Source organism: Liolophura sinensis, chromosome 1 (genome assembly GCF_032854445.1).
Source record: "Liolophura sinensis isolate JHLJ2023 chromosome 1, CUHK_Ljap_v2, whole genome shotgun sequence".
NCBI lineage: Eukaryota > Metazoa > Mollusca > Polyplacophora > Chitonida > Chitonidae > Liolophura > Liolophura sinensis.
In genome coordinates, this window is record NC_088295.1 from 10,333,084 (window position 1) to 10,477,262 (window position 144,179).

The 144,179-nt window shown below is 38.5% G+C and overlaps 7 protein-coding genes and 1 long non-coding RNA gene across 8 annotated transcripts; 5 read left to right on the top strand and 3 right to left on the bottom strand.

Annotated features, from left to right (window-relative positions):
* The first annotated feature begins 5,777 nt into the window (after positions 1–5,777).
* Positions 5,778–29,910, top strand: LOC135461429 (Ig-like and fibronectin type-III domain-containing protein 1). The gene is made up of 17 exons (XM_064738570.1): positions 5,778–5,844; positions 10,358–10,472; positions 14,475–14,575; positions 15,708–15,807; positions 16,418–16,552; positions 17,170–17,220; positions 19,581–19,706; positions 19,885–20,037; positions 20,717–20,871; positions 21,113–21,257; positions 22,936–22,968; positions 24,306–24,440; positions 25,223–25,375; positions 26,055–26,215; positions 29,007–29,139; positions 29,435–29,506; positions 29,891–29,910. The coding sequence occupies exons 2-17, from the start codon at positions 10,397–10,399 to the stop codon at positions 29,908–29,910; spliced, it is 1,749 nt and encodes a 582-aa protein (XP_064594640.1). The 5' UTR covers positions 5,778–5,844; positions 10,358–10,396.
* A 3,422-nt stretch (positions 29,911–33,332) lies between these two features.
* LOC135461514 (Ig-like and fibronectin type-III domain-containing protein 1) lies at positions 33,333–37,042 on the top strand. The gene is made up of 6 exons (XM_064738689.1): positions 33,333–33,387; positions 33,549–33,724; positions 34,063–34,198; positions 34,646–34,738; positions 35,774–35,887; positions 36,826–37,042. The coding sequence occupies exons 1-6, from the start codon at positions 33,333–33,335 to the stop codon at positions 36,987–36,989; spliced, it is 738 nt and encodes a 245-aa protein (XP_064594759.1). The 3' UTR covers positions 36,990–37,042.
* Positions 37,043–37,057: 15 nt separating this feature from the next.
* LOC135461600 (netrin receptor DCC-like) lies at positions 37,058–56,312 on the top strand. Its single transcript, XM_064738808.1, has 16 exons — positions 37,058–37,074; positions 37,116–37,344; positions 38,774–38,903; positions 40,399–40,650; positions 41,686–41,976; positions 43,129–43,191; positions 44,677–44,799; positions 46,446–46,595; positions 47,439–47,602; positions 48,342–48,465; positions 50,087–50,238; positions 50,685–50,817; positions 51,361–51,384; positions 53,182–53,278; positions 53,496–53,577; positions 54,021–56,312. The coding sequence occupies exons 1-16, from the start codon at positions 37,058–37,060 to the stop codon at positions 54,237–54,239; spliced, it is 2,250 nt and encodes a 749-aa protein (XP_064594878.1). The 3' UTR covers positions 54,240–56,312.
* A 3,206-nt stretch (positions 56,313–59,518) lies between these two features.
* Positions 59,519–65,443, bottom strand: LOC135461689 (trypsin-3-like; the record flags this gene model as incomplete). Its single annotated transcript, XM_064738920.1, has 5 exons — positions 59,519–59,680; positions 61,148–61,326; positions 61,609–61,758; positions 64,449–64,582; positions 65,217–65,443. Coding segments are annotated over 5 exons (852 nt in total), but the record flags the coding sequence as incomplete, so codon positions are not given.
* A 674-nt stretch (positions 65,444–66,117) lies between these two features.
* Positions 66,118–67,625, bottom strand: LOC135472589 (uncharacterized). Its single transcript, XR_010444539.1, has 3 exons — positions 67,473–67,625; positions 66,795–66,997; positions 66,118–66,251 (listed from the first exon to the last, which is right to left on the bottom strand). It is a non-coding gene; the product is annotated as an uncharacterized LOC135472589 (long non-coding RNA).
* A 13,269-nt stretch (positions 67,626–80,894) lies between these two features.
* Positions 80,895–84,234, top strand: LOC135461398 (small ribosomal subunit protein mS34-like). The gene is made up of 2 exons (XM_064738471.1): positions 80,895–81,076; positions 83,239–84,234. Exons 1-2 carry the CDS (start codon positions 80,897–80,899, stop codon positions 83,554–83,556), a joined length of 498 nt encoding a protein of 165 aa, XP_064594541.1. The 5' UTR covers positions 80,895–80,896; the 3' UTR covers positions 83,557–84,234.
* Positions 84,235–84,840: 606 nt separating this feature from the next.
* On the bottom strand, positions 84,841–110,668 carry LOC135470242 (tetraspanin-15-like). The gene is made up of 8 exons (XM_064749065.1): positions 110,516–110,668; positions 105,568–105,753; positions 104,461–104,535; positions 94,723–94,818; positions 93,433–93,549; positions 93,108–93,158; positions 91,610–91,726; positions 84,841–88,131 (listed from the first exon to the last, which is right to left on the bottom strand). The coding sequence occupies exons 1-8, from the start codon at positions 110,657–110,659 to the stop codon at positions 88,051–88,053; spliced, it is 867 nt and encodes a 288-aa protein (XP_064605135.1). The 5' UTR covers positions 110,660–110,668; the 3' UTR covers positions 84,841–88,050.
* Positions 110,669–111,186: 518 nt separating this feature from the next.
* On the top strand, positions 111,187–142,943 carry LOC135461774 (uncharacterized). Its single transcript, XM_064739040.1, has 37 exons — positions 111,187–111,259; positions 112,319–112,416; positions 112,717–112,845; positions 113,093–113,245; positions 114,581–114,721; positions 115,242–115,329; positions 115,630–115,736; positions 117,803–117,898; positions 118,342–118,479; positions 121,962–122,049; positions 122,416–122,474; positions 122,946–123,083; positions 123,722–123,809; positions 124,235–124,299; positions 124,521–124,658; positions 124,921–125,008; positions 125,189–125,247; positions 125,877–126,014; positions 126,547–126,634; positions 127,090–127,148; positions 129,075–129,218; positions 130,114–130,201; positions 130,940–131,001; positions 131,444–131,587; positions 132,293–132,380; positions 132,574–132,605; positions 135,525–135,668; positions 136,108–136,195; positions 136,513–136,559; positions 137,206–137,349; positions 137,790–137,877; positions 138,196–138,242; positions 138,887–139,027; positions 139,496–139,580; positions 139,909–140,024; positions 140,167–140,229; positions 142,043–142,943. The coding sequence occupies exons 1-37, from the start codon at positions 111,187–111,189 to the stop codon at positions 142,145–142,147; spliced, it is 3,657 nt and encodes a 1,218-aa protein (XP_064595110.1). The 3' UTR covers positions 142,148–142,943.
* The last annotated feature ends 1,236 nt before the right edge of the window (positions 142,944–144,179 follow it).

The window sequence follows — 144,179 nt, forward strand, 5'->3', positions numbered from 1 at the left end:
ACAGCAGCTAGTTCATCTTTATATGTCTTGTGGTAACCTCCCTATGGTGTTTCCTCAGCATTATACAGCAGCTAGTTCATCTTTATATGTCTTGTGGTAGCCTCCCTATGGTGTTTCTTCAGCATTGTACAGCAGTTAGTTCATCTTTATTTGTCTTGTGGTAGCCTCCCTATGCTGTTTCCTCAACAATATACAGCAGCTAGTTCATCTTTATTTGTCTTATGGTAGCCTCCCTATGCTGTTTCCTCAGCATTGTACAGCAATTCATCTTTATTTGTCTTGTGGTAGCCTTCCTATGGTGTTTCCTCAGCAGTATACAGCGGCTAGTTCATCTTTATTTGTCTTGTGGTAACCTCCCTATGGTGTTTCCTCAGCATTATACAGCAGCTAGTTCATCTTTATATGTCTTGTGGTACCCTCCCTATGGTGTTTCCTCAGCATTGTACAGCAGTTTATCTTTATTTGTCTTATGGTAGCCTCCCTAAGGTGTTTCCTCAACAATATACAGCGGCTAGTTTCTCTTTTTTTTCTTATTGTAGCCTCCCTATGGGGTTTCCTCAACATTGTACAGCAGTTCATCTTTATTTGTCTTATGGTAGCCTCCCTAAGGTGTTTCCTCAACAATATACAGCGGCTAGTTTCTCTTTTTTTTCTTATTGTAGCCTCCCTATGGTGTTTCCTCAACATTGTACAGCAGTTCATCTTTATTTGTCTTATGGTAGCCTCCCTAAGGTGTTTCCTCAACAATATACAGCGGCTAGTTTCTCTTTTTTTTTTTTCTTATTGTAGCCTCACTATGGTGTTTCCTCAGCATCTTATAGCAGTTAGTTCATCTTTATTTGTCTTGTGGTAGCCTCCCTATGGTGTTTCCTCAGCATTGTACAGCAATTCGTGTTTCCTCAACAATATACAGCGGCTAGTTCCTCTTTTTTTTTCTTATGGTAGCCTCCCTATGGTGTTTCCTCAGCATTGTACAGCAGCTAGTTCATCTTTATTTGTCTTGTGGTAGCCTCCCTATGGTGTTTCCTCAGCATTGTATAGCAGCTAGTTCATCTTTATTTGTCTTATGGCAGCCTCCCTATGGTGTTTCCTCAGCATTGTACAGCAATTCATCTTTATTTTTCTTATGGTAGCCTCCGTATGGTGTTTCCTCAGCATTGTACAGCGGCTAGTTCATCTTTATTTGTCTTATGGTAGCCTCCCTATGGTGTTTCTTCAGCATTGTACAGCAATTCATCTTTATTTGTCTTATGGTAGCCTCCCTATGGTGTTTCCTGAACAATATACAGCGGCTAGTTCCTCTTTATTTTTCTAATGGGAGCCTCCCTATGGTGTTTCCTCAGCATTGTACAGCGGCTATTTCATCTTTATTTGTCTTATGGTAGCCTCCCTATGGTGTTTCTTCAGCATTGTACAGCAATTCATCTTTATTTGTCTTGTGGTAGCCTCCCTATGGTGTTTCCTCAACAATATACAGCGGCTAGTTCCTCTTTATTTGTCTTGTGGTAGCCTCCCTGTGGTGTTTCCTCAGCATTGTACAGCGGCTATTTCATCTTTTTATGTCTTGTGGTAGCCTCCCTATGGTGTTTCCTCAGCATTGTACAGCGGCTATTTCATCTTTTTATGTCTTGTGGTAGCCTCCCTATGGTGTTTCCTCAGCATTGTATAGCAGCTAGTTCATCTTTATTTGTCTTGTGGTAGCCTCCCTATGGTGTTTCCTCAGCATTGTACAGCGGCTATTTCATCTTTTTATGTCTTGTGGTAGCCTCCCTATGGTGTTTCCTCAGCATTGTATAGCAGCTAGTTCATCTTTATTTGTCTTGTGGTAGCCTCCCTATGGTGTTTCCTCAGCATTGTACAGCGGCTATTTCATCTTTTTATGTCTTGTGGTAGGCTCCCTATGGTGTTTCCTCAGCATTGTATAGCAGCTAGTTCATCTTTATTTGTCTTGTGGTAGCCTCCCTATGGTGTTTCCTCAGCATTGTACAGCAATTTCTCTTTTTTTTCTTATGGTAGCCTCCCTATGGTGTTTCCTCAACATTGTACAGCGGCTAGTTCATCTTTATATGTCTTGTGGTAGCCTCCCTATGGTGTTTCCTCAGCATCTTATAGCAGCTAGTTCATCTTTATATGTCTTGTGGTAGCCCCCCTATGGTGTTTCCTCAGCATTGTACAGCGGCTATTTCATCTTTTCATGTCTTGTGGTAGCCTCCCTATGGTGTTTCCTCAGCATTGTATAGCAGCTAGTTCATCTTTATTTGTCTTGTGGTAGCCTCCCTATGGTGTTTCCTCAGCATTGTACAGCAGTTCATCTTTTTTTTTCTTATGGTAGCCTCCCTATGGTGTTTCCTCAACATTGTACAGTGGCTAGGTCATCTTTATATGTCTTGTGGTAGCCTCCCTATGGTGTTTCCTCAGCATCTTATAGCAGCTAGTTCATCTTTATTTGTCTTGTGGTAGCCTCCCTATGGTGTTTCCTCAGCATTGTACAGCAATTCATTTTTATTTGTCTTATGGTGGCCTCCCTATGGAGTTTCCTCAACAATATACAGCGGCTAGTTCCTCCTTATTCTTCTTGTGGTAGCCTGCCTATGATGTTTCCTCAGCATTGTACAGCAATTCATCTTTATTTGTCTTGTGGTAGCCTCCCTATGCTGTTTACTCAGCATTGTATAGCAGCTAGTTCACCTTTTTTTTTGTCTTATGGTAGCCTCCCTCTGGTGTTTTCTCAGCATTATACAGCGGCTAGTTTCTCTTTATTTTTCTTATGGTAGCCTCCCTATGGTGTTTCCTCAGTATTGTACAGCGGCTAGTTCATCTTTATATGTCTTATGGTAGCCTCCCTATGGTGTTTCCTCAGCATTGTACAGCGGCTATTTCATCTTTTTATGTCTTGTGGTAGCCTCCCTATGGTGTTTCCTCAGCATTGTACAGCGGCTATTTCATCTTTTTATGTCTTGTGGTAGCCTCCCTATGGTGTTTCCTCAGCATTGTATAGCAGCTAGTTCATCTTTATTTGTCTTGTGGTAGCCTCCCTATGGTGTTTCCTCAGCATTGTACAGCGGCTATTTCATCTTTTTATGTCTTGTGGTAGCCTCCCTATGGTGTTTCCTCAGCATTGTATAGCAGCTAGTTCATCTTTATTTGTCTTGTGGTAGCCTCCCTATGGTGTTTCCTCAGCATTGTACAGCGGCTATTTCATCTTTTTATGTCTTGTGGTAGGCTCCCTATGGTGTTTCCTCAGCATTGTATAGCAGCTAGTTCATCTTTATTTGTCTTGTGGTAGCCTCCCTATGGTGTTTCCTCAGCATTGTACAGCAATTTCTCTTTTTTTTCTTATGGTAGCCTCCCTATGGTGTTTCCTCAACATTGTACAGCGGCTAGTTCATCTTTATATGTCTTGTGGTAGCCTCCCTATGGTGTTTCCTCAGCATCTTATAGCAGCTAGTTCATCTTTATATGTCTTGTGGTAGCCCCCCTATGGTGTTTCCTCAGCATTGTACAGCGGCTATTTCATCTTTTCATGTCTTGTGGTAGCCTCCCTATGGTGTTTCCTCAGCATTGTATAGCAGCTAGTTCATCTTTATTTGTCTTGTGGTAGCCTCCCTATGGTGTTTCCTCAGCATTGTACAGCAGTTCATCTTTTTTTTTCTTATGGTAGCCTCCCTATGGTGTTTCCTCAACATTGTACAGTGGCTAGGTCATCTTTATATGTCTTGTGGTAGCCTCCCTATGGTGTTTCCTCAGCATCTTATAGCAGCTAGTTCATCTTTATTTGTCTTGTGGTAGCCTCCCTATGGTGTTTCCTCAGCATTGTACAGCAATTCATTTTTATTTGTCTTATGGTGGCCTCCCTATGGAGTTTCCTCAACAATATACAGCGGCTAGTTCCTCCTTATTCTTCTTGTGGTAGCCTGCCTATGATGTTTCCTCAGCATTGTACAGCAATTCATCTTTATTTGTCTTGTGGTAGCCTCCCTATGCTGTTTACTCAGCATTGTATAGCAGCTAGTTCACCTTTTTTTTTGTCTTATGGTAGCCTCCCTCTGGTGTTTTCTCAGCATTATACAGCGGCTAGTTTCTCTTTATTTTTCTTATGGTAGCCTCCCTATGGTGTTTCCTCAGTATTGTACAGCGGCTAGTTCATCTTTATATGTCTTATGGTAGCCTCCCTATGTTGTTTCCTCAGCATCTTATAGCAGCTAGTTCATCTTTATTTGTCTTGTGGTAGCCTCCCTATGGTGTTTCCTCAGCATTGTACAGCAGTTAGTTCATCTTTATTTGTCTTATGGTAGCCTCCCTATGGTGTTTCCTCAACAATATACAGCGGCTAGTTCCTCTTTATTTTCTTATGGTAGCCTCCCTATGGTGTTTCCTCAGTATCTTATAGCAGCTAGTTCATCTTTATATGTCTTGTGGTAGCCTCCCTATGGCGTTTCCTCAGCATCTTATAGCAGCTAGTTCATCTTTATTTGTCTTGTGGTAGCCTCCCTATGGTGTTTCCTCAGCATTGTACAGCAATTCATCTTTATTTGTCTTATGGTGGCCTCCCTATGGTGTTTCCTCAACAATATACAGCGGCTAGTTCCTCCTTATTCTTCTTGTGGTAGCCTCCCTATGGTGTTTCCTCAGCATTGTACAGCAGTTAGTTCATCTTTATTTGTCTTGTGGTAGCCTCCTTATGGTGTTTCCTCAGCATTGTATAGAAGCTAGTTCATCTTGATTTGTCTTGTGGTAGCCTCCCTATGGTGTTTCCTCAGCATTGTATAGCAGTTAGTTCATCTTTATTTGTCTTGTGATAGCCTCCCTATGGTGTTTCCTCAGCATTGTAGAACAGTTAGTTCATTTTTATTTATCTTGTGGTAGCCTCCCTATGGCGTTTCCTCACATGACACCAAAGGCTCCAAAAACATGACGTCCTCCCCAGATAGAGCTGAGAACACACCAAAGGCTCTACTTCAATTATACCCTGGGAACAACACATTCCTCTCCTGTGAGAGCGATGCACAGTCAAGGCATTTCAATGTTAATTGAACAACTGATTTCACCTAAATGTCTGGCGTGTAAAAATGTGCTTTTACAAGCATGTAAATGGCTTAAAATGAACATTTTGATGCCAAGACTTAAGCTTTTTTTTAAATAGTAAATGAATCAAACTGCACAGTAAAGAACGTTTCAGTGGCTCTATATAGTGGATGAATAAAGTAAAATGTGGGTCTAGAAAAATGCTAAAACTCTATTGAAATTGCAGTAATTATACCAGATTTTCTGGGTTTAATCACCACCTGTGTGTTCCTGATTTCGTCAATTTCACTACATTTTTGTGATGGATACCATCTTGTTTTCTCCACCTGCTGCGAAGAGCAGTGCAACTATTTTACCTCGTCCATGTAAATGGACTCCTGTGATATTTAAAAATGCTCACCTTAATCATAATCACTGACTGTTGGAATTTGAAAATACGTAGTATCGGTGGCACACTAAATGAATAAAGTAAACCAAAAAAGAAAAGTTCACATAGAAGAGGCGTTATCATCTGCCTGTGCTCAGCACGTTATATGTACAATATATGTGTAGAGATTGAGTACATCTACATGACCGCTCCTTTGGCACCGACACTTCGAGGGATATATGGGTAAAGGGACTGAACTCTGTCAAGCATTTTAAAATCAATGCTGTAGTAGGGCGCTGAGCTGACCTTGACCGAGATGTGAATCACAGCAGACATCAAAGCGGATCTCACCTGCCGTACTCAGGTGTGTCGTCTCAACTGATCACAGGTAGGCTGAACATGCCGTCTATCGGGTTGAAGCTTTTTTCTTGATATCGCAAAAGTTAATTCAGGTAGGTATTTTGATTGCTTGGAATTTCCCTAACTTTGTGCCAATGAATGTGTTGTCGTTGATTTGTTTTTGACCAGCTGTAAAGTGTAGGCCTAAAGCTGATGAAGTGTGTAGTGTACACCGGTGTGGTGAGGCCACGGAATCGGTTCCCTGTCACGCCACTCTGATTTCTGTCGCTGTATAATATCCTGTCATTTATTCAACAGAAGTGTTCACCGTGTCTTGCTGTCAGTATTATTCATGGTATGTTGGCCCAGGTTTATAATTATATAAGCTTACACCGTGGAAGGCTTCAGTTGTGGCTATAGTAGTAAAACACCCCTGAGGGTGAGCTGTACACTGTATAAACTTGTAAGCAGGTGTCTTGATGATCTGATGTACTTCTGTCATAGACATATTGAAAATTAAGTTTTCTGTGGGCTGTGGTGGCGCCATCAATCGCCGTCCTCGATCAGCTTGTCTGATACAAAGGAGTGTATGGTAACACTTGATTCCTTGTTTCCCTTCAGACTGTTTTGGAAAAATGTTGCAGGCAGAAGAATAATTTTCATTTTACATTATCGTTATTTTATGATTTCACTTTATGTGAGAGTTTTTGACAAGATTGAATTGAAATAATGAATGATGACGTACAGGATTGATGTACAGACTGCCAGACGACGAGACACAAATGATGAATTATCATGTCTGATGTTAGAAACTGGATTTTGAGCATTCTGGTGTTGATATGCATCTTTTACAGCCGTGCGACAGTGTGGTGGAAAGATTTAAGAAGCAGCATTTAATTCATGGAAGAATTAAGCAGCATGGAAGCATTTAACATGCAGAGGTGAAGCATGTTTAGGTTTGAGGAGATAGGCATATCTGATATACTCCATGTGGTCATACATATGTACCTAATATATTGTAGGCCCATCCCAGCTGACAGTCGACTAAATATAATTACATACTAAATGCTTTAAAAAGAAATTAAATAAAATGATACCGTAACTCATGGGCACTTAAAAATCTGACTGTCATAATTTTACAAGTAAACTAACAGTACATTTTGAACCATCCTTAAATTTTTGTTTAGTTATTAAACTGATGGACCACACTTAGAGAGCAGTCTAAACTTTGCAGCATACCTCATCCTGTTAGGAAGTGAAGGGGATGTGTGTAGAATGTTTTTTCATTAACATTAAGAAAACACAGAAATTAACACTGAGAAAATTTTTTTGAAAAATGCTATGCAAGTCCCAATAAATAGAGGATAATGCACGCTGACAGTTGAATAACATAAGAACTAGTGTTGTTCAAGTTGGAGGTGTAAATGATAATGGTTTGTTACTTTGCTCTATGTGTACTCCATTAGTAATCCGCTTTCAACTGAACAGGTATATTAAGGAACATACCTGTAGCAGCACATCGGCACCAGAGATATATTAACATATATATTATAAGCAAAATAAGTGGTGTGTCAAAAAAATTAGATTTTTAAGGAAATCAACAAGTCCGTCTTTGATATTCATTAATATAGTTTTCATTTTAAAAAGTATTTTTTACCAGCCAAGCATATATTTGCAGGCTCTCAAGAAAGAGACCACAGAACAAGAAACTTGACATTTTCTGGATTTTTAAAGTTTGGTTTACATGGCCTTTGCTTGATTTTGACTGTTTGTACTGAGTACGTGTACATGCAGCTGTATATAGTGGTTTTGTCTGTGAAATATCCTGTTAACATATTAACCACATTTTCATTGCGGCCTAAAATTAGTAATCATTTCGCTAAAGCTACATGTATGTGAGCCAAATCATTTTCTACCATATTAGGTTTGAATCTCAATACACATGTATGTATATTTGTATATACTTCTTCCTTCCTCTCTACTACCAGTTTTGACTGATCCTTAATGCTATACTAGCTTACCCAGAGTCTACCCAGGTATCCCCAGGGGTGAGATATGACCTGAGGAATTTAGTGAATTGCCTGAAAAATGTTAACCCAGTGCAAGAGGTTTTCAGTCTAGACATGCTTGACTGACTTCAAATGGTGTCTGAAGTTCATGTCAAATAGTAGACACACTGTGAAGATCTAGCCCAGTGAGGTTTTATAATGACTGGCATTATGGCTTCACAGCAGTCTAGCATTTCATGTGCGGGTACATTAAAGCCAGGTTCAGAAATAGCTATATGTAGAAATGAGTATGAACCAGAGTTGGCTTGGATCACTATGATCCACAAGTCTACACTCACCTGTGGCACTAGGTAATGCTGCACCAGTATCAGCAGTTGTAGGTGATTACAGGTGAATCATTATTTCACCTGGGTGTGAAGGAATGGGGAGACTTTACACCTGAGTGAGATAATATCAAATGAATTACCCGGCTTACTGAATGATAAGGAAGTATATCCCACGGGCATTACATACTTATCTTTTTCTTCCAGGTTTTGTTCTATAGATGTTGTGGGATAATCTTAAAATAGGTGATGTGTACAAGTGTGTCTGTTTGCCCATTTTTTCCGTTCATTGATGTTTTGTAACATCTGTGTGTTCGTTCCTCCGACTATTCTGATCTGTAGGCTGTTATCAAATCAGCATAGTACATGTAGCTACTTGTAATAAACAGCTTACAAATAGTAATAGGTCATTGTAATAGTATACTGTATTTTTTCTCCTAATTCCCAAAATTTGTCTGTAGGTTTGTCTGCTATTCCATGTCCCTATGTTCTATTCCAAGCTATCATCAAATTAAAATGAAAAGTACACTACCATAGTTTTGAAACTGCTGCCTCTCAAATCATTCTGTGAAAAGGCTTGGGGCTCAGTTTTCTTTCTTTTATTGCATAATTACATGACTGCTTTTATAACAACTTGGTAAAAATAAGCGTTCCAAATTATTAATTTACAGAATTTCCCATTAGCAACATCATTCATTATTTTGGAGTACATCTACTTTGATATACATGTAATTTAGTCATTTAATTTAAAAATGTTTATTTATATTGTGACCTGATTAGTGATATGACATACAGGTACACTGCAAGTACCTATGTCTGGTACATGTACATGTAAATGTGTCCATAACCTTTCTCACCTGCACACTCACACCTGTGGTACGTTGCTTTATTCAGGATTTACTGATCCGCTATGTACATTGTGTGGCATACCTGTAGTACTGTATAGGTGTGTTGAGTCAACAGCATTTCACACCTGTACCCTAATGTTATGCACCCCACCTCTCCCCACCTACCTCTAGAGGCTCACGTGCATACATACCATAGCTCATTTCCTTTCTGTGTCACAAGCATAAACAGCACTCGGCTAAAGATGTTATACAAATATCCTGTATAATTGACAGAGTGTGGTCAAAGGTACATATGTATAGAATTCCACTTTGGACTGCTGCTAAATCCTGACACAATTACACATGCATGTTCACCGGAAACAGAAATGGATAACAAACTAATACTGAGTATAAGCTGACCATGTTCTGTCAATAGTGTTTACTCAGACACAATCTTACCACAGTGTATTTATGCCTGTTTTTCTGAAAGCTTGGTGTCAGTATTTTGGACTTTTCACTCAGCTCTTTTTAAAGCCATCCAGAAGGTTTCACTTGTTAGGCCATGTGTTCAAACCTAGCTTTTGCCACATCATTCAGATTTTAATTGGAGGGTGATCAGGTAATGGGCAATGTGCTATGTTCTCAAGGTTCTGTCTCGTTTTCTCCAACCTTAATTCTGTATGTATTTGTATTTTTGACATTACTTTGCGTAAGATGTTCAGCACCAGCAAGATTAAGCAAATATAGCCTAAATGGCCTCTAACTTTCACATATTTTCTGATTCTGCAAATTCAGCTGATTTTAGAAAGGTGCTTTGAAGTTTGCTTTGAACATGGGATGATATTCTACTGGAAAACTTTCAGCAATAGAAATAAGATTTGTGACATTTTTTTGCATTTTTGGAGGTGAAAGGTCATTTAGGGTATACCTTTTTGAGCTGCACAGGTGCCTATATGTGCAATCCCTGTATGTGTGAGCAATGAATATTTATGTTTTTGCCCCCCTTTCTGTTGTAAGATTTTATTTTTCAATTAGGCAATGAATTGGCACAATGAAATTTTAATATAAATGACAACATTATTTTTGTTTTTTATATTCATAATACGGAATACATGAAAAGTGAAAGAAGCACTCATTTAAATCATGGGATTCCTAATACATGTACCATCTGAGTGTGTCATACCAGTAGGATTTATATGTGAAACTGATTTGTGCAGTAACCTAATGATATCTACATAATGAAAGATTTACATGGGCACTTTCTGCCGCTGTAGGACTTACATCATGGGATATATTAGCATTCTACATGAGCTGTATATGTAGTGAAACTATTTGATGTCTCAAAATGTATGTTCATGTACTTCATGTTTTCTCTAATAATGTATATTTCTAAAACCAATACTTTGTCATAGTTAAATCACTTTCACTTTCAAGTTGGTGTTTACTCCCCAGGTGTGACCACATCAGTTGACTGTATTGAGACCAGGTGAGAGATATGACCGGCTCATGATGATGTCCCTGACTGCTATTTATACAAGCCTGCTCTGTTATCTCTTAGTCTTACCGTGGACTCAGTCTCAAGGTAACAACACTTCTCGTTTACTTTCGAATGATGTATTGTAATGAAAGGAATATTTGATTTCATTGACTGTATATTTCAGGGATGATTAAAGGTGGCGAAAACATAAAAATGACAAAAAGTTCAGATGATAGAATGCGAAAAGTATTCCTAAATGTGCTCTTCAATATTTTTTCCGATTTTTCCTTAAGGAAAGACGATTGAAAATAATTTTTTTATGGCGGGTATTTGGGGCCACCTTTTGGTATTTATAGTGTTTGTTTAATAATGTCATAAATGAGGATGTAACAGGTTTAATAAATATTTTTGCATTAGAATTTGTTCTTTTCAGCTAACAAATGTATTAAACCTCACATTGGATCATATTTATATTTTTAATATGTTCATAAATATTGTCATAGTTTAGTTTAAATACATATGTTTTGATATAAACAACAGCTTTAAATTCAAATAAACTTCTTTAGACAAGATTCACATCCTTATTCGGAACATTATTATGCAACAATGATAAATAACAAAAGTTGGTCCCAAATACTCACCATACAAAAATATTTTCAAATACCCTTTTCTCTTGAAAAAAAAAATTCCCAAAAAATGTTAATGGTCAAATTTGCATCATTTTTATGTTCTCTTCTCCTTTAATGCTTACTGACTTCTTCCCATGTGTACAGGAAGCTTAAGGAAGACTGTGCTTTACGTAAACTTTGGCCAGTAAAAATGCACTTTCAGAATGATGCAAAGGCCTTTAAATGATACTTTTGCTTGCAACTCTTGAGTTTTTCTGATAAGAAATTAATCAAACAATAATCAAAATGGATGAATCAGTCAGAATCAAGCCAATGTGTCACTTGCTAAAATGCTAAACTTGAGGTGAAATACAGTATGTGTACATGTTACTGTATGTGTACCTGTTACAGTGTGTGTACATGTTACAGTATGTGTACATGTTACAGGGTGTGTACATGTTACTGTATGTGTACATGTTACAGTATGTGTACCTGTTACTGTATGTGTACATGTTACAGTGTGTGTACATGTTACAGTATGTGTACATGTTACATTGTGTGTACATGTTACTGTATGTGTACATGTTACAGTGTGTGTACACATTACTGTATGGGCATGGAGCTGTACAATGTACGTGTACGTATGTGCGTCTCATGGAAGCCTGGGCTTTGTTCTTCAATGGTTATTATGGCTGTGGTATTTGTATAGGTCATCTCACATTCCACATTACACATTCCTGGTGTCATCTTAAGCGGCATTTTGCCCTGTTTGGAAAAGGTCATGATCAGATCCTGTCTTCAAATGTGTAGGCCTGCCCTGCTCAAGCCTGGAGTACCCGTATATGACTGGGCTAGTGTACATGTAGATATGTGTGTATTCCACTGTACATTCACCAGTATAGGTGGGCTTCTCACATACACTTATACCTGTGCATTCTGTATATTATGTTAGCTCCATACTGGTCTCCTAATCTCTTTAAGAGTTTCACATGCAAAATTTAAATAGATTTAAATAAATGAATCTGTTTCGAAATGTAAAGCATACTGTTTTTGAAATTAAACAGTTAATTTTTTAAGTGTACTGTGACAAAGTTCCTAACTAAATAAAATGTAGGGCGGTTCATGGGTGAAGAAACCTCAGGAGTGATTCATTGTTTTATTTCACCGAGTTAATATTTTGAACAAAATAAAATTTCACAAATATATAACTTTAGATGTATGGGTGTATTAAGTGGACTGAGCCTGTTGAAAACCTCCTTGAGCCTCTGGAAAATCTCCTGGGTACCTTTTGACCTGTCAAACCTGACATAATTACTGCAGGCAAGCCATTTGATTTCCCTGTATGGCTATCAACAGTTTGAACATATGTATACATATCATACCATTAAAATCCTCATATTTCAGTAGCTTTTATGGTGTCAGTTTTATAATTCTTCATGTAACTATAACCTGTTTTGACTCAATTAAGACAGCAATGAAGATGTGCTTTCACGGTGTTATACAGATGGTGTACGTCATCCTTGCTGGATGTTAATCTACCTGTACATGTAGTCTTGTATTAATAATATGTAATAGTATGCTACCATGGCTTTCACCTGTAGGCTATATATGCATACATGCCCTACCTGAAGTACGGCCTACCTGAGGGCATCACCTACATGGAGACATAAAGTGTCTGTATATATGCCGGCATTAATGCACATAATATTGTCACAGACATATATATACTTATGCACATATTAAGTGTTTCCTCTATGATAAGAAATGTCTTTTAAAGTCTTGCAATGGAAGACTCAATCTGAGTAAGACTAAACTGAATTATATAACGCATAAAATTATAAGCCCTTAAAGCTGAGCACAGGTATGTTAAAAAAGAAAATTAACTGGATGACCTGATTGGTTTATGAGCTCAGGTTATATATAATGTATATGTAAACATGTAGTTTGTGCCTGGGTGGGCTGTCATGTCTGGTGTATGGCCTACATTGTGTCTGTTGTTGGTGGCTGGGTGGGCTGTCATGTCTGGTATATGGCCTACCTTGTGTCTGTTGTTGGTCACTGGGTGGGCTGTCATGTTTGGTGTATGGTCTACCTTGTGTCTGTTGTTGGTGACTTGGTGGGCTGTCATGTCTGGTGTATGATCTGCCTTGTGTCTGTTGTTGGTGACTGGGTGGGCTGTCATGTCTGGTGTATGGTCTACCTTGTGTCTGTTGTTGGTGACTTGGTGGGCTGTCATGTCTGGTGTATGGTCTACCTTGTGTCTGTTGTTGGTGACTGGGTGGGCTGTCATGTCTGGTGTATGGTCTACCTTGTGTCTGTTGTTGGTGACTGGGTGGGCTGTCATGTCTGGTGTATGGTCTACCTTGTGTATGTTGTTGGTGACTGGGTGGGCTGTCATGTCTGGTGTGTGGCCTACCTTGTGTCTGTTGTTGGTAACTGGATGGGCTGTCATGTCTGGTGTATGGTTCACCTTGTGTCTGTAGTTTGTGGCTGGGTGGGCTGTCATTTCTGGTGTATGGCCTACCTTGTGTCTGTAGTTGATGACTGGGTGGGCTGTCATGTCTGGTGTATGGTCTACCTTGTGTATGTTGTTGGTGACTGGGTGGGCTGTCATGTCTGGTGTGTGGCCTATCTTGTGTCTGTTGTTGGTAACTGGATGGGCTGTCATGTCTGGTGTATGGTTCACCTTGTGTCTGTAGTTTGTGGCTGGGTGGGCTGTCATGTCTGGTGTATGGCCTACCTTGTGTCTGTAGTTGATGACTGGGTGGGCTGTCATGTCTGAATTATGGTCTACCTTGTGTCTATAGTTTGTGACTGGGTGGACTGTCATGTCTGGTGTCTGGTGTACATATTGTCAGTAATTTATGGTTTACCTTGTGACCATAAATTTATGGCTGGGTGGGCTGTCAGGTCTGGTGTATCGTCTACCTAGTGCCTGTAATTTATGACTAGGTGGGCTGTCATGTCTGGTGTGCCTGTTGTCTGTAGTTTGTGGCTGAGTGGGCTGTCATGTCTCATATACCTGGTGTTCGTAGTTTGTGGCTGAGTAGGCTGTCATGTCTGGTGTATGGCCTACCTAATGCGTGTAGTTGATGGCTAAGTAGAATGTCATGTGTGGTTTATGGTTGGGCTGTCCGTAGTCGGTGACTGAGTAGGCTGTCATGTCTGGTGTATGATCAACCGGCTGACTGTGTTACTTTGCTGTATCCATGTGTTGTCATGTCTTGTGTGGGGGCAGTCCAATGTCAGTATGTATTCTGCAGGGATGAAGAATGATTTTAATTTGTGCTACACTAATAGTTATGCATGTACCTATTTTGTTTAAAAGTGGCAGGTCTTTGCTGAGTAAAGAAAGGTGTATTTTCATTCAGTTCTATCACAGTCTATTTGTCATTCTTCCAATCCTAACCTGATCATTTTGGTTTCAGAAAATGGTTGACTATAGAAAGATTACATTACATGTGCGCACTTTTAAATGTTAAACCTGATAACCTTGTAGAAACTGGTCCATCCTTGAAGACAGGAAGTAAGACAGAAACGTCTACCCTTGGAGGGTCAGTGTTCTTAGAATGTCAGGTTCTCAACCCTGGCAATTATTCAGTGAGTAAAAGAGTTTGTTTTATTGCCGTGAAGGCTCGTCATCAGCCTGGATAGAAATTAATTAGTGTTCTAATTGTCCTTATTCAGCTCCATTAACATGTACATGTACCAGAAGAAGGAAACTTTTGAATTAAATTTAAAATTTTGTATGAACACTTCCATCAGAAAAATTATATGCTAATTAGCAGATATTGGATTTCAACATTTTTGTTATCAAATTTGTTTTGTGTGTTATATTCTTTTGGATCTTTAGTATTCGTTCAGCTCCTTCTAAAGTTAATTTTTATTTAACACTTTTAATATGTTCATGTGTAGAACCTGGGTTTTGTACAAACTGTTCAGAACTTTCTTATCGTATTGTCATAGTGGTCGACGTCCGTCCGTCCATGTGACTGTAACACTGAAGTTCCTAACACTTACACTACACTTTATACACTTTGTCATCAGGAAGAACTTCTTGACTTCTTTCTTCAAGGTCATTGGGGTCACTAAAAATTAATTTTATGAAAGGTTTGTAAACATGAATTTTCTTGAAATTTGCAACCAAATTGTACTAAACTCTGGTGACATATACATCTGGACATGTAGATAAACCACATTTAAGTTCAGTGTTCCACAACTGTTGGTCCACTTCTCCATCCATCTGTTTCATGAACAGTTCAACTCAAGTTCACCTGCCAACTTACACAGTGTTTTAAAGTAGAACCCCTGCTTTCATGTTCCCTGAATCAATTCTAATCATTTAAAACGTCAAAAACGGAAGAAAATGAGAGAATTTGGTGATCAAACTTCAGAAAATCTACTCCACTATGATTGAGCCACTGTTGACCTTGTGAGGTCACAACGGTACATTCCTTGCTGGCATCTGAGGCTTCTCTGTGTACAACACACACCACAGGAGACAATCGCTACACTTTAACAACTAATTCCGAGATTAGTACATGTCCAAGCATGGCTTTGCGACTGCAGCAACACAATTCAAGGGACTGTAAAGTTACATACATGGCCATAAAATGCCGCTGATTGAGAAAATATGGACCAGATCTCATTAAAAAACACTGTTTGATTACAGAGGACTTGATCGTAGTTTTATGAGACTTGCTAATTCAGCTGTTATGTTTTTTCACTTCAGGTTAGCTGGTATTTCTTGGAACACAATGTGAGAATTTCAGATAACCTAGATGTTTTGATAGCATCTAGACGCTTCAGTGTGGAGCAGCCACAATATGCAGGTTTGTATCAGGAATTGATGCTCTATTTGACATGTGGGGATTGAAACTCTTACAGTTAGACAAAGTATTGTGATGAGGGCGAAAAGGTTTGTCAGTATTTCACAGTTTTGTTTAGTTTAGCACAGGTTTTAGTTTAATGCTCCCACGCTTTGAGGGGTTAAAGTTTTCTGGGGCCAGAAGGCTATTCACCCACTAGCCCAAAATGTCAAACATAACTACATTTGCTACATGTACTCATATTTTCTGATTCTGAGAGTTGTATTCAGCATAAAAAGATGTTTTAAGATCTGTTGGGAAAGTATGATTATATGCCACTGTAAAAATGTGAACCTAGGGCCCAAAGGTAATATATTATACTGTAACATATATTTGTCTCTCTAGAAATGCAGTTTTTCACGCAAATGTTTAGGCCATCTACATGGACAATTGTGAAGTCCATAAATCAAATTTTATAGAAAAGTGATTGGTCAGCTTAAGGCTTTTGTTTATCTCACACAGGTGACTTTGGATAGTACAGCTGGGACTTCATCCACTGCCAGGATATCTTACCTGTGGATCATAAGTAGATTCTTAATTCTCCATTTTTCTGTTCTGTTTCTTTTTCTTTCAGGTGTTAGAAGTGATGGAAATCACACAGTTTATTTCTCACTCAACATTTTTCACTTGAAATCTTCTGATCAAGGAACCTATTACTGTAAGGTGGAAGGAATGGATGACAAGATGATTTACGATCTTGTCATCACAGGTGAGATTCTTTCATGGTGATGGTGATGACAATGATGACCAGATCTATGATCTTGTCATCACTGGTGAGAGGCTAACATGATGATGGTGATGACAATGATGCTGTCACCACAGATAATTTGCTATCATGGTGATGACAATGATGTCCATCATGACCAGATGATCTTGTCATCACAGTGAGAGGCTATCATGATGATGGTGATGACTAAGGTGATCTATGATGTTGTCACCACAGGCAAGAGGCTATCATGATGATGGTGATGATTTGTCATCTTGTCATCGTGTCTAAGAGGCTGTCAGGATGATGGTCATGACTTTCATGATCCATGATGTTGTCATCACAGGCAAGAGGCTATCAGGATGATGGTGATGACATTGCTGTAGGAACAGAATATTACTTTTAATTTCCATGAGACAGCACCTACCGTGGTATTGTATCGTATAGTTGAAAATATTGTTTCTGCTCAGACTTTATTGTTTGCAGTTGCAGTTATCACATATTTGGTGCAAATCAATTTAAAACTGAAAATTGTGTAGCGTTTTGTTCCAGAGTATGAGATTTACTGTTTACTTGCTGATTGTATGAATACTGATAAAATGTTCCTTTAAATTTGACAGATGCCAAACGCCCCACCCCTCCGGTCTCTGTTCCCATAGCTAATCATACAGGTGAGTAAGACATTTTAGCGTATATGTGTGTGCACCTGAACATGTGTATGTCTGTGTGATAGATTGGTAATCTTGATCTCTCAGTTCCACAAAATTCCGTGATTGGTTCATCCACTCAATTTGTGCCATGAACAAATGTTTCCATTTAAACTCATGATGTACATGTAGACAGCAGGATCAAAGTAATGAACAGCAGTACAGTACCCGCACACTAGATAATTTAAAGTGAAAGACAGCACCTGACTTATGTTTATGTCCATTGAAAGACTACCATGCAGAGTTACCAGAACCGACATTATATATTTTTTTTTCAAACCAGCAAAAAATTAGTAAATCTTTATCTTGACACACCTTTAGCACATCTCCATTATCGTGAGAAAGGTGACGTCACGTTTACTCTAGCTGTCTAATGTTGAAGGTATTTTCTGTATAATAGTCTGGGCAGTAGTATATAGCAGATAGAAGTTGTGGACTTCAGCATTTCAAATAGTGAGCTGAGCCCAGCCATTTGGATGCACATGTACTTGTAACCCCTTACATGGTCATACGGTGCTGTGACTAAGATATTACAAAACATTTAAAGGCCAAAACAGCACCTGGCTAAATCATATTTAAACCGAAATCAGGAAACTGAAGATTTCTAAAAAAAAGTATCATACTTTATTATTTTAAGGAGATTTCGCTGAATAACATGTAGAACCAAATGACAATTCTGCACAATGGCTGGTGTGAATCGAGGCAGCCATTTTCAGAATTTTATCCAATCAAACATATTGTTATCACATTGCGTGGCTTGAGCTGTGACGTTGCCTTTACCCATCACTCCATGAAGTGACATAACACTACTGCCGAAGACATCTTTTTGAGATCGTTTACAATGACTTAGGTATGTGTTTCACCAGTACCATTTCACACAGTGTTGTGGGACAGGTCTGTATCATTTACGAACCACCACAGATGTAAATTCAGTTGATTTACAAGCTGTGTATTATTCAGTATCAGAGTCATTGCAAATCCATTAGGTACGCTGAAGGTTTATGGAAATGAGAAGATGGCATTTCACTGGACAAGACTTAAAATTAACTAAATCTTATGATAAAATAAATTAAATCTGAAGACATAATTATTTTTCTGTGAATTTATTAGCACAGCTCAAGCCACGCCATGTGATAACAATATGTTTGATTGGATAAAATTCTGAATTCTGGCTGCCTCGATTCACACCAGCCATTGTGCAGAATTGTCATTTGGTTCTACATGTTATTCAGTGAAATCTCCTTAAAATAATAAAGTATGATACTTTTTTTTTAGAAATCTTCAGTTTCCTGATTTCGGTTTAAATATGATTTAGCCAGGTGCTGTTTTGGCCTGTAAATGTTTTGTAATATCTTAGTCACAGCACCGTATGACCAGGTAAGGGGTTACAAGTACATGTGCATCCAAATGGCTGGGCTCAGCACACTATTTGATAGATGCCATAAGCCAGCTGAATATGGTTCTCTCGCACTGGTTTTGAGCTACATGTATGGACAGTTTGCTGAGGGCTACCTGGCTCATCAACGGATTTAACAGATTTTCTGCCCAGATGTGTCAAGCACTGGTGCATTACATTTTCTGCGCTTATATTAAATTGAATACAATTATTAATATATCATCATTAATATTAGGACAAAACTGTAGTGTACCAGTTCTTATGGAGAGTGGAACTGTAAATAGCTGATTAAACATCAAATTCACCACCTGAAAACTCTGAACCTGAAGTCTGTTCAGAGCTGTCGGTGTCATTAATTACAACTTCAGACAATTACAACAGCAGTATATCTGCTTCTGCATAGCGACTAGTCCATCGCTGACTCTGAAAAAACATGGCGCCGATTTCAAACTCCCATCTCCTTCCCACTTACATCAATCTGACTCATTTCCTCTGTTTATTTATATGTAAGTTTATGGTGGAATCTCTAATACTGTCTTCTTATTTACTATACTCACCTATGAAACAAATAGGTGGCCACATCGACTGCTAGAACTACGGCGATATGAAGTGCCTCTCTCTTGACAGCCATTTTGAAGTGTCACGTAACCTACTTCTGGGTTTGAAATGCAACTAAGTTTTGGTATTGAAATCCTCAAGAAAACTATTATATTTTGATTACAAGTCCTGTATAAAGGACTTGTATTTTTAGTGCAGGTAATTTTGGGTGCCATAAGCGCGAATCTCATTGAGATCGGCTCCATCGAGTTGGAGTGCGCGGATGTGCGGCAATTTGTTTGAGAGTTGCCATTGGACTCATTGGACCCATGCTATTACAGTTGTGCGTGTACTTTTTTTTTTTTATTTTTATTTGTTTTTTCATTTCCAGACTGCTGTATTAAGGAGAAGGTATCAGCTGGATGTTTGCCAATTTGTGACCGCAGTAATATGGATCCAGGATTCAACCCTAGCTTGTGTTCTGGAGATGTTGTGAAGCTCATTAAATGTGGCACAGGTAAGTCTGTTGTTGTTTTGCAGCAGGAAACAAGGGTCAGTCCATCATCAAAGTTCTGTCTTTTTGTTTTACATTTTCATTCTGCATAATTATGTTTTCTGTCCGGAATTGTTTATCTGTCTGAATTTTTCCCAGATTGATACCCAGTCCTGTGATGATCATTTCTTTGTGTACACAGATGGCCGTAATCATGTGAGCTGTTGCCGCCGGCGACAAGTACCTGTCAACTGCCTGGAGTTGTGTTCTTCATCCAGCCCTACGATTGGTCCAGACCAGTTCATATGTGACCAATATGATGCTCAGATTAATGGATGTTTTAATGAGGGTCAGGGTAAGTCTGCAAACACGACTCAGCAATGACCAAATTCAATAACCAAAGTTGAATGTGGAATAAAATCAGATTTTGGTTTAAAGTGAAATTTGTATGAACTGATCCGACACACAGATCGGTGGCTGTTATCATGAAACTTTTGTTATAAGGTTGCAGTATTTTCAGGGCCTGAGTTACTATAAACACTTGACGGAAAAATGCAAATAACAGTTATGAAATGTTTCTTTTGGTGTTGAAACTTACATTTTTACTGTATTCTATTTTCCAAACAAACCTAAAAACACCTTTCTAAGATCATGCAAAATGAGTAACTCAATCATTGGCGAAGTTTCATGTCAAATTTCAGCTACGGGAGATTTCCAGAACAGTCAGGTGAACTCAAAAGAATTACTCTACAAAGAAACTTAAAACAAAATTGCAACTTCAGAAATGATAAATTTTAAAAATGGAGTGAAAGGCAATGAAATGTTCGGATTAAGATTTAGTGTACCTGGTATTCTTAATTTGCATATTTTGTGACGGCTTCACAAGACTTACAAACACAGGCATGTGCTTTCATTCCTATATTTTAATATCTGGTTTAAGGTTCAGCATTGTGTATCTATAATGGCCAGAGGAATCCATTTCTGTATGGTTTTTCCAGTTCTGCATTAATCGTGTCAATCTTGCTTGCCCTTAGTTACCTTACCATCGCCACCCCGTGAGGTGACTGCTGCCCCCACTACCAATGGTGTCATCGTAGACTGGTTATCCCCTGAAGAGAACAGCGACCTGGTCACAGGATACAGAGTGGCTTATAGATCCGTAAAGAGGACCTCTCTCACATTTCAGACAGTAAGTCTTCATCTTCTAGATCTGTCCAACTTTATAAAACACTGTCTCTACAGCTTTCCAATAATAAGGTTAAGAGTTCAAGTCCACCTTTGGATTTTTTTAATGTATGTTTGAATCTTGATAGTATTGATATTGTTTCAAATTGTCACCTACCAAAATGGTTTATAATTGCAAGATTTGCCAACATTGCTTTTCCAGTGCACTGGAGTTATATTTACTGAATTTTTACCTGTGTGATTAGACAGAGGTACTGACAGTGGACTCTCGCTCTAAGCTGGTGCGTGTACCTGTGGGAGGGCGTTACCAGGTGTATGTGACTGCAATCAGTCCCCACGGAGCCAGCCAGCCCTCACCTGTCATAGAAGTGTACGCCGGACCCGATCCAGGTGAGCAGGGATAATTAAAACATAAATACATGTAAAACTAGGGGAGTGAGATGTAGCTCAGTGAGCATAGTGAACAGTTCCCAACCATGAGGCACTCAAGGTGTGAGATCAGTCCCAGCCTTGCACACAGAATTTATTCACTGTTCATAGGGGGCTTGGTTGTGGTTGGTAGTGTTCACAAGGCCACAGGCATAGTCCTACATTTGTTGAAGGTCACTGGACCCGCGCGCATGGCATACAAGTCTGTACATCACGTGTGGCACGCATGACATACAAGTCTGTACATCACCTGTGGCACGCATTGCATGCAAGTCTGTACATCACCTGTGGCGCGCATGGCATACAAGTCTGTACATCACATGTGGCGTGCATGGCATACAAGTCTGTACATCACGCATGGCACATCACATGTGGCACACATGGCATACAAGTCTGTACATCACATGTGGCACACATGGCATGCAAGTCTGTACATCACGTGTGGCACGCATGATATACAAGTCTGTACATCACATGTGGCGCGCATGGCATACAAGTCTGTACATCACGCATGGCACATCACATGTGGCACACATGGCATACAAGTCTGTACATCACGTGTGCCACACATGGCATACAAGTCTGTACATCACGTGTGGCACGCATGATATACAAGTCTGTACATTACGTGTGGCACACATGGCATACAAGTCCGTACATCACATGTGGCGCGCATGGCATACAAGTCTGTACATCACGTGGTGCGCATGGCATACAAGTCTGTACATCACGTGTGGCACGCATGGCATACAAGTCTGTACATCACGTGTGCCACGCATGGCATACAAGTCTGTACATCACGTGTGACAAACATGGCATACAAGTCTGTACATCAAGTATGGCACGCATAACATACAAGTCTGTACATCACATGAGGCATGCATGGCATACAAGTCTGTACATCACATGTGGCACACATGACATATAACTCTGTACATCACGTGTGGCACGCATGACATACAAGCCTGTGCATCACATGTAACAGGCATGACATACAAGTCTGTACATCACATGTGGCACACATGACATACAAGTCTATGCATCAAGTTTGGCACGCATGGCATACAAGTCTGTACATCACATGTGGGAACCATTGTCAGTAACTTGCCAAAGGTGGCTGGTTTATCCCAGGCACTCGGGTTCCCTTAATTCATGAAATTGACCACCATCATACTTGCTGAGTGAACAATATCACTGCTGATTCTTCTCATAATTAACAACATCAGGGGTGAATAATACATGTATTGATCAACATTTATACAGGGACTCTACTCAGATGGTAAAAGCCCTGGCTCACTGTGCCTGTTGAGTCCTGAGCAGATGTGGTCACTTGCTCAGATCCAGCTCCTGCTGCTTGAGCTATGGTGCCATAAGTCCAGAGGTTTGCCAGATACCTTGTGTTGGGCAAGGACTGTGGTTATATAGATGAAATATTGTGGCATTCAGCATTAAACATCAATCAAGTAAATAACTCTGTAGCCATCTTCATAGCAGCAGGGAAGCCCAGCTGCCATAAAAGTTCTGTCTTTTAATGTTTTCGTGTCATATTTTCATTTCCTTAAAATTATATTTCCATAAAAGTATTTAGCGAGTACAGCCAATGTCATGTGTGAAAATATTACTTTCACATCTTTTGCAGATGTCAACTCCACACAAAATGTGAATATTAGAGGTAAGTGGTATGTTCATGGTTCACAAAGTTTACAGAAAAACTCTAAACTAAGGAGGGATGGATTTTTGCATGCAGTTTTTTTTTCTATTTAATCAGTCAAACTCACTAAAATGTCACAGGTTTATTTTGATACATCTGTTTTAAGGTTAAGATCTTGAGACATGGCCGCATACATCATTCTAATTTGAACAAGTGCATATATAGATTCTATCATAGGTAGTAGCATGTGTTATGTCTAAAAGAATTTTTAATAAAACTTTTAAGAGATTATTATAACAGTGCATGATCCATAATGATGTATCAGCTCATTTTGATATCAACCTACCTGAGACATTGGGAGCTGATACAACACCATGGATCACGCATTCTTATGATAATCTATTTATCATATGACTGTCTTAAATGATCAAAAACCACACACGGCTTCTGTTCTTATCAGTGGTCTGACTATTACAGACAAAATGTGGTTCATTTATAAATGAGTGCAATCTCATGATTGTGTTTTTTTCAAGTGCAAAATACTCAAATTAAACCAGTATTGTAAATACACATGAGCTTAATCTATTACAAGCTGGTTACTTCACGAGACACTGATATGAATTCCTACGTCACTGAAATCCTCTAATGTGACGACAGTGTGTGGGTGGTGTGAGCAAAGTTTCAGCAGGCAGTAGTTTAAAATAAGATCAGATAAGTCAAATTCTGATGTTAACTCAGTGGTTTCCCTGATAGAGGACGCTTTTAGTGTTATGTCTACCTCCTGGTTGGATGTAATTTCCCTTTAGTCTAGTGGTAGGAGTATGGACACCAAACCCAGAGATTGCTAATTCAAATCCCCAGCTGGTAAGCCTCATTTGTGTTTTCTGGGCCTGGTTGTTCAAAATTGGTTTAACACTTAATACCAGAGATAACTTTAAGCCAAGTCTTCAATTTTGTACTTAGCCTAAAAGAATTGTGTAACTTCATATTAAATATGAACTAAAACTGCTGCTGATATACTTTAGAGAGCTGCATATTGGCTGCTGAGGTTTTCCTAAAAATTTCAATATAAATTATGACTTAATACCAGTATTAGATTCGGAGCAATAGGGCCCATGGGATGCATATATGAACGAACCTAGACAGACACATATCATATGACTTGGTATCACAGGGGTAACGACAAGGGCTACATGTACATATATGATAAACGTGGATATATGTTTAACATAGATTTATGTTTATATCTAACTAACTCTTGTTAAACACATGTCTTTGTTGTCATTGAGATATAAATAATTATGGCAATTTGTTCAGCTTAGGAGTGCATTTAACATAGAGATGTGTTTATGTTTCAGAATGTTGTAAGAAACACCATGTCCTGTTTGAGTGTGAGGACAATTTCTGTAACACCCGGGGCTTCAGAGCTCTGGAGAACCTGAATATCCACTACTGCCAGACTGATCTACCCAATATATTCCACTGTATAGCAGGTTAGCAAATACAACAGAAAAACAGTTCTCTTCAGTAAACTATGGTCAAGATCTCAAAAATTTTGTCTGGATTTTCATCTGAAGATAACTTCTGGGAAACCTCAAGCACTTGAATAAATTTGTAAAACATTGTTAAGTTACAGTTAAGTTTTTTGTAGGGGGCCTCCATGGCTCAGTCGGTAAGCTCACCCAGAAACCTCTCACCAATGCAGTCGCCGTGAGTTCAACTCCAGCTCATGCTGGCTTCCTCTCCGACTGTAAGTGGGAAGGTCTGCCAGCAATCTGTGGATGGTTGTGGGTTTCCCCCGGGCTCTGCCCGGTTTCCTCCAATCATAATGCTGGCCGTCGTCGTATAAGTGAAATATTCTTGAATATGGCGTAAAACACCAATCAAATAAATAAATTTCTTTTTTGTAGAAGTGAAAAAAAACATTTCCCTGGAGACCCAAGTCTGCCTGGCTTTGGTAGTGTTCTCACATATTATTCCCATATGACACTGTTTGTTGTACAGCATGGGGATACGATTGAAACACCAAACAGTTTCATGAATTCATTGGTCTGTTAATATTCATGCACTGGATAGGCTCAAAAAGTTTGCACTTTTAAAGGAAATAAAATGTTACATTTGGTGCTGAGTTTTACATTTTTCCAGTAGAATATTAACCTCGTTTTCCAAACTTACCTCAAAGTACCTTTCTTAGATCAACACAACTTGAGCAACTTAGTCATAGAAGGAAATTTGAGGCCAGATACAAAAAGTTCTCCTATGTTGTGTTGTACAGGAGGCCAGGATCACGCAGGTTGCTGTAGAACACGAGGATTTCCCGAGCAGTGTATCCCTCTGTGCTCTGGTCAGATGATCAGTTTTAATGAAACACTCCTGGCCTGCTTAGTCCAGCTGCAAACTGTGGAGGAATGTCTACAGGAGGGTTTCAGTAAGTTTATCACTGAGCGGTAGTTGGTAGTTCATATGTACTCTCATGCTTGTCAAGATGCAGATGAAGGAATGTTCGGAGATCTTTTCCTTAATTTGAACTATCAGCATTACATTAGTGATGCTTTGTAACAGTTGGATAGAAATGGTGCCAATTTTGGCATGGCTGAAAGCCATTTTAAAAGGAATAAGAATGTTCATTAGTAAATGATAACGACACAGGACATTCTACGTGTACATGACTATGTTTTATTTGAAGTGCATCCTTTCACCAGCAAAGATTCTTTCAGCACCATTACATTAAATTTCATTATACTACATGTACTGTATTTCACATAAGGTTTGATTTGTATAAATACATTTTCAGAATCACATAAAAGCCTTAAAATGATAGTTTTTTATGCCAAGCCATAAGGATTTCTGATAAGAAATTAATTAATCTTTATCAAAAACTCTAACATGAAAGTGTGTAAGTCAGAATGAAGCATTATGTGTCACTCTTTAGGTGATATCATGTACATTTGTACTTTTGTTCAATGGATAGGTATATGCTGCAGATACATTTACATGTAGGCTACATTTGTGCGTGATGCTGTCTTTGTTGGTACATCTTCTGCACCTCTCAGAGCCTTTATATACATTCATCTTCACAATCTGTAACTGTTGTATGCGGTTTGCAGCTGTGTTACCTGCTGCCCCCCAGAACGTCCGTGTGGAGAGTATAGGCACAAACTCTGCTGTGCTGGAATGGGAGCAGGCGTATGCAGGCACATCTCCTGTTGACCGGTACATTGTTCAGTACAGGATTAGGACACCAACAGGACTGGTACCTTACCAAGAGGTTAGTGGATACAGTGATACTGTACGCCTGGCCTGCCTAAACATGTGTCTTGAGTGGGGTGTTAAACAGTGATCAAATGATTTATTTTGTTTGATTGGTGTTTTATGCTGTACTCAAGAATATTTCACTTATACGACCGTGGCCAGCATTGTGGTGGGAGGAAAGCGGGCAGAGCCCGGGGGAAACCCACGACCATCCGCAGGTTGTTGGCAGACCTTCGCACGTACAGCCGGAGAGAAACCGGCATGAGCTGGATTTGAACTGACCACAACCGCATTGGTGGGTGATCAAATGAAATATAACTTCTAAAGCAGCGATTTCAGGGTTCAAACCAGTATTGCCGGCCTATGTGGTGTCACTTCTGATTACCTTCATGGTTTCCATGTATAGTTACATAACCAACTAAATTAGAAAGCCTACATTCTTCGTAGTCATTAGTGCATTGTAAGTACACTGTATATCATGTATATTTAGATGTGCCAGACAGAGTAAATCGACCATTGGACAATATTTGAAGGTGTGCATGTCCCCTCTTTATAAACGCAGCTCAACGATTTTCAGCACACATTGAGTACATGTATGGCGCTTTGCACTCAGTGATTTTCAGCTTTACACCTGTAACAGTTTTCTCTCACGTGACCTCCAAACATGGTGGAGATTGCGGTTTTTCACAATTTGAAACTGGGGTTTGCGGCAAAACTATATGTTGCCTGAAAGAAATAAGTCCAGACTCATGATCAGGACGTCAAACTACATCGTGTAGCAGGCTTACAATATCCGTTCATTCATTCTAGACATACATGCATTTAAAATCTTCATATAACATGGGGACGTCAAAGTGCCAAATATAGCTAATCGGCCATTGGAAAATTTTTCAAAATTTTATGAAGACACTGGACTGATTTTTTGCACACATACAGTACACATATAGCCCTTTGCACTCAGCCATTTTCAGCTCTACAGCTGTAGCAGTTTTGTGTCACGTGACCTCCAGACATGGGGGAAAAATGCACTTTTCGGACTTTAATGGTTATTCACGACAAAACTGTGTGTCGGAGAAAAGAAGAATGACTGGATTCATGATGAGAACATCAAACTACGCCAGCAGCGTACTTAAAACGTGACAAATACGCTAAGCTGGGATCAAACTCTGACATGACTGACTGGCTTGAGCGATAAAAAAATGCCCGGCGCAATCTGCCTGATGTCTGTTTCACGATGTCAGTCAACTTTGCCACTCAACTGCCCAAGACACATCTACGTCACACAACACAGCCATGAGACAGTTAGCATTTAAATCCTTGTGTAATTAGGTCAAGTCGGAGAAAATTTTGCCAGCATCTCCCCACCATCCACACTATTATACATATCACTAAGTCCCCAAGGCAGTCGCAATTTTTACTTCAAATTTCCACAAGCCTTTTCTTTACGCCTTTATCTTTCATAGGAGAGCATAAATTATTGGTCGAAAATCATGAAAATCAAATTCAGCACCTGAAAACTCGACATCTGAAGTCTGGCCAGAGATGTCAATGTCATAAATAGGAACTTCAACGTCATCCACTGTTGGATATGGAAGTATATTTGCTTCTGTGTAGCTAGAATCCATCTCAAAAATGACATAACGTTGATATGAATTCCCAGGTTATTTAGGCCAGCTAGACATTGGTTGACCATCTATGACGTCTCCCACTGAGCCACACTAGATGGTCGGCTGGAGATCAGCTACATGTGCAGCTGTGAATCTGTTGTTTTTGGTGAATTTAAAGTCATTGTTATGTTTCTTAAAAGGCGTCCCGGTAGCATACTGTTTAAACAGGTTATAATCTTTATAATGGGGACGTGTATGGTTGTGGGTTTCCCCAGGGTTCTGCCCGGTTTCCTCCCACCATAATGCTGGCCGCTTTCGTATAAGTCAATATATATAAGTGAAATATTCTTGAGTATGGAGTAAAACACCAAAACTATAATTAGGGCCAGTAGCTAAATCTGGATGCTAATCCTTTAAGTTTGGCTCTCAGATTTATGAAGTGTATCCCATGATTCATTGTGTTGATTGTGGTTCTTACTGACTGGGTGCTGTGGGAGAGCATCAGAGATTATATGGACAGTTCAAGAGTGCAATAAACAAGCTCACGCTTCACTGAGCAGTCTGGCTCTGCTTCTTCCACGAACAGTTCATGTTTTCCTCAGTTTTAATCATAATGAATTTAACACATGCACTTTATAGCAGGTGTGTCTTGATTGTTTTATGATTGCCATTTTGTGATAAACAGAAATTTGGGAGAGATTTAGCATGACTACCCATTAGACATGTGGAGTGTCGTATCAAATATCTCTTAAACTGCAGATCTGCTCTTCATGTACAAAGCTGTGGGAGAATTTAGCACACCGCAAATTCATACTTGCAATCTAGGCCTGCCAGTAGATGAAGATGTCAACTGCGATGAAAGCAACACCTACAGACATGCGTTTGCCACTCTGCAGCTAAAAACTTCTGGGTCATTCTGGTGTAATTGGAAAGACTGTCAAGTCTGGCTCATATTTTGTAAACATGTATACTTAATTTACCATTGAGCGAGTTCCCTCAGATGAATTATAGTCACACAAATGAGTTTTATCTACATGTAGGTTCAAGCCTTTCACAATCACAGGGCTGGAAATTTCCACGTGTCTACCCATTGATCACATGACTTTCGCTGGTTACAACTCTATTATATTTCAACGTTCTGTTTTCTACATTTATTAATTGACACAATATTATCTCTCCTTACATTATACTATGCTGCAGATCATTACGCAGGGGACGTTTGCCATCCTCTCCCCTCTCCGCCCAGACACGGTTTATGATGCCACAATCACCAGCGAGCATGGCCGTATGTCGAGCCCCCCATCTCCAACCCTCATCTTCCAAACTTACCCAGGTAGGACAACTGAGCATTTCCAAATGTTTATGTGACGTGAACATTTGTCCTCTGATAGTCTTCTGTTACTAGGTGTAACCTAAACCTAAATGATTATGTATGAATGAATATGCACATGTATAGATGAATATTCATTAAGAGACACTCCAGATTTTCTATAACTGGCTTGCTTAAATTTGTTCTGTCAAAATTATTTGGCCATGCTGATCTGTTACCCACAGTCAGCACCTTTATAGAGAAGACATAATGCTTTCAGTCTCATATCACATATTTTGTTCTTTATTTATAATTACAGAAGAACTTTTCATCACCAGTTCTCCTGCAGACAATAGCTCTGATATAATACCTGCCCACCCGGACATGGAAGGTAACTACTTTTGTACCTTGTGTTGAGCACTATTGCGGATATGACAAATACTGTATTTTCCCTAAAACTTGGCCAGAGAAAGTGCATATTTTTGAGGCAAAAAAAGTTCTGAAAAGTTCTACTTTTGGTCAGAATCTTATATTCTCCCTTTAGGATTTTATCTTACCTTCCAAACACACCTTGCTAAGATCAGTACAACTCGCCAATTCAGGCAAAAACATTAACATGATGAGCAGTCCTGGATGAAATTTTAGATCAAATGCATTATGGCAAGATACCATTACTATTTAGAATTTCACATTTTTGCTGTACCACAGATTCTAATGGTAATGATAATGCTGTTGCATTATTGCCTTGTGTAGTAGCCTCTGTTACTGTTTACAGATATCCTGTTTACAACTTAATTTCTCAATTGCATAACTTAAGCAATGGCTGCTTAATTTACTGTATAAGAAATAAGTATCTTCTGGAAGAAGTTGTGTTTCTTTTTTTTTTTGACTAATGGAGGAAATATATGAATATAACATGAATTGCAGTCAAATTGAAGGTTTTAATGTGAAGATGTGCATGAGCCTTGTATTCATGTACATGTGGCTTGCAAACTGTCAATCTGTCAATTACTCAGTCAATTCACTTGTCTGTTTGGATCACACTAGACTCCTGGGTACCAGTATTTAGAGGATACATGAAAAGGAACTATAAAACAAAGATTATGTTTCTATGCCAAATGAAGAAAATTATGCCCTGGCATTTTTGTTAAAGAAATGTTCAGTTCGGAGGTATTTTTTATACCTGTTAATTACCCCTCTGTATTATGCATGTTTTCCGTCAACGGTCAGATTTTTTCAGAAATTACATCATCATTGATCTTGCTCAGAAGTGGCTGAACAGCCCTGAAGTGCCCCCAGCCCCGTGAACTGTGTTGCTGCAGTGTGGGCAAGGTGATGTACCCAGATACGGCATGGCTTCTTCGGGCCAGCCTTGCACTCCGTCCGCGCCCCTTCGCCCACCCCCAATTGGCCTGTTCCCCACACTCCCACCCCCATTTGGCCTGTTCCCCACACTCCCACCCCCATTTGGCCTGTTCCCCACACTCCCACCCCCATTCGGCCTGTTCCCTACACTCCCGCCCCTATTCGACCGGACCCGTTCGTTCTGTCCCTCACAGAGTTCTTTTTAAACAGGGATCATTGTTAACGTCTCCGCTCTAAGCTGCTTAAGTTCTGGACTGTTTCTAAAGGTGCAGGGATCCTAGCTTGTCTGCGAAACCACATGTGAAATGCTACGATGTATGACTTAGTGTTGTCTAATGGAGTAAAGCATAGAAATATTGTAGAGGGTTAACTCTCAAAGCAGAAGGATTTCCCTGCCTCACACTGTTTGTGGGGCCTTGATGACAATATATGATCAACAACACACAGTTTAAGTCAGTGAAGATAGCCATTAAGGTAGGGTAGGCATATCTACGCATGTAAGAATATCAGTAACTGGCCAAAGGTTGGTGGTTTACCCCCTTTTCCCCTACCATTAACCCTGACTGCCATGGTACTGTATATAAACTAAAAAAGTCTCAAAAATGGAATGAATTGAATAAATAAATAAATAAATCAAAGCAGAAATGTTGTGAGTAGACATAGATGTATAGATCTATATTAAATTGTCTGTTTATCAGGGTGCTGTCAGAGAAAGGCTGTCCCATCTCACTGCCTGTGGATCTGCTCCTATCAGCTTGACTTCCACCAGACACTGCAGAACAATCGGACAGAACTTGCTTTATGTGGCCAGTATATCAAAGAGATGCTCACCTGTGCTTCAGGTAACTAGTCCATATTGAATAAATTAATGAGTTGAATTACAGGTAACTTATCTGTATTGAATGAATTAAAAATTTTAATTTGTTCAAGTCTATATGAAATTACTGTAATAATTGAATTACGGATAACTAGTCTGTATTGAGAGACAGATGCTCACCTGTGCTTCAGGTAACTAGTCCATATTGAATAAATTAATGATTTCAATTACAGGTAACTAGTCTGTATTGAATGAATCAGTGATTTGAATTTGAGGTAACTGTATTGAATGAAATAATAACATGATTGTTGGCATTTGGCAAGAATCAAATAAATAAACTCCAGTCCAACTGGCTGCAGCGTTTGATCAGGAGGAAGCTAGGCAGGTCATCTTTGGCTCTGCCAAGTTTTCCCTTATCACACACATCGAAAACACTGCCTGTAACTGTTCATTATTGTGGCACTAATTTCTTTGTTTTTATATATAATTGTACATGATTTATATATAATTGTACATGATTATTCCATTTCTCTCCCCACAATGGGTGACGTCAATCCTAGCCTTAGACAGGGAAATTGTATTTTTTCATCTTATTTATCTTATTTTTCATGCAGCCATGGTAACAGTACATGGTTGATGGTGTTCATGAGGCTATATGTGCAGTCTTGTAGTCATGAAATGTCACTCATCTTCACTTATTTTAGTGTCAAGGATCACACTTTATAGGAAACATGATCTGTAAAGTGACAAAAGATCGTGGTTGGTTGTACACCAAGCCGTCGGTTTTACACCAAACTGTGGGGTTTTACACAAACCAGTAGTGTTTGACACCAAGTGGTAGTGTTGTACACCAAGCAGTGGGTTTTATACCAAGTGGTGGTGTTTTACACAAAACGGTAGTGTTTTACACCAGGCAGTAGTGTTTTACACCAGGCAGTAGTGTTGTACACCAAGCAGTGGGTTTTACACCAAGCGGTGGGGTTTTACACCCGGTGGTAAGGTTTTACACCAAGCGGTGGGGTTTTACACCAAGCAGTGGGGTTTTACACCCAGTGGTAGGCTTTTACGCAAAGCGGTAGGATTTTACACCAAGTCGTAGGGTTGTTCACCAATCAGGAGGGTTTTACACCAAGCAGTAGGGTTTTACACCAAGCAATAGTGTTTTACACCAAGGAGCAGTATTTTACACCAAGTGGTAGGGTTTAACGCCAAGCCGCAGGGTTTTAGGCCAAGCCGTAGGGCTTTACATCAAGCTGTAGGGTTTAACGCCAAGCCGCAGGGTTTTAGGCCAAGCCGTAGGGTTTTACATCAAGCTGTAGGGTTTTACACCAAACGGTAGTGTTTTACACCAAGCGGCGGGGTTTTACGACAAGCTGTAGGGTTTTACGCCAAGCGGTAGTGTTTTACACCCAGTGGTAGGATTTTACACTGAGATGTAGGATTTTACACCAAACGGTAGTGTTTTACACCAAGTTGCAGGGTTTTACGCCAAGCGGCAGAGTTTTACACCAAGCGGTAGTGTTTTACGCCCAGCGGTAGGGTTTTTACACGAAGCAGCAGGATTTTATGCCAAGCTGTAGGGTTTTACACCAAGCTGTAGGGTTTTACACCAAGCTGTAGGGTTTTACACCAAGTGGTAGGGTTTTCTTGAGTGTGTCATTAATCAGTAATCAAATAAATGAGTATTGTACAGTGTACATCTGTGAACTCACTGACGATGTTCCCTGTTTGTCCAGACCATAGGAACCACACGCCATGCTGTCAGGCCTCCCTCGTGCCCCAGGAATGTCTGTTCATGTGTGTGTTTCGAACGGAGACCACAGCTCAGAATATCTCACAGACCTGTGAAAGACACACTCCAAGCGTTCTGAATTGTTACAAGTCTGGAGTGGGTTAGTTTTAATGCATTAATGTTGAATAAGAAAAAGGCAAAAAGATTGTCTCAATGTTGCTTTTACACAATACATATATCGGTTAAAAATTGTTGTGCATAAACTTCTCAAAATCTTCAGGAAAAAATGTAAAAGGCATAGAAATGAAATTTCCATTTTATCTAACCATACATTCTTACTGTGCGGTGCTTCATAAAAGTAAATTCACAGTTTGAAAGAGGGCATAAAGGCTATTAAATTCAATGGACATAGAACTGTGATTAGGACAGAATGAAACAATGTGTAGCTGCAAGTTTGTATTAAAATCAACTGCCTGTTTTTAAAATTCCTCTGAGATTTTGGTAATTGTTGTGTTTTAGTGTTGCTGCCTCGCTCCCCTGTCAATGTGACAGTACTTAATGTCACGGCTCACACCATCACCCTCCAGTGGGAGCCTGACAACACAGGCCCCAGACCTACGGGCTATATACTAGAGTACACAACTCTGGACAACATACAAGAAGTCGGTGCAGTCCCTAGCAGCTACTGGCAGCAGGTAATGGCTCTCTGATGGTACAAAATGTCATGTGCCTTTGATTTTAAGGATGGTGCTGTATTTCCATTTACCTTTAATCCCCAACCTTTTCATATGTGAAAGAGCAACTTTAAGTGAAATGTATGCACATTTTCTACATTTTTTATTTGACCTTGGGGACAAAACTACATTGCTTGGATTGGCCATTTTCAGGGCTTCATAGAAAGGATAGTTTTAACATTCTGTACAGAGTAATGCCTTCAGAATTAGCTGAAATAACCACCTTGCAAACATGTGAAAAGGTTGAAGAATTACAGTACTTTGGTTTCTGACTATAACAAGTTATTTTCTATTGACAGGACAAAACAAACCGCACAGTTCATATTCTACAGAATTTGAAGTCTGGTTTTTATTACCTGATCAGTGTGGTGTCTGAGAATGACAATGGCTCCAGCGTTCCCAGGGAGTATCTGCCTGTTCTAACAAATGCAGATGGTAAGACTATTCATCCATTCATAAGTTATTCACTGTATCTTACCGTAATGACTGATTATTTTTTATCTGAAGGTAGGAATAAAGTTCAGGAGGATTGTTTCTGTCCCATAAAATTTTGGTATTATGGTAACTGAAAGTAACTTAGTGTGATCAAGTTTAGTTAAAATGTTACATGATACATGTATTACACAACTTTGACTGCATTGAGTCAAAGAAAAATCTGAAATTTGTAGTCCAGAGATCATGTGTTAATTTAATTGTGTAATGGAGCAGGGCAGTTGCCACTATAATGTAATTCCTTATTGTGTCTGCTCCCATTGCCCAGTCATCTTTCCCTGAATCTGCAGTGCACGTTGTTAGAAACAAATCTTGGTTATTATAGTTTGAGGTAGGCTTTACTAAGGCCATATCCTGCATAATACCAATCCTGTCATCTTTTCCATCTAGCGGACTCCGGTATAGGCTTCACCACCCCAGGGCCTGGTACAACACCCCACCCTGGGGGCGTCCAACCCACTGAACCCCCAGTCAACAGAACAGGTAAGGCATCTACTGTGAAACCTTGACATTGTTATCTGATCTGGAGAGGTTATCTCATAATTTCTGTGAAGTTCATACATATATGTGCCCTTAAATGATCAGTTCATTTTAATCAGCTGTGGTACTTTTACAAAATAATTAAAGACATTCAAATGAGAAAGAAATTAAGATATACTGTTTCAACTAGAAAAATGTAGGTGTTCGTGTATAAAGAGTTTCTGAGCTCATCACAATGAATGTGAAATAAAATACTACCTGGTAATGGATTTGACAAAAAAAGGTTTGTCATGATATGGCTACAAAACTGCTGAAGTGATCAGCAATCATCATTCATTCACATGGAAAGTTCTTTTGCGGGAATCATTCACTGTACACATTGTCTCTTACAAAACTTCTGTGTTCATCTTGTGAGCAGGAGATCCATGTTAATTTATTTCATTTGAGTCTGGCCTATTATTGAAGAATTACTTGTTCTTGTGACATGTGATTTGTCTTTATCTACTTCGTCTATTAGTTATTATTAATGTGAGGCATGCTTATGACTGATTGGCTGTCTTCATATCCCATTGCTTGGCACTGAACGCCCACATCAGGGACTAGTCATTGTACTCTGACTGGCCAAGTTGTTTTCAGCATTGTATTCCAGTGATATAGCACTATAATTATATCAGCAAAGAGTCTGACCTACAAAAAAGGACACCATTGTGATGAAGCTGAAATAATATGCAAAGTTACACAAAGTTAAAACTTATATTTGGTCTGTATAAATTAACATTGTAACAGCCATATAAATGTTGCTTTACAACAAATGTGTAAAAAATTTCATCTTCAATACCAGTTGGGTTTTAAAGTTTGAGGTGAAGTCAGAGATGGCTTTTTGGAAAAGGCTCCAGATCTGAACAAGGAACTAAAGTGTCATGTGTGAAGTATTTATATGCTTACTATTGTAAATGCACAATGTTTGAAACTTTTACCTTGTAAATACAAAGAGGAATACATTGAATAACATGCACTAAATTATCTGTGTTGTTTCAGATTGCTGTACTACTAAAGGTGTGAGAGAAGAGTGCCTGTCAGTGTGTGAACAAGGGGACATAACCAGTGCTTCATGCTCTAGCTTTGTGCTTTCCACCCTGGCCTGTTCAGCTGGTAAGATTGTACCCAGGCTTTCTCTTTAGATGTGTGAAGACACAGTTTTAACATAAAATGTTCTCTGGATTTAATGTCAGTAGAGGTAACATTTTCAGTTTCTTGTATCGGTATACATGAACTTCAGGTCAGGAGGTTTATAAGGCATTTGGCAGAGGACGATGGTTTCCTTCAATCACTCTAGTTTCCTCCGCCTAAAAACCTGACCACTGATAGTATAAGTGCATGAAAAAGCCTCAAGTTCCTCAACCTTTTTTGCATATAAAAATACAACTTTCCATGCAATTTATGCATCTTTTTCATTTGTTTTGGAGACAAAACTACTTTGATCGGGCTGGCCAACTTCAGGGCTTCACAAAAAGTGTAATTTTATCAGTCAGCACAAACTCAAGCCCTCAGAATATGGTTAAATAAACACTTCGCAAACATGCCAAAAGGTTGAAGAATTACAGTAAGTACATATAGAATGAATAAACAAATTATTACATACACAAGAAAAAAACTGTGTTAGTGAATTTTTTGGCTTGATGTCTGCAAAATACTGGGGTAATGACATGGCATATTAAGTACGAGTATTTATGACCAAATATTTATATATATATATATAAGTATCACATCACATGTTATAAGAGTGTTGCTGAGCCCTGAGGTGCTGGTAACCTGATCATTGACAGTTGTACAGTTCTAGTTCACAGACTCACACTGCCTGTTTTATTCAGGCTTACCACAGCCATGAAAAAAATATGAATAAATAGCATGAATGAATATCTCATACAGTCATGAAAAATTCATATATTTTCAGAATTCATGAAAAAGTCAGGATTATGTACATGTAGTGGAATGAATAAACTGAGCTACAGTAGATATCACGAAATAAAAAAGGTACAAGGTATAAATGTGTTTGATATGTTTGTACCGCACTGTGATCTACTTTTCAGATGGAGGGGATCATTCAGGCTGCTGTAGACGGCGTGACGTACCCCTGCATTGTTGGGGGTTGTGCAGTGGGCAGACTGACTACGACAACAACCCTGTGTCAGTGTTTTGTGCCAGCTATGCAGATGTCATTATGTTTTGTACTCAGAGGTCTGCAGGTCAGTAGCTATCCATATCGATGCATAAATTTTGATGTAAGAGGAACTAAACTTCAATTCTGAGACAACTCTTAACATGACACCCTTGTTTGGGTAATTTACTATTTACTTTGCAAATTTGCCACAATAAAAAGGTCTTATGTGGTGAATATTGTTATTTGGACCAAAACCAAAAATACACGGATTTCGTGTGTTACAGTTGACATTCCGTCTCAGCCTCGTAACTTCAGAATTGATCAGATCAATTCCCAATCGCTGAGGCTCTTGTGGGACCCCCCTCTGAGGAACGCTGAGAATTGCACTTACATTCTGAACTATGGTAGGTTCAAGGATGGCTTACGTCGCCGCAGGACCAATATACATGTAAGTGTGTAGTAAACATCAGGCAATATACAATGTACCTTAGTCCAGCAGGCAATATACAATGTACCTTAGTCCAACAGGCAATATACAATGTATGTTCATCCAGCAGGCAATATACAATGTACCTTTGTCCAGCAGGCAATATACTGTGTACCTTTGTCCAGCAGGCAATATACAGTGTACCTTAGTCCAACATGCAATATACATTGTACCTTCGTCCACCAGGCAATATACAATGTACCTTAGTCCAACATGCAATATACAATGTACCTTAGTCCAACATGCAATATACAATGTACCTTAGTCCAACAGGCAATATACAATGTATGTTCATCCAACTGGCAATATACAATGTACCTTAGTCCAACTGGCAATGTACATTGTACCTCTGTCCAACAGGCAATATACTTATTTATTTATTTATTTATTTATTTGATTGGTGTTTTACGCTATACTCAAGAATATTTCACTTATACAATGGCGGTCAGCAATATGGTGGGTGGAAACTGGGCAGAGCCCAGGGGGAAACCCACGACCATCCGCAGGTTGCTGACAGACCTTCTCACGTACGACCAGAGAGGAAGCCAGCATGAGCTGAACATGAACTCACAGCGACCGCATTGGTGAGAGACTCCTTGGTCATTACACTGCACTAGCGCGCTAGCCCACTGAGCCACGGAGGCCCCCCCAACAGGCAATATACAATGTACCTTAGCCCAACAGGCAATATACAATGTACCTTCATCCAACAGGCAATATACAATGTACGTTCATCTATCAGGCAATATACAGTGTATGTTCATCTATCTGGCAATGTACAATGTACCTTCGTCCAGCAGGCAATGTACATGTACATGTGTGTCGTGAATACAGCCAGGCAGGCAACGTACCCAAGTCCAAGGGGCAGTGTACATGTAATTTTGCCATGAACGTAGCCCAACAGACAATACACTTCAGTCCAAGAGGCAATGTACGTTAGTTCAACAGACAGTGTGTACCTTAGTCCAGTGGGCAATATACGCTAGCCCAACAGGCAATGTACCTTTAATAGTCCAACCAGCAATACACATGTAAGTGTGCCATAAACATAGCCCAGCAGACAATACACTTCAGTCCAACAGGCAGTGTACGTTAGTTCAACAGACAGTGTGTACCTTAGTCCAGTGGGCATTATACGCTAGCCCAACAGGCAATGTACCTTTAATAGTCCAACCGGCAATATACATGTAAGTGTGCCATAAACATAGCCCAGCAGACAATATACTTGTGGAGCCTTTATAGTAGTATCATAATAACTAAAGGTGTGCTAGTAAACATTCAGTGTCCCTTAACACATTACAAAATTTGACTGTCAGTTTGAGGTTTTATACCCAACAAGTCACTATCTGGTTGTAATTAAAATGCACTGTGTTTCTTTCTACTGGATCAGGATGTGACGAGTCCCTTCCTTTTAAGAGGTTTGGAGCCAGACACTTTGTATGAGGTTTATGTGCTTGCTCGCAGAAAGAATGGTTACAGTCAGCCATCCACAAAACGCCTGGTGACAACACAAGCCGAAGGTATGGAAAGGTGTCATTCAAAGGTCTACAATACACACACAGCATGCATAAATTTGTGGGAGCAGAGTATGCTCATTGGCTTAGATGGTCTTTTTGTAGGATAATATTTGTTAGTTCATGTTTCCAAAACAAGTAAAGCTGTCAATCCATCAGAGTTGCCAGGATCCACACTACTGGCCTTTTACCACTTCTGGTAACCTGATCTAAAAAGTTCATGATGATGGAAAAAAAGCTAAAACAGATACCCACAACCATCCGCAGGTTGCTGACAGACCTACCCACGTACAGCCGGACCAGTGAAAAGAAATAGAATTGCTGGGCTACATGTATAGCTGTTGAGGACAGCAATTCTGGAGATCTGTTCTGTACGCTCTGCATAAATTGTATTCTGTATTGTAGTACTAAGAATGAAAAAGAAGAAAAAACAATGAAAAATGGAAAAGAATGTATTGGACTTGAACCCTAGACTGCTAGGAATCATTTACAGTAGGCCTAGTACTGAAGACATTGTATAGAGATTAGGCAATATTGATCTTCTGCTGATAGAGAACAAAAGACAGAAACAATATATTGTTGCACATTAGTGCCCATTTCCATAGTAAAATACAGTGACAAATTCCATGCAATCTTACATAAAGCTTCCACGGTAAATGTAAGAGAAAAATTGAAGAATTTCTGGAAAGTTTTTTTGCAATTATGTGAAAACCACATCTCGAAGGGAAAAATTCTTTCAAGTGCGTAATCCTATGGTCAAGGTATTCTCAGAAATGTTTTTGTTTGATACAGTTAAGCAGTTTTTAGAGTTGACTTTTTGAGCTAATTTCATTGGTCAGTTACAGCCTGTTTTGCATACCAACCTCCATTTCTGTCATCTTTGTAGGGCCATCCACTTATAAACTGCTTATGAAAATTTCATGCTGATGGCTTCAACAATTCTGAAGAAGATTTTTTAAGCTTATCAATAAAATGCAAAATGGCTTCTAAATCATGTGACTGGCTAAACAGCATGGACCCTAATTATGTCTGAAAGTTTAAGGGTTGATTGCTGTGCAGTAAAAAAAAATCTTTGTCTTACCATTTCTTATGTCATATCTGAGGAAACAGGTTTTTTTTGCAATAATGGCTGAAAATAAGTTCCGATTTGGCACTGTATGGGATGAAAAAATGTATTTTCTCAGATAAAAAAAAACAAAGAAAGGGCTTTTGTCTGTCTTTTTTACAGAAACAGTGATGTCTTCATGCATGTTTGTGTTATTTTGCAAAACCGAACATCTTGAAGTGATACATATACATTTAGTGACCACATATCCTTGACTAAAGAGATCACGAGTTCAAATCCAGTGCCAGCTGAATCTGCTATGGTTTAATGTTAGGTAAACAGTTAATTAGTTTCTGAAAAATATTTTACTACCTGCATTTTCATTTATTTAGTCTTCTAGCATGACATTGAAGGCAATACCAGTATTTAATGTTATCCATCTTTTTCTCCCAACAGTACAATTACAGGCTCACATCTACCAGACACCTGTTGGTATAATAGATGAGGGAAAACCAGTGAAACTAACCTGTGGCTTTAGCGGATCTCCATCCCCATATAAATATAGGTGGCTACTCAATTCTAAATTTCTGACCACTGGATATTCCTACAACATTCTCAAAGCAACTCGCCAAAATGAAGGCTGGTACACCTGTGAAATTGAAAGCCGAATTGATAAGGATAAACACAGCAGATACTTGCCAATTAGATGTAAGTCACTCATTCCACACAATGCTTTTTGTTCCGTAAACAATGGCCATTGTATTATACACAAGTTTAACCTTTGTAACTATTCAGTGCAGAAAGTTTTTTGGTTTTAAAGTCACTAAAGGTGTTTTGAAAATTTGTGCTTGATTTTTCATCACATTAAAATTTTGTCATCATTTGCTGTGGCCTTAACATATATGATGTATATGTATAATGTATGAAGTGTCATTCTCACATACATGATGTGTGATTCTCAAATGTGTGAACTGTCATTCTTGCATATGTGTAGTGTGATTCTCAAATACATATACATGATGTGCGATTCTTTAATGTGTGGAGTGTGATTCTCATGTTGGTGAAGTGTGATTCTCACATACATGATGTGTGATTCTCAAATGTGTGAACTGTCATTCTTGCATATGTGTAGTGGGATTCTCAAATACATATACATGATGTGCGATTCTTTAATGTGTGGAGTGTGATTCTCATGTTGGTGAAGTGTGATTCTCACGTACATGATGTGCGATTCTTTAATGCGTGGAGTATGATTCTCATGTTGGTGAAGCGTGATTCTCACGTACATGATGTGCGATTCTCAAATGTTTAGAGTGTGATTCTGATCTTGGTGAAGTGTGATTCTCACATACATGATGTGCGATTTTTTAATGTGGGGAGTGTGATTCTCACGTACATGATGTGTGATTCTTTAATGTGTGGAGTGTGATTCTCATGTTGGTGAAGTGTGATTCTCACGTACATGATGTGCGATTCTTTAATGTGTGGAGTGTGATTCTCATGTTGGTGAAGTGTGACTCTCACGTACATGATGTGCGATTCTCAAATGTTTAGAGTGTGATTCTGATCTTGGTGAAGTGTGATTCTCACATACATGATGTGCGATTCTCAAATGTATGAAGTGTAATTCTAACATACACTGTATGTGAAATGTGCATGCAGCTCATGGTGTGACCTGGTGCTTTCATACTCTTGACATGCACTGATGTTCACTTTGACTGCTGTTGCTGTTCTTGTTTTAAGATAAGCCAGAGGTGATATACATCCAAGGTGATTTGGTCCCGCCTAGTCAACTTTACACCGCCCACTTGACCTGCATGTTCAAGGGGCATCCTACCCGAATACAGTGGAAGAAAGACAACCAGCCTGTCAACTCATCTCGTATTTTTAGTCAAAAAAGCCGAGAAGACATTACCAATGGCACAACAATTGCTGTGCTGGAGATCGGCCTGATTAAGGAAGAGGATTATGGGCACTACACATGTAATGGAAGTAACAGTTATGGGAGTGCTCTGGGTGTAGCTGAGATAACAAGTAAGCATAACTGTAGGTTATGGGAACTACATGTATAATTTGAGTAGCTGAGATAACAAGTAAGCACTACTGTAGATTATGGGAACTACCTGTCATTGGGAGTAACAGTTATGGGAGTGCTCTGGGTGTAGCGAAGATAACAAGTAAGCACAACTGTAGATTCTGGGAACTACTCGTGTAGTGGAAGTAACAGTTAAGGGAGTAACAGTTATGGGAGTGCTCTGGGTGTAACTGAGATAACAAGTAAGCACAACTGTAGATTCTGGGAACTACTCGTGTAGTGGAAGTAACAGTTATGAGAGTAACAGTTATGGAGTGCTCTGGGTGTAGCTGAGATAACAAGTAAGCACTACTGTAGATTATGGAAACTACATGTCAATGGGAGTAACAATTATGTTAGAACTCTGGGTGTAGCCCAAATAACAAGTATTATAAAGCATAACTGTAGATTATGAGCACTAGATAGTGTAATAGAAGTAACAGTTGTGGGAGAGCTCTGGGTGTAGCCGAGATAACAAGAAAGCACAACTGTAGATTATGGCAACTACATGTGTAATGGGAGTAACAGTTATGGGAGTGCTCTAAGTGTAGCCGAGGTAACAAGAAAGCACAACTGTAGATTATGGAAACTACACGTGTAATGGGAGTAACAGTTATGGGAGAGCTCTGGGTGTACCCGAGGTAACAAGTAAGCATAATTGTAATTATCCTTTATCACATATGTCTAATAAGATGAACCTGGTAATAAACATTTATGATGTGGTTTTAATGTCAGTGGGACAGACTTGGCAATATATACAATGATGAATGGCATCAGTTAACAGTTAACTGTCAATAAAGTGGATAATAAACATTGAAAAGTCCTGTGTGATGTTTTTGAGAAAAATTAAATTGTTTCTTAAGAATTAAAAACTAAAACAAATAGTTTTTGATAGGTTAATTTTTATTCCTAGACTGACATTTGGGCCATTTTAATTTACAGCAGCATCCATGCAGTGGAATGTTGTTGATGTAGAATGTATAGAATGTGGAGATATTAGAGATTTGCTGTTCACTTAAACCCTTTGTGCCTTATCTGTCAGTGGAAGAGTCCTCACACCTGATTCTACTTGTTGTATATACCTGTACATGAAGCCTGTCTACTTTCCCCAGACCCAGAAACCATTCCTGAGAGTACAACACCACCATCCTTACCCTGGGCTCCGAATATGACAGGTAAGTCAGCCTGTCAATGTCAGGATGTCTCTGTTTATCCACTTCTTATCTACCTGCTACTTTGCCAGATTTAGCTCCAATATTGTAACCAGAACTCCTGAAATTCAGAAATTAAGTAAACCTTCTTTTTCAGGCATGAGTTTGTTAATTGATTTGGACACACACTCTGAGCACTGGCAAACTATTTTGAACATTGTTTCCTTCAAAACACATCCAGCTCTTGAGCAAAGATTTTGCATATTTGCATCGATTATCCTGCCTGCTGACTTGGCTGCACTATGTGCAAAGGTTTACAGTCGCAAAGTATTATTATTGGTGAAAATTTTGGAAAGCTTTGTTCAGTGACTTTATTTACCTCCTTCAGACTACATTTACTTTTGCTTATAGATGAATAATCTGTTAGCTTTCTAGATATTAAACATTCAGTCTTATAAAATGTATCAGGACACTGTTGTATCATTTAATGGTTTTCAATGTTTTTAAATTGTGAATGGTTTTGATGAATGTTTCATTTGTTCGACAAATAGTAATTTTAATGACAATTTGTTAATTAACAGGGTTAGAGTTCAAGGTATGGTCAAACTACTTGCATGAAATTTAAAGCATGCACTGTTTATAGTTCTGAACATTTATGGATCAAGTTGCCGCAACATAGCCCAAATATTGCCAACATGGCAATTCATTTGTTATGCAAATTAACAATTTTGATTTCAAGTATGGAACACTTCTTACCTGTTCTTCACACAGTTTAAAAGAAAAACCATTTAATCTGATCACGCTAAGACTTTTACAATATTTTTAAGCTGCAATCAGATTAAATATTCATTCAGTATAATGGTAAAGTTAATTACATATACATGTAGCATGTCTAAAACGGGCAAATTCTCACTGTGATTGAAATATACATGTATATGTAATTTTCAGTATCTCATTGTTAAGTCCACAATATTTGACTTGACTTGTATAATTTATTGTCATGTGGTAGTTTGATTGCTAATCAATTTCAGTATGCCATTGATTTGTATGGCATGCCAGTTCACTATTGTTTACAGTTTTTAGTGTGCAATGTTATACTAATAACTTTTAATTTACAGCTTTAATTCTGCATGATATGGCATATTTTATGCTGTCTTAAGTCCTTTGCTAAACACATCCCACTTCTGTCATAAGTTTTCTGTGAGACATGGCACACTGATACTGTGTATCATGTCTTTATGGTGTCATCATTTCATTTCAGCATGCCACTGTTGTGAAGCAGAAATGGCATGCAACTGTAATGAGTTTTCATGCAGCATTTTAATATTGGACAGTTTTGAACATGCCTCTTCTATGTACATGTACATGAAGTACAGTCATTAGATCTAGCATACACTCCACCATAGCTGATATATGACTTACTTCTGCCATCAGTCCTTTGTTTCCTGCATGCCTTGATATAATATTGTTGTCAATTACCAGCATGACCTCTGTTCCGATTTATTTCAGCATGTTGCATGTCTAAAGGAGTCCGAGCAGACCGTCTTGACTTGTGCACCTCAAAATTCGCAAACTCTGCTGACATCAAAGACAATTTAGAAATCTTTCAATCTGCTCTGCAGTGTGCAGCTGGTAAGCTTTGTGTATGTACTGTAATGACCATGTCAGAAAACATTGGTCACATTTACACCTGGGCCAAAATTCGCCAAGTGGCATTGTCATACTTGTTTGTATTAGTCTGTCCAAGTGTCTATTTGTCTGTGTCATTGTAAGCACCAAACATATGCCACATGTAGACTTAAGCATTGTGCAAAACCCTTTCTGTTTTTGGTGACCTTGGCCATTCTTCTTTTATGTTGTAGTTGTCATTTGAATTATGTTTTGTAACAGGCTTTTAAACTTGATAATTCTTGATGTCCTTTAGCCACTTTCATTAAACTTGTATGATATATGCACCAATTCATGAACAAGATCGCTGATGGTTTTCATTGACCTTAACCTTGACATATTTCTTCAAAGTTTTAAAGCAGTTCCTCAACTACCATGTAGAAACATTATCTCTTATGACTGGTTCGATGCTTAGACAAGGGATTCTAGTATGTAGTGCACCGATCAGTATTTTTTATTATTGAGTCTTTGATTTGGCAAAGTTATAAATAAAATTAAAGCTGTTATCCCACAGTGTTGCCGGGTCCACGCAACTAGACTTTTACCATTTTTGGTATCCTGATGTCTATAAAGTTCATGATAGTGGTAAAAAACATGAAAAAAATGTAAAGGAATGTACGGGATATGAACCGTACACTCCCAAGCATCATTTACAATTGGCCAAGTGCTGAAGACTAGAATAGAGATTAGGCATTTTTGATCTTCTGCTGATACCAGGGGACAAAAGACAGAAAGACTACATTATTGTGAAGTTGGTGTCAGAGAGAAGTCGACAGAAAGAATGCATTGTCACAGAGCTGATGACCGTTCCCACAGTAAACTGCAGTCTATGGTTTCATGCAGTCTAGCACGAAGGTCCCGTGTTACAAAAATAATTCTTCCAGATTTGTAATTGTGGCATCACAAAGACGTCAAAAGTTGCTTCATATGTTCCTTATTGAGACATTAAACTTTTTCTGCCTTTTCCATTTTTGGAGATATTGCAATTTTACAAATTGACCAAGAATAATAATAATAATAATAATAATAATAATAATCCCCTAATTAAATATAAGCAGAATAAGGAACAGAAGAAACAATATTAACACATAGGTCACTCTTTGGTGTTAAGCCTTATAATCTGACTCCATTTCGAGTCAGTCTTCTCACCTGCTGCTGTACATTTGCTTACATTTACATCAGTTACTGTCAACGATAATCTGGTTACCAAAGCAGCATATTTTGTTCATGTACATTTTATTTGTTAACAAATTCAAAATACTATGTGCTTTCAACCCTTCGGTATTTGGTATAATACTGTTATGAAACTTTCAGCTATAAAAATGTGGTTGTACAGGCTGCATTAAGCCAGCTATCAAGGCATAACTTTATATGAGGGAACATGCATCCTTCTGTTCATCCGTCTGGTCCTTCTGTTCATTCTCCTTTATTCTAAAATAACAAACATACATGTATAGTGCTTTGTTTCCAAAGTCATAAAGTGATGTCCTTAAAATCAAGACAAGTGACTAGTCCTGTTTGGAGTTTACCTATAGCTGTTGCACCAAGATGATTGCAGATATGTTTCGAAGCAGTTTCTGTATGATGGTTGGAATATGTCCTACTTTCAGACGAACGTGACAGTACAAAATGTTGTCAGAAGTCTCGGGTATCGGACCTCTGTTGGCCTCTTTGTGCAGGGAATCTGATGGATGAAATTGACCTGCCTCTCTGTGCCCGCAGTGGACTGGGTATAATGGACTGCTTACAGGCTGGACAAAGTAAGTGATGTTACCAAAACTTCAGTTGCATCTGTGCAATTCTAGACATTTATTTCATGGTGTCTCTTACCTTAAATGTAACTGTTGTAAAGTTATTGTTTCAACTGCTGCAAAAGCTGGGAGGAGACCTTGATCGAATGGTAAGGTGCATACCAGTCAATCTCTAGGACACACAGATGTGGGTCCAGTCCTGCCCTAGGGCAGGGAATTTTCTAGGTTCGTATATTCTCATTGTTCTGTGATCCTTGATGACAAAAGGCAGTCAAAGGTTTTGTCTTATGTGTGGTCTTCCATGAAGATTGCTGAAAAATACTTGCCTTACACCAAGAAATGTGGCACGTAGGAGAGTTTGCCAGTAACTTACCAATGTTTGGTGGTTTACTCCGGGCACTTCAGTTTCCTCTACACCTAAAACTGATTGACATCATACAGAGGAAAATCTGTGAACGGCTTCAAAACAAGAATCAAATAAATATAAATGAAAGTCAAATAATTTTATTTGTTATATTTTGAGCATATTTGTTCGATAGTTTTCATATCAGTGGAGTAGAAATGTGTCACTGAGAGACAGAAATTAGTTCATAAACTTTCAAGAAATTCGGAAATGGAATTTACTTGCATTGTCATCCAATATATGGAGAGGAGATCCCTGTAAAGAGACATCGATTTTTGTAATTCTAGATTGCCTCGAAAAGCAACAAACATTTTTCATATTGATTTGGCAGAAAGTGTTTCGTGTCATTTGTCAATAATTGGCACTTGAACTTTCATGTGAGCAAGACATATAAACAGCATGTTCATATACAAAGTATTGAGGTGTTAAAACAATGGCCTTCATTGCAGAGTCACTACCCTCACCGCCTCTCAACCTGATTGCACATGCCCCACACCTGGGGGACTTGGCCCTCTCCTGGAAACCACCCATTAAAAATCCAGATAAGGTCTCCTTCTACCATGTTCTCTACCACCGCAAGGGTGATCCGCAAGGGGCAAAACAGATATCTGTGGTATGTTGATCCTGGGTCAGGTACAACTTTTCATATTCAGAAATAAATTATATTCCTATCTTGGGGGCCTCCATTGCCAAGGATTTAGCACGCCAGCATGGCACAATGACCCAGGTGCCTCTCACCAATGTGGTTGTCCAACTCATGCTGGCTTCCTCTTCAGCCGTAAGTGAGAATATCTGCCAGCAACCTTTGATGGTCGAATGTTTCCCTGGGCTGTGCCCGGTTTCCTCCCATCATAATGCTGGCCACCATCTTATAAGTGAAATACTCTTAAGTACAGCGTAAAGCACCAATCAAACAAATAAATAAATTTTCCAATCTTACTAACATGTGATCTAGTAGCCAGACCTCTTTATACTAACTTGTTGCAGGTGAAATCTAAAGTAACACCTGCCCGAACTAACTTGGTTAGAGAGGTCAGACTAGAGATGTTGGCACCCGTCATTCCTAAAAATTTACATGTGCAGGACAGGTGGATTTTGACTGGACATTTCTGATAACCTATCGTATAATTATGTTGAACCATATTGTTTTTTTTACACCAAAACATTCAAAATTGTGTATATGGACATGAACAACAACAACTGGGTTGTAGAACTGAGAGACACAATTGTGACTGCGCTCGTTTGAATCGCATGTTGTAATGCAGTATTATAATGAATGAGAGGTGTACGAGCCTTACAGGAAGAAAGTCTTGGTTTATAGCTCTCTACATATACGCATTCTGTCTTTCCAGGATAACACCTACAACTTGTACCACCTTAAAGTTACTGAGGAGGGTGTCTACACAGTGTGGATGGTGGCGGGAAACCCCAGCGGTCAAAGTGCCAACTCTTCACTTCAGATCGTCACTGTGACAGGTAAGCTCGCTCTTCTCTTGGTTTTCACAGCAATGGTAAAAGTGTGAATGTCAGTATTGTTATATTACATTAATACCAAAGCCCAACAAGGAAAGTGCTACGTGTTTGTTTATACGCAGTTTTTGGACTGCTCAAACAAAGCTCACCTTGACAGAACAGCTGTACCTGCATGATATGTGAGAGATATGTGGGGGAGTTTCGCGTGGGGGCACTCGCGCATATCCTGGAAGTTAGAGCTAGAACCCCTGGCGCTACATGGTCTTCGTGCATAAGCCTTTGGTGAATGGAGCATTTTCTAACCCTAACTTCCACTATATGTGCGAGTGCCCCCACGCGGGATTCCCGAGAACTCCTATCTCTCATAGGCCGTATATAAAAGAGGCAGACCGAATTGCTTACCAGTAAGCAATAAATAATTAGGCCACATATCAAGGAGGTAAAACTTTAAATGCCTGTCAACAACTCACAGACTTAGAGTAGAAGAAAAAATATCCCAAGTTGAGGCATGAATAGAAATGATCACCAAAGACTCATTATTAGGGTTGTATGGTTTTCTAATTTTAGTCAGGTGATGTACAGTGTATCGCACACATCAAATGTACATAGCTGAACATTATCTGGATGATTAAACCCATGTTTCAACAGTGTATTATAGACAAGCACAGCAATCATTTTGTCTTAATATTGTGGCCTAATATTGAATAAAGCTATTACACCTGTGACTACACATGATCCTTGTCCAGAAGTCATTTTGTTGTTTGGACACAAGCCTACCTAAACTAGCGTGATATTACTGGAGCAGTTTATGTACATTTAGAAATCTTCAGCAATATTTCTACAATAGGGATAGACACAGCCCAGCATTACCTGCAGATGTTCATTGTATGCCAGGACAGTTTAATACCATGGCCTTCTATTGATGTATTTTATTTGATTTGAGTTTTACGCCAAGAATATTTCACTTATACGACGGTGGCCAGCATTGTGGTGGGAGGAAACCTGGCACAGCCAGCGGGAGAAGAAGCCAGCATGAGCTGGACTTGAACTCACAGTGACCGCATTGGTGAGAGGCACCTCGGTCATTGTGCCATGCTAAACCCTCGGCTTTGGAGGCCAACAAGATAGGAATATAATTTATTTATGAATATTAAAAGTTGTACCTGACCCAGGATCAACATACCACAGATATCTGTTTGGCCCCTTGCGGATCGCCCTTGCGGTGGTAGAGGATATGGTAGAAGGAGATTTTATCTGGATTTTGAATGGGTGGTTCCCAGGAGAGCCACGGAAGCCCCTTCATGGCTTTCAGTGAATAAATAGATTTACGTACATACTAGAGAGCTTCTTGACAGTAATGAAGATACATAATCATACAGGTTTTTTTTTTTACCGAAGCAACAGAGAAATAAAATTTGTGAGAAGTGATATACTAAATGGCCATGCCATACCAAATCATGTGTTGTAATGAGATATAGGTGTAAAACTTTAAAGTTCAATCAAAGCACCTACATTGTAAGTGCAGTGGCAAATCAGGTGTTTGAGAGTGGTTCAACATTAAGCTTCAACTACATGTAGAATGGTGTAATAAATATTACAAGTTGAACATTACCTCTTATTTCAGATTTACTGCCCAGTGCTCCTCGGAATCTCCATGGTCAACTGCTCTCTGACAGAGTTATCTCTCTTACGTGGAAGAGTCCAGATGTCAGAACAGCGCCTATAGACAACTATACCGTATTTTATCGTCCAGAAAAAAATGTACTTTACAAAAATGTACGTCTCTCGAAGTGTCTACTTACCCATTTTGCTTAGTCTTCAAACTTCCACAATTTAATACTTTTTGAATAAAAAAAAAATAGTACTTTTGGAATACATAAAAAATAGTACTTTTTCAAGAAAAAAAATAGTACTTTTTCAAGAAAAAAAATAGTACTTTTTGAAGGTACTGTGGTGTTTACCTCCTTACCTTTAGTACAATCCTTGGTTTTACTTACGTGCCATAGGAAAATCATCTCAAACTACTTTCTTATTTTTCTTGAGAACGGATACTATGCCTTTATTTGATTTGTGTTATTTGTTACTAATTATTCTTTTACTTTCAAATTAGCTCAAGTTCAGATGTCTGAAAATGTTCCTGGGCTGGGGTGGTAATTTTGATATTGAAATTTTGTTTAAATTAAAAAGCATCTGATTGTAATGTGGTCATTATTTCATTCCAGATTAGTGTGCCAGCCGTTACCACTTCAGTCATTATTGAGAATCTAACCTTACAGTCTGAGTATGAGATATTTGTGATGGCTCAAAATAAATTTGGATTCGGTGGCAAATCTAATATTATCTACATTGATACAGGTGAGGTTTTTTTTGGGGATTTTTGAAAAAATATCCCTTAACATTGGTATTGAGATGCAAATACTCAACAGAAATATTCACATGTGGATTTTTACCTGAACAAGTGCTTATTATACTGATAAATTCAGAGGATTAAAAATAAGCATTGTGAATAGATTTGTAACATGCAAGATAGCAATATTGTCTGGTGAGACCTTGTCCACACAAGATCTGCAGGATAAGTGAGTTGATCTTTTTGGCCAAAATCCCTAATTTTGTATTATGCCTAATACTGAAGTGCCTTGGGTACAGGTGTGTTTCGGGTTTCTCTAAGATGGCCTCTTAAGAATTCCAGATTAAGATGTGATTTATAGAGTCACCAAGCATGTACATGTAGTAAAAAAATGGCTCTGTGTGTTTAGGTCTATATGGACCACTCTTCTGAAATAACTTGGGTTATATTTTTTTGTTGTCTTTCTTTTAATAACATGGGCTTGTTAAATTGATCCACGTCTTTTCAACAAAAATCAGCCTTCAAGTGTTTGGTGTGGTTTTTTTTTTCAGGTGAAATTGCCACCAAACCTTCAGGTAATGTTTTTTCCTGAGCACTAAGTGATTATTAGAGGAAGTATTTGGTTCAAAATAGCTTATTTTATGTACATTTATTTAACAAATTTTGCTGAATTATCTGAGCTGGATATGAACTCCACCCGTGTGCTGTTTTAGAGTTCAATGTGTCTAATACTACATCAGATTAAAGAGAAAGTAGAAAGCTTTTTATTAAAGTATTTAAATATGACATTGGAAATATAGGAACAAAGTCTTGGCCGTAATTCTCATTAGGATTGATTGGAATGTTTCATGCTACTGTGTGTTTTCTGATCAGCATTTGAATGTGTCAGGCTACTGTGTGTTTTCTGATCCCCATTTGAATGTGTCATGCTATTGTGTGTTTTCTTATCCTCATTTGAATGTGGCAGGCTACTCTGTGTTTTCTGATCAGCATTTGAATGTGTCAGGCTGCTCTGTGTTTTCTGATCCTCATTTGAATGTTTCATGCTACTGTGTGTTTTCTGATCAGCATTTGAATGTGTCAGGCTACTGTGTGTTTTCTGATCAGCATTTGAATGTGTCAGGCTACTGTGTGTTTTTTGATCAGCATTTGAATGTGTCAGGCTACTGTGTGTTTTCTGATCAGCATTTGAATGTGTCAGGCTACTGTGTGTTTTCTGATCCCCATTTGAATGTGTCATGCTATTGTGTGTTTTCTGATCCTCATTTAAATGTGGCAGGCTACTCTGTGTTTTCTGATCAGCATTTGAATGTGTCAGGCTACTGTGTGTTTTTTGATCAGCATTTGAATGTGTCAGGCTACTGTGTGTTTTCTGATCAGCATTTGAATGTGTCAGGCTACTGTGTGTTTTCTGATCCTCATTTGAATGTGTCATGCTATTGTGTGTTTTGTGATCAGCATTTGAATGTGTCAGGCTACTGTGTGTTTTCTGATCAGCATTTGAATGTGTCAGGCTACTGTGTGTTTTCTGATCCTCATTTGAACGTGTCAGGCTACTGTGTGTTTTCTGATCAGCATTTGAATGTGTCAGGCTACTGTGTGTTTTCTGATCAGCATTTGAATGTGTCAGGTTACTGTGTGTTTTCTGATCAGCATTTGAACGTGTCCGGTTACTGTGTGTTTTCTGATCAGCATTTGAATGTGTCATGCTACTGTTTTTTTTCTGATCCTCGTTTGAATGTGTCAGGCCACTGTGTGTTTTCTGATCAGCATTTGAATGTGTCAGATTACTGTGGTTTTACTGATCCTCGTTTGAATGTGTCAGGCTACTGTGTGTTTTCTGATCCTCATTTGAATGTGTCAAATTACTGTTGTTTTACTGATCCTCATTTGAATGTTTCATGCTACTGTTTTTTTTTCTGATCCTCGTTTGAATGTGTCAGGCTATTGTATGTTTTCTGATCAGCATTTGAATGTGTCAGATTACTGTGGTTTTACTGATCCTCATTTGAATGTTTCATGCTACTGTGTGTTTTCTGATTCTTATTTGAATGTGTCAGGCTACTGTGTGTTTTCTGATCCTTATTTGAATGTGTCAGTTTATTGCGGTTTTACTGATCCTCATTTGAATGTTTCATGCTACTGTGTGCTTTCTGATCCTTATTTCAATGTGTCAGATTACTGCGGTTTTACTGATCAGCATTTGAATGTTTCACCCTACTGTGTGTTTTCTGATCCTCATTTGAATGTGTCAGATTACTGCGGTTTTACTGATCCTCATTTCAATGTTTCACGCTACTGTGTGTTTTCTGATTCTTATTTGAATGTGTCAGATTACTGTGGTTTTACTGATCCTCATTTGAATGTTTCAGATTCTAGTGAAGTCAACTCTGTGGGCATTGGTGTTGGCATTACCGTTGTTTTACTTCTCCTCATAGCCATCATTCTCTTGGCCGTGTACTACTTCAAGTAAGCTCCTCTGATATGCTGTCAAATAAATCTCTTTTAGATGATAGTACATGTACTTTATCAACTCCAACTGATTATCTATATAATAAATATATAAATTGCATTCTGTTTGGAAAATGTGGTGCAGTGTTCTTGAAGTTTTGCTGTGAAAATCTTTAGTGCATGTATTTAATGCTCTGTGTAACAGCTTGTACATCTACTGTTATTTTCCTGTCAGGGTGAGGAGACACTCTCTGAAGGAGCCTGGAGCAGTGTCATTTGAAAATCCGGGCTATGCTGAGGGCAATAACAGTGTACAGGTATGTAATAGGAGGCCGAGAGAAAAACATGTAACATTGCATATTCTGCACAATGTACCTGTCAGATAGGGAAAGTTATCCCAGACAAGACAAATAAGCCATCTACAGTCTGTGTGTACTGTTCCCTGAGAGGCTGCTTACTTACATGTATGTCATTAACTTCTGGGAACTGGCAAATCTGGCAAATATGGGAACTTTGAACTATTGAACCAAGTGCAATAGTCAGGAGGTCATTCACCTTGAGAACAGGGCACCAGATCCACTACCTGAGTCATGCATCATTAACTGTACTCGGTAGGAACTCAGATTAATTGGATATGCCAAGTTCTGCTCTGCCTTATGTCAGTGATGACAGATCATTTAGACAGTTTATCCGTCAGATAAATCACAAAGTACTGCTATCAGAACTGTTAACTTATGTTTTTTTCCTTATATATTTCTAGATATCAGGTCTGCGGAATGATGTACCAGATAACAGCACACTGCAGCCTGTCTCTGTAGCCACGCATACACCAGAGACGTTTGATTATGGAAAATTACATGACGATGGCTACTCATCACCAGCTAACCCTGACTACGCCACTCTGGACGTGACGCAAACAAACGCTGTCAACACACAGCAGGTCAAACTCTCTGTTGACAAAGATAACTCTGAAGCCTAATCAGCTCTAAATGTCTGTTTTAGTAGATTGTACAAAATGTTTTTAGACACTTTTGAAGATGAATATTGTAAAGGTTAAAATGTATGTTACTGTTGATAATCATTTGTTGTTATTAATTGTAAGTAAGTCCTACATATAATATTTTGTATTAATTTTTTAAATTTATTGAAATGCAGCTGTACTTGTATTAGTGTATATACATATTTGTCATCAGATTTTCACATCAATATGAATTATTTTGTACAAGTCTCTCATGATAATTGCCACATCTATTGACATGTATTGATTTTATTGAAATACAGCTGTACTTGTATTAGTACATATTTGTCATCAGATTTTCATATCAGTATGATTTATTTTGTACAAGTCTCTCATGATATTTGCCAGACCTATTGACGTGTATGTCTTAGTAACTGCTTGATCACAGTTCTTGTGGCTATGTTTTTTTTATCCTCATCTAAATCTCTAGTTTTTTAACTATGTACAGTAAATGTGTTTGTAGCTTGACATTATGGTAGCTACTTGATGGACAATGGTTTGTACTGAATGTAATCTTCTTGTAAATTTTTAAACAAGATTGGTTCATGTAAGTAAGTGTTAGGCATTGAAAGCCAATCCAAGTGGAGCATATCCAGAGCTGAACAACCCGAGCCATTTCATGTGAACCCTTGGTTATTTGTGGTTTATAGGTGAATCTCAAAAATCTTTTGACCTGAATTTTACCTGCATTTCATTTTGTATTTTGAAAGGTAACCAAGTTGTCCTTGTACATGTCTGTGCTCATACCCCCAATCGGTTTGGTATATTACCATCAAAGTGAACTCTTAAAACACCAAACAAATGGATAAATAAATCAAAGTGAACGGAACAGGAAAGCTCAGGGCTCTCAGTCATTCAGTACGTTTTTCTTATAATTTCATATGCTTTGAAATGTCTATATGTTTCTATGTTTTTGTGTGTGTGTGAATGCCTGCAATATTTCCTATATATTTACTAAGCAAAACAAGAAATAATAAACACCTACGATTTTGCCACAGGTGTTTTGTTGTTAGGTCACTTTGAGAATCACCTCCGTTTTGGAGATGATGTTAACTGGCAGGTGATTCTTTCATACATTATTAATTGTGTGTTGAGTGCAAACAAGAATTGTAAAGGTGTGGACTCTCAGCCGGGACCATTTCAAAAGTGTAAGGTTTTTAGGTCACATGTGTTGTGTTGTTTAGGCATGTCTATTCTATAAACTGTCAAAAACATGTATCTATGCATATTTTTTGTAAAACGTCCTATACTTTTTTCTATATTTTTTTAAGATGGGTGCTGAGAGCCCTGAAGGGAAAAGCTCTGTTATGACTTGCTATCGCACAAGATATACATTTTGCGGAAGGAAATGTTCTAAAATTATTGTATATTTGGATTTTTTTAACTCTTGGTTTTGGACAGCTGTTTTTACCCCTCAGCCCACTTACTTTTAGGTATGAGATTTTTTTTCACTTTATGGAGGAATTCCTATTTTTTGTCAAAAGATCTGTTGGAAAAAATTGCTAAAAAGTACCAAATTATTAAATATGTGAGACAGTTTCCGCTGTTTCACCCCATTGTCCGTCTCATCACTCACTTCAGCTGTTACCAAAATGTTTTAATTCAATTATCTTTACAGAAAAGTTTGTTGTGCTTGTTCTTCTGTACTCCCTTAGTCAGCCTTTTGAGATTGAAAAAAAAAATTCAAAAATATTTCTGATGTTTGATTAACTTTATTTTTATCAAAATTTATATTTGGTGCCAAAACTACCGAACCAAATACAATGAAACTTTCAATGATAAAATCATTACTGTTACATATAAGCATTATTTATCAAAAGCATTAAAAAACTAGTGAATAAAGCATAAACACAATTGTAGGAACAACATACTGGTTTGTTGTTCCCAAGACATTTTTGGGACATCAATGCTCTTGCCATATTTTGGAACTACATTGATTGTAGCTATGGTTTTGTGTAATATATTAATTCCATTGTAAATATTTATATGTATGGACAAAGCTGTGCATGTGTAGATGGGTGGACTGTGATAGTACCTGAATCTGAACCAACTTCTTGCAGAGAAGGTGGAATAATCTTGAATTAGTTAATTATTATTATTATTTCTAAATTCATCAATATTTCATCCTCTCTGAGTTCATCATTGCTTTATCTTCTCAGAATTCATCATTATTTTATCTTCTCTGAGTTTATCATTACAACATATTCTCGTTTATCACTACTCCATCATCAGTTCATCTCTGAGTTAATCATTACTTCATCTTCTCTAAGTTCATCATTACACCATGTTCTCCTAGTTAATTGTTACTTCATCATTACTTCATCCTCTTTAGGTGGATCATCTGTTTGTTTTCTCTCAGATCATTATTTGATTACTTCAGCCTCACCCGTCATTGATTCTTTTTCTTCTTACGTGTATACCCTGGTTTGAACGGCTATGTTGAACCAGACTTTCAATGTATCCCAAAACATACTTGTTATACTATTGATGTATACATTCATTGGATCATATATGTGTGAATAACATTGTGATGTGTGTCTATCTGTCAACCTAATAAGGGTTTGCCAATTGAGAAAAGCAAGCAGTATGTATCAAACTGAGTTGGGTGCTGGGGAGGGGGGGGGAGGGGTAAGTGTGCTGGGGGTAATGAGGCGTGGGGTATATCACTACTACATGTACTTTCCTGGATTATGAGAATATATGTCATAATCCGGTCCCTAAAACTGAGGTTGTGAATGTATATGTATGTATACATTTCTGCAACTGAGATCTTGTTTTACATTAGTACAGATTGTATATTTTGATTACTAGAGGTATTGGTGCCATATACAAGAGTATCAAGCCCAATGATCTACCGTCACAGCTATACCTAGAAACAATCTGTACATCAATATATGCTATTGACACTTTGATGTCTAATTTCTTTTCTATGGTACATCTTGTGGTTGTCACGGAAGGGGAAAATGGGCTGTCCATTGTTTGTATATCTGAAGGACTAGCATATGATTTTCTGCAGGTGAATGTAGAGATAAAATATATTGGTTGTGATAGAATGCTGCTGTTGGAGATGTTACTTTGTAACCAGCAGATGTGATGTAACTTTATAACCAGCAGTTGTAATGTAACTTTATAACCAGCAATTGTGATGTAACTTTGTAACCAGTGGATGTAATGTAACTTTGTAACCAGTGATTATGATGTAACTCTGGAACAAGTGGTTGTCATGTAACTGTGACCAGTAGTTGTGATGTACATAAAACTGTTACCAGTGGTTGTCATGTTACTTTGTAACCAGTGATTATGATGTAACTCTGCAACAAGTGGTTGTCATGTAACTCTGTAACCAGCAGTTGTGATGTACATAAAACTGTTACCAGTGGTTGTGATGTAACTCTCTAGCCATCAGTTGTGATGCATAACTAACCACTGCTAACCACTGGTCCATAATGCTGGCCGTCATCATGTAAGTGAAATATTAAATAAATAAATACAAAAATGTGTAATGCTTTAACCACAGCATGGTTCATACCTAACCTTGTAAGCATATATCTTGTAGCAGCTTGATATACCATACAGTCCAGTCATGCATGTTTTCTGCGGGAGTTTAATGATCTGTTTTTGTCAACAAGTTCAAGATTGATGTTGTTGACCTGTATGTGAACCAGCCAAATCTCAGACATACATGTACATGTAAATTACCTGTTTGTTCCAGGTTATTGGCAGATCAAGTGCTGTTTTAGTGTGTCAGAGTTTTATTTTTCCCCTCTCACTTTTAGTGTAATACATGATCAATAGATTTCTGTAATCATTGTATACTTGTATTTATATAAATATGTAACCTAGACATATTGAAGATTCATATGAAGCCCCTTATTGACCCAAGGGTGCAGACGCTACATGAGGAGGTTTACATGTGATAAACTGTTGAGAATTATGTATACTTCAGCCTTTTTCCGTTGATTCCCTCCACTGGTCTTTTCCCCCCTAGAATTGGGCTAGATCATTACATTAGTTATCTCAGCATGTATATTGATCGCATTTAATCAAATTACTTCTTATCACAATTCTCTCTGGATATATTACTCAATAAATTATTTTTATGTAAACTTTGGTGGTCTCTCCTTTTTGTACTTGACATGTCTGCCAGCTACATGAGCTACAATAAATGAAAAATTGGTAACAAATTTGATATGATTCGGGTCGAAGGGGCCACTTGTGTGGGTTTTTACACAGGCTTAACATCTTCCGCCAATATTTATCTGATTTGTATTTTATGCCGAACTCAAGAATATTTCACTAATAGGACGACGGTGAGCATTATGGTGGAAGGAAAGTAGGTAGGGCCGACGGAGGAAACCCATGACCATGCGCAAGTGTCTGGGATGCCCACTCGCATACGTCCATCATTTACATGTATGTACATCAAAAGTGAGAAAGTTCGACGTTCTTTCAAGAATATATGTACATCAAAAGTGAGAAAGTTCGACATTCTTTCAAGAATATATGTAGACCTTAGTATAGACATAACAACAGTGAAGGACATATTCTTGCTGGCAGCATACATGTAACTAATTCGAGTGGCGCATCTCGAATCCGAGTGAGTCCAGTATTTGTGTACAGTCAGCACCCTATATTCATGAGGGAAAATACTGCGAGCTCAACAAATTTTAAGTTAACTTAAAATTAAGGTGAGGGCATTTTTATGGCAATCTACCAGTAAAATTTATTAAAATTTTCTGACTTTGTACAAACATCAAAGAAGACGAGACATTGCAAATTCAGCAGATTTGTTGCATTTTAACCTAACACCCTTCATGATCGAATCCAGTCCAGTAACGGTAGGCCCCAAGGCTCTTTCATTCTAATTTACTGGATATGCTCTGATATATCATGAAAGTCGGTGCACTGTTAACCTGACATTCAAAGATAGAGATTGGCCATATCAGAAATTGTGCAGATTAGGCCTATATTAATTACGAAACCGCGTGGTATATTAAAATAAAAATCTGCATATTAACGTCTAATTCGCTAGGCTAATTTATGTTGCATGAGTCCTACGGAGTGAAATTTAAGACCTGCTGTAAATTTCTAGTGACAAAGACGCTACAGGATTTGAATTGTTCACCGTACCGATGTCTCGTGGACCGTTGAAATTTTCAGAAATAGGTATGAAGGATTTGAAACACGAGACACACATATATTACAAACTTTTATTATTATTATACAAGGAAATATTTGTCTCAGTTTTCTTCTATTGTGGTTTTGATCCAGTCAATATAGTGATTTATCCGTGTGTAAATGCCAGGGAACTCGTACTGTCCACAGTGATACCCTCCCGACGAAATTCCCGCCAAATGCCACGAGGTCTCCTGTAAGCACAGGATCGGTCCTCCGGAATCGCCCTGGGGAAGAAAAGCTAAAAGTAAATTACTCAAAATTAAAAACTTTATTCAAGTATAATACCATATCCTTCAAAGCATATTGGCTATCCTCCAGTAAAATACGAACATAACAATAATTTGAAATGTAAATAAAGTGTCTCTCATAACAGTTCACAAGCTATATACATGTATACACGTGTACAATAACGTCATTTTTTTGCACTGTGACATGCACGTGTAAATTAGCATCCTTTTGCTTTGTGAAATCCACGTGTACAGAGGGAAATGTTGATCTCTGCTTTGCGACCCATCCATTATCAGAGTGAATGAATGAATGAATGCTTGGGTTTTAACGTCATACCTAACAAGTTTTCAGTCATGTGACGATGAGGGGTCATCAGGTCTTCATCAACAGATGTGTGGTTTATAGCACTGATATACTACATGTAGGTCTATACATGGTATGTATGGTACATCTATGTATAAGCTACGTATATATGGTATGTATGTATAAGACTTCCACATTGGTATATACCACTCATTCATAACCCTTTAATGGCAAGACACACAAACCAACATATAGTTTTGAGTAAATATTTGTATGAGACACCAATCGTCAACCATACTGAACGTTCCAGGTCAGCAATCCCAAGGCAGAAATTCAAAAAAAAAAAAAAGCTCAACACAAACCACTGGAAGTCCAGCTCATGCTGACATCCTCTGCTGTCGTACGTGGGAAGGTCTGTCAGCAGCCTGCGGGTGGTCGTGGATTTCCCTAGGGCTTCTGGTTTCCTCTCACCGTAATGCTGGCCGCCGTCGTGTAAGTGAAATATTCTTAAGTACGGCGTAAAATACCAATCAAATAAATAAATCAATCAACACAAACCACCAAAGGGCAAAGAAATTAGCCTATATAACTCATGAAAATAGGCCGTAGTCATGTAAAATATAAACAGTCAACACTTTCAATGATATAGGCCTACCGAAAAAACGCGAATTCAAACCGTATATCTTGCTATAGTTGGACATTCCCCTCATGCATACTGTCTCAGAAGACGATAATAGAAGGACTTATTGTCATCAAGAAACTAGATTGAAGGCGTTTGATGGAATATGCTATACATGCTGACTTTTGTACTAATAACCTGTGACGTTGATTTAAATTATCAGGCAATATGCAATATCAAGCAAATCTGACAATGCATCAAACAATGAACGATACAATAATTATAATTATCTAGATATAACTTAAAGAAGGCTTCATAATCTCTAACACCGACGAATCTATGGGCTGTATGTACATGTATACATTAAGTCGCAGATAAAAAATTATATAAACTATATATTGACTCCAGTGAGAAATGTTATACGGGCTAAAGACAATAAATAAATCTCAATAGACACATATAAGAACGTTTTCTCGAAGGTATTTGTTAAAAAATTGTTTTACTTCATTTTGTTAATGTATACAGACAAAGTTCCTCTCACCGCGCAAGTGTCCCGGCCGCCCTCCTCCGCCGCTGCACACAGGACCCCGTCATCTATAATCGCGAACCCCTTAGCTGGGTGACTGTCTGATATGTTGTAATAGCGATGCCAGCACACATCTGTGCTGATTATTGGAATTGTCGCTTGCATGGGTACGTTGTTTGCGCCTGTTCGGATTTCTACATAAAAACACAAAATATACAGTTAACACATACTACATTTACTATGCCCTATTCCAGCAGATGTCAATTTGGAAAATAGAACACTTACAGGTGAAGAGGGGGTAACCTAGGCCTGTCTGGTTTATGTTTTCCAATTCTTAAAATGTTGCTGCACCATTGGTTGTCATATTTCTTTGGATCAGAAACCTGAGTATATATGTGGCTTTAAGACAGATGAAAACATGAGATTATTGTCAGTTTGTGACACAGAGGACAAACATAGCAGTCGATCTGACCCACCTTCCTGTATGCCTCCCCACCCTGTGATCACACAGTGGTCCTTCACACCCGCACCCACATCATCCAGACACACCGTCCGTGCGTAACTCGACATCGGTACAGCCTCCTTCAGTTTTATTAAGCAAATGTCGTGTGATATTGGCTTTCTATCTGAAACACACAAAGAGACCAACTCAATGAACAAAAGGCTATTATATGGTTGAAAAGTCTAGAACTAATACCTTATTAGACCAGACTGACTTGGAAGCCTTTGCTTCCAACTCATCCGTTGTGCCTCTTCATTTTCAAAATTAAAGTTTTTGGAATAGTTATTTGTGTAATTGATCTTTTCGTCGTGCTTTAAGAACAAAATGCTGTAGTATCTGGAGTTATGTGCTGAAAAACTGGTAAGCACATGAAAAAGACATCTTGTGGACGTTGGATACATTCCTGTTAGCCGGAACAGTATTATATATATATATATATATATATACAGACCTACTAGTGATATATGCAATATAACGGCTATAATCTATTTAAACCTTCTTTAAGATATCGGGGCCTCCGTGGCTCAGTCGGTTAGCGCGCTAGCGCAGCGTAGTGACCCAGAAGCCTCTCACCAATGCGGTCGCTGTGAGTTCAAGACCAGCTCATGCTGGCTTCCTCTCCGGCCGTACGTGGGAAGGTCTGCCAGCAACCTGCGGATGGTCGTGGGTTTCCGCCGGGCTTTGCCCGGTTTCCACCCACCATAATGCTGGCCGCCGTCGTATAAGTGAAATATTCTTGAGTACGGCGTAAAACACCAATCAAAAAAAAAAAAAAAAAAAAAAAATCTTTAAGATATCCTTTGTGTAAACTCTGTCAAAAAAGAAACGCAACCCCTGTCCTCGGATATCAGAAATTCGTTCGAATAAAGTTACTGCTTCCAAACTAAATTTTAGCCAAATGTAATGAAATTATACACCTTTTTAATGAAGATTACCATAAAAACAACTGCCTTTTCTCTCCTAAGTGTATTTTATTGCTTATGACGTCACAACGCATGGACTGATCCTGTTGACGTCGCACACAGAACCATTCACATGCAAATCATGTCAATGGCAGTTATAGTGTGGGGGTGTATAAAAGCCCATGTGCTTTCGTATTTTATTCATTCATTCGTCGACGAAAGGCAGTCGGTAAAATGCCGCGACTGAGTGCTGCCGACCGAAATATCGTCATTGGTCGTCTTCAAGCCGGAGAAAGTTTTGGTACTATTGCACGACACCTAAATGTTCACAAAACAACGATATCCCGACTTTGGAGCCGTTACAACAACTTTAATTCGACCAACGATCGCCCGAGAAGTGGAAGGCCAAGAATCACGACCCCACTTCAAAATCGGTACATCCGGGTCCTTCACCTGCGTAATCGGCATGCCCTACCAACCGTGACTGCCACACAAATACCAGGTTTGAGGAGAGTGTCGGCTCAAAAGATTAGGAACCGTCTGAAAGAAGCGGGTTTACGTGCCTGTAGACCAGTTGTTGGACCTGTACTACGCCCCTTACATCGACGCCTACGACTCAGGTGGTGCAACAACGTAAGGATATGGACTTTACAAAACTGGAGGCGCATCTGGTTTTCTGATGAATCCCGTTTTCTTTTGACACGTCACGACGGAAGACAGCGTGTGTATAGGAGACGTCATGAACGCTTTGCGCCCATCTGCGTCCGGCAGGTGGACAGATTTGACGGAGGCAGTGTTATGGTTTGGGGAGCCATCTCGTACAACCAGAAATCAGGCTTAGCGATCGTTCCAGGGAACCTGACAGCCCAACGTTACATCAACCACGTGTTACAGCCTCACCTTCTCCCGATTATTGACCGACAGACACAGCTTTTTCAGCAGGACAACGCCAGGTCTCATACTGCACGTGCAACAATGAACTTTCTGCAGGATTCCAACGTCAATGTCTTGCCGTGGCCCTCTAAGACCTCAACCCTATTGAACACCTGTGGGATACTCTGGATCGACACGTGCGTCAACGTCAGCCACCGCCACAGACGCTTCAACAACTCCCCGTTGCGTTACAGGAGGAGTGGAGGGCCATTCCCCAGGAGAGAATCCGGCGTCTTATCCGTTCTTGTCCAAGGAGATGCCGTGCAGTGATTGCAGCTCGCGGTGGTCATACGAGATACTGAGGAAGACGCCCCCTGGTGAGCAACTGGTGTCTGTGAGATGACTTTCGAAAAGACAGTTTTAAACATGACCATCTTGATTATTATTCTGCCAAATGTCTGACTTCTGTCTTCAATAAGAAAAAAGTTGTGCCGTCCTAAAACTAAATATTAAAATCTCTAAAATACGGGGGTTGCGTTTCTTTTTTGACAGAGTTTATGTAAATTGCATGAAAATGAAATAAACTGGGATGCTTATAACATCTTTTCATTTAAATCATCTAAATATTAAACACAGGTTTAAAATATAGCACGGAAACATAGACGACTGGAAGAAAGTGATAGTATAAGCATCATGTATGCATCTCCGGTATTCCCCAAGTGAGAAAGTTCTGAGCTGATATATAATTTCCACTTTCCAAGCTGTACACAGCGGCGTTTCGAATGGGAAAGTGTGTTTAAATATTTAACACTAAGACAACTGCTTATTCTAACACTAATGTTATAAGTGCACATATCTACTAGAGGGTTTTGTTCACGCGAGTAATGGGCCCTCCATCCGTGATTTCATTGCGACCTAACTGCTGGAAAGCAACTCGATCAGATACTCGTGGGACATTCATGTTTATGTGCATCCCTTTATTTCATCGTCTCCAGTTCAAAGAGATCTACGTGGTTTAGTAAGTAATATTTGTACTCACTGATAAAAACTGCATGCGGAATAATTTTTTCTACTTCGTATATTTCTGTTGTTTCCTCATCCTCCAGTAAAGTGTGTTCTCCAAGAGCAGCGCTCCAGCTTGTAACGTCGTCCAGTCCTTCGTAAGTCGTGTTGCTGTGAAAACAAATCACACAAACAAATATATACAAAACATAGATATGTCACTCATCGGCCTGTATTTCACACAATATCAACGACTACGTTCTGCGGCTCACATATACTGCCATAAACATACAGAGCCAAGTTGTAAACTGTGACGGCTCCTGGTACTGTTTGGGCCTCCTTGATCATCGAAATCACAAAGGAAACGCAATACATTATGTGTAAATACTCAACTTATGGACTCTAAACAAGGCACGAAATTAAAAAAAGCTGTAAGGAAATCGGAGGTGTTAACATCCTGGAGAATAACCAGTTCGCATAAAGTTTGTGAAATGTGAAGAATACACGAACGCAGGGTAAATGATATTGTAGGTATTTTTTATTTTTTTGTTGTTGTGAAATGCCGGGTAGGATTACAAATGGCAGCAGGCAAAATTTCATCCAGAAAGTTCATCAGATGGTGCTGTGAAGAAGAGCTGCTGGAGAAGGCATAGACGAAAGCATGTGCTTGGTAAAACAGCTCAGTGTTACTGCTGACGTTATCATCAGAAGAGACGTTTAGGTTGGACGCTGAAACATCGTCAGTTGCATACATGTACATGTGGAAACCACCGACTGTATGCTGGAGCATGGGGTTTATAATTACCTGACACAATGAGCTGCTGACACTACCCAGTTCGGATGGACGAGGCTACCACCACACAAGTGAGAAAAGTAATGATCACTGAAGTTTCTAAACGGATGGAATTCAGAGAACTTGAGGGACACGAGCCATGGCCACTGGCCCACGCTGACAGGGTACCCTCCCGCCACCCGCTTCCGCCGGCTGTGAGGAAACGTGGACCGCCCACATCCAGGTGCCACCTCTGTCCAAGCAGCAACGCAAAATCCCAGGTAAGTTAATATCCCAGGTAAGTTAATATCCCAGGTATGTTAATATCAACGCACATAAAAATTACGATATATAAGGCCAGATTTAGAGAGGCTATACACCAGAGATTTTGAAAAATCCATATTCATTAATAACATGATACTTTCTCCATTTACCAAGAAGAATTCAAATTAACACCTGCCACAAAATACCAGACTCGTACCAGTAATTTTTATAGTTTTAAATTTATTTTTAAAGGCGACCCACATTGCAAGCTTTAGGAACCTTATTATCGAGCCTGACGTGGCTGATATTTTGTGCAAGGTATATTACTTGGGCTAGCTATTCTAAAATGAAAGCAACGATTTGATTGCGTTGATTGATTATCTGCAAAAAATCTCCGCTTTTGGCACTGGAAAGATGTAACTTAATGTCAACAGGAATATATGGGAATAGATATTGGCTGTTGGTAACCTACCTCGCCAAATGTCTGGATTCAGGAAAGAAAACATGAAAAAGAAAAAGAAGTGAAACATTTTGATCACATTCATTCATCATTGCTTATAATTACTCCATAATTTAACATCGGTTCAACAAAACACTTGAACAAAATATTAACCAAACAAAGCGTATAAGATGTTACCAAAAGGGGAAGTGATTGTACTTACCACAGCCCAAGGCAGATGCAGTTCCTGATAATTTAGCCGGTGAAATAATTTCACTGGAGTTTAATGATAAACACTGTAATCTTATTGGGCGAGGAAATACCAATGAAAGTTTTTGACTATCCGGGTTATCGTGAATGGAAATCTGTGGATCAAAAACATATGTTTACATGTTTTGATGTATAACAAACTCCTAAAAGACATCAAACACTGTTATTAACTGTTGGCTGCAGCTTTTCGTCAGGAGATTTTTCCAGTGCCTGGATATTTGCGGTGGTTTACTCCAGATACTCTGTTTACCACCACTGAAAACCTTGATCGAAGCCATATAAGTGAAAAATAACAGGGTTACACATCAGTTAAATAATTAAATGAGTGAAAACAAATGGAATCAGTACACGTTGTTTTGTTGTATGGTTGCACATTTTCAGTAGTTAAACATAAATTTGCACAACCAGGACAATCGTAGATGTAATGACATGAACAAAAAAAACCCCAAAACAAAACAAAACAAAACAGTTGTATCATTATTATCAACGTGCACACGAACATGTGATCAGACAAATAAGAATGATCGACCTTGAAACTTACACGCTTCAGTAATTTATACACCATGAACAATATTGTGAAACGGAATCTTTCACGTAGGAAGTCAATATTTTCTCTTGTATATCTGTATAAAGTTTACCTGTTTGACATCGATGCTGTGGAATGTTCGACACGTTCGGCTGTAGGTCACGTGTATGCTGTCATTAGCGCCTTGTTCAAAATGGCCTCCCTGAACGTAAAACGTTATTTCTGTGACCAGCTTTTCAGATTTAAAATTCACAGCCAGACCATCATTTTCGGTAACTATATTGGTTTGGAGATATTTGCTGCATTCAAAAATTCCTGGGAAATGAAAACAAGGGATGGCAATGTATATAGGTGTATACCATTTATTTATGTTATTGTTCTCTAACGCCGCACTCAAGAAATTTTCGTTCATACGACGGTGGTCAGTTTTATGAGTGGAATAAATCAAAGTGCCCGTGGTAAACCACCGACCTTTGGTAAGCCACGGACAAACTCTCGGAGACGATAGTTCTGTTTATTGTCACCAAGGTTCCTCGCACAATAAAACAGATTGAACAGATATCTATACAAGAAGAAAATTACACGTTTATTTGAAGTTTAATGGTCAGTTGCAGCTTATTCTACGCACTCATCTGGTCATGTTATCACAAGAACAATTAAACATAATGATGCATTAAAATACGACTCTCTAAACTTTCTAAAGAAATGCTGGTGTTAATACAAAAATCCAAAGATAAAGCTTCTCCTTGACTCGAATTTGATGTCACTGATTGTGGAGTGATCAGCTTACCACAACCAAGAAGGTCCATCTGGACAGCCATCGGCTCGTCAGGGTGATCATTTACGGTCGGGGAAATCATCAGGCATTTGGTTTGGATAGGATCAGCCACCTGAACTGTTATAATGCCGGGAGCATTGGACAGCTCATCAAACGCAACCGTGAAATCCTGAAACGTAATTGTCTAATGCTGAACCATGAATTTCGGATTTATTCAAATGTTTGACTCAGTGTTGTTAGGATGATAACAATCATTATGACGACGTTAGACCCACTTGACAAAAATCTACACTAAAGCTATTGTCCAAATTGTTCAAAAGTGAATTAACAATTAAGCTTGGTATTAACTTAAATCTGGACTAAAGTCCACAGAATTTTGTATTAGAATAAGACTGGAATTAAGACTTAAGCCTGGCTTAAGGTTTGATATACTTTTAAACAAGTGGCCCATGGTATTCTTAACAAATACGATGTACAAATCTGTCGGTGATCAGCTTCCCATATGGATTCATTTATGTGAAATAACCAGCATTTCCAAAATACACGTACAATCGCGAAACTTTTGTTTCACATATTTAAAAAAGGCAAATTTCGCTAACATCGTTTCTTTTCACCTCTATAGTATATCGCCCTGTATTGTTGACGTTGCCCAGTGTAGCACAGTCTTCTCCCCAAACCACCTGGAAGTGTGATAATCTCTGGCCATGGCTCACATCGTGTCTCACCATGAACGCTGTCACTAACACTTCTGTCTCAAAAGTCAACTGTTGGAAAAAAACTCGCGGTTATCTTTCAGTTTACGATAGAGCTGACAGGACGTAGGAAAGAAAAGGTCATGCTGTTAGCTTTTGCATTGTTTTAATGTTATTGCATGTTAAACGTGATGACAACACAGCGATTACAACGTTAATCCAGAAACGTGTCGTGATATTTAAGAAGCACCAGAACAGAGAAAATAAGCTTTCTGTAAGTCACCATCCTGTCTCCATCCATACTCCACGTGATCACCTTATAATTAGGAGAATGAATTACTGAATAAGTGATAAGGCTGACTGTTGTTTAACGCCATTCTCAAGAATGTTCAATAGACTGCAAGTTTGCGTACTTTTATCCAGGCATTCGAGCTGTTAGCACTGACGGTCCACATGGACGGGGAATACAACATGACGTCATCCGCTACGCCTTCTGACGTGGACAGTGATGTGACTGATGACATAATCACCCCGTGAGCCAGACCTAGTGATTCCTGGCAAAAGGGTGACGGCACGCCATTGCTCTGAAATACGAAAACAACCAAAAGTTGTGAATATACCTTGTACATCATAATGCTGGATAAGTTTATCTGTGAAATACAGACAAAATTGCGGAATAATCGTGCATATCCAAACCATATACAATTTTTTTTTGTATTGTTTTTTTGTTTGTTTGTTTGTTTTAATGTCGGTTTTCCCTGACTTTGTTAAAGTCTGTGAGAGAGTGCGCTCATATGATGTCAGGAATTATTCTTTTGTTGTTTACCTCGACTACCAGTGCACCGTTACGGTACAAAGCTACACAAAGACGTAGTAACTGTAAGTGCTGTTAATATATATCGCTATTTCATGGAAGCATTGCATTACTGCCTGATTCAGATTAGGCACATTTGCCAAAACATTGCTCTTGGCAAAAAAAAAAAATGGTAAACTCTGACTCACAAAACAGCGTATATTAAAGTCTGTGGACGAATCGGTCAAAACTGTTCCTCAAATTATAATATTCATCCACCTAATTTTAGGGAATGTCTGATTTTATACATTTATACCTATGTACTACCGAAGAATCAAGTTACAGATTGCCGTATTTATTGACTGACGAATACCAAGTCTCAAATGTGGGCCTACCTGAATTCCCGCCATCATGTCCTCAAGTGTATCCCTGCCTGTTCTATTTTCTGTGTTCACTGCTTTCTGGATCTCTGAATCCTCCACGGTTGTGTTAAGGATTTTATTGTCATAGTTACTGTTGAAGTCTTTCGAAGGTTCGAACATCTCAACGGAAATTTCACTCTCAAAATCATTAGTTGCGTCTGAAACATTCCGTGTCTCACCAGTGATATTATGACGTGTCTGAAATGATTCAAAGCAAAGACAGCAGAATCGGGTCAGACTATATCGAGTAGCCTCTGTAGAGATTTTAACCAGCATCAAAAATCAGCATAGAAGAATACTCAATTAATATAATTGCCGTCAAGACAATCACAATTAGATATACACATAGTTATTCCAATTTTTCATTGACCTACCGCCTTTTTCTGGAAAACGCAGTGCAGTAGTCTCCACCTTGTATATATGAACAGTCGCAATCAAAGTTCTATTCAGATACATATTTTGATAAACAACAAATAATGATGAATAAACTTGGTATACGACTTTGATACTATTTAATTCATTCCCCTAGAATATTCCCTGCGTCTTTCTGTCACCACTGAAAAACGTTGACGTCTTCTTCCATGTATCAGTCATGATTTCTTTACTCTACAGACTTTCTTGGGTAATGGTGCGTGGTTTGTGTTGAACGTTGTTTTGGACATTGGCGATCATCACGATTGAGGTGAAGTATTATCAATGTCTGTTTCTACGCCTATATGTTTTACACAAACCTGACTGCCTCCAAGCGTAAGTAAATCATTCTCGAACATTAGGTAAAGAACCAATGAACAAATAAGTTCATAGCTAAACCATATATCATCATGACAGTGAAAGAAGAACAAGTCAACATGGAAATTACACACGTTTAAGGGTATGACTGACGAAATCGTCCGTTACTTTTGAATCACAGTCTGTTCGCTTAAGGACTGTAACGCTCGTCATTTTCGAACTGCATCTAATACCGCTTAAACTGGGCCTAGGGGCCGTAAAGGCAGCCATGCTCATTACATCTGCATGATGTCTTTATGAACAGTTGCAATCAAAGCGCGACTGAGATACCTTGTTTAATTGTTATTTGGCCTGGAACTCATTCATGGACTACGAAGTTGAACTTCATGATATGGAATTCATGCCTGGAATATCAACCGTCTGCCCGGCATCATTGAAAACTGATGACCGCTTCACTCTTGTGTGCTACCGGCTTTATTTCCTATTTGTATAATTTCTTGCATACCTTTGTATTTGGAAGCTAGTGTTAAATGTTGTTTTGGAAGTGGATCTTCCGATTATCCACTTGGAACGCCCTTTACGGACTACGAATGGGACACGAATGTCGGACTTGACGCTTATATAAATATAATTATTATTCTTCACATATATGTTTATGACTAATTCAATTTTCTCAATCTTAACTTCAAATTATTCTATATTTCCACTTTGGAAGTCATATTTCGTGCTGAGAATTCAACCATCATTTCGTCCTTGGCTGCAAAAATTATCTAGTACCTTAACCTAGATGAAGGTTAGATAAATAACCAGGAAGAATCGTCAGTATTACCATTACTAATTAAAGGCAATATCACATCAGTACAACTAAGATCTGGTTAATCTCTAAAATCAACGGAAAACTACTGAATTTCGCTATATATAACTTGTGCACACTGAATTTACGTTTTGCCTGTTGCTTCTACGACGCATAATAAAGACAATTATTTTCAGAAAGCATCCACTTCATTTTAGTCCAATCATATTCCACCATTTTTAATCTTCCCACGAGTTCCAGTTGGCCATATCCTGTTTTGACCATTTGAACAGACTTGGTCTAATTACCACCATAGGTACGGAAAAATTCCTGTTCAGTGAAAACAACCCGAAAAGAGAGGCCTTCTCCGGGCGGTTCATTCTGTTGGGTCATGGAGTACGTAGTTGGAGCTATTCGATACACGTACACATGAAATCAAGGACGGATGTCAAACTTCAGGTCCTAAAGACAACCTATAGAGGTTTAATACAAAACACAATAAAAAAGTTATCTCGGTTAACCTTAACTGGATGCTTATATTGCCTCTTCTGTGTGCTACACCAAACGTTCTGCCCATATCTACCAACAGGAAAGGTGTTTGCCGCTTGTATGATTGAAGACTTGGAACGAAAGCGCTGTAATTTTGTGCTTTTTTTTTTCGTGAAACTTTTGAAATTAAATGAGTGCAGTTAAAACTAACTATATTCTATTTCCTTTGTTGCCACGAGATGGCTGAAATACTCTCCATGCATGTGACGTTAAGCCCTAACCATTCATTTATTTTCTTTCATTAGTGTATGCTCGTGTAAGAACAAGACTACTGCAAACATCTCTAAACTTCACATAGACGATGGATTATAACTGTAAACGTGTTTGGCTAAACATCTTGCTAAATCTGGTTGGCCTATGACACAGTAACACAGACCTGCTTAAATCTCTGTGCTACTTCTATAAGGAAATCCTCACTTAACCTCGACCCGGCCGGGAGATGGATTTGGGTTCCCATGAAGGAGGGGAAACTGTGTTGTTATCATGTGGTACTACACGACTCCCACCACTGACTATGAACAATGCATGGGACATGAAGACGTATACATAGTTAGCATTGTTTCCCAGCTTAATGCAGACAGTTTTCACAATACCGCCAAACGAAGCATGCCATAAAAGCATAGCGCGATGTCTATTGCGAATGTTTCAAATCGGACCAATATTATGTTGGTTATGTACAGTTTAAAATTCTATCTTAGAATTTTCTATGTATTACCCGCACGCCGTCACATCCTCACTCTGTCCTGTAACAACTTACCTTATCTGGAAAAGGAGCTCCTAACCCCAACACGGCAAAACTCCATATCATCCAACTGACGTGTGTAAAATCCAAACACTGTACCTTCATTTTTGCTCTTTAATCAGCAATGTACACAATAGATGTTGTTAAACATAGATCTATTCCATGTACTACAAAAGCACTTGTATGGCGTTCGTTTGACACAGTTAGTGACGAATGACCGGGCGACTATCGCTGACCTCGTGTTCCAGTTTGATGCAGTGGAAGACGATAGCTTTTCCAACCATTACGCCAATCGACCAGGATCCGGTGCCGGCTACGTCACGCGGAAAATATCGATGACAAATCGCTTATACTGTGCATGAAAATAATGACTGCTGACAACCTTTGACAGAAATTCAAGAAAAGCCGTCTTCTTAAGAACTATTAAGGAATAAAATCTGTCCTTCTTCAATAGCTATTTCAACATCAACAGGCTAATTTGCAGAAATTCAAGAAAAGCCGTCTTCTTAAGAACTATTAAGGAATAAAATCTGTCCTTCTTCAATAGCTATTTCAACATCAACAGGCTAATTCTAAACATTCTTCACTGTAGCAATAAAATGCTTCAAATCAGACTACCTTGAAGGTGGGGGAAATTATCTTTGAAACAATTGACCCACATCAGAGCACAAATGTCATTTATGTCCACACTGACTTTGCTCAAAAAAGACTATTTTGGGCTGTATTTCCTTGTTATTAATTCTAAAGTTGACGAAAGTCAAAATTTAACGCATGTTTGTGATCTTTAGGAGTTGAAATGGGGTACTAAGAATTTATAATCCATTTCTTTTTAGAGAGTCGCCTATATTCATCTGTCTGTAAATTCAGTCATACTTACTACTAAAATTGCCTGTAGCTAGTGACACGTAACAATCCAAGCTCTACACATTGACATGTTGAACGTCCATATTATTACAAGGAAAATGCAGTTAGAATACTTTTTTTAATTCATAATGTCAAACTCCAAAAGTTTAGTTTCGATACCAAGAGCCAAATGCCTCGGGTAATGTCATAGTTATTCAAAAGCAAGTTGCATGCTGGACAACGGGCGTGTGGAGTAATTTGTTTTACAATGGCTGAACCAACAAGCGGTTAGAACAAACTCCACGCAGTGACACAGCCTACACTACTGTCTCTGAGAATCGACTATATGGCTTTAATTTCCTAATGTCCATCTTTAAATCCACACCGCCTTGGAATCATATACTACAAGAGTTAAAATAACATTCATTTACTTAGGTTATATCATATTAAAACGTGTAAACAATTTAAAACATGGTTGTGTATGTAACAGGGTTTACAGTTACGTCGATAGCAGTTTAGGTAACTGGTGTCGCCCTCCATCAAAACAGGTTGAACTCCGCCATATATCCAGCATGCCACTGCTTTTTGAATAATTGTGACGTCGAAACCGAGCTTATGGACTTTAACATTACGAATTAGAAAAAGTGCTCTAGCTTCATTTTCCGGCGAGACAGACTTGCAACATATCCATGTGTAGAGCTTGTGTTGTTACGTGTCACTGATTAAAGGCAATTTTGGTAGCGAGTATGACTGATTTTACAGGGAAGCTGAATACAGACGACTATCTAAAGGAAATAAACTTTCGTTAAAACAAAACAGTAGATTGGGTCATACGCAACGTAATATACTGAGCATTAAAATTTTAACTTAAGTAAAATATCGCATCGTGGAATCGATCCCATTACCAGGGCCCTTCATAACCGGACAGATAAAGTGAAACCTATAAGCTAATGACTAAACTGTAGTAATTCGTGGCCCTGTAAGCATGAACCAAATGAACAACCTATGTACACACTGTTATGGTCCAGAGAGAGTGAGTGAGTGAGTGAGTGAGTGCTTGGGGTTTAACGTCGTACTCAACAATTTTTCAGTCATATGACGACGAAGGAATCCTTAGGGTGCATGCACGTGTAATGTGCCTCCTTGTTGCAGGACGGATTTCCACCGCTCTTTTATTTAGTGCTGCTTCACTGAGACGCCTTACCGAAGGCAAGTAAGCCGCCCCGCCCGAGCCATTATACTGATACGGGTCAACCAGTCGTTGCACTATCCCCTTCATGCTGAACGCCAAGCGAGGAAGTTACAACTTCCTCTTTTCAAGTCTTAGGTGTGACTCGATCAAGGATTGATCCTGGATCTACCGGTTAAGAAACGGACGCTCTACCAACTGTGGGTCCAGAGAGAAGCCATACACACATTGTGATGATTCACATAGAAACCATGCATGCACTCACAAGATTCACAAAGAAACCATGCTCCCATTGTCAAGGTTCACAAAGAAACCATTAACACATTGTCATGGTTCAACAAAAAAGCATGCATGCGTTGTCATAATTTGTAAAGAAACCATGAACACTTTGTGCTGGTTCATATGGCAGCCCTTCACGCACCCTCACAGTCTACACAGAAACAATACCCATATTGCCATGGTATACGTTTCCTATGTCCCGCTATTCCTGATCTCATAGTTCAAAGGCTATGAATCACGACCCACGCAAGATGCATGTTCAGTTCTAGCCTTGGATCCCCTGACCCCTTCCTCTCAATACCGGTGGCCCCAGGATCATCAAGCTGTGTGACACTTACGTCAGACTTAGTCCTAACGTGTGGTGTCATTCCTGAACTTATAGTTTAATATGAACGCTAATGCTCAGAGAATATCATGAAATTCTAAGACAACACTTAAACTGTTTTGATGTTAACACTAAGTCTGACGTACGTCTAAGGCAGCTTCGTGATCCCTTTTCCTTAATCTTACAGCCTCCCTTCAAAGAGTCTTAACACTGTTTTCACTGTTATGAATCTTGCTTTCATTTGAAGTTAGCTTTATTTTAGACTTTACAAATGCTGTCTTAAATGCACCATCATTCTACTGCAGTGAATTCTGAATAAAGCATCATGTTCGAAAACATTTCTGACCAACCGTTAAAGAGAAGTGGTGTCTTTGAATCAGACTTGATAAGATCGAATGTTTGCTCTATCTTCAGATTTTACAGATCTATAATATGGTTAGGCTTGTAAATACAACTTATTTCCGTTTTTTCAGCTTTCATTTGTATGCATCCTTCGAATGAAGTGGCGTTCCACACAGAGACTTAATGTCTAAAACAAAACCGCTACGATCTCTCCTTTTTTCCTTCTGTGTATTTTGCTCCATTTGGATTTCGGTTTTGTGATGACGGTACTATTTTCGCAGCCAGATACCACGCTAGAGTTTTGTGAAGAGGGTTGACATTCACTCATGTTGTCCACAGTGTCTGTCCCAGTCTGATTTCTAGAAGGATCCTCTTGTTGATCAGATCTACCTATGTAAGATCTGTAGATGTAATGGCAGAAAGGCAGATTGTCTGGAATCGCCAATGGCTCTTCATCTACTCTGCCCTTGTGTACAACTGAGGACTTCATGAGTGGAATGTTAACGTTGTCTAACCACTTCCAAGTGTGGTAGTCGGGAATTCCGGGTAAGAACACCGGCGAGACCTTATCACAACCTTCTATTCCAGACCAGAGGTTCGCCTCACCATAGCCTAACAGGATAGGTAAGGTGAATTCACGGAAATTCGTCGTCCCCAAGAAGTCAAGCAGCCTCTGTTGTAGTGAACATTTGCTACTCTTCCTTGGCACAGGCACTTGGCAAATCTTGCCGAGGATAATGAAACGCGATTCTGTAGTTATTTTGTCCAAAGATTCTGTCCAAATAAACTGAGCCTGTCGAGTGGTTGACATTTTGAAAACCGGGTGTGACTTGAGCTCCCCAGAAAACACGATGCGATAAGTCCCCTCTTCAATGTAAGGTACTTCCATCATAACCATGTTACCGTTGTTGTCGTATGTTACTGTGACGTCAGTGGTATCAAGTCGACAACCATGTTTGGGGTGATGTCTGGATGACGTCACCACGGTCAAGACCTGAGCGGTGTACACTGAGCTCGATAACAGTCTGCCAGCGGACTGGTTGGATATGTGTAAGACCAAAGAAAGCTTCACCAAGCAACATTTCCCATCTCTCATAGAAACGATCTTTCGGCTGTTTGTCTGAAGTGAGTTGCAGTCCTTGTCTGACATTAATGACTGCCCTTCTGTGCTCACAATGTCAGCTTCCATTGGTGCCTTTGCGTTTGAAACTGTACCAAGACTATCCTCTATCTGCGTGACTACCGCCTCGCTTCGATCACTCTTGTCTCCTTCGGGCATCATAAACACAAACTTTTTCGAGTTTTCTGGGTCAGTGAATGAATTTTTAACCATTATTTTAGCATAATTCGGATGAACGTTCCACAGCTTACAAGTTACATTAACGTCGTCACTAATATTAGACATTTGTTCTGATGCATGTATTATATAAAAAGGATGTCACGAGCACCGCTTTGATTGCTCACCATGCCGGGTGTAAACAGCAGGAACACGTCGTGGCCGAATATACTGGGTGCGAAATCCACCTGCAAAAGTACAACATAAAACTGAATAAAAACAATACGCGGAAAAGCAATTATACAGTGTATGCGATTAAAGGCTTTATTTATTTATTTGTTTTTTCATTTATGTCAACAGTGGACAGCATTGCTCTAGTTTAATTCGTTTATCTGATAGATTTCACAGAAACGGTAAATATCACACGTCTATTACTGTCTTGTATATTGAAGGGCAATAAAATACATGCCTCATCCTATATCGTATGTGGTATCAAGACGTATCGTATTTCCACAATACATACAAAATAAAGTACTTTTGTTTTTGTAACTTTATAGATAAATCCAGTTGGAAGCAATCTTAAACGACCACAGCTATTTTGTTCTGACGTTTTTGGTAACTGTATAAATCAGCTTTTAAAGTGGAATATTACCCTCTGTGAGGGAGACCAAGAAATACGATCGCATTGTCTATACAATTTGTGTAATGCTGACTTCAAGTACAATAAACTAGTTTTTGTCTTTTGTGTGCTGGACATCTTTTATATAGACGAAGGAGATGTAGACGGAAATTTCAACAATTTCTATGACATAAAAGACTGCATGCCACAGCAAACTGTTCCATCCAGAAAATACTCGGCGTTGTGTGATAATGATCTTAAGACTCCACTGAAAGAAAAGAGCGTGCACACGGAATGCTCAAGTCCACAAATAGGCCATCCGACTATGACATTTTTAAAAAGTCAAGAAAACTCTTTAAAGGCTCGAAAAAACAAAACTACGCACAGTATGTTGAGTCCACTGAACACCCTGTGTCTTCCAAAGAGGTTTTTGGACATTAGTAAGATCATGTTCTAGTACAAGGAGTATACATTCGTGTGTTCATCTTGATAACGAAACGGTGGACAAGAATAATTAAACCGCTGAACAGTTCATTTTGTACTTTAAATATGTCTTTAATACAGGTAATTCAACTTCTTTGTCAGTTTTTGACGACTTGCAAGTGTTGGTACCTAACAATGTGCATATTAAATCTATAACTGGCATGATATATCTGGTCGTTTTATCACAGAATGTGCTCAACAATGGTGCATTCCATTAAGAAAGTTTGTTGTTCATTATTTTTCTTTTTCAGGGTATTTATCCTCATGTATTCAAAAAGTACATGCTGTATCTATTTTGAGTGAAAACAGAAACGAAGACAAAAAACTACCGAGATGTTTCTGTTTTACCGTTATTTAGCAAGCTTTTGAAAAGGCAGTTTTTAATACATTGTGTAAACATGAGGAAAATTCAGTTAACGTTCAGCAACATGGATTTGTAGGAAACTGAAAGGTTGAATATAATTTAGTAACATACATAGATGAAAAATCTAAAGCTCTCGACAGTGCATGGTCATCAAATCGATGTAGTATATTTAGATTTCTCCAAGGCATTTGATTCGGTACCACTTTGATTCAAGTGTTTCTCTATCTGTATTTTCCCGCTTGTATTCAAAAGGCACATGCTGCTCCGATTTTTAAAAGAGGAAACAGAAACGATGACATGACTTGTTAGTACAGAAGTCAATGTATTATGGCCTCACTGATCCGTGAAATCTTATCTCATCCAATGTATTGCTGCAAACGAAGGCACCTCTAGTGGAGTAGTGTTATATCTGGTGTGAACCAGGAGTCCATAACTGCACCATTGCTTTTTGTCCTCTGTGTAACCGATTTACCTAAATATATTACTTATTCCAAACTTTCAACGTATGCTAACGTATGCCAAGGTTTTTAAACAAACTGACTCTGTGCAGCATAGCTCAGGCTTTCAAAATGATTTGAAAGAATTTCAAAAATTTTGCAAAAACTTGGCCGCTGTCGCTTAATGTCAACAAGGCTTGTGCACTCCTTTGCCAATAAGCGTAAACAAATTATCACTGACTATTTTGTGAACATTTTCAAGCTTGTACCTCTTGTAAAAGACCTTGGGGTGTTTCTTTCCCTTAACTTGCCATTTAAATTTTCTCGCACATGCAACTGTGAGCAAGGTGCGGAGACTTTTTTTTTAAACGAACGTTTAATGTTTTTATAGGTTTTAAGGGGCTAAAAACATTATACTTGTCAATTCTACGATGCACATGAAAATTTACGTCCGCTGTGTGGAGCCCCCCAAAATACTTATGTGATAAAATAGAAAACGTTCAAAGTAGTTCGTAAAATTTCCATGTTTTTAATCAAATGTTGTATATATATTAGAGAAATACACAGAAACAATTTGGTGTACAGCCACTGTATATTCGGTATATACTGTATATAATCTTTTCAATATTATACGAGGTCGCTTAAATCTAAGAAAAGCGTACTTTTCCCCACAAGACAGGACCTACTTAACCAGCTTACTGACATGGACAACTCATCAGACATTTTACCTCTAAAGATTGTTTTAAACGATCTGTCAAGAAAGTGCTATGGAAGTGACTTTAATAATCTTCATGCTCCCTCTAATTTTAGCTAGGGTAGGCCGAGGCCTATTTACTCATTATTTAAGTATTTATTTATTTTATGTATTTATTCCTTGAACTATTACTACTTATAGGCCTATATATGTAAATTTCGAGCAAGTAAATGTCTGTTGGCTCTCGAAAACATAAATAAACATTTCCAATATGGCAATGGGATACGCCCAGCTCTGAGATCGGATGGTCATGTTCCCAGTTTAGCTTCCACATTAACTATTTCTGAAAACTAAGCTGGGAAGAAGTTAACAGACTTCAGATCTAGGGTACACCACGTTAGAAAGCCCGAAACACCATGTCTCGTCATTCGATACCCACGCCCATATAGCTACAGGACAAAACATGGCCAAGGTGACGTCAGCGGAAACAGCTGCTTTTCGGATCACAACAATAACCCGCGCCTGGTTGGATAAAACTGATAGGCCTAACATGGCTGCGCTTCGATTTTCTCAATGTGTGCGAATTGGCTTATACCTTGAACTGTGATATCTCGGTTAGGCAACATCACAAAAATATAAAGTCATGCTTTTTAAAACTTTATGTGGGATGCCTACTTCATCGATCAATATATATATAGACTAGTTTTAACTTTTCTCTTGACATTAAATATTCTGCCTTTTTGCCGATTTTATATAGGCCCCTAGTATTGAGTCAAAACGAAAAAAAAAACCTTTCTGCATTTCCTTCAAAAGATTTTCCTTACCTCATGATTTGTAGCATCATAAAGTTACGTTGACGTTGACATTTAAACGGCGCTTACATTGGCGAACATATTTACGTCATTGACGTCACAATGGATACTTAATCCATTCACGTGTATAATGCAACAATGTGTAGTTAAATTAAAAACTAAAAAAGTCAGTGCCGTAGGCCTAAGTGCATCAACGAGACATAATATATGAAAACATCTCCCGACTAATGCCAAGAAGGTCGAATTCAAGACCAGCTCATGATGGCTTGAATTTCCCTCCTATTGTACATGTACGTGGGAAAGCCTTTCAGCAACCTGCGGGTGGTTCTGGGTTTCCCTCGGCTCTGTCCGGTTCTTCCCCGGTTTCCATAAAGGCCTATACCCCTATGGTACGGCGTAAAACACCAACCAAATAAATAAATACGAAGAAGGATATAACTCATGACAGTAGGCCTATATCTTTCATAAGATGTCCGTGTTTACTGTCTGTACAACACTATACTTTTAATTATTCATTCATTTACTCAACATGTCTGTACCATGATTGCATAGTTGCTAGGCCTATAAAAAGGAGAACAGTTCGTGATATGCATCACTGCATCAGTATTCTGCATATACAGACTATCTATTTAAATATTTATTTCTTTATTTATTTAGATTATCATACCTTTTATCTTCATTTATATGTCTTATACTCAAGAATGTTTTAGTGTAGGCCTATTATATACGACACATTTCAAGTCGTTTCACCAGAAGTCTATTAACCTCTCGGGTTAATAGACCTCTGATTTCGCTTTATAACTCCCGTGCACGCGAGGCACTTGAATTAGGCTCAACTTGGTCTATATTTTAGGCTATATGCCCAATATTGATCGATCCATGCTCCAACATTGCTCCATGTTTGTGTTTGACGTGCTTGAAAACAGCTTGTATTCTTTGGTTTTCAGTTGATATGATTCCAGTTACACTGCCAGTTTAAGAGTAGCGTTTACGCAAAGAAGGGAGGTAATGTCGATAGATGTCGCTCTATTTAATCAACAGAATGCCGGCAAGATGTTGATAAAATATGTTGGTAGGCCGAGTCCATGGAAAGGCAAAACACTTTACAATATTGCGTGCAATTTGAAAAATAGAGGCGAAGGGAGAGTGGTGATAAGATGGTCTTTTGCAAACCGCTATCCGGAGAAGTGTTTTTACAGATTAACTAAAGTAGAGCCGGATACAACAGACCCGGTAAATTATCAAAATAGCATTAGATTATACCAGATTGCGTCCAGTTTTCGTTATTACATATCGTGCCAGATATAACAATGAGTTGGCTGTTAATTGTTATTGGTCTTATGCCTTTTAGCTTGAGGAATTTCAAACTCTTTATCCCTGACTCTTTTAGCAAGATACCATGTAAAATACCGTACAAAATACAACTCTTCTTGGCAGAAGTAATGTAAAGTATCCTGTGACACGTTTGACCTCGTTTCGCGTTGTACTAAATTCTCAACTGTTGGTTGAGGAATATTTGGATACGCCATATTCATGGCTGCTCAACCTAACAAGGTGCACTCGGACTATAAATTCTCATGGCTGCTCCACTCGAGTCAGAGTTACATGTTTGTCTCTGTTTTCTCAGCAGTTTAAACAGTTTTCTCCATGGTGTAGGCTAGTTGCAGAATGTAACTCAGAAATTGATCAACATGAAATGTTGTGAGAGTTACAGAGAATAACTGCTTCTTATGTGTCAGATCGATGGTAAGCCACATTTACCACATCTTCACGTGAGCGTTAAATCTTCCCTAGCATAAATGGATGTCAACTGATTGGTCCCCATAATCAACTAACCTGTTCTCAGTCTTGCTGAACCTAAAATGGTCCCTGACCACCACACAAATTCAGAAAACAAATACATTTTTAGATGCTACAACCAGTGTGGCTGTAAACCGTCTGTCACCATTTTGATCACTTTGGATCACGAATGAAGCTGAACCGATTAGCGCCATCTGACGACAGGGGGAGTTTATCACTTCATAGATAGAAGCACATCTAGCTGCATGTCTGTGGCTCAACTGATATGACGATACACTAACATATCAGGCAGTACAGACCTGCTCAGAATGTTAGTACATTGTTAAATCAGGTGAGAGCTTCACTTGTAATTCAACAACGTTAAATGTACGTACTACCTCCATGTCTGATATTTTTGACATTCAAATGTCAGTATGTTAAATAAGGAGGGAGATCATTTAGCTAGCTGAATTACTTCACTCGTGGAGCTATAGCCCATGGAGATGTGCTATACTAACGTAATATGAGCAGCCCTTCTCTTGGCCATATTTCAGCCAGCAAGAAAATTTCACAAACCTTTATAACTCGAGTCCATCCTAATGTTTAGGGTACACTGATTCAACAAGTTATCCACGTTTAAGACGTCAGAACGTGCACCAGTAAACCTAGTTTCGGAATGGGTGACTCTTAGCGAGCAACGTAGTTACAGAGAGAAACGGCCCTAAATGTGTTTGATTTGCGGTAAGGAACATTTACTGCTGTTCACACGTGCATTAAGTATTCCCTAGTATAAACTGATGTCAAGGGAAGATTCGTTGAGCATGTGAACAGCGGTAAATGTTCCTTACCATCAGTCAGAGTTACCCCGCTCTTCAAATATATTTTTTTCATCTTTTAACAATAATCCAGCTGTTGAGAATTTTGAATCAAAAAGTGCAACTGACAACTGCCACGTGTCATGCTCGAACCTGAGACAAGATACGTGCTGACTGCTTGAAGGATAAACTGTTGACAAGGAAATCCAATAACTAGAATAACCTTACTTTGGAAGGTTCAAAAACAGTTAACAAATTATTCCCAAGGAAAAGTATTGACAAAATTTTTTTTGAGCTGACGTGCTTTGACGTGTTTACATTTCGGATGTTTTAGGGAATCGGTGCTGTGCATATCAAATGTAAGGTAGCTGGGATTCAAGCTGTGATGCAAGTGAAATTTTCCGACCCAAGCTGGGCATTACATAAGTATGTCTAGCTAGCTTTTATTAATAAATAGCACTTAAGTGTCACAGGGGAAATCTTTTCACCAGGCTAAAATCATAATAGCACAGATACAAGTAGAAAACCTTTTCACATGGGAAAAAAATTATTTCCACCGAGTAGAAAACATTTACATCACAGGGAAAAACTTTCCACCATGGAGAAAACTATTTACACTGCAGTATAAACATGTTCACTGTGGGAAAACCTTTGCACTGCATAGGAAACTGTTCCACCATGAAAAAACCTTTGCCTTGCATTGGAAACCGTTCAACCATGGAGAAAAGCTTTGCCCCGCAGGGGAGGATACTGCACTGCAAGTGGTTATTTTAATGCCCATTGTGAATTCTGTGCTTGTAGGAATTCATGAGAGGATCAGCCTGGGGGTTACGAGTGTTTCGTGGCAAGGTCTATCCTAAAGAGACAAAGATTGAGACGGGAAACCGGGCGGACTGGAGACTTATCCCTAGAGAGGAGGAAGAGGAGTTCTGTAAACTGACTGAAAAGGATGTGTATAAAAGGCCAGAGCCCCCACCCAGGGAAATGACTCTGCCACCATTATTGGGTGCTCTCTATAAACAACATCTGGAAAATAAAGGAGAGTCTGTGGAAGGTCCAATCACAGTCAGCTTGAGACTACGAAGAACAAAAGAACGAAATTCTGCAACGGACCTGTGAGTCACTTCATGGTGAAGTGTGACTGGATAGTGAAATGTTTGTTTTTTTTCATTGTCATTAGATAGTGCTGAATGATAAAAAATCATTTTTGACTGAGAAGATATGTACATTATGTAAGAAATATGATAAACCCATTTATAGAAGAGTGTGATGCACGGAGATGAAAATGATGGGATGTTGGATTTTTGGAGATAGCAGAAGATTCTGTAATAGTATTCAGCACTCTGCTACATAGGTGTGGCATGTCAATGTTTTTACATGATCAACCCTTTAGCCAGCACTATTCACAGTTGGCGGAGAAAACTGGATTGTTTCTTACTGTGTGTAACCTTTTATCTCACATCCAGGACATACTTTTTCTTTTTCTTAAAATAAACCACAAGCAAAATAATAGTGGTTTACTATCCAAGATTTTCTTTTTGCCCTTGCGCTCTGTGACTCTCACGCACTTGGTGACAAAAAAAATCCACAACACTGGCCAATTGGATGAGGGTAATACAGCTAGTGCTGCTCCTTAAGGTCATCACTGATGTGCTTGGGCCTGAAATCAGGTTGATCAGGTGTCTTCATTGAACCAGGATTGAGCAACAGGTGGTTCCTCTTGAAAAAGAAGGTTTTCTGTTGTGAAAGTGAATATTCTGAGATGGTATAACACCACAACAACAAATGGTTTTACATTACAGGCTTTGTAAAGGATGTGTGGATGTCATTGACATAATATAATATATCTTTGTCTTTTCTTTCGAAATTTAAGGTTTGTTGGAAAATTCTCGTCCATTTCTAATGTCCAAGCATGCATAGATTTACGGAACTGGGGACAACTGAATGCTTTGAGTCGCAGAAAAGTAGCACATGTTCAACTCTGAGCAACTGCTGAGTCTGCAGTTGTCGATGATCGCAAGTGCACGTAGATTGACTAAAACGAGTGTCCGATCCTATGCTCCCAGTTGCTCCTAGTTACTTCCACTTGCCAAAAACCCAGTTGCTCCCAGTTGTAAGGTCGATATACATCCAGTTTTAAGATAAAGCTGCAATAATCTAAAATGTCATGATCACATTGGGGAATAATCGACAGACCAAGCAGTAAAATCCTCGACATCTCTCTATATACAAAGTGATGAATTGTGTTTTCAACATTTGGAGCTCTTAAGTCAGTTGACTTTCCAGGCATTTCGGTCCTTGTATTATAAAGTAATACAACTTCTTACAGTTCATCTCTAAGATTTACAAGAATCTAAGGCCATGTTGTAGATATATAATGACACTAAAAGGCTTGTTTTACAAGATAACTTTTATTTGAATAAACTGCATGATTGGTCAATGTGAGTAATTATGAACACCAAAGACAACACTTAGAGATTTTGTCAAATGGTCAGGTGACTTAGCAGAAGCACCACAAGCTTTCTAGCATTTGCGAACTTGAAGACAATCTGTACTTCTAGTCATACCCTGCAGTCAGGAGGACTAGCACTGACAAAAACAGAACTACTTACATGTACAACTACACACATTCAGATTCACTCCAGAAAACAAAATTACAAAATCCCTTAAAACTGCATCTCACAAAAAGGAAAGTGCTTCATCAAATCTGGAGGAAGTTGTGGATAAATCAAGGCAAGTGATATAGGCGGACATCCTGGATTTCAATATGTCGTGCTTCCTGATGGTGAACTAGAAACAAAATATTACTAGTCTGAATTTCAACAGATACATGTAGTTCAGGATTTCTTGTGCAATGGCTTCGACACGGGTCTCTGCTTGATCACAAGGCTTTGATCTTGTAATCATGCCTGGGTACTCTGGTACAGCATGTCAACATTACGTTATGATCAACCACACAAATTCATGGTATTTGGCAAAAAAATGCTGTGTGAAAACTCTTTACAAAAAAATTGACATTAAATATATATTTGCTGTAGTTTGAAAAAGTGGATCAAAGTAAAGATGCACATATACTGATCATTTCTCTGCTGTAAACCTGGTCGTCTATCTATATGATGGTCCAGGTGATCACAGATTAGACTTTTCCTCCAGCCACATGCCATGTACTAGTACCAGTTACGGTCTGTTGATACCCCCAGCTTATGCAGTATGCCCAGGTCACATGATCATGGATTTCTCACCTCATACAATAGCACCTTTCTTTCAGATTTGACAATGATGATAATATAGTCAATAACAAACCATAATTCTTTATATTTTCATGTGGTATATTTCTGATATATTTAAATGGTTTGCACACATTTCACACTATGTTCATATCTCATGCACACTGAGTAAGATCTCCCAGTCAGTTTTAAATCCATGCTGGTGTGCTTCACACTAAAGTAAAGTGCTGTCTGAATATTAAAACTGTTAGTGGGAATTGACTAGAATTTCACTACAAGACTCTTAGTTAAAGAGCAAACTGTGTGACACCTTAATCTTGATAATCACATACCTATCATCTATCAGTTGAGGAAAGTGGGAACTTTATTAATTTAACTTGCACAAATGGACATCAGATCTGTTACTATGCACAACATCCATCTTGGACAGTGGCAAGTTCTAGATACAGAGGCAGTGAGACAGCTAATGCTAACACAGGATACAAGAATGGCTGAACATGGCCACACAGGAAGAACATGGCGATTGTTAACAACATGAATTATACACTGTAAATGCATCTACCTACTAAAAGTTACTTTAATTACATGTAAGTTGTTTGATTAGTGTAATAAAATAATGACATACAAATGTAAACTACATGTGGGGTCCATCAAACCAGGGCTGAAAATATGCCTGATGACTTCAAATCCTCAATGGATGTGCACGTGGACACGTAACCCTGTGATATTTTCCCTTGCAAATATTTTCTGTAGCTTTTCTCCTAATGGTGCCATATAGCTTCATAAAGTAGACGATGTCAATTTTGAGTTAAAAGTTGAGAAAATAGATGTGAAGTGTTGTGACAGCTGTTTCAAAAGTTACAGATATTTGTGACATCTTAGAACCAAACATTCTCCTTAAACCAAATCAGACTGTGTCAAACACGTTTGCATAAAACATGGAAAATGTACTCCAAATTATCACCTTGTAGGACACTTGTACTCGCTTGTAGGGTCAAATCCCATACGTTTTGTACTCCTTTGGCAATGTGTCCTTATCTTAAATACATGTACATTCCCTACACAAGTACACGTCATTATGTTTGGTGTCTTTAAAAGTTTCTCCAGCTAAGGCTGTACTCATCTTCAATATCATTCATATACACATGGTCTATCTTAGTTATTCACTTTACTATCTACTGTCAGTTAAGAGCAAAACTGGATATTAGTACCCATGCATGTGTACCTTCCTGGTTCTTTGCGTATAAAGTGTGAAGTGCCTGTGACCTGTGCTGCTGAACACAAACTTAGCAGTCCATATGGAATAATCAAAATGTTCACCTTCAATAAGTGTAAGATAATACGGCACATATATATATATACAGTTAAGATAAGGAATCTAGGAGTCCAACTAGAAGGACTACACAATGGTTAAAAAAGTAATGGTTTGGAAAAGAAAAAACATGTTGCCCTCTGTTAAACCATATAAGCCATTTGCACATCCGCTTTTGATTATTGGCGCAAAATACAGCTGATTACAAGGGAAGATACATGTACAATACAAAATATACAAGAGCAATCTGTTATACAAAGGGAGATAACCCATCAATCTCTTCAGTCAATTTGTTCCCCGTAGCCTTTACAATGCCATGAGGGGCTTTAATACAGAGTACTACAGCAAACATGCATAAGGAGTCTTATTATTTCTGTTTGACCTCAACATAATCTCAATGTCATGGTAAGAAGAACCATTCTCATGTTTAAAACTGCCATGAATGAAAAGTGTAAAATGCTCAAAACACAACATTCCTTGTACAATAATAAAAAGTATTTGGCCAAAGAAAAACGTAAAATACATGTATGTAAAAAAAGATAAAAGCACTCTGCACATTACATTCTGGTCTGGCATAATGACAAATCATGTATAGTTACACAATATGTAACCATTTTTAAGAATTGCACAAACTGGACGTCTTCTAAATATTATGCTTAAACTTACACAATATAAATGTAAACTAAATTTAAAGAAAAATGTGAAAATACAAACAACCTAATTTCTGGCACATTTACTGTACAGAGTTTGTTCAAGCATCAAACAGATCGAAAAACAGAAAAGTGGGAAAACATAGCTGACCAAAACAGTGGGTAGCTCTTGTTACTCTAGTCCATCTTACACAAAGCAATTGGAGCGTTACATGCAGTAACTACCATGGTAACGCTATGACTTTAGCATTGGTTGCTATGGTAGTTTTGTGGACACTCTACATCCGCTTTGTGTGAGTAGGCCCAGTCTCTCTTACACAGGATGCACATGGGCAGGGACAAGTTCTCCAGCCATAAGTGCCAATATTTGTACAAGGATAAAAAATGGACAGATATGGCTGTTCCTGCTCGGGGTGGAGAAATCTCAGAAGTTCCCGACACGGTACCACACTATCATCTCCTCAACGCGACGGATGAAGAAGTAGGCCAGGAGAATGCCAAATATCTGCAATGTCAATAATAATTATTTACATATATTTAGTGAAAATGAACCTGAAGATTAACACTTAAATTTGACACAGGTTTGCATTTCAGTTTGTTCATTGCCTCTTTGGTTTCATTTGAACTTTGCTTCCGTACCTACAGGCCATGCAGCATGCTGATCTAGCCAACAAACACTTATTTTGCATGGTACTTTTGTTACCTGCAAGTATCAAATTGTCATCATACAATATACAATATGTAACCACTGCCCAAGGACTGTGAAATGGGTCTATTGTTTTTCTTATATTTTTATTTTTCTTGTCTAATACAATTCATTGGTCTTCTCCAACCACAAAGGGGCTATCAGTTACTCTGTCTGTAATGGAGGACCTCGCCCCACCTCATTACGATATGACTTTAAAGAGAATGCAATGAAACAGAACGTCAAATGATGATATACTGTAAGATTGTAGACATTTTCCCGAAATTTCTTGGCAACTAAGTCGTTACCATTTCTATTTGTTTGGTTAGTGTCAGCATGACAATCTTCATTATTTGTACCACCGTCATATCTTGAAACAGATCAAGGCAACATATCGGATACGTGTTTTGGTCCTTACATAGCATAGTTGCATTTCAACAGTACAAATATGGCAAGGACACATAAAATACATGTACAATTTGTCAACCTTTTTTTTTTCACCTTTTCAGAATTACATCCAACTGTTCATCACATATAGAAATCGTAATTAACAGATCATTCCACAATTTAACAGATAACTTCTTCAACAGACCAAAGTTTGTTGGCATTCATGCAATTAGGAAGATCAACTACTGTGCAGTAACCCAAGGGGTCAAGCAGTGCTACAGATAAATTTCAGAGGTAGTGCGGTCCTTCTTACTTTTCCAAGAAAAGGAGTACTGGGTAAGCCTACCGCAGTACACATTTTTGGAAAATACTCAACACTTGACTTTTCTGGGTCCCTTGCAACACACCTGGAAAGCGTTAAGTTGACTGAGTGAAGGGGGTTGATAAAATCAAGAGACATACATGTATAGGCCTAAATAGATCTACCTGTACAGAGATTCTTGTAGTTACATATAGGACTACAGGTAAATGTACGTACATGTCGACTGCCCAGAATTACGACTTTACGAATGTCATAACATTCTAGAATAAATTAATTATTTCAGCCCTTCCTCACAAGGAATGAACATGAATGGTGCTCATAGGTCTACATTTATTTATTACACGTCAATTTGTAGGCCAACTGGGTTTATTGCAATAACTCACTCACTGACAACTTTACCTTTTCATTTTGTTTTCATAGCAGGGGTTGCAATGTTATTTGATTCTATGGTAACCTGCCTGATGTGACTGGTAATTTCCTTTTACCTGTTGAAACATTTCAATATTAAGGACTAAGAGCCAATTTGGGACCAAAACATGATACGCTTCTTATGCTAAATCCAAATGTAGAAGACATTAGATGACAAAAATTGATTATTTGCTGTATTTATTTATTGGCAGTATACAGTATAAATCTAAAGTGTATCTGAACACAAGCTGTTCTCGTGATTGCTGTATTTCATTGCATTTGCTTCTTTCCTCCGAAATCACTGATACATGTTCACGTTCGAAACTGGACCCTTACAACAGCACAAATTACTGATTATCTATGTTTCTGAACACTAGCTGTTCTCACGATCGTATTTCATTCCTCTCCTCGCAAATCACTGATACACAAAGACTTTGGAGACAGGACCCTCGATGACACTTTAACATAGCACAAATAACTGAGGATCGGTGTAGAAAGAAAACCATACATCGGGAGCGATACTAGGAATATTTAACGCAGTATAGTAGAGAACTGGCTGTATAGTAACTCAAATGACCATTTTTTTAACCCTTGCTACATCTTCTTCAACACTAGAGAATGTCACAATTACAAATGTGACAAATACAAATATCACAGTAGTCGTGTAGTAGTGGTACATGAGCCTTTGCTGTAACCTTCAGTTTCTGAAAACTAACATGTCGTTGAGAGTGTCGTGCAGATGAACTTCTTTGGAGACCTACTTTCGATCTTGACTCTTTGCTTTAAAGGAGAAGAAAATTTCAATATCAATCAAATACCACTGAAATTAGTATGCATTTCCTTGCAGGTGCATGCCATAAAAAAAATTCTAATATGTATCTCAAGTTGATAAATTATTAATAAAGTCAACGCCAAAATCCGCTGTGGGGGGACTCCATTCTGCCTAAGAATTAGTCCTGAAGTCTTCTGTGTTAGGAGTAGAATTTCCGTAGGAAACCACCAAAGTGCAATTCATACATTTCCGGTAGAACTCTTCTACCCAGAAGGTAGCGAAAAGTACAGCTTGTTTTCGGCTTGACAATCGGTAACAAAGAATGTTGGACATAGGTTCCGAATTTACATCAACACGACTCTCATTGGCTGAGAGGCAACACACTTCCAGCATAAATTACAAGGGTGTTAAAGATGTAGGACGCCATGGACTCAGGCATTTATGCCAGCTTTGCCGTTTTCAGGCTTTATGAGTATGGCAAGGAAAAATCGCAAAATTATCCTGCTGGCACCACCAGACAGAAAAAACATGCTCTTTTCAGCCTATAACGTCATTTTTTTAAAGTTTTCTTTTCCTTTAAATCTTGCATGTTAGCTATAGTTTTCAGGAATTTAGGCGTACACACAAATTATCATGCATATTCAGTATGCTCTGTTTTAATTTTAGAAGCATATCATCTAATTTTTACGCTCATTTACAACTGCACACCCTTAGCTGTAGCACTGAGGTCGAGGTTAAATGGCATACCCGCCATCTGATAACTTCCACATTCTTTATTCTCACCATTTTGGAGACTAACAAAACACTTGATTGCCTTAAGGTAGGCTTAAATATTACTAGAAGCTGTTAAATACATGAATGTAGGCTGCCTTACATAGTGTAAATAAATGAACAGTCCACCCTACATGGTGTAAATCTTTTCGCTATATACGCTATCAAAGGCAATCAAGGTACCAACTGGTATGAGGCATTTACCGTCACGATCTTCCAAATAGTGCAAGCGCAATCGATAACCATTCTTGACAAAAAACAAATCCCAACAAAACAACAAAGTAAACGTCACGAAAGGAAGCTAATACTAGTATTTGCAAAATAACACACGGTCTATGTTATTAAGCGTACTGACACTTCGTACTTGGGTGAAACTACTTCTGGCAATTTCTTGACAATTTTTCATGCCTCTATAATGAGACTCTGGCAATTCTCACCAAAGATCCATAAAACGTACAGGTACATTACAGAGATAAGATATACACTATGAGATCACCATTCCCGTCCCTCAATCTGACTTTATATCAAACATACTTACTAAAATCTGACATGACTGCACAACTTTCAGTGCCACACTCAATATACATGAACTGCACACCTGCAGTGAAAAAAACTGGTCTACCTCTACTTGTACACACCTGAGGGATGGCAAATCCCAGAGCCACGGCCCCAACCACATCCAGGTGTTCCACAATCCAGGTCTTGAAGGTGGAAATACAGCCCCGGTAGAAGATCCGTTCTTCAATCTTCACACTCTTCAATAAATCACCCAATAATATGCATTTTGCATCAGAAAAGATGAAAGTTTATTCCAAGATCAATGAGTCTAGAAATTTTTTGCATAAACCAGGCCTGTCTACCACCTAGTGAATGTAAGATGACTCCTGCTTATGCGTACAAATCAAATTTTATGTACACGAAATCGCGACAACCACTGATGCCAGTCTGTTACATTTATATTTTCAACCCCTCTTTAAAATTAATTCAAAAAGAAGCAACAATACAAAATAAAGTTTTAATTAACTTGTGTCAATAAAACTGAGATGTCAGAAATTTCCAAAAATGAGAGTGAGGTGCCCTAGAGAGAAACAAAAGACATGTTTGGTGTCATAGTTTGGATTATTGAGAGAAAAATTTTGTATGTTCTAGTCCATGCCATTGTATTTTCTACATAATGAGACAAGATTAGCTGGTGTTACTCTTCATTGTGTTCAGTATATTTTCTGAGGCTTATTTTAACTGGTTGCTTTCTGTGATGTTAAAAATTTTTCAGGCTTGCACAAATGTCACTCTTCAATAATCCTGATAGTTTGAATCTTGAGTTTGTTGACAGTTAATTAAGTTGCACTTGAAGTAACTTGAACGGCATTTGAAGACCGGCAGAAAACTTTTCAGGGCCATACACAGATCATGTTATGGTCTGGATTTGTCCTGCTGTGACACTTTAATTCTGAGAATTAAAGTGTATTTGTTCAAGAATTTCTGATTGTAAGTGGCTGTGTGTTCTTTTACATCTGCTTTCTTTGGGCACCTCACTGCTAGCAGCCATTTTGTCAGGAAAAGCTAGCTCAATGACAAGGGTTGACATAAAAAGACGGATTAACCAGGTCACCGTTCAGAAACCCTTGATGCCCTAAATTTAAACCATATTAATTCACAAGTTTTCCTACTGTATCTTCGGTGTAATAGGTAATACTAAAACAGTGGATCAGATACCAAAAATGGATCTGTATATATAACAATAAAAATGAAACTGGACTTGATTTTATTTTCTTCCATGTATGGCGTTTAAGCAAATTTTCTAATTTTTGGCGCACAATTGTATTTTCTACATCTATGGCAAACAAACTATGCCAAATTTGAAAAGAAGGCAGGTCTGATGATTTCATCAATATGAGTAGATTTGAAAACCATAAACTGTTTACAAGATCTAATTCTTTCACAATTTCATAAAAAATGTCATAATCTTCCACATGAACTTTCCATTACAAAAAAAATTAAACAAACGATTACTATCGCTACGAGTGTTTAAGCAATTTAAATGTATACAGAGATGGGTATGCCTTATATTGTATCTAGTTCAAAAATAATACTTAACTTTTAGACTAAAACATTCATGCAGAATTATATACTTACCGAAACATTGTACCGGATAGCCACGCCACAGTTCACATCCCGGGTCCCATCCTACCATAAACATCACATGTTTTAAACACAACCAAATTTCTAATTTTCTTGTAATATCAGATGTCAAGCTGGTCTTGGGAGTCAACAAGAGCTCATTTAATTTATTTGCGTAAAGAGATGAAATAACTCAAACCAGTGAGAGTTTTGATGAGTTCTTTTTTTAACCATATGGGGTAACAATTTAAATATTTTAGCTTCACAGCTTTTCACTAGTTTACAACAAAGCACAGCTGACAAAAGACACAGATGCCAATGTGCTTCACAAGTTACTCACTTCTGCAGGTCTGCAACAGGACTGGGGCACACTGCAGGCTTCCGGCTTGCCAGAGCCACATGCAAAGTCAGCGTTCTCTTCATAGTCCTTGTACGATTCGAGCCCACAGCATTCCAACTGAAAGTGATAATTTCCATGAAATATGTCAGGCTCCTTACATCACTCTCCAGGTCTATATTATAGCATTGTCGCAGAACTGTGCCCAGTTTCACAAAAATGTTGTACATGCACGATAATCACACATATAGGACAATACGACAAATGTATGATAAAAAAATGCTGTATGCCGTTTTGAAGAAATGGGCCCAAAACTTACAAAAACCTTTATTCATGATGCTTTCTCCTCCTAAAACATTCCAATATGTCTCCATCGTGAAGGCAGATAAAATCCTCCAAAAGGTCTCTACACACTATACTCAGCTAGCAAAGTTAACAAAGTATAGTGAAAAGGAACATCTATAGTGTCTGTAATTCTATAACAAATTAAAGGCAATGATCTATTAGCCCCTTAACCGGATGGACTGAAACTTGAATGATTAAAGTTAGCTAACAGGGGTTTGACAACAAAACAGTGTACACTTAATGGAGGCTCTTCATCAAAAGTATGGAGTGATATTGACAATAAATTGAAAATCAGACTACAACTTCCACAAACAAAAGGCCAACATCACAATTTATGCCACAAACGTTCTAGTATCCATTCACCTGCCAGGTGCAGATAACTTTTGGCGTCACGTGTATAAACACATATATTGTTATAGGAAGTTTGATGCATCAGTGAACAAACATTTTCTACATTTCCAAATTTATGTACATCAGAAATGTATGCCTAAGGGGCAAACATCAAGAGTTAGTCAGGCAAATAAAGGTACAGGCAACAGTCTGGAATCTGAATTCCCTATTCCAGATTTTAAACCATGGCAATGTGGTAATTTATCATATATATATCATTTGTGATATCATTTGTACATATTATGATTGTGGTGATTTATCATTTGAACATGTTACAACTGTGGTGATTTATCATTTTGCACATGTTACGACTGTGGTGATTTATCATTTGTACAAGTTATGATGGTGGCGATTTATGATTTGTACATGTTACAACTGTGGTGATTTATTATTTTGTACATGTTACAACTGTGGTGATTTACCATTTTGTACATGTTACGACTTTGGTGATTTATCATTTTGTACATGTTACGCCTGTGGTGATTTATCATTTCTTCATGTTACGACTGTGGTGATTTATCATTTGCACATGTTACGATTATTATCATATGTACTCACCCCCATTTGCAGCCGGTCCACAGACAGCCGTATATTATCACTACTGGTATAATCCTCAATGGCAAACAGGAAACCATGCTTTGTCAAAGCAGGAATCTGCAAAATATGGAATAATGTTTATTAGTTATCAGTATAACTAGTATACTTGTTAGTCCAACTAACAATTGTGCCAGGTAGCAACTTCATAGTAAAATGGCACCAGTAGATGAAGTTCAAGCAATAAGTTGAAAACTAGTACAGATATTTCCCCTAATGTCTCTGGTAGTCCTCTGGATGGATTAATTGTAGCAATCATACAATTCACTGAATATCTCAAGAGACGGAAAATAACAGTAATTGTTGCTTTGAAGGCTGAAACTTGACGAAAGAAGGAGTCTGCAAAAGATGGTATAAACAGGACTTGTTCACAAGCTCTGAAGAGAAAATGCCCTCTTCAGGGAAAAAAAGCTCACTTGAAAGCGGGACTACAGTATACTTGGATGAGAGTCAAAGGAATAATTATGGCTTAATGCCTCACTGGAGATCTGAATTGGCTGTTAAGAAATTGTAGAAGTTTAAATATATGTCTCACTCTTGCAGTGCAAATGGTGATTATGAACGGTACTGCTCTGATGAATTTCTTTCATATTTAAAGGAATTCTAACAAATTTCTTCTTTCTTCCTAATTTTCTTCTCTGTGTAGTAGTAGGAATCATCCAAACTGATTTACTTTTGAATCAGAAAGTGCTTTTGAATCTGTTGAGAGCAAGACAGGTAGACAACCATGGGGACATATATGTTTTTTTCAAAACTTAAAATGAATGCTGTCTAGCTTAAAATAAATTAAGATAGCATTGTTTCGTTCCCTCATAAATCTCCTTATCATTAAACAGTTTTCAATTAAGCACTCTTCACTATGAAACCAGACAATCCACTTCCTGCCTTATTGAATGAAAATTTACCTACACCTCTAGTACACATACATGTATATGTAGGTTTATTTCAGAACATTTTTTGGGGGGGGGGGGTGGGGGGGGGGTGTAAAAGTAATTGGGTTGATTCTGAACTATGTAATGCTGCTTTTAACAATGCTTGAGTATCAGTTACAATCTAAAAGCTGGTCAGTAACAAAGTCCATGCATTATCACCCTACAATGGGTAAAATAAAGAACACTGCGTGGATTTTATCATGGTGCCTGCTGAAGTTCATTGTGCACATAGGCACAAGTGGCTATATTCAGGTCAAGATAACAACCCAAATGTCAACACAGGGAAAACACAGGCTTACTCTCTCCTGTTTCTTTCAAGTAAAGCTGAAATATGGCGAAGTGCTGATATAAATATGCATAAACACCTTTAAGTCTGAAGAATAAATTAAATCTGCAGTACCCGAAAATGTCACAAATCTGTTTTTAAACCAAAGACATAGTATGATGCATAAAGTTGACTGATTTATCCAGAAAATAATACAGCAACGGTTAAATGGTATAAAGACATAACCACTGTGTAGCTTTATTAAAGGCCAAGCTATGTTATTATTCACATCCCTGCATGATATTTTGATCACTTGATTTTCTACACATCAATGTAATAATACCACAATAAAACATATACACTCATGCTGGAATATGCAAAAGTTTACAATCATTGTTATATTATCATGAAACCATACTCAAAAGTAGATACCTTTTTCCATAAAATACTGAACTTTGGTACACAGTTAAGCTCGAGCTGATAGCAAAAAAGAAAAGAAATATGCAACTAACATGGGATGCTTGTTGTTTAGGGGTGATATCACTACAGCTGAGTATGCTTACTTCAAAATGTATTTGAATAAAGGAAAAAAAAAGTTCTACTCCACGATGGTTTACTGCACCCTACAGGCAAAAAAAATGTGAAAGGGAACTCGTATAACTCCTTCCCATCTGTATCAAGATGGTCCACTCATTAAATGAACTCATTAATTCTTACCTTCACAACTGTTGGTGTATGTGTGTTTATAAAACATGTATGAAATACACAGGCACTGCAACGTCACAGAGGGAAAGGTTGTGTTCTACTGTCATTTGGACATTCTGTGTAGCTCATCCTCGAGTCTCCCATTGACACTGATAAAGTGTATGTTAGCTTTATGCACGAGTCCATAACTAAATTTTCATCTCCATCAGACATACAAGTAGTCATCGAAATAAATACTAAAATCGATTAACTGAGCGAGCGAGTGCCTAGGGTTTAACGTCATACTTAATTTTTCAGTCATATGACGACGTCTGCATGTGTGTGTAATGTGCCTCTTTGCAGCAGGACCTATTTCCTCTGCACTTTTATCTAGTGCTGCTTCACTGAGACAACTTACCAAAGGCAAGCACCAAAGCCATTATACTGATATGGGTCAACCAGTCGTTGCACCACCCCCTTAATGCTGAATGCCAAGCAAGGGAGCTACAAATTTCTCTTTTAAGGTCTTTAGTATGACCCAATCCAGGAGTGACCCTTAATCTTCCGCCCCCAAAACGGACGCTTTGATCAATGGTATGCATTTTTAATATACAAATGATTTAATTTAATTTTTTAATTACAACATGAGTATATGTGCTTTTTATGAGTGAACTGCATTTCCCGAGCAGCATATGGAATCCTGACACTTGTTAATGAGTTCAATTTAAGCCAAAATACACCTGTGATATCAATAAACTTGCATGGGGCAGTGGCGTGTAAGCCGCTAGATAACTGGATAAGCTGTGTGCTTCAGTCGTACAGCTCATCCAGTTTGCCATGACTCACCCCACACAGGATGTCATCAAATCACATGACTGCATCTAATGCGCCAGCTTCACTGACAAGCTCTCCTCATAGATCTATAGAGTCTGACAGCCCATTATGTACCCTTGATGCAGCCACTTCCTCACTGGCCTTACAGGGACATTGTGAAGTGAGATGGTGGGTGGGCAGCTAAGGCACATTGCAACCACTCCACAGGACAGATGCTTGTCACCTCTATGTGGCAGGCCTCTAATTTCAGTCTTTGTTCTGCACATCCCCCAGGCACAATTACATCCATTAGTAAAATGCTATCAGCCAAGACAAGCCACTTGCCACATCTGTTGCAGAGGGCAGAAGTTACCTCATGTTGTACACAGTCTGGATCCCACAACATGCACTGACTCCATAAACCATGCATCCCTTTGTGTGTACTTAAGCATGACCAGGTACAACTATAACTGACTTTCCACTCAATATCACCCCAGCTACATGTACATACTTTTAAATATCCCATTACATAAATATAACAAGGTATCACTATCTTGTCAATACTGATATCATCCCATTATCTTGCCAATTTCAACCCAACTACATGTACATACTTTTAAATATCCCATTACATAATATAAGAAGGTATCACTATCTTGTCAATACTGATATCATCCCATTAGCTTGTCAATATCACCCGAGCTACATATCCTTGTACACTTCTAATATCCCATTATATGTAAATCAATAGGCACTAGCTTGCCAATATAACCATACTGCACTTTTACGTACTTCTAAATATCCATTTTACAAATAAATGTATCCCCTACACTGAGTAGTCTCCAAATAAGTGGAGCTTTTGAAGAAGACCTGTGGATGTTATTCGATTTTGTGTAATTATCTCTACTGATGACATGGCAAACTACACCATCTACAACCACCACGGAGAAGTAAACGCCAGCCTTACCAAAGTAGCTGACCATGAAGTTAACACAAAACAGCATGCACAATCATGATGTAAGAAGAAACTGTGTCAAAGATTACAAACATCCACTTGTGAGAAATATGACTTCACAAACAATCAGGAGAACCTGCAGTCAACGATGTATATTAGTTCCAAAACACATCCAATCTGACGGAAGATGACTATGAACATTAAAGTGCAAATTAATTACTCTTATTAACAGCTTCACTATTTTCCCTATAACTATCAAGAGAAATGCCCATATACATGTATGTATCAAAGCATCATTCAATTTTCTTCACAATCGGCATGCTCTGACCTAGCTACCCTAATTTTTTCTAACCTTTTGAACTGCCTCTTCAAAAAATATTTTGAAACATTCTGAGAGAACTATGGGGTGTGAGAGAAATAATATGCAGTCTTATAAAGATTGTGTCATCTTTAATGACACAAACAAATGATTTTTAACACAATAATTGTATGCATAACTGCCAATGAAGAAAGTGCTTTAGTGGTTGAAAAGGGACTTTTACAGTACATTATCCTCACAGATATGGAAATAATATCCCTAATAGGCGGTAATGTAGAGTAAAATGGAAAAGATGGCATAATCAACCACTATAGCATAGCTAGGCTGTTATCTTTGCCTTCTTTCTAAATGTATATTTACTCAGCACTTCAATGATATGTACAGTTACTCAAGCAGCTCTCCATGTAATAGCAGAGGTTTTGTATGTTGAGTTGAGCCAACCACATGATTCATATCGGAGTTTATCCTAAGACAAAAAAATGTAAGAATAATGAGGGAAAATAATGTACTGTTTGTGGAAGACCTCACATTACCTATGATACAAAACATATTATATATGGGTGTCAACACAGCTTATAGTGAAGAAATGGACAGACATAGGCAAGTAAATATAGAATTATTGATCCATTGCATCTTAGCAGACAACTTATATAGCTACATGCAGACACACAATAACAACAGCTCAATAATTTATGGTTTACACTAATAAGGTTGGCTAACTGACAGAGGGGCCTATCTTGACCTGAATTCCTCTCTTACAATTTCCTCTCTCCTCTGTGCTGCTAGTGGACGGATATCTCTGTCCAATTTGGGAAGGTATTGATTTTAGTGGAGAGCTGGTGTGAAGTAGCCGCATTGGTTTGGTTAGAAGAGACCAGCTGTCAAGTAGCCGCATCTTATAGACCATAACAATCAGGATAGTCAGAATCCCCCACCCAGATCATCCCAAGCTTCATCCCCTGATCAGCTTACAGCCTTAGCAAGCAAAAGTAATAACCCGCCTTTAGATCAAGTCCCATCATTGTCATTGCTATAAACAGTTCTGTAAACTTACAAATTAATTTCCATTCATTAATATATTATCTTTAATATAAAAATGGCAAACTGTTGCAGATATATAGTGATGGCACCTGCCTGTTACAGCAAAATACGAACAATAATCAAACATGGCCTGACAAAAGAAACTTTTGAAAGCCATCTGTAGTTTAGCAGAACTTACTTTGAAAGATTATGTCCTTCAGCAGCAATAATATATGTGTCTAGATAAAACCCATAAACTGCCATCAACCATGACTTACAGGAAAAACAAGACAAAACAAAAACGTCTGTAGCATGCTTGTTTCACAGAAGTGTTGATCGTTCTTTTGAATTCAATTATACATGATAATGACACCTGATAATGGCAAGGTCCACCACATTTTCAGATTAAAATTTGAAGACTATACTTTAATATAAAACCTTGTGTTCCACTCATAAATCTGACACGATACACTAGTGGGACAAATATAAGTTCGAAAATGGCGACTTATTATGACAAAATCTTTTGGCACTCTATTTTGCTATCATCAGAAAAGCGGAAATATCCAACTCTTCTTCAGTTTATTGACGACTCATGTATCAAGTTCTAATGGGAGATCCAAAATGCGGCTAATGTCCAGTGAAAACTTCTGCCTTCCTGACAGGTCTAAACCTACACTTTCTACACAGAGTCAGGTTCATGCAGGTTACACAGAGCTATACCAACAGAAGGTTCTTCTTAGGTTATACATCCCTACAACCTGTGACCAGAGCTTTTTAACACAGCAGCAGTCTACGAGGGTGGTCCCACTAACAGCACCTTAGGGAAATAAACCTGGGGTTAACAGGGACTACTCAGGGGAATGGTCAAGAACAAGTATACATATTAACAGACAACAGCCAATCTCCTGTAAAATGTGGCTCTATCTGACCATTGGTCAGTAATGGATTAACTGGATCAAACTGGATTTAGCTCATTGGGAAGACTCGTTGATTAATGTCATGTACTTCGCGACCAGTTCGAACTAAATACATGCATGTGGATTGAAAATGGTCTTGCAGCACAGCATAATGCGAGTGCTTCCAGTCTATGTTCAACTTTATTCCAAGAACATAGTAACAGATTGATCTAGACCAACCCAAGCAAGGTAGTAAATGCCATACTAGAGAATATTTCACTTCTACAATGCCTACTATGCCGAGACTGTGCTACTGCAACTTATATCAGGAAGTTTACCTGTAACCATGGCTACCATACCCAACCGGCCTTGACAAGATATTTTCTTAGTCTGCTAACCACAGTTGTGATAGAAAAATAGCCTAGACAAGATTTAACTACAAGTCACTGGTGAGGTTTAGGATTTCATTTGGCGGCCATTAGTAATTTACTGTACAGAGATATGGCCCAGCCAAGATTCTATCCCACTGTGTATAGGCTGATAAATACAGCTGTCACTCAAGTTAGACATTTACACCACTAACTGAACCTAAGTATTGCCAAGAGAGGACTGTCTACAGACCGAGAAAGCTATCACAAGTCTATGAACGGCCACATGATAAACATTTCATTCAGAGAAATGTACACATTTGTATGTATATGTGTTTCTAGTTACATCATGCTCTGCAGATCAGGTTAAATTGAAACCATTACGTGTCATGGTTTATTCTCACTTATCTCTCTACACCACAAAATTGCAAGGTTAGATATTAAGTTGATAGGTGTGCTCTAACAGTAAGACAGCTGTAATGGCACTGCGCTGCAATTATGGTGTCAAATCTAGTACTGTCTGCGCCAGAAGTGACTAAATGTAGTCAGTCTAAACAAGTGGGGCTTATTATCCCATCAGGAGCATGTTTCACTCTCATCAGGTTTATATAGATAAATAAAGCTCCACTATGCCTATACACCAGCCAGGCTTTGGTAGTCAGCTGAGGAGTCTGAGGCTGACATTTGACTGACTGCCTTATTCCCTTCATCATAATCATGTCAGAGAATAATGGGCAATAAAACTAACTGGTCTCCCCTGACAAATCCAATTACAACCACTGCCTGAGCTGTGAGTTAGAGGCTCCACGTATAAATGCATGCTTGGCACACACATGTTTAAAGTCAGCCACAAGTCATTTACATGTGCATAACAACAAGCTGTAATTTGCAGAGCACAAAAAAGAACAGCCTATAGAAATACATGTAATTACTTGTCTTCAGAGTACAAAAAGAAATTAATCCTGGATGACTAATGTGAGTCATTACTGCATGAAAACCTGAATATCAGTAACCGAATGCTCTATTTCAAAAACTTGGTGGCCAGTGTAGACTACATCTACTTACATGTACATGCATTTAAAAATACTGATCCTTAAATTGTTAACAAAAAAGAATCACACATTTTACTACAACCAGTTTTTGATCATACATGTACAACCTGTCAGTTTTAAAATACCTGTGCACATAAATCTTACAGTATGAATTTTCTGACTGGCATAAAATTTTGCGTGCAGGTTCACAGCGCAGAACCCGACATCTTTGAAAACCAACTCAATCTATGCATACGTTTTGCAAATTTTATGAATTTCATAATAGTGAGGTTTGCATAATCAATTACTTCAATGATTCAGAGACAGATGGACAGCACAGTGGCCAGACAGACACACTGATGGACAGACTGACAAACCAAAATTAACATCCATCACTTTCACTACACTGTGGAATAAAACTAGTATTAACATTCAGTCTGTTTTTTAAAGCCACTTTTTCTCCACCAAACCCAATTTGGCAATCAAGTTCCCACAGCCCGAATTATTACTACTGAATTTTCAGAAGTTAGTAAGGAAACTCAATATTTTCCAATCTAACTTCATGTTTTTTCCACATGGATAAAACTCAATTTCAAATTTCTTTAGAACTCAGTTTGAAGTACTTTTTTATCATGTTCCTTGGGTGGTAAAATACGTCCTTTTTGTGCAGTCATGTGAAAACCAATTTCCACACTGGTTCTACCTCTACGATGACAATCAGGTGGATGAGAAAACACATACATGTATGCATGACTTCAGCAATGTAGATTCATGAATAGTCTGGCACACAACATACATGCAGTCAAATAATGTTTGCACAAAATGTAGAGAAATTGATCCGTTCTGCCACATCTGATAAATCAATACACAGTTATGTCGACTGAATTTACTGGAACTGATAAAGCAGCCAAAAGGTTATTCATGGTACACAGGTGTTAATGCAGTGCAAGTCAGATACACATTTGATCTTTTCAGTGAGCCTTAAACAGAACATCATAGAGCATTTTGCTGATATTACAGCCAAGGTTTTCAAATTGTTCCAGCCTTTTTTTTAAAATTCAGAATGTGCTGGGGAAAGAAAAAGGCAAATTTGAATTCCTCACCCCAGAAAAAGTGTTGATTACAAATATTGGCAAAAGCCTGTCTACATGCTGCAAGCCTGTGTTTTTTTCTCTTTTCCAGGTTAGAACATTATTAATATGATAGTGCCTGAGGCTATTCAGAATTTGTCCATGATCAGACGAGTCTGAGGCATGTATCTGCCTGGGTTAGCCCTTAGTAAATATACTCCCTACTCCGGACCCAGGCCTGGTTACAGTCATCCTCAGTCAATCAGTGATCACGCTACTGGCAAAGCACCGATCTCTCTCCAAGTCAGTTTATCAAGGCTCCACAGTGACATGATTCCATTCTAACTGTTCAAACAGGACACAAGGATCACTCCAGTTGATAACATCCCCGAGGCATCCTGACATTTTCATCCAATTTTTTTTTTGCCTTGGGTCCCAAAAGTCTCTCTCATATGGATATATTTATATAATGACCGTAGTATGAACATTAACAGATGAAAAAGTAACAATACAGGTTCATATAGAAACAGGACATTCAACAGCCCAACCAAATGGGTCCTGAGAAATGACTTTCATTGACTATCATTGATCAGGACGGAAATTTGAATTAACTGAATATTAGGGCATATTATTTTTAGCCAAGAAGTGGAGCAAGCAAATAAGTGAACATATGTAATTTTTTCAAAAGTTCATTTTAAAATAAATTAGAAGCACAATTTTCATAATCTACTGTTAAGGGCAACCTGAAAATTCTGAACATGGAAGGTGCATTAGGCCAGAGGATGCTGTGATAGCACTGCTGTCCCCAACTGAAATGTTAAAGACTCATTCTTGCAGCAACCATGAGGATCAAGGCAGAGTCCCTAGCTCACATCAATGTTGACACGAGCTGATTTTGAGGTAGTTCTCTGATCTACCTTTTGCTGGAAATTACAACTAAAAAAAACTAGGTAACTTCTTCAAAGAAACATGTTATCACCATGATATGGCCGCAATACTGCAGATATGGCCGCAATACTGCAGATATGGCCGCAATACTGCAGATATGGCCGCAATACTGCAGATATGGCCGCAATACTGCAGAAGTGGAATTAGGTCATAATCATTCATTCCTTGTGAATACATGTACTAATAAATGATCAAAAATTCTGCCCAACGAAGTGCACCATGAGAGGCAAATAAATGTCATCAAATATTACATTTGTTCCTATATTTTCCAGGTGGAAATCATCCTACATGCTGAACAAACCTCAAAACACCTAAGGTCAAACAAACTCTCAGAATCTGTCAAATTGTGCACCTTAATCACAAGCCAAATTTGAAGTCTTCTATAGATAGTAAATACTCACCCTCTCTCTGAAGACAAAGCCTAAAATACCAATAACCACCTGAGCCAGGAATGCCAAGACTGTTAGAACCAGGAACTGCAAAAAGGAACAAAACTAATATGTTAACATCAACCACTGACTTTGATTGTTTACTTACACTTGAAAAGCATATTTAATGTACCCCAGTAGCCACATCTGAAGTGCTTCCATTCTTGAAACACCATGTCAAAAAAGATCACACCTGAAGCCCCACCAAGAGGCAGGATACACACACCAAGGTGACTGGTAATGGGCTTAATAGTTTATCACCACAACATACTCTTAAAGGATGAACTCTTGTACTGGGATAAGAATCTGACGAAGAGGATGACAGATTCAAAGTACATGTAGTAAGTATGTATAAAGGCATTTACAGAGGATACGATACGTTCATGATAGCAAACAGCACCTGCTGTATTGGTAAACTTCAGCACTTAATAAAGTCTGCCAGTTTATTTATCTATTTTCATCCATTTATCATTGTTGTTTTATAATGCCATACTGAAGAATTTTTACTTAGGCAATGGAGGTCAGTATTATGGCTGGGGGAAACCAGAGTTCCTGGGGAAAAACCACTGACCTTTGCAAGTTACTGACTTTCTCCTGTGTAATGATGTATGCACATCATAATGATGAAAGACCATGCAGTGGTCTGCAAGAAATGTTTGACTCTGCAAACTGCCACAAAAACATTGTTGATTACTTATAAGAGGGGGGAAATCAACAAATTCCCTCCCCATAGCTGCAATGGGAAATTCGTAAATCTCCCTCCTGCTTGTAAAAAAAGTCCAAAGTTGTGAACTTTTTTGTTCTTTTCTTTATTACATCGCACCAATCAGTATATAGGTGCTCATAAAACACATGCAAAGTACACAAGCACTGGAACTTCACAAAAGAAAACGACATGTTCTACAGCGATTAAGAACTCCTGGGTAGCTCATCCTCAAGTCTCCCATTGTACCCCCACTTTAAGAGTCCTCACAAGCATCTTAGTCCCAGGCTGTGTTTTGTCTAAACAGAAAACATATGCAAACGTCTAAATCTCCTTCATCAAGGCACATATAAAATACTGTATTTTTTAATACCCACCAATTTAAGGAGCGTAACATTTTCCTTCAGCGTTCCCAGGACTCCAAATAGTGAGTTTACCGCGATGAATAGTCCAACAAATATCAGTAGGGCAACAGGAGCAGATAACTGGTTGTTGAGGTAACGGTACTGGCGGCGTTCTGTTTCTGCCCAGATCCCAACCACCAACAGTATCAATCCGATTATCTGCCAAAAGAAAAAAAGTCAGGTCATGAAAATGATGCATGGTGAACACATTTCTAGTTCAAAATATACATGTATGAGTAAAAAGTACAGGTTTAAAAAATTAAAACTTTGGATCATAAATTTTGTCTTCTGACAGATCATCAGTTTGACATGTCGATTTCAAGTTCAATTATCTATTCAAATACATACATTACATGTACCGGTACCATTGTGCGTTATTGACAAAACTTATATAGACTGCTAGTCTTTCCTAAGGTCATTGAAAAGTTGAATTTTAGATGAGTATATCTGCAATACATGAGGGGGTGTGAAAACATGCTATTCATTTACATTGTATTGATGTCATTTAAACATCACATAAAACGCCTGCAGTATGACAGACAATGAATAATGGAACATGGAAGTGCAAATAAATGAACAGAGAGATTGTAGAATTGCTGCTGTATGGTGACCTGTGCTGACATACACCCGTATTTATATGCACCTGTATCTTTGTGAGTGACTATTTATGACACTAGGTCACATTGCAGTCCGCCTTAAATCTCTGTTATTCACCCAGCTCCCTCCGGGAAGAGATCAATCCATACCTTCCATACAGACATTGTGGATATACATGTACCTCCACTAAGCTATATTTATATAGAACCCAGACATCACATATGATAATCTACACATACATCTTTCTTCTCAATAAACCACTGGCAGTGGAGTATGTTCCTGCCTACTGAAATTAGGTACAAACATATCTATATACAATGTAGTGGGAAAGCATGAAAATCTACAACAGACTCATTTTTACCAACCTGACCTCAATGTGACTGGGAGAATGGGAACTCTTAACAAAATTTACATTTGTTTCTACTGGATGAGTTACAGAGTACTAATCACTGTTTCCATACATTTCACTGAATCTGTATTATTGTTACTGGTGTTATGTTTTTTCAAAACATTTTTTGACTGCTAATTTCACTGGTGTTGAGCAAAACGTACTGCTCTTGTCACTGTCATTCACAATCTGACTAGCCCCATTGGTCTGCTGTGCCACTATTGGTATCACTTGCATACGGCTTGACCTGGATATTCAGCTTTTGTGGATTGCAAAACCATGCCAAATTCTCCACTGGCACTACCATCATTCCATGGATGTCTGATTCGTGAGAGAAAAACCAGAGCCAAAATCAGTTGTAGTATTGCCCAGTCGCTTTCGGCACACCGGGTACAATTACAAGGATCCATTGCAACTCTCTTCCCTTCCACAATATTTGCTGTAAAACTGTTAAACTTATATAATTTCAGGGTTCCAACTAAGAGCTGAACAAATGACATGTAGGGATTATTACAGATTAAGTCCACATCATGGCTTCTGCAAAAGCACACAGTGTGTGTAGTTGTGATTTGTCCACAGGCCTGTGCTTTACAGGGCTTCTGAATACCTAATCCCGACAGAGCTTCATAGCATGACATTGCCCGCCCAGGCTCTGTGCTAGACGATATAGGCAGTTCAACAGGGTTTGTTCTGTTATTTATTTATTTCCATTGGTGTTTTACGCCGACACTCAAGAATACTCCACTTATACGACGGCCGCCAGCATTATGATGGAGGCCTTCCTGCTTACAACCGGAAAGGAAGCTGGGCTTGGACTCACAGCGATCGCATTGGTGAGAGGCTCCTGGGTCATTGTGTCGTGCTGGCGTGATAATCGCCTCTGCCAGAGAACCCCTTGTGTTTTTTTAAAGTGGAACTGGTTAACATTTTATTTTTTGGACAATTAAGCCCACTATAATCCATGTAGTTGATAATATGAAGTTTTGTTTTTCTACATGTACATGGGAATGCTTCAAATGAGTTCGCATAATACCGGTTAACTAGTTATGCTCAAAGAATGAATACATCCACATTCTGAATAACAAATTACTTTGTTACCAGAGACTGACTGAACAAGCACGTCATGTTCACTTATATTGTAACAGAGCAAGGCAGAAGCCAGAATACAAGAGGTGTCTTTTGTAGCCTATTATCACAGAAACACCCCGTTACATTCACTTACTCTTCAAACCATGCCTGCATGATAAGGGTAGTAAACCACCCACTCAGTTGGATGGTGAGATGGGGTAGCATAAGTGCAGCCTTTGGTTTCAATTGAAAAACAGGGTGAATGTATAAATAGGGTGCTTTGTACAGGGTACAGTTTAGAATCCAAAACAAAAACAGCACCATCACTTTCAGCTTTTCAGTCAAGATATTTGAAAAAGTATTTCAATCAGCAAATTGGAACTCTTGAATATTTATTTATAATTTCAGCTGGTGTATATAGTGATGTATTAATGAGTGTTTTCATGTTTCAAAAAAAATGGAATAGCATTTACTGTTTCTAACTGTTTATGTATTGCCATAAAGGCCCTGTGTAAAGAGCAAACCGCATAATTTGACGGACTTCCTCCACCATAAGCCCAAGGCTTGTTCACCCTGCATATGTCTTAAATTCCTATTTTCAATAACTAACACTTTTATGCTCAAATGACATGATAAAATATTAAAAGAAATTTTGTTTCCATTCAGGTATTTTTTGACAAAAAGAGGGAAAATTTGAAAGAAATGAGATGGGAGATACTTAAGTGATTAAAACAAAACAGATCTGCACCAACACCCAAAAAAAGCCCCAAAAACCTTCAGCCTATGGGCTGTGAAATCTGTCTATTGCTCTTCTATTTTTATTTTTCTTATGACTAATGACCAATTATCTTCTAATACAATTCATTGGTCTTCTCCACCTGCAAAGGGCCTATCAGTTATTTTGTCTGTAAAGAACGACCTGACCCAGCCTCATTATGACATGACATTAAAGAGAACACATTGCACCAGAATATCATATTATGATATACTGTAAGATTGTAGACATTTTCTCAAATTGTTTTTCTCAACTAAGTCATCACCATTTCTATTTGTTCGGTTAGGGTGAGCATGAAAACCTTCATTATTTGCACTACTGCCATACGTGGCAACAGATCAAGGCATATCTAGGCCTACATAGACCTACCTGTACAGAGATTCCTGTAGCTAACATATAGGACTACAAGTATATGCATGTACAGGTCCATTGCCAACAATTACGACTTGTCCTAACATTCTAGAATAAATTAATTATTTTAGCTCTCCCTCACGAGGAATGAATCTGAATGATGTTCATAGGCCTACATTTATTCATTACACATCAACCTGTAGGCCTACTACTTTTATTTCAATAACTCACTCACTGACAAATTTACCTTCTCATTTTGTTTTGATAGCAGGGGTTGCAGTATTATTTTATTTTATGGTAACTTGCCTAATGCGATTGGTAATTTTTTTTTTCACCTGTCAAAACATTTCTGTATGCATGAACAACAGCCGATTCAAGATCAAAACATGATACACTTGTTATGCTAGATCCAAATGTAGAAGATATTAGACGACAAAATTTATTATTTGCACTTTAGTTACTGGCAGTATACAGTATAAATCTAAAGTGTATCTGAACACAAGCCGTTCTCGTGATTGTTGTAATTCATCGCATTAGCTTCTTTCCTCAGAAATCACTGATACATGTACACGTTCGAAACTGGACCCTCGATGACACTTTACAACAGCACAAAATAAATGATCATCGGTGTAAAACTAAAACCATACATCCAGAGCGATAATAGGAAGATTTAATACAGTACAGTAACCTTCAGTTTCTGAAAACCAACATGTCGTGGAGAGCGCCGCGCACGTAAATTACTTTGGATATCTACTTTCAATTTTGACATGATTGTTTGCTTTAAATCTCATATGTATGCTTTAGCTTTCAGGAATTTAGGAGTACATACAAATTGTCCTGAATATTCAGTACGCTGTTTTAATTTTAGATGCGTATCATCTACTTTTTAAGCACATTTACAGCTGCACGCCCTTAGCTGTAGCACTGGGGTCAAGGTCAAATGGCATACCTGCCGTCTAATAACTTTCACATTCTTTATTTTCACCATTTTGGTGACTAACAAAACGCTCGGCTGCCGCAAGGTAGGCCTAAATATTATTAAGAACTGTTAAACAGATGAACTTAGGGTACCTTACAAGCTGTAAATCTTTTTGCTAGATATACTATCACAGGCAATCAAGGTACATGTACCAACTGGTAAATGACATCTACCGCCACTATCCTCAAAATAGTACAAGCTTATTCAATATCCTTTCGTAACATAAAACTAAATGAATAATAAATGAAAGCACGACTCCAAACATAATTAATTTTTGTTCAATGCTCAATCATAACATATAAATCCCAAGAAAACAATGAAGAAAACATCACGAAAAGCTGATATTTGACCATAACACACAGTCTACATCATTAAGCGTACTGAGTGAAACTACTTCTGGAAATTTCTTTACAATTTTTCATGCCTCTACAATGGGCCTCTGGCGATTCTCACCAATGAATTCATCAAAAAAAAATCCCCCACCACAAAAACCACCATGCCAAGGTTCACCCTCCTTTCGCTTTCTGGCAAAGAAATATGTCAGCTTCCCAGTCTGCAAAAGTCGCTAATTTCCAACTGAGCGAAATTACAAACACTGTTTCATCTGATGCTATCTCATTTAAGTGTGTTACATTTCAGACAACATTATCACACTGCTTGCTCACAAACACGGCATGCTGTGGTTGACCTCAACATCAGCAGCTGCATGCAAGTCAAGATGAGGCGCCTGCAGCCGGCTACATCTTACACACTATATACTCACCAAAAACAAAAATGCGTAGATGAAGAGAAACAATTTGTTCAGACTGTAAGTTGTGCATGCACACAGCGGTTTTCGCGGGTGCGAGCGTGGTTTGCTGTCGCTGTTTGGAAGCATCTTCTTCCCATCTTCGTTTTCTGCCGCCATCGCGTCAAGTTTTCGGACTAATCTGCAGAAACGTCATTCCAAATGAGGTTAAGGATTATTCAGAATGTAAATGCTTAACCAGAAAAAAGGCCGAAATGAGAGATTACAATGATTTCCAACTCCACCACCAACTGCATGCTTCGTTTTGACGGCTTCAAATTTTTGGAAAGCATAATGCAATTTAAATTATCACGTGCTGTGTCGTTTGTCGAATTTCAGCCTAGGACTGGTACTTAGCTTAGAAAATAAAAGAATTTAAGTCTGTGCTTTGTCACTCATATACTAAGTTTTTCATTGTTTTATGATTTTCCGGATTGCATAACTCTATGTAACGAATAAATATTTTTCTAGTATCAAAAAAAGGCAAAAAAAAAGCAGAGAAAATATGTTTTAATAAGTCAAGAGAAATAATGATTTGAACTGTATTGGTCCGTTTTTCGATTTAAACTGACATTTTGTATTTTTAAGTTAAGATTTTTAAGCCGTCACATGACTTATCACATGACTGCGTCTGCTGGCCAGCCAACATGATGGAGAAAAACACGTTCACGATTTTGCTGGTAGTTTTGTTTTACGGAGTTTACCTCTGTCATGCCCTGGGTAATATACGTTTACTTACATTTAGTTCGAATTCAGTTTTATGTTTATTTTACTTATGTTTTTCTTGACAACTGTGATAAACGTACAAACATCTTCCAGACATTGTCACTGAATGTGCCTTGGGGGCCTAGATAGTACAGGCACTTTAAAAAACTCCGTTGGTATCCGTTGGTAAGAACATGGCGCGGCTTTCAAACTCAGACCTATTTTGCACTTACATCCATAGAACAGTCTTCTGTAGCTCTGGGCTGGTATTTATCAAGCAGCTGAAGACTTAAAGTGATAGACAGCACCTGATTAATGTTTGTGCCCACTGGAAGACTACCATTCAAAAGTGTCTTAAACTGGCATTAAATATTTTTTAGAATTTTTTTCAACTCAGTGAAACTTGAGTGAGACTTCATCTTGACACAGCCTCAGCAGGTCCCCATTAGAGAAAGCAAAGTTATGTCACTTTACTCTAGCTCTTTGAGTCTAATCAGTAGTCTGTAGTGGATAAAAGTTTGTGGCAATGAGGGCCCTGTGTGATAAATATAGTTTTCTCAGAAAGTGGACATACTGGAAGAATGTTTCTTCCACTGCTGGCACGGTTGATGCAGAAAGCCTACTATATCATTTCCAGGGAACTACAGCAACCCTGTTTAAATAACCTGTTCAAATAACCTTTGACCTTTTGCAGATGCACGGCCCGGGTACTCCTGGCTTAGGTTGTAGCCTCAGGAGAGGTTGTGCTGGTGATTTTGACCCCTATTAAATGTTTACAAAATTACAATAGGATTGGTGTACAACTAGATTCATGCTCAATTCTGAAACAGATGAAAATAAATGTAAGCACCACTGAGGCTGATCTAAGCAATCAACTGTCGCTAAATTTTATGCTTCAGTTTTATTGCAGTGGCTTCTAAGGTGAAAGCAGTGCTGACCTAGTTACCGTACACATCAGAGAAAGCACCTTGGCTGGAACATGGCATTTCAATAATATTTCTGTATTTTTTAAAAGAAAATAGTGCTTTAATCAATCAAATCTGCATAATTCGATATAAATACTGTTTTTTGTAGCAATCCCTGATTCTGCTGATGAGAGGTTTTCAACATGTTCATTGTGTCATCAGATAGTGGACAAAACATCCTCTACTATACTCAAGTCAAATGGACGGGTATGTGTTCATAGAAATTATATATTCCTGTGTAATCGTTGACAGCCAGTCAAAACACTGATATAAACATTCACATATACACACAGGTTCTGTTTCTTAGCTATAGTTGAGAGGTGACTTTCTGTGTGCTCACATTTTTTAAGGTCATGTCTTATGAAAAAAATATTATACAAATTCTTTGAAAAAAATATGATATGCTGTACATGTGTGACAGCTACGGTGTTGATTAGATGGAGAGGGTAGATCTGAAGTAGAATACACACTTCCGGTTTTGTGGTTATCTGTTTTTCTTGCTTATAGGAAGAAGTAGGTGTTCAAGCTATGGTACAATTCTGCCAGTTATTGACAAGGCCTTCAGAATTGCAGTCTTGTTCTGAGTTTGTGGAAAATTTTGGGCTGACAGTGGTAGATTATGTTCTGTCAGGACAGGCAAGTACACGTATATAAATGATAATGACATAGAATCTTTAAAAATACAAAGTAAACTGTTTATTGAAATTGTCATGGCGATGTTGAGGATGACCAACTAAATATATAGCAAATATAATAAAATTATATTAAGATAATGATAGAGTAAATATAAAATCATATCCTACATGTAGTTTGCATATATTCCAGCTGTGAACTTGTAGCTGTGTTAACATTTTATTGATTGAGGTACTTTTGTTATACACAGGGAACTAAACAAGTCTGTGCTAATATTCAAGCCTGCTATGCTGAAAACTTTGTCGCAGAACCACATGTCATAAATGAGGTTGGCATTGAATCAGAGATGCAGCAAAACCTTCCAGAGACGCAGCAAAATCTCTCAGAGACAGGTGGCTTCAAGGTAGGGGGGGGTTCATTCAATGAGGTTTATCCCTCTTTGATTGTTAAGTGTGATGGCTGACAATAGTTTGTTCAGTTTTATTATTATGGCATATACTGATAAAAATGCTGAACATGGCGCTCATTTATCACGTAAATATATCTTCAGTGGTGTAGACGATGAATTCAACACAAATGGCTGTTGGGATCTTGTATGCTGATATCTGGCTTTAATATACCATCATTCATAACCATACATAGATAGTTTTCTGTACTATCACACAAAGATGGGTCAGAATGTTCACCCTGGCATACAGGCTGGTAATCAGTTGCAATTAGTTGTGCTCAGTTGTTACCAGATGTTATCGGTAGTTATCAGTAGTTATCAGGTCCAAGCTGGAGTGAAAACAAACCTTGGATTACCTTACTATTTATGAAGTATCAGACAATACGCAAATTTACGGTAATTTACCAAAATCAAAGTTTTATATCAGGAAGCATTTTTCCACGTAATTCTGCTACATATGCACTAAACACTACTCTTATTTCTTAAACAACAAACTACAGATACAGTATAGAACATAAAACAATGAAAAAGTACATATTTATTCACATTCCTGCTGCTTAACATAAACATTATGTTGTTGTTATTACATCCAATATGCCACATGTACTCATAAACTCAAAAAAGTCCACAAAAGTCCACTTCACACCTACATCAGGTAATTAACTTCACAGTTCTTCTGACAAGTATTGCTTTACAACACGACATCACTGATGCTACTTTATTCAGTTACATCGCCTCAACAAATTCAAAGACTCATGAAGTAAACTTGTCCGAACTACATGTCAACGATTATTTTTTGCCTCTCTCCCGTTGCATTCAAAACCTTAACTGTCTATTACCAAAAATGCGGAGCGGGACTATCCGCCATCAACAAATGGGAAATTGATATGATACTGCACATTTTTCACAATCTAGGTGATTTTCAAGTTCAGTTATTTTTATATCCTCCTCCAACATTGGAAAGAGATCTATTCTCTGATCTACAGATCAGCAACAGTTGGTTTGGCATGATGTACCCATTGCGTCAGATTGACAACGACTTTCAGCTGTGTAACTGTTTTGATCAGCTAAACACATGTATCCTTTAAAGTGTCCCATTATTATTTCAGGCTGATGCCCGCTGTGAGCTGTGCAATTGTTTTGATCAGATAACATGTTTCCTGTGAAGTATTGCTTAATTGTTTTAGGCTGGCACCCACTCTCAGCTTTTTTTGATCAGCTAATACATGTACATGAGTCCTGTGAAGTATCCGTTATTTAAATATACCTTGTAACACGTAATTGTTTCAGGCTGATGCCCGCTGTGAGCTGTGCAAGTTTTTTGTCCAGCTTCTAGACAGTAGCCTGGCTGAGGAGAAGACCCTGGCTACCATCAATGGCACCCTCATGGCCATATGCAACTCCCTCACTCAGCCTCTTCTCAAGTCTGTTGTAAGAAACAAATTATCGCATGTATTATTGTTGTCAGTGAAAAACATATTGGTGCTTGAAAATTTTTGAAATACCTGTCTGCCCAGGTAATTCTTTGACCTTCAGTCACCACTGCAAAAAATATTTTGAATTATTCTCTGAGAACTATGGGGCGTAGAGAAATAATTTGCACAGTTTTATGAATCTTACATCTTGAAAAGTGAAACAACTAAGTCATTTTTCACATCATTTTCATAATAATTGTATGCATAAATTCCACTGAAAAAACTGCTTTAGAGGTCAAAAAGGTTGAAGATTTACAGTAACACCAAATCTTACTTTCTAAACAGTGATGTTTATATTATAAAACATATTACATAGCCTTTTTTGCGTCACAGTCATGACAATGGTTTATGTTCTACATTCTTGGCATTTCATTTATTGCTATTTACAGGTAGATAATTCCATTGCTTCAAAACCTATCGATTTTTATTGTATAATTTTGTTTAGATGTTATTTACTGATTATTTCTTGTTGGTAGTGTCTTGCCCTGGACTCACAAGTGATTACACTTTTTGAACAAGGCCTGGATCCCTCAACGTCTTGTCAGAAGACTAATTTTTGTCCAGGTAAGTATAAAACATACATATAACAAGATTTTCAAACTTTTTATTAAGGATGCTATATGAGAGACTTTGGACAAAAAATTCATATTTGCCAATCAATTCGAATTTTTCTTCACTCAGCAAGAATAGCTCAAATCATTGCTTTTCAGTAATTATCAAACTTAAAAAATAATCAAATTTTTAAAGCAACCATCATTGAATATAAATTTTAGGAACTTTATAATTCATTTTGAACAGTAACAGGGGCAAAAACAAGGCTGATAGTTTGTGAAAGGTAAGACTGATGTCCACATTCTTTTGCAGCATCCATTCCGGCAGATATCAATGTCTCTGGCATAGAGGGTTTAACATGTGATATGTGTAATATCCTGATTGAAGACATTGCCATACATGCAAATGTCATGTCAGAGGTGAGTGGATGGAGTGTAGCTGAATGCCACACATGCAAATGTCATGTCAGAGGTGAATGGATGGAGTGTAGCTGAATGCCACACATGCAAATGTCATGTCAGAGGTGAATGGATGGAGTGTAGTTGAATGCCATGGATGCAAATGTCATGTCAGAGGTGAGTGGATGGAGTGTAGCTGAATGCCATGGATGCAAATGTTATGTCAGAGGTGAGTGGATGGAGTGTAGCTGAATGCCATGGATGCAAATGTCATGTCAGAGGTGAGTGGATGGAGTGTAGCTGAATGCCACACATGCAAATGTCATGTCAGAGGTGAATGGATGGAGTGTAGTTGAATTCCATGGATGCAAATGTCATGTCAGAGGTGAGTGGATGGAGTGTAGCTGAATGCCATGGATGCAAATGTTATGTCAGAGGTGAGTGGATGGAGTGTAGCTGAATGCCATGGATGCAAATGTCATGTCAGAGGTGAGTGGATGGAGTGTAGCTGAATGCCACACATGCAAATGTCATGTCAGAGGTGAATGGATGGAGTGTAGTTGAATGCCATGGATGCAAATGTCATGTCAGAGGTGAGTGGATGGAGTGTAGCTGAATGCCATGGATGCAAATGTTATGTCAGAGGTGAGTGGATGGAGTGTAGCTGAATGCCATGGATGCAAATGTCATGTCAGAGGTGAGTGGATGGAGTGTAGCTGAATGCCATGGATGCAAATGTCATTTCAGAGGTGAGTGGATGGAGTGTAGCTGAATGTCATGGATGCAAATGTCATGTCAGAGTAGACCACACATGCAAATGTCATGTCAGAAGTGAGTGGATGGAGTGTAGCTGAATGCCATGGATGCAAATGTCATGTCAGAGGTGAGTGGATGGAGTGTAGCTGAATGCTATGGATGCAGATTTCATGCCAGAGGTGAATGGATGGAGTGTAGCTGAATGCCACACATGCAGATTTCATGTCAGAGGTGAGTGGATGGAGTGTAGTTGAATGCCATTGATGCAAATGTCATGTCAGATGTGCGTGGATGGAGTGTAGCTGATTGCCATGGATGCAAATGTCATGTCAGAGGTGAGTGGATGGAGTGTAGCTGAATGCCACACATGCAAATGTCATGTCAGAGGTGAGTGGATGGAGTGTAGCTGAATGCCATGGATGCAGATGTCATGTCAGAGGTGAGTGGATGGAGTGTAGCTGAATGCCATTGATGCAAATGTCATGTCAGAGGTGAGTGGATGGAGTGTAGCTGAATGCCATGGATGCAGATGTCATGTCAGAGGTGAGTTTATGGAGTGTAGCTGAATGCCATGGATGCAGATGTCATGTCAGAGGTGAGTGGATGGAGTGTAGCTGAATGCCATGGATGCAGATGTCATGTCAGAGGTGAGTGGATGGAGTGTAGCTGAATGCCATGGATGCAAATGTCATGTCAGAGGTGAGTGGATGGAGTGTAGCTGAATGCCATGGATGCAAATGCCATGTCAGAGGTGAGTGGATGGAGTGTAGCTGAATGCCACACATGCAGATGTCATGTCAGAGGTGAGTGGATGGAGTGTAGCTGATTGCCATGGATGCAGATGTCATGTCAGAGGTGAGTGGATGGAGTGTAGCTGAATGCCACACATGCAAATGTCATGTCAGAGGTGAGTGGATGGAGTGTAGCTGAATGCCATGGATGCAGATTTCATGCCAGAGGTGAATGGATGGAGTGTAGCTGAATGCCACACATGCAGATTTCATGTCAGAGGTGAGTGGATGGAGTGTAGTTGAATGCCATGGATGCAAATGTCATGTCAGATGTGCGTGGATGGAGTGTAGCTGAATGCCATGGATGCAAATGTCATGTCAGATGTGCGTGGATGGAGTGTAGCTGAATGCCATTGATGCAGATGTCATGTCAGAGGTGAGTGGATGGAGTGTAGCTGAATGCCATGGATGCAAATGTCATGTCAGAGGTGAGTGTTGTGGCTTACTGTGTCATGTAAGTGTGGAATGTGTTTTGTTATGAAGTCCTTTTGAATATTTATGTTGTTTTGGACCTAATGACACTTTGTTTTCTTTTAACAGGAATTGTCCGAGTTTTGCTTAGCTTTTCAGGTGTGTGACAGTGGTACTGGACAAATGGCAGCTGACACATTTAATACCTTCCATCACAATCCTGGGGTATGCGAGCTCAGTATTTAGTAACAATATATATATTTGCATATGCATGTATGTGATAGTTTTGGCATAATATGTGAGGCTACAACAGGTAATCATATTTTAAGTGCAAGTTTCATTGCCTTCGTGAATGGGGATGTATGTGGAGCCCATTATACACGGGAGCCTGATTCTAAGTGATTGAGTATGCAAAATAATGATGCAACTCAACTCAAGTTGCATGCTAGTTGTTACGTGTATGGCAGTTTCATCCAGAGTCATATGTACCTACAACTGGGACAAACTCCACACAACCAGTCGAACTGAGTTGTGTCTCTTGTGTGTGCTGAGATTTAAACTCAAATTAACCTATATATGTACACACGTGTGGATCTGTCTGTGTTATATGGACATATCTCCCAGACCATGGTGTACAGTAGATGTATCATGTTTCTTTGTCTCTGAAGGACTCGCTGGGCTGTGAAATCTGTGAGTTCCTCATCAACATGTTGGACCAGTACATAGCAAACAACAAGAGTGAAGCTGCCATTAATGCCACCGTCTTCAAGCTGTGCAATGATTTACCTGCAACATTCCAGCCAGTGGTGCGTTGACATTTCATGTTATCATACCTGATGGAGTGATTCTTGGATATATGGTGTATAGTATGTTTACATGCCTGTGTATGTGTATCAGATTATCAAACATTGTGTATGAACTGAAATTAAGGAGAGAGTAAATTTGCAATGTGTACTTCATCAAGAGAGTAAACTTACTATGTGTGCTTCATCAAAAAATGTAAAATTTTTAAAATTATGATGAAATTAGCTATTAGTAATGTCAAGAATGTAGTAGTGGATGAAGTCACATGTCTGTTTCTTTATTCAAACCCTCAACTGTCAATACCTTTGCAAATTCAATCCCCTTCCTCCGACTTCAAGTGGCTATGTTGAAGTTACACTCTCTCCTGTAGATGCTGCTGTAGCTATACATCTCCGTGAAGAAGTTGCAGAAACACAATAAGATTTGGGAACTAGTTATCCATGTACATATACTAGCCTGCAACTGAATGTGGAACAGCGATGTTGTTGTTGTCCAGGAGAGGATGTATGATGTGTGTGTCGTGTAATAGCTGGAGTTGCCTGTCTATTTGGATGTGGGACTAGAATGTTGTTCTTGTTGTCCATTGTATAGTGCAGTTCAGGAGAGGGTGTATATGTGTGTGTCCTGTAATTGCTGGAGTTATCTGTCTAACTGGATGTAGGACTAGAATGTTGTTCTTGTTGTCCATTGTATAGTGCAGTTCAGGAGAGGGTGTATATGTGTGTGTCCTGTAATAGCTGGAGTTATCTGTCTACCTGGATGTGAGACTACAATGTTGTTCTTGTTGTCCATTGTATAGTGCAGTTCAGGAGAGGGTGTATATGTATGTGTCCTGTAATTGCTGGGGTTATCTGTCTACCTAGATGTGGGACTAGAATGTTGTTCTTGTTTTCCATTGTATAGTGCAGTTCAGAAGAGGGTGTATATGTGTGTGTCCTGTAATAGCTGGAGTTATCTGTCTACCTGGATGTGGGACTAGAATGTTGTTCTTGTTGTCCATTGCATAGTGCAGTTCAGGAGAGGGTGTATATGTGTGTGTCCTGTATTAGCTGGAGTTATCTGTCTACCTGGATGTGGGACTAGAATGTTGTTCTTGTTGTCCATTGTATAGTGCAGTTCAAGAGAGGGTGTATATGTATGTGTCCTGTAATTGCTGGGGCTATCTGTCTACCTAGATGTGGGACTAGAATGTTGTTCTTGTTGTGCATTGTATAGTGCAGTTCAGGAGAGGGTGTATATGTGTGTGTCCTGTAATAGCTGGAGTTATCTGTCTACCTGGATGTGGGACTAGAATGTTGTTCTTGTTGTCCATTGTATAGTGCAGTTCAGGAGAGGGTGTATATGTATGTGTCCTGTAATTGCTGGGGTTATCTGTCTACCTAGATGTGGGACTAGAATGTTGTTCTTGTTGTCCATTGTATAGTGCAGTTCAGGAGAGGGTGTATATGTGTGTGTCCTGTAATTGCTGGGGTTATCTGTCTACCTGGATGTGGGACTAGAATGTTGTTCTTGTTGTCCATTGTATAGTGCAGTTCAGGAGAGGATGTATATGTATGTGTCCTGTAATAGCTGGAGTTATCTGTCTACCTGGATGTGGGACTAGAATGTTGTTCTTGTTGTCCATTGTATAGTGCAGTTCAGGAGAGGGTGTATATGTATGTGTCCTGTAATAGCTGGAGTTATCTGTCTACCTGGATGTGGGACTAGAATGTTGTTTTTTGTCCATTGTATAGTGCAATTCAGGAGAGGGTGTATATGTGTGTGTCCTGTAATAGCTGGAGTTATCTGTCTACCTGGATGTGAGACTAGAATGTTGTTCTTGTTGTCCATTGTATAGTGCAGTTTAGGAGAGGGTGTATATGTATGTGTCCTGTAATAGCTGGAGTTATCTACCTGGATGTGGGACTAGAATGTTGTTCTTGTTGTCCATTGTATAGTGCAGTTCAAGAGAGGGTGTATATGTATGTGTCCTGTAATAGCTGGGGCTATCTGTCTACCTGGATGTGGGACTAGAATGTTGTTCTTGTCCATTGTATAGTGCAATTCAGGAGAGGGTGTATATGTATGTGTCCTGTAATAGCTGGAGTTATCTGTCTACCTGGATGTGAGACTAGAATGTTGTTCTTGTTGTCCATTGTATAGTGCAGTTTAGGAGAGGGTGTATATGTATGTGTCCTGTAATAGCTGGAGTTATCTGTCTACCTGGATGTGGGACTAGAATGTTGTTCTTGTTGTCCATTGTATAGTGCAGTTCAAGAGAGGGTGTATATGTATGTGTCCTGTAATTGCTGGGGCTATCTGTCTACCTAGATGTGGGACTAGAATGTTGTTCTTGTTGTGCATTGTATAGTGCAGTTCAGGAGAGGGTGTATATGTGTGTGTCCTGTAATAGCTGGAGTTATCTGTCTACCTGGATGTGGGACTAGAATGTTGTTCTTGTTGTCCATTGTATAGTGCAGTTCAAGAGAGGGTGTATATGTATGTGTCCTGTAATAGCTGGGGTTATCTGTCTACCTAGATGTGGGACTAGAATGTTGTTCTTGTTGTCCATTGTATAGTGCAGTTCAGGAGAGGATGTATATGTGTATGTCCTGTAATTGCTGGAGTTATCTGTCTACCTGGATGTGGGACTAGAATGTTGTTCTTGTTGTCCATTGTATAGTGCAGTTCAGGAGAGGGTGTATATGTGTGTGTCCTGTAATAGCTGGAGTTATCTGTCTACCTGGATGTGGGACTAGAATGTTGTTCTTGTTGTCCATTGTATAGTGCAGTTCAGGAGAGGGTGTATATGTGTGTGTCCTGTAATAGCTGGAGTTATCTGTCTACCTGGATGTGGGACTAGAATGTTGTTCTTGTCCATTGTATAGTGCAGTTCAGGAGAGGGTGTATATGTGTGTGTCCTGTAATAGCTGGAGTTATCTGTCTACCTGGATGTGGGACTAGAATGTTGTTCTTGTTGTCCATTGTATAGTGCAGTTCAAGAGAGGGTGTATATGTGTGTGTCCTGTAATAGCTGGAGTTATCTGTCTACCTGGATGTGAGACTACAATGTTGTTCTTGTTGTCCATTGTATAGTGCATTTCAAGAGAGGGTGTATATGTGTGTGTCCTGTAATAGCTGGAGTTATCTGTCTACCTGGATGTGGGACTAGAATGTTGTTCTTGTTGTCCATGGTATAGTGCATTTCAAGAGAGGGTGTATATGTGTGTGTCCTGTAATAGCTGGAGTTATCTGTCTACCTGGATGTGGGACTAGAATGTTGTTCTTGTTGTCCATTGTATAGTGCATTTCAAGAGAGGGTGTATATGTGTGTGCCCTGTAATAGCTGGAGTTATCTGTCTACCTGGATGTGGGACTACAATGTTGTTCTTGTTGTCCATTGTATAGTGCAGTTCAAGAGAGTGTATATGTGTGTGTCCTGTAATAGCTGGAGTTATCTGTCTACCTAGATGTGGAACTACAATGTTGTTCTTGTCTGTTGTAGTGTTTCAGTCTTGCTCCAGCTGTAGTCTCTGCTTTGGCCCGAGGCTTGGACCCTGCCACAGCGTGTACTGATATCAAACTATGTACAGGTCAGATGCAACAATGTTATAAAGCCAAAGGTTACCATGTCAATGTGCTCTCTCTTATCTCAATACAGTTGTATGTTGACCTTTATCAGTATAGTGAAGTAGGCCTATACTATTCATGTTTTTGCTATGCAGTAGCTAGGACTGTCTATTACTTTTAATGAAATTGTCCCATAAAACTTCTCTGTTTATTTAAATGACTATGATAGTAACTTTAATGCACCTGTATTGCTGTTGAAAAAGAAAGTAATAACTTCTACATATCAAACAAAAATCTCTGTAATTAAATTAGCGGAACAATTTTCAAGTACTTTTTTCACAAAATTTATTTCCATTTTATTTCATTGGATATATTTTGCGCGCTGCCAGGCCAGTCAGAACTGAACCAGCTGATTCCTCAAACTCGGCCACAGCATGATGAAATTGAGGTAAGGCTGCTACATGTAACTCGTCTGCACAAAACACATGTACAAGTGTAGCTTACATCACACCCCATGCGTGTATGCATCAGGTAACAGGGAGAGCAGTGTTAAGTAAATATTGGGGTGCTACTACATGCATTGAGCTCAGGTTTTGCATGCATGTAGAGCATAAGGACACAAGGGGGATGTTCCTTTGTTGATGCAGTGTGTACATATGAAGTACAGTAACATACAAAATTCATGACAGTGTATTGTCTGTTAGAATCCATGTCATGACAGTGTATTGTCTGTTAGAATCCATGTCATGACAGTGTATTGTCTGTTAGAATCCATGTCATGACAGTGTATTGTCTGTTAGAATCAATGTCATGACATTGTATTTTATCCTGAAAATCTGGTCATCATATATCAAGAAAATAACCATTTACTTCCTTTCCATTGTTTATTTTGGATAAACATTGTCTTTTCTTCATTCAGGCTTCTTTGGGCTGTGAGATTTGTGAGTTTCTCATTGACACAGCTGACCAGTATTTACAGAACAACAAGAGTGAGGCAGCCATCAATGCAACCCTCTACAAGCTGTGCAATGATCTGCCAGATACATTTCAGTCCTTCGTAAGTCTGCAGTTGTCAATCTGAGGATTAAATCTGAGTGTTAAATATGTAGCCCTTGATAAAGCATGCTTCTGGCAGCAGGCAATGGTTGTGACAGATAATGCCACAGTATGGAGGGAGGTGCGCACAGTATCTGGCAAAGGAGCTTACTCCACGCTCTCCAGTTTCCTCCACCCTGAAATCTGATCCTCTGATCCTTCAACATCCTCTGTAATCAGTATGTTGAAACATTCTGAGAGACCTGTGGAGTGCAGAGAAATAATTTGCATAGTTTTATGAAGCATACATCTTTACTGACAAATCATTTTTAGCATCATTTTTCTAATACTTGCGTGCATAACTTCCACTGAAAAAGTGCTTTGGTGGTGGAAAAGGTTGAGGATTTACAGTAAGTTCCAATCAAAATCATCGTACTCAGCAAAGACATTTTCTTTTTAAGTACAATATCAATACTATATATACAGTGTACACTGTCACAGTTTTCTACAATTATGCACCTTCCATTATAGATTTTCCTTTAATAAATGGACAGGCAAGGAAAAAAAAAATAGTTCATTTTGAATCTGAAAGCTAGGGTATTTCGAATTCCAAACATGGCAGAAATCTCAATAATTATGTTGGATATTTTATATTTCTAGTGTTTTTCCTACGCACCAATGATAGTAAGCCTTCTGTCAAAGGGCTTTGACCCACAGAAAGTCTGTACAGAAATCAAGCTGTGCACAGGTATGTTTATGTTTATGCCAAATTTATTTTTAACTGTTACATGGAGTGTCAGTTTGAAGAAAACCAACAGTGAGAATCACAACATTCCAAATAATTATACCAGTTGAAAGCATCTCATTACGCGTACAGTGTGCCCTGCTGTGATAAAAAAACTTGGTTTACAAGTAATCTCAGGTAACTAGTTTGTTAAAGGCCTGTGGGCTTGTTGAGTCATAATGGAATTTGTGGGAGAAGTGAACTCCAAATTTGGCATCATGAACTGCCGTAGTGCAGCCTTTATTGTTTGTTCACCTTCAGCAATATGTTAGCCCCTTATCTCCTGAATGGCTGATGGGTTGATTGCATAATATATCTCTTAATTTATAGCATTCACTTAACCTCTCAGGGGGATGTAGTTATTTGTTTCAATGTTGCGTTGTAAACAGGAAGTGACGAATCAGCTGAGCACACCGTAAGTCCAGAGCATCAAAGCCAAAAAGATCATGATCAGGTGAGTAGTTGTCTCCCTTTACTGGTAACAGGTTGTAAGACATGCAGATTATATCTTACATTTATATATGTATATATGTTATATTTGTTTGTTTCTTTTATTCACATTGGGGCTTGTTTCATACTGGATTATTTTAATTCAACTCATGACTCACAGTTAATAAAATTACTGCTGTAACAACCTTCAAGTTTTCATGTACTACTCATCGTCATTTTTTACAGATCTCCTTGGGCTGTGAGATTTGTGAGTTTCTCATTGACACAGCTGACCAGTATTTACAGAACAACAAGAGTGAGGCAGCCATCAATGCAACCCTCTACAAGCTGTGCAATGATCTGCCCTCAACATTTCAGCCACTGGTAAGACCAGCCTTCACTGTCATTGTGGTTGGAATGTCAGTATAAATCAGGGGTTCAAACCTGCACAATGAACCCCGTGTTTTTATCCAGTCTGCAAAAGTTTCCTGTGTCCTGTATCCACTTAACTTTGCACAAATTATATATTACCAATTGTCAGATAATATGTAAATATGATGATTGCTGTCATTATTTGTAATTGATTGATTGGAAAGATGTTGATTACATGTATAACTGAATTCATTCATTATTGTTTATTCCTCAGTGCATAGCCTATGTTCCTCAGATAGTGGCAGCTCTGGCTCAAGGCTTAGACCCTCAGAAAGTCTGCACAGAAGTCAAGCTCTGCACAGGTACAGAAAACAATTAACAGTTGTGTTAATCTGCCAACAAAGTTGAAGTCAGTAACATGGCAAGTCATTTCTTCACATTCCATATATCTTATTTTATACTTTTACATCATTAAATGCTGTTAGTCATTAAATGTTTCAGTCATCAAATGATAGAGTTAACTAACTTTTCTTTTGTTTCAGGCAATAGTACCTCCAGCAGTCACAGTCACAACAAGCCTCAGGCTACAGCACAGATCAAGGTAGGTTCAGCTTGTACGTCTTAGTAACTAATTAAGTACCGTGGACTTATAAGACAAGAAAAGTCTATGTATATCAAGGTGTATCAGTAACCATGTAGCTAAAGTCCAAAAAAACGAGAAAGGACAGGTACATGGTCAACTGGAAACCCTCTTCAAATTTGACAGAAAACTGTAGGAACTGTTGTGTTTCAGCTCACTTGTTTTGTCTTGTTTATCATCATGTTGATTAATGATCTCATTTGCCCAATCACATCAGGGCAACTTTGCTGTGATAATTTTATAAGTAGAAATAAGCTTTTCTGTTTGTATTTATCTGAGAATTCTCTAGACAAATTTTAATTGAGCAACTTTGTATGGATTGGCTGTTAAACTGAAGACATTGGTATGTTCAGGAGAATCAGTGCCAGACTAAGACACGTATACAATGTATGTTGCTAGGAATCCTAATTGGATAAAATCTGTTGGTATGGATCCAAACCATCGCATAAACTACGGTATTTCACCGAAAGTTTAGCATTTTTCAAGTGACACAGTCTAATGAATTCATCCACACTATAGTGCCATTTAAGGATATTTTATGGATATTCTATCAAACTTTTTAGGTTATTCTGTGTTTTTGATTTGATCAGGCTTCCTTGGGCTGTGAGATTTGTGAGTTTCTCATTGACACAGCTGACCAGTATTTACAGAACAACAAGAGTGAGGCAGCCATTAATGCAACCCTCTACAAGCTGTGCAATGATCTGCCCTCAACATTTCAGCCACTGGTAAGACCAGCCTTCACTACCACTATGGTTTGGTTTCATTGGTCAGTGGGATAGTCTGCTTAGTGCTTTAAGTTGTTTATGTTTGAGTTGCTAGGCTATGGATTCAAACGTGGCCTTGGACAGAGAAATTGTTCATTTCCCCTCTCACTGTTTTGGATGCTCAAGACACAGTCTAACGATCATTGAAGAGCACTTGCATTCCACCAGCATGGCACGCATATCTGTACATCAAATGTGGACAAGTTTGTCTGTAGCTTGCCAAAGGCCAGTGGTTTACCCCTGAACTCGAGGAAAAAAAAGAGTTGGGCATGAATCAGTCAATCAATCAAATATATGCAGTCAGTGAAATTGGAAGTTCAGATCTGCATGTTGAGAAGTTTGTCTTTCTGCCAGATAATGTGTCAGTCTTGTGCTAATTATAAAATGTCATAAGTCATGAGTGAATATAGTGATTGGTGTTGTTATCCGTTGTTGATTGAAAAAGTATTGACGCTACACAAATTCCTAAAGTACTTTTTTTTTTATTCCTCAGTGTATAGCCTATGTTCCTCAGATAGTGGCAGCTCTGGCTAAAGGCTTAGACCCTCAGAAAGTCTGCACAGAAGTCAAGCTCTGCACAGGTACAGAAAACAGTTAACAGTTAAATCTGATGAACAACAGATCACTCCTTTATTCCTTATTGAAAGTTTGAAATGCAACAGACTTCCATCACACTACATTTATTATTGCAGATTTAACATGAAGTTAAAGTAAAGGCAAAGAAAACACTAACATAAAGTATATGTCAGATAAAAGATCAAACGTGCTGTTCATAAAAATTGATTGATTTATTTTTGGGGGAATTTTTTTCAACCTCCGGGTCACTACAGAACTCCTGGACAGTGGTCTTTTGATGGTCTTTCATCACTGTATGCAGGGTCCAAAATAGTCTTAGACAATCTGTAGCCAATACTGAACTTGAACCACCCTGCTGAAGTTACAACATGATAAGTTATGATAAGTTGATACACTTTTTATGTGTACTTTTTTGTCATAGTAGCTAGAAAATAGTATTATGTCATGTTTTGTGTTTCAGGGAATGGTACTTCTACCAGCAGAACTCAGAACAAACTTCAGTCCAAAGTGCAGATCAAGGTATGTCTTTTTAGTGAAGAACCAGGCTATTAAGGCTGAGAAAGTCATAAAAAAAATAACAAAAATGCTCAGTGGCATGTTAGCAGTAGATTGTGTACTCAGTGGCATGTTAGCAATAGTTTGTATACTCAGTGGCATGTTAGCAGTAGTTTGTGTACTCAGTGGCATGTTAGCAGTAGTTTGTGTACTCAGTGGCATGTTAGCAGTAGTTTGTGTACTCGGTGGCATGTTAGCAGTAGTTTGTGAACACAGTGGCATGTTAGCAGTAGTTTGTGTATTTGTACAATTAATGTAAGGTAATGTGTGTTAACGTGTAAGGTGTTAAATCATTATTGGAATAAATCTGTGAAATTCTTAGTACTCACATTAATATTCAGATATATGTCATAATCGATGATGAAGTGGAGCCCTTGCTGTCTCGGACAGTGAAAGCACTAGCTCAGTGTGATTGTCCAGCCCTTGCTGTCTCGGACAGTGAAAGCACTAGCTCAGTGTGATTGTCCGGCCCTTGCTGTCTCAGACAGTGAAAGCACTAGCTCACTGTGATTGTCCAGCCCTTGCTGTCTCAGACAGTGAAAACACTAGCTCAGTCTGATTGCCCGGCCCTTGCTGTCTCAGACAGTGAAAGCACTAGCTCAGTGTGATTGTCCAGCCCTTGACCATTGAGGTCAGTTGTTCATATCCAGTTTTCGTTGCTTTGCCTGTGGTTTTAGATTGGAAGGTTCGTCAGGTAGCTGACAAAAGGCAGTGGTTTACTCTGTTTATTCTGGTTTTCTCCACTCTGAATCTTGACTGTGTCATATAGGTGAAAACTTCTTTTTCATCAAAACATCAATTAATAGAATAAATAAAATGTAGCTGCTAAAGCAGCGATGCTGGGGTTCAAGCCAGTATTGCCGGCCTATGCGGCGTCACTTTGGGTTACCCTAATGATGCCCATATATAGATACATAACCAACTTAATTAGAAAGCCTACATTCTTCGTAGTCTTTAGTGCATTGTAAGTACACTGTATATCATTTGTATGTAGATGTACCAAACTAAGTAAATTGACCTTTGGGCCATATTTGAGGTAGTGCATGTCCTCTCTTTTTTTTTTAACACAGCTCTGTGATTTTCAGCATACATATATAGCGCTTTTCAGTGATTTTCAGCTATACGGCTGTAACAGTTTTCTGTCACGTGACCTCTAAATGGTGGAAATTGTGCTTTTTCACAGTTTGATCACAACGTTGCAACTCCCGCATTTATTAAGACACTTCAACAATTTTCCGCTCACATATGATACACATACATCCCTTTGCACTCAGCCATTTTCAGCTTTACAACTGTAGTTTTGTTTCGCGCGACCTCAAAATGTAGGGGGAAAATTGCACTTTTTCATACTTAAATTGTTTAAATTCAAAAAACTGACAAATTCGGTAAGCTGGAATCGAACCCTGACATGACTGACTGGCGTGAGCGATATAAGCCCGGTGCGATCTGCCAAAATGTCAATTTTCTAACGTCAATCATCATGGGGCATTGTTAGCGTACAGTAAAGAAAACATGGTTTGCGCAAAACAAAGCTAACTTTACACACATGCACAACATACACTGACTGGCCATGCAAAAAGTTTAGGTGTACATGTATATTTCCATGTGTGTTAAAAATAGAGAACTTGTAATCTTGTCTATCTTGTATTCAAAATTTTCATCTAACAAAGTGTCTGTTTGCATTTTAAAATCTTATCATTTGATCTTATCCTTGTTGCCTTATTTTAACTTTATTACGCAGATCATTCAGGATTGACTCGTGTACATAACTCTATCCAGTTTATCTATAAGCACATTTCACCACTAGCTTGGCAGTAAACACAGTTTTGAAGATGATGTAAATAAAACACCAATGAGATAACAACAAATATTTCTTCTTTTGCCTTTCAGGTTACCAGTTTTGAATGTGACATGTGTGAATTCGTTGTTGCCAATGCTGATGCTTACCTGAAGAACAAGAATTTTACACCTGCTGAAGCCAATAATACTCTTTATGCCCTCTGTGACAATATTCCTGCCTCATTCAGGAGTTACGTAAGTGTAGTTTAAAACACCTGTCACTGTATCTGAGCTGAATAATATCCAATTAAGAATGCTAGAAATGAAACTCTTTGATTTTATGATCAGATGTGATCAGTGTTCTCTTTCATGAAATGAATGACTTCTGGCATTATTTCGAGTATAACATTGATAACATTGATCACATAAATTACCCTAATGAAATTGTACACATCATATTTGCATGATTTACTAAGTGTAGTTTACATGTTAATTAAAATACTAATTTTAATAATTCTTATTTAATGCATGTATGTACATGTACTCAGTTAGACACAACTATATGGTGTTTCCTCGAGGCTCTGCCTGGTTTCCTCCGACCATAATGCTGGCCGCCGTCATACAAGCTGGAAGTAAAGTATTAGTCCCAGATATAAGTGAGACAATCTTGAGTATGGCCTGAAACACCAATCAAATAAATAAATAAATAAATAAATATGATGAGCGACGATAAATATAAAGAGGAGACCTCCGTGGCTCCGTTGGTTAGCACAGCGTAATGAGCCAGGAGCCTCTCACCAATGTGGTTGCTGTGAGTTCAAGTCCAGCTCATGATGGCTTCCTTTCTCGTATGTGGGAAGGTCTACCAGCAAGCTGCAGATGGTCGTGGGTTTCCCCGGGCTCTGCCCGGTTTCCTCCTACCATAATGCTGGCGGCTGTCATATAAGTGAAATATTTTTCAGTATGGCGTAAAACACCAATCAAATAAATAAATAAATAAATATAAAGGGTAAAGTCAGTTGTGAGGATCGAGGTGTTTTAATACTTTGTGCTAGTTTCACAGGTGTAATGCTATGCCTGGTGTAACTACATGTACATGCACCTTAATGGCAGTGTAGCTACATATAAACATCACTACACTTCATTACAGTGCTATTCCATTGTTCCTAAGCTGGTGACAGTGCTGGTCAATGGAGTGGATCCAGTCAAGGCGTGTGAAGAAATCAAGTTGTGCTCAGGTAAATTCCCTTTACTTCAGGAATGTGGTCAAGCCATTTTATACTGTCCAACATGTTTTGACGATACCAAAGATCTGGGAAAGATCTCGTTGTGCCGATGTTATATGATCATATCGAATACACTGATGTTACAACGATGAGAAAGGATAGCCACTACTCTTGTTTTTTTTTTTTTATAACTACCTTCCGTGAACCAAAATGTGGAAACCAACTTGCATTGTGATAGTCAGTTCTTGCTGTTTCTCAAGAATTGCGACATAACTTTAAAGAGGCTATACTGGAGATTTGGGGCAAAAAAATCGATATTCCCTAATGAAATCAGTTTTTCTATATTACCTATATACCTGGAATAGCTCATTATCACCTTAATATAAAATATGATACATGTACCTGTACCATTTATAGTGCTACATTAATTGTAAAGTTTGAAAAATGCATTATAAATTTTGTTAACTTTATTACTGATTTTGAATGTTGAGATATGCACAGACAAGGTTGAAGTTATATAAAATGTAATTATTTTGACTATTCTGAAATAATAGCAAAAATTTGATATGATTTGTGCTTCTCTGTTTTTTGGCCAAAAATCTCTGGTATAGCCATTTTAGTGCATAAAACTTGTCATTGCAAATTATGACAGTTTCAAGTATATTTACCTGAAGATGATATGTGGGGTCAGTTTAGAGTTGATATGTCTCTGATTGTGTGATCATGGGGTCTCCATTCTCTGCTCATTAGGAAACCTTCAAAAAAAAGTTCAGAGGAGGAAAATGTCAAGACGATTGCCTCTAAAACAACAGGTGGGAAAATCTACTGTAGGGTGTTCTGCATCAAACCAACTCATTGGAGGAATTATGCACTGTAAACATTATTTACTGAACTGCTTAAGCATAAAGATATTATAAACTGTCTGTATACTTCTTGTTCAAACTATACAAAAACGATTTTATTCTCCTGATAAGTCATATCATTGCTGATTTGTTGTGATAACTGTGAAGTACCTGAAGGTTAGAGGTGTCTCAACCTAGTTGTGCCTCCACAACATGGTGAGACAGGTGATTGATATATTAATGTCAACAAACATACGAAACATTTTTGACAAGTTACATTATACAGTAGGACTTATTTTACTGTTCGTTATTGCACCTGTACTTAGCTGTCTGTACTCTACGTTAATTCTATAGCTGATCTTGTCTGTACTTATATCCTATAGCTCTCCTCTCCTCTCCTATGTTTTTGCAGGCAGCAAGTCTGGAGTGCGAACTGTGCGAGTTTGTGGTAATGGAGGTTGATACTTACCTGAAGAACAGAAACTCAACACCTGCAGAAGTAAACAACACTGTCTATCAGCTCTGTCAGGATCTACCCACAACATTCCAGAGTTTTGTGAGTATAATGACAAGCAACCAGTATTTAGTTCTCTTTGACATGGGCTCTTTACATGTCTTCCACTAGGCTCTTCCTGAAGACAGTTTAGATGTCTATCCCTTGACCAGTGAGCTCGCACTTATCAGTCTAGCTTAAATTGTTAGTTTTTGGCCAGGATTAGTAGGTGCCTAATAGGACAGGAATTTTAGCTAATCTGTGGACATTTCTCTCTCCCCATTAAGCTGACACCTGTTAGTGAAAGAGTTTTGAATATGGCATAAAACACAAGTGGGAAACTCCTAAAACTCTCTCCCACCGGTAACAAAATGATCTGTACGCTTTTGTTCTTTCCTTTATTAGGTCAGAATAATAGTTATACATGTGGTTGTAAAGGGTATAGAGCACATGTGTATACAAGCACTGCAATGTCACAGAAGAAAACAATGTGTTCCTACAATGAGTAGCACCGTCTGCCTCCAGTCCCCCAGTATTGGCAGTTTTTGAAATATGTTCAGTTTTGTTATGATATGCTCAACACAAAAGCATAGGTTGAGGAATGCTCTTTTGAATTACACTAAATACAGCATGTATTGCATATTAATGTACATGGGTAAAATCAGAAAAGAATGACGATTATTTCCTCTGTGTTAAAATTTTTCTTAAATTTGCTGACATTCTTTCATTCCTGCAATTATCCTGTCACAATATAACATATATTTCCAGTGTTACTATTATGCCCCAAACATCGTCAGTGTTGTGGTGAACGGAGTTGACCCCCAGCAAGCTTGTACTGAAATAAGACTCTGCTCAGGTAAGACTGTATGTACAAATCTATTGCAAATCTGGACAAATACATCTAATAATGTTGAACACTTTAGTCTTCTGAATCAATTGCGTTAATATATAAATATGTTAATAATATTAATTAAATATATAATATGTACATAATGGCATTGTCATTGTAAAGTTTAGATGGAATATTAATCTTTTGTTCTCTTCTGCAGGGGCACAGGACAACAAAATCAAGAAAATTCAGGTACATATCATAGATTTACATGTTAAGTGATATTTTCACAATAGAATTGTTGATCTCCGAAGTAGACACCTAATTGTGAGCATCACGTGTCTGTTGTCTAAAATTGTCAAGACACAATGGGAGTTCCCGGTACATTTGGTTGACTGGTTGATGTTACAGAGAACATGCATTATCCTGCATCAGACAAAATACTATGTGCTTTTCATTGGACAGCAGCGGTCACGTGGGGCGCAGATGTATTCTCGAATCCTGCAGACGATGTCAGATGTGTCTGCTGAGTAGGTTATCTCCGTTTGCTGGGTTGTGAAGACAGTGGTCACTTCGCCGAAGCAATTCGTCTATACATCGGTCTTCTGCACTGATTTGAAGGGTCTTTGCAGGAGAAATTCATTACATGGTTACTCAGTGATAGGATACACAAATATATGGTGTCAGTAATCCTCAGATTGGGTGAGGCGTCCCCTTATATGGTTACTCAGTGACAGAATACGCAAATGTATGGTGTCAATAATCCTCAGATTGGGTGAGGCGTCCCCTTATATGGTTACTCAGTGACAGAATACGCAAATGTATGGTGTCAATAATCCTCAGATTGGGTGAGGCGTCCCCTTATATGGTCACTCAGTGATAGAATATGCAAACATATGGTGTCAATAATCCTCATATTGGGCGAAGCATCCCCTTATATGGTTACTGAATGATAGAATACGCAATTGTATGGTGTCAATAATCCTCATATTGGGCGAAGCATCACTATATATGGTTACTCAGTGACAGAATACGTAAATGTATGGTGTCAATAATCCTCAAATTGGGTGAGGCGTCCCCTTATATGGTTACTCAGTGACAGAATACGCAAATGTATGGTGTCAATAATCCTCATATTGGGCAAAGCATCGCCATATATGGTCACTCAGTGACAGAATACGCAAATGTATGGTGTCAATAATCCTCAGATTGGGTGAGGCGTCCCCTTATATGGTCACTCAGTGATAGAATATGCAAACATATGGTGTCAATAATCCTCATATTGGGCGAAGCATCCCCTTATATGGTTACTGAATGATAGAATACGCAATTTTATGGTGTCAATAATCCTCATATTGGGCGAAGCATCACTATATATGGTTACTCAGTGACAGAATACGTAAATGTATGGTGTCAATAATCCTCAGATTGGGTGAGGCGTCCCCTTATATGGTCACTCAGTGATAGAATATGCAAACATATGGTGTCAATAATCCTCATATTGGGCAAGGCGTCCCCTTATATGTTTACTAAGCGATAGAATATGCAAACATATGGTGTCAATAATCCTCATATTGGGCAAGGCATCCCCTTATATGTTTACTAAGTGATAGAATATGCAAATATATGGTGTCAATATTCCTCATATTGGGCGAGGCGTCCCCTTATATGGTTACTCAGTGACAGAATACGCAAATGTATGGTGTCAATAATCCTCAGATTGGGTGAGGCGTCCCCTTATATGGTTACTCAGTGACAGAATACGCAAATGTATGGTGTCAATAATCCTCAGATTGGGTGAGGCGTCCCCTTATATGGTCACTCAGTGATAGAATATGCAAACATATGGTGTCAATAATCCTCATATTGGGCGAAGCATCCCCTTATATGGTTACTGAATGATAGAATACGCAATTTTATGGTGTCAATAATCCTCATATTGGGCGAAGCATCACTATATATGGTTACTCAGTGACAGAATACGTAAATGTATGGTGTCAATAATCCTCAGATTGGGTGAGGCGTCCCCTTATATGGTCACTCAGTGATAGAATATGCAAACATATGGTGTCAATAATCCTCATATTGGGCAAGGCGTCCCCTTATATGTTTACTAAGCGATAGAATATGCAAACATATGGTGTCAATAATCCTCATATTGGGCAAGGCATCCCCTTATATGTTTACTAAGTGATAGAATATGCAAATATATGGTGTCAATATTCCTCATATTGGGCGAGGCGTCCCCTTATATGGTTACTCAGTGACAGAATACGCAAATGTATGGTGTCAATAATCCTCAGATTGGGTGAGGCGTCCCCTTATATGGTTACTCAGTGACAGAATATGCAAATGTATGGTGTCAATAATCCTCATATTGGGCGAGGCGTCCCCTTATATGGTTACTCAGTGACAGAATACGCAAATATATGGCGTCAATAATCCTCATATTGGACGAGGCGTCCCCTTATATGGTTACTCAGTGACAGAATACACAAACATATGGTGTCAATAATCCTCATATTGGGCGAGACTTCCCTTATATGTTTACTAAGTGATAGAATACGGAAATATATGGCGTCAATAATCCTCATATTGGGCGAGGCGTCCCTTATATGTTTACTTCGTGATAGAATATGCAATTGTATGGTGTCAGTAATCCTCATCTTGGGCTCAGCTGACACCTATCACTCAGTAACCATGTAACTAATATTACCACGCTGATGATCGGAAATTGGACAGCTCTTATGACTAAACATATCAGATTGGTTGATATGATTTAGAAGAAGGTTTAAGTACATGTATAAACAGTATCAAGAGCTGTCATCATTACTTGCTTGTGAAATAGCAATCAGATACATGTAACAACATGCATCTCCCATCAGGCAAGGAATGAGGGTATCTTTTGAACTGTATTTGGCTGAGGTGGTCACCAATGCAGTCGCTGTTAGTTCAAGCCCAACCTATGCTGGCTTCTTCACTGACCGTGCGTGGGAAGGCCTGCCTTGCAACCTGCGGATGGTCGTGGCTTTCCCTGAGCCTGTTAGCCTGATTACCTCTCCCCATAATGCAGGTCGCCGTCATATAAAGTGAAATATTCTTCAGTACGGCGGAAAGCACTAATGAAATAAATACATATAAACTGTATTCAATTCCCATGTGTATTTGCAGGCAGCAAGTCTGGAGTGTGAACTGTGCGAGTTTGTGGTGATGGAGGTTGATTCTTACCTGAAAAACAAAAACTTCACACCTGCAGAAGTCAACAACACTGTCTATCAACTCTGTCAGGAGCTACCTGCAACATTTCAGAATTTTGTGAGTGAACTTCATGGTTTGTGAATGACATTGCTGTTCCTGTAATGAGTGGTATTTCCTTGGTTGCTCCGAGTGCATTTAGTTATTCTGACGTTGTCTGATGGTAAGCTTCAAATCATAAAGACAGATATCTTGCGATTTTTCTTTCAGGACAAGATGAACCAGCGTGTATTCCTGGACAAGCTTTCACAAAATTTTATACTTATTGTACTTATTTATTTTTGTGATTGGAGTTTTACAACATACTCAAGAATATTTCACTTCTATGACGACAGCTTGCATTATGGTGAGACAATTCTAGACAAAGGCCGGGGGAAGCTCATGACCATTTCCAGCTTGTTGCAAAATTTTATAATTAAATTTTCTGAAACTTTCGAAATGTTAAGGTTTAAGCTCTGATAAGCTCTACAGTTTGTATGAGTGTTGTTTTCTGTTGTAGTGTTATCAGTATGCCCCAATGATCGTACAAGTTATAGTCAATGGTGTTGACCCGAAGCAAGCTTGCACTGAAATCAAACTCTGCACAGGTTGGTTTTTTTTTTTAATGAAACAAAATATTAATTGAGATACATCCATACACTTATTTGCTGATTGAAATATATTTGTTTCTATATGTATCTATAAAATCACATATTATTTGTTAATACAGGTGCTTTTGCCATTGGGGTTGGGGAGGAGTGGGGTGAATTTCAGTAATACTTGTCTAGATTTACTGTTATAATTTTGTCTCTTTCTAATTGTGCAAAATATTGAATAGTAAGTACTGTGAGAAAAAACCTCTATAAGAAACGTGTGAGACTTACCTGGCCTACTCAAGGTATAATTTCTTTTTATTTTTTTATAGGCCGTTTTGTTCCAGGGAAACCTGCAAAGACAGCCGTACAAAGCAAGGTGAGGATTAACCATATGTAGATGTATACGAATATACATTGTACAGTTTTACGCACTGCATTGGGGTGATTGAAGGATATAATGTCCACCTCAGCAGACAAGGGTTTAAACCTGGGTCAGATCATGCTTAATTTAATACTTAAGACTTACAATTTGGTGCTAACACTTGGGGCCACGTACTTGTCTCTTGGGTACTTCCTCGTTTGACATTTAACACAGGCTAATAAACCATGTGCTTTTCGGCTTTGTGGCAGTGTATTTTGGACTGTGTCTGGTTACAGTCTCTTCCAACTTTGTGTTATGTCGTGGAATGTTGACAGTTCTGTTAAACCCCAAACAAATACATGTAGCTTTGTATAAGAGATAGGATATATGTTTTCGATCTAGTCACTAAGTACAGTATATGACCTTGCATTTTACCAGTGAAAGACTGGAAAGGAGGGGGTTGGGATGGGGTCGTGTTTGTGTACCCTTAAACTTTATATTTGTTGTGCATTAATTAACCATCGTTTTAACACTTCCATAATTATTTTTATCACAGAAAATATTATTTTGTCATATAAAGTGAAATATTCTTCAGTATGGCGTAAAGCACTAATGAAATAAATACATATAAATTGTATTCAATTCCCATGTGTATTTGCAGGCAGCAAGTCTGGAGTGTGAACTGTGCGAGTTTGTGGTGATGGAGGTTGATGCTTACCTGAAAAACAAAAACTTCACACCTGCAGAAGTCAACAACACTGTCTATCAACTCTGTCAGGAGCTACCTGCAACATTCCAGAATTTTGTGAGTGAACTTTGTGGTTTGTGAATGATATTGCTGTTCCTGTAATGAGTGGTATTTCCTTGGTTGCTCCGAGTACATTTAGTTATTCTGACGTTGTCTGATGGTAAGCTTTAAATCATAAAGACAGATATCTTGCGATTTTTCTTTCAGGACAAGATGAACCAGCGTGTATTCCTGGACAAGCTTTCACAAAATTTTATACTTATTGTACTTATTTATTTTTGTGATTGGAGTTTTACAACATACTCAAGAATATTTCACTTCTATGACGACAGCTTGCATTATGGTGAGACAATTCTAGACAAAGGCCGGGGGAAGCTCATGACCATTTCCAGCTTGTTGCAAAATTTTATAATTAAATTTTCTGAAACTTTCGAAATGTTAAGGTTTTAAGCTCTGATAAGCTCTACAGTTTGTATGAGTGTTGTTTTCTGTTGTAGTGTTATCAGTATGCCCCAATGATCGTACAAGTTATAGTCAATGGTGTTGACCCGAAGCAAGCTTGCACTGAAATCAAACTCTGCACAGGTTGGTTTTTTTTTTTAATGAAACAAAATATTAATTGAGATACATCCATACACTTATTTGCTGATTGAAATATATTTGTTTCTACATGTATCTATAAAATCACATATTATTTGTTAATACAGGTGCTTTTGCCATTGGGGTTGGGGAGGAGTGGGGTGAATTTCAGTAATACTTGTCTAGATTTACTATTATAATTTTGTCTCTTTCTAATTGTGCAAAATAATGAATAGTAAGTACTGTGAGAAAAAACCTTTATAAGAAAGGTGTTAAACTTACCTGGCCTACTCGAGGTATAATTTCTTTTTATTTTTTTTATAGGCCGTTTTGTTCCAGGGAAACCTGCAAAGACAGCCGTACAAAGCAAGGTGAGGATTAACCATATGTAGATGTATACGAATATATATTGTACAGTTTTACGCACTGCATTGGGGTGATTGAAGGATATAATGTCCACCTCAGCAGACAAGGGTTTAAACCTGGGTCAGATAATGCTTAATTTAATACTTAAGACTTACGATTTGGTGCTAACACTTGGGGCCACGTACTTGTCTCTTGGGCACTTCCTCGTTTGACATTTAACACAGGCTAATAAACCATGTGCTTTTCGGCTTTGTGGCAGTGTATTTTGGACTGTGTCTGGTTACAGTCTCTTCCAACTTTGTGTTATGTCATGGAATGTTGACAGTTCTGTTAAACCCCAAACAAATACATGTAGCTTTGTATAAGAGATAGGATATATGTTTTCGATCTAGTCACTAAGTACAGTATATGACCTTGCATTTTACCAGTGAAAGACTGGAGAGGAGGGGGTTGGGATGGGGTCGTGTTTGTGTACCCTTAAACTTTATATTTGTTGTGCATTAATTAACCATCGTTTTAACACTTCCATAATTATTTTTATCACAGAAAATATTATTTTGATCATATGTACGTTCAGTTGGTTAATAAAGGAAAGTTAAGGGACTTTATAGTAACTTATTTGATTTCATACACTTCTATTTGCGTGCAGTTCTCAGAAAACTGTGTGATCTGTAAAACCATAGTGAACATCTTGAACGACTACCTGAAGGATCTAGGATTGTCTGCTGCTGACTTCAACCGCACAGTGTATCAAGCCTGCAGTCAACTCCCTTACAGCTTCAGAACCATTGTAAGGAAACTTTCTTTGTTTGTAATCCCTTACCGGCAAACTAAACTCAATATTGATATGATGAGTGCTAGCTTTTAAAAACAAGACCTGATTTTGGGGTGGTTTTAAGTAAGCTGGGTTGTCAGATACCTGCTAAAGGCAGGTTGTTTACGTCAAGAACCCAGGTTTCCTCCACCGATGAAGTTTAGCCTGAGTACCAACATATAAATGAAGTCTTCTTAAGTTAAATAGAAATTAAATATGTAAAAAATAAATATTAACTGGATACTTAACTGAGATGCATGCTTACATTTGTAAACATGTATGTTTTTAGATTGCGGCCACAGTAAACAAAAACATGCCAGATACAGAAACAATACTAATACTGGAGGACTACTATAAAGATATAAGCCTCCATTTCATGCTGGACTACATACATACCATACTTCTGTGTGGTGGGATGTAATGATCAAGTGCTTTGTATTTCAGTGTTACTCTCAGGCACCGGCTATTGTGAGCATGTTGATGGAAGGGCTAGATCCAAAGTTGATATGTATAGAACTTAACGTGTGTGGTATGTTTAATGAATGTCATTGTTCCTGTAGTTTTTATAGACAGAATTTCTCCCCCATTTGTTCAAGCCTCTAACAGGCTTTTTAATCTGCTCAGAGTAACTTTCACTCCATAGCTTTTGGTTTCACCTCAATACATGTATAACTACAGTATAGCTGACTACAGTTGCAATTTTCAGAAACGCTTTGGCTTGTTTGTAAAGCCACGTAATGGTGCATCATTTGTGAATGTTTGTGGCTCTTGTGTATCCTGATGCCTTACATTGTATATTATTGTTGATGCACAGTTTAAGATGGGATGTAAATATCTCAGTGTTATTTACATTACAGATGGTCCCCAGCAGTTATTACCCTTTCTCAAAGGTTTATCACAGCTGAAAAGCCTTGAATGTGAAGCCTGTAAAGTGGCCTTTGCTACTCTGGATGATGACCTCTACAAAAATGAGGTATTACTAGTTTGTTTGTAAACAAAGCATTGTTCGTTTTGTTTAATTTAAACTCTGGTTCAATTATGAAACATTTCAACATTACAGTAATTGATGATATTTGTAGTTTTATTAAGATTAACATATTGTCTGTGTTTTTCAGGACAAAGTCAAACAGCTTTTGGAGAATATCTGTCACAGATTACCTCCTCCTACTGATCAGAAGGTAAGCCACCAGGTGGCCTGGGTTAACTTAGCGTTCTATACAGTACTATTCAAACTGATTTTTTGTGTTGCGATAGATTATTGCAATGTAAGTAATTAAAAAGAAGTTTAAAATTTTATTCAGTATTACATGTTGCCTTTAGTACCATGTTTTACCAGTTGTAAAACAAAGAGTGTTTTAAAATTTATTTATAGATGCCATTTAAAGATGTTATAATGGGTGAAGGGTTTTTCAGGGGCTGTTTGTCAAGATCCTCATCATTTTGCTGTCTTACTCTGTTCATGATCTGGCTATGTGAAACTTTTCTGACATAATACATCAATGCTTGTTACCATGCACTCTGTAGAACTGAAACAGGGGTTTGGTTTGCCAACAGAAATGTTTGTCTGTGGCTAGAAACTTGATCCCTTGGTTAGAAAACACGATCGTGATCCCTGGGGTGATCTGCCTGAACATCGGGTCGTGCCCTGACAACTTGCCCACTACACCTCACTAGCAACACCTGTCCTCTAGCTGCCAGGTATCTGACTACAAGTCTCCACTGTACACATGCCTCTACTGTACACATGTCTCTGCTGTTCACGTCTCAACTGTGCGCATTTCTCTGCTGTATACATGCCTCTGCTGTGAACATTTCTCTACTGTATACATCTCTGCTGTACACATGTCTCTGCCGTACACATGTCTCTGTTGTACACATTCCTCTGCTGTACACATCTCTGCTGAACACATATCTCTGTTGTACACATTCCTCTGCTGTACACATTCTTCTGCTGTACACATCTCTGCTGTACACATGTCTCTACCATACAGATGTCTCTGCGGTACACATGTCTGTGCCGTATACTTGCCTCTGCTGAAAACATCTCTGTTGTACACATGCCTTTGCTGTACACATTCCTCTGCTGTACACATTTCTGCTGTACACATGCCTCTGCCATACACATGCCTCTGCTGTACACATGCCTCTGCTGTACACGTCACTGCTGTACACATGCCTCTGCTGCACACATGTCTCTGCCATACACATGCCTCTGCTGCACACATGCCTCTGCTGTACACGTGCCCCTGCTGTACACATGTCTCTGCTGTACACATCTCTGCTGTACAAATGCCTCTGCTGTACACGTGTCCCTGTACACATGCCCCTTCTGTACACATGTCTCTACTGTACACGTGTCTCTGATGCACACATTTCACTTCTGTACACTTGCCTCTACTGTACACATACCTCAACAGAACACATCTCTGCTGTACACATGCCTGTGCTGTGCACATGCCTCTGCTGTACACATATCTCTACTGTACACATGCCTCTACTATACACATGCCTGTACTGTACACACAAATCTACCAGGCCTCTACCATATATTTCTCTACACACATCTTCTTTCAGTATCTTCCTCACAATCCTCCTACCTAGGCACCAAAGTGTATGCGCTTTCTTTTCTCCACATATGCACCATAGCTAGAGCTTATCGGAATGCTGATTAGTTTTATTCTGTATCTCCGGTTAGATCAGTGTACACCTTAATAGGTATGTCTGTGAATTGTTAAATTTTCTCTGCAGTGATTGCTTTTCTCTGTATCATTTGTTAGGACAACAGCATAATAACACAGTATATTTGTGAGTCACAGATGATACATTGAGCCTATGATTCTTCTCTGAACTCACTCAGTGCTTGGATCTCTATATCCTGTTAGGACAGCATGCAATCATTTAAGATAACTGTGAATTATGAACACAGCTATGAAAGAGGAATTCTTGCAATCATTCATCATAATTGGAATTGAAATGTTATTCTGTTTGTAGTGTCTGGATTATGTGGACAACAATTTTGATCAACTCTGGGAGAAGTTCTTGAGGAAAGTGCTTTCACCAGATGGAGTTTGCAAACTGCTGAAGCTATGTCCTTGATTTGATCATACACTTATGAAGTAAATTAGATGATGAGTAACAAGAAATGACACAAAAATTCATTCCATTCATCAAATCTAACATTTCACACTTCAAACAGATCTCCCGAGGAAAATTTCTGAGAAACATTCCAGATTAATGTTTATACCTGTAATTATTTGTTACAAAGTCAGGGGCCTCCGTGGCTCAGTCGGTTAGCGTGCTAGCGCAGCGTAGTGACCCAGAAGCCTCTCACCAATGCAGTTCAAGTCCAGTTCATGGTGGCTTCCTCTCCGGCCGTAAGTGGGAAGGTCTGACAGCAACCTGCAGATGGTCGTGGGTTTCCCCCGGGCTTTGCCCGGTTTCCTCTCACCATAATGCTGGCCGCCATCGTATAAGTGAAATATTCTTGAGTACGGCGTAAAACACCAATCAAATAAAATAAATAAATAAATGTTAAAAAGTCATTGATAGGTTATGTAACCTATACTGACTACAGTTTCTATGGGGGGGGGGAAAACTAGGCTGTCATCTTACTGTCAGTGCCATATTGAGTGAGACATGAAGCAAGTCAGTGTTATCAGAATAGGAGAAGTCAGAGTGCCTGATATTTATAGTTTAATCTAAATCATTTTCCCACTGATTTGGACTCCTTTTGCCAAAGAATGCACCATATGTCAAGTTTCCCCTGTATGAAATGTGAACAATAATACAGAAGTAGTCTGAAGTGGAGCATTATTGAAATAGCACTGAATAAATCAGTGGTTAATTTGTTGCATAAAACCTGATTTGCTCAGCACATCGATATCTACCTATCTATCTATCTATCTATCTATATATATATATATATATATATATATATATATATATATATATATATGTATGTATAGAGTGATTTTTACATGGTCTTACATATAAATGTAGGCCTGTGGTGGACAAATATGTGGGCCTGTGGTGGAAAAATGTATTTTTAATGGCTTAATTTTTTTTGTTCCCACCTTGTGCCAAATTTTCTTGCTCTGCTAATTTTTGATGTGCAATTGCTGGGTGAAATATATATTTTTACTGATGTTCAAATGTTTTCATAAGTGTCTTTTTGTAAGTTTTGTATAGGAATTCTAGATTGATTGTATACTGGTGCTATATTCAGTGTAGCAGGTAAATATAGTATATTTTAATCATGATATACATGTATATAAGATTATTTTCTCTAAATAAAAGTAGTAAAAATAATTAAACTGCATGAAGAGATTAATATATTCTGTAGGCTTATTATTTTGGTGACTGATAATATGCAGATATCTGCAAACAAATTTGTAAATTTGTATGGGGATTAAATATTCATACTGCAAGCCTTGTGTACTTGAAGTGTACATTTTTCGCCATGGATAGTTTTGAATTAAATTTGTTTTGTAATTTGGACAATAATTGTGTTCATTGTTTTGATTACTTGCAAAATCAGTGTTTTTATATTCGTTTGGTATCTACAGTTTACTATAGTCAGAAGTCTACTACCTAGAGGTATGCAACTTCCCTATAGCTAGTCTCCACGGCACAGTACACATGTCATCTGTAGAAGCTTGCACTACCTGGTGGAGAAATATGCTAACCTCTTGGGTGGAAATTGTGAAATGAATGATGGGAAATCTAACAGTAAATTGTAAATGGCTGCTATAAGAACTGGCCACACTTTGAAACCGAAACTCCGTTTTTAAAAACTATGATTTCTTTGATCATTGTTGCTATGTAGTTAAGAACCCAGTAACTATTTTTGTATTTCCAAGAAACTATAAAACAATTACTATCAAAGACGCTGTTACCCCTTTACAAAACTTTCTGTTGTCGTAATTTTTTTAAGTTTATTTCAGCACAACAGCATGATCCATCATGCATCAGCTGTTTCTCAAAAGTTTGCTTCGCAAAAGAGAGAAAGATCAATGCACGGCTAAGCAGATACGTCAGATAATGTGTTAGAGATCAAAGAAAAGTGTAGTGTGCTGTGGGCACTAGCTTTCGAGAAATTACATACTTCTAGGTTATGGACTTCTGCTAT

Excerpts from the sequence above, each read along its gene's own strand:
- LOC135461429 (XM_064738570.1), top strand. The coding sequence starts at position 10,397 with ATGATGATGTCCCTGACTGCTATTTATACAAGCCTGCTCTGTTATCTC. Across the intron at positions 21,258-22,935 it reads GTACGCCGGACCCGATCCAG|ATGTCAACTCCACACAAAAT; the intron begins GTGAGCAGGGAT and ends CATCTTTTGCAG. Across the intron at positions 29,140-29,434 it reads CATCTTCCAAACTTACCCAG|AAGAACTTTTCATCACCAGT; the intron begins GTAGGACAACTG and ends TTATAATTACAG.
- LOC135461514 (XM_064738689.1), top strand. The coding sequence starts at position 33,333 with ATGAAATTTCCATTTTATCTAACCATACATTCTTACTGTGCGGTGCTT. Across the intron at positions 33,388-33,548 it reads CTGTGCGGTGCTTCATAAAA|TGTTGCTGCCTCGCTCCCCT; the intron begins GTAAATTCACAG and ends GTTGTGTTTTAG. Across the intron at positions 34,739-35,773 it reads ACCCCCAGTCAACAGAACAG|ATTGCTGTACTACTAAAGGT; the intron begins GTAAGGCATCTA and ends GTGTTGTTTCAG.
- LOC135461600 (XM_064738808.1), top strand. Across the intron at positions 37,345-38,773 it reads GCCGCAGGACCAATATACAT|GATGTGACGAGTCCCTTCCT; the intron begins GTAAGTGTGTAG and ends CTACTGGATCAG. Across the intron at positions 38,904-40,398 it reads GGTGACAACACAAGCCGAAG|TACAATTACAGGCTCACATC; the intron begins GTATGGAAAGGT and ends TTCTCCCAACAG.
- LOC135461398 (XM_064738471.1), top strand. The coding sequence starts at position 80,897 with ATGTTGATAAAATATGTTGGTAGGCCGAGTCCATGGAAAGGCAAAACA. Across the intron at positions 81,077-83,238 it reads AGCCGGATACAACAGACCCG|GAATTCATGAGAGGATCAGC; the intron begins GTAAATTATCAA and ends CTGTGCTTGTAG.
- LOC135470242 (XM_064749065.1), bottom strand. The coding sequence starts at position 110,659 with ATGGCGGCAGAAAACGAAGATGGGAAGAAGATGCTTCCAAACAGCGAC. Across the intron at positions 94,819-104,460 it reads GCTTTGTCTTCAGAGAGAGG|ATTCCTGCTTTGACAAAGCA; the intron begins GTGAGTATTTAC and ends CATATTTTGCAG. Across the intron at positions 88,132-91,609 it reads TGGGATTTGCCATCCCTCAG|ATATTTGGCATTCTCCTGGC; the intron begins GTGTGTACAAGT and ends TTGACATTGCAG.
- LOC135461774 (XM_064739040.1), top strand. The coding sequence starts at position 111,187 with ATGATGGAGAAAAACACGTTCACGATTTTGCTGGTAGTTTTGTTTTAC. Across the intron at positions 115,330-115,629 it reads GAAGACTAATTTTTGTCCAG|CATCCATTCCGGCAGATATC; the intron begins GTAAGTATAAAA and ends ATTCTTTTGCAG. Across the intron at positions 123,810-124,234 it reads AGAAATCAAGCTGTGCACAG|GAAGTGACGAATCAGCTGAG; the intron begins GTATGTTTATGT and ends CGTTGTAAACAG.